The 144179-nt window shown below is 43.1% G+C and overlaps 3 protein-coding genes across 6 annotated transcripts; all 3 read left to right on the top strand.

The window, feature by feature from the left end:
- The first annotated feature begins 56066 nt into the window (after positions 1-56066).
- C1QTNF3 (C1q and TNF related 3) lies at positions 56067-74289 on the top strand. Of its 2 annotated transcripts, none has more exons than XM_069492647.1 (6): positions 56067-57458; positions 63584-63695; positions 65739-65893; positions 68995-69124; positions 71633-71732; positions 73665-74289. In XM_069492647.1, exons 1-6 carry the CDS (start codon positions 57180-57182, stop codon positions 73822-73824), a joined length of 936 nt encoding a protein of 311 aa, XP_069348748.1. In that variant the 5' UTR covers positions 56067-57179; the 3' UTR covers positions 73825-74289. The 2 variants fall into 2 exon arrangements, with proteins under 2 accessions (XP_069348748.1, XP_069348747.1); XM_069492646.1 differs by having other exon boundaries at positions 56067-57677.
- An 8600-nt stretch (positions 74290-82889) lies between these two features.
- Positions 82890-97971, top strand: AMACR (alpha-methylacyl-CoA racemase). Of its 3 annotated transcripts, none has more exons than XM_069492644.1 (5): positions 82891-83112; positions 85141-85284; positions 86279-86439; positions 91376-91556; positions 97324-97971. In XM_069492644.1, exons 1-5 carry the CDS (start codon positions 82968-82970, stop codon positions 97731-97733), a joined length of 1041 nt encoding a protein of 346 aa, XP_069348745.1. In that variant the 5' UTR covers positions 82891-82967; the 3' UTR covers positions 97734-97971. The 3 variants fall into 3 exon arrangements, with proteins under 3 accessions (XP_069348746.1, XP_069348745.1, XP_069348744.1); XM_069492643.1 differs by having other exon boundaries at positions 82891-83214; XM_069492645.1 differs by lacking the exons at positions 86279-86439; positions 97324-97971 and having other exon boundaries at positions 82890-83214; positions 91376-91550.
- A 4617-nt stretch (positions 97972-102588) lies between these two features.
- On the top strand, positions 102589-138018 carry SLC45A2 (solute carrier family 45 member 2). The gene is made up of 7 exons (XM_069492567.1): positions 102589-103083; positions 104886-105062; positions 120025-120347; positions 130309-130452; positions 131159-131282; positions 135141-135352; positions 137769-138018. The coding sequence occupies exons 1-7, from the start codon at positions 102699-102701 to the stop codon at positions 137991-137993; spliced, it is 1590 nt and encodes a 529-aa protein (XP_069348668.1). The 5' UTR covers positions 102589-102698; the 3' UTR covers positions 137994-138018.
- Positions 138019-144179: the final 6161 nt, after the last annotated feature.

Below are 144179 nucleotides of genomic sequence, written 5' to 3'. Positions count from 1 at the left end.
CTCATCCTTCATTTTCTTCCCATTGCTTTCAGGAATTTCTGCTGGTTGGTATATTAGTCAGCTAGGGCTGCCAGAACAAAGTACTATCGACTGTGTAGTTTAAACAACAGGAATTTATTTTCTCACCACTCTGGAAGCTAGAAATCCAAGATCATGTCAGTAGGGCTGGTCCCTTCTGAGGCCCCTCTGCTTGGCTTGTAGATGGCCATGATCCATCCCCTGTAATTTCCTTGTCTTATAAGGGGGCAGCTGTACTGAATTAGGGCCGATTTATTTGATCTCATTTTACCTTAATTCCTCTTTAAAGGTCCCATCTCCAAATATAGTCACATTGGGAGGTACTGGGGTTTAGGAGCTCAACATACGAATTTGGAGGGACACAGTTCAGCCATAGCAGTTGCCTAAACTTCACCTTTCCTTTAGTGGTTAATTCAAAGAGAGCATCTGGAAGCTATAATATATTCCCCAAATTCTTGTACATTCAAGAACATATTTCTGTAGCCTTATTTTTAGGTCACATTTTTTTCTCTTGAAACTTGGAAGGCATTGCCCTATTGAATTCTAGTCTTGGAAGTTGTTAGGGAGAAAGTCTGACTCCGGCTAAATTTCTTTTTCCGGCTCCAACTGCCGGCCATGTGAGGAAGGTCACATCCAGACAGTCAAACAACAGGAAGACAGCAGCTTCATGAGTGACCCCAAGCGAGACCACCCAAAGAACTGTCCAACTGAAACCAGCCCAATCCACTGACCCACAGAGTCATTTGCAGATAAAATGATTGTTGTTTTAAGCCACTATGTGTGGGGTGGTTTGTTACACAGCAATTGCTATCTGACACACAGAGCTTGCAGGAGTTTTCCCTGGATCACAGTGTGGTTTCCTAAGACTCAGCATTGTCTGGGTGGGTGAGCAGTTTGTTTTTCTCCAGCCAGCTGATATTAGTAGGTACAGTCTGCTCACAATGCAATGTGGAAATTCTTGCTTCCATTCTGTCTTACCAATAGATTGCTTCCCAAAAATATGGTGAATCGGAGTGAATTCTCTCTCAATACCACATTCTCAACTTCTCAGAGGGGTCAAACCTGGCTCTGCAAACCCTGGCACCCACGTCTCTCTGGGCACCTCCCTGCCTTCCTGTTTGCCTTGCAGAGGGTGTGGCAGCCTTTTGTCAGATACTGCAGTTCCGGTTGCAGATATTGCCTAGGTTTATCACAGAAAGAGTTGCATTTCTGTTCCTCAATTTTTGGGGGGTGAGGGGCAGGGTGGAAGGGTGTGAGAAAAAGGCAGTTCCATAATTTCTGTGCCATTAAAAATATTAGCACAATAGACATTTAAAAATTTATTTGGAGACTGTCTTAGTCTGTTTGGGATCCTACAGCAAAATACCATGAACTAGATGGCTTATGAAGAACAGAAACCTCTTTCTCACAGTTTTGGAGGCTGGGAAGTCCAAGATCAAGGTGCCAGCAGATTCAGTGTCAGTTGAGGGCTGCCCTCTAGTTCACAGATGCCACCTCTCTGTGTATCCTCAGACTGTGGGAGGGACAAACAAGCTCCCCTGGGCATCTTTTATAAGGGCACTAATTCCATTCATGAGGGCTTCTGACCTCATCACCTCCCAAAGGTCCCACCTCTTTAAAACACTGCATTGGGGATTAGAGCTCAACATATGCATTCAGACCATAGCAGGGACTAACATAAGATTGTCAACTTTTTGTTTTGTCACATAAGAATATTTAAAGAGTAGCTATTCTTTATTATCATCCTTTCAAAAAAGAAAGTCATTATAACACCTAAATAATTATAAGAGCATAATCTCAGAAAAAGGATAATCCTTCTTAAGAGAGAATTAAGATATAATGTATCTTAATATTTATGTTTATGAGAAATACTAAGATTTGTAGATACAGAAAAATTGCAACTTCAAATTAGATTTTACACAATTTTTTTTTTTTTTTTTTACTAGCCTGTCAAAAAAGTGAGCCTACAAACTGTAAAGGAACATTAAGCTTCATGTTTAGGAAGAAATTTGTCTCTTTCCTTTCCCACATAAAGTAATTTTTGCTATCTTAAAGTAACGATGATTATTTTGATGCTGAATTAGGTTTCACACTTGTTTATCTTACAATAGTTAACCGTGATAATCTCCTGTGGTTCAAACTATTTTTGACTTTAGACTGTGTACGCACTTTGACCAAGCTCCATTGTTTATTTACATGGGGAAGCTAACAGAGTTGGGGGGCATTTTGAAGGACTTTGCTGTAGAACTAAGGTCACCAGAACTCCACCACCCTTATTTTTTCCTTTTTACCCTGTCGCTGCCTGGCCCCATTGATGGACTGAGTTCGCTGTGACATGTGGGCTGAGCCTCGAGGCACAGGACCTCAAATTCTCAAAGCTTTACCTCTGAATTCAGTCACCAAAAAGCTGTGGGGATCACGTCACATGACTCTCAAGCATTTATTAGCTCCTGAGTAAATGTTTGTGGGATAACAAATGAACAGGTCGCTGCAGGACCTGCTAAAGTCTCCCTGGGGCTGCATCCTGAGCCGGACGGCTGCCTGCTCCGGGCTGGCCCCACACCCTTCCCCGGGGGCTGGCTCTACAGGCCTATGATGCAGGTCTGCAGCATGGATTCAGTTCCGCACAGGCAGGGCTCCCAGAGGGGAACACCCGTGTGAGTGCAACTGAGGATACTTTTTTCTTCTCTTCAGAGAAAAGGAATGAAGAGTCATTTAGAAACCTAAGGAGAAGGTCTAGGAGGGGCTGATAGAAGAATGGCCAGTGCTGCCGAGAACTGGCAAGATCGTGCAGTTTGGAGGGAGCCCTGGGGAACTCCATTCTATCCTGTGTGTGATTGGAACCCCCACACCCAACACACACACACACACACACACACACACACACTCCAGAGAAAGGCAAGCCCTGCCCTCACCAGGTGGGCCTCATGGCTGTCCCTCTGATCGATGGCCCACCAGGAAGGGACAAGGAGACTAAAAAACAAAGTTTGTGTGTAAGAACACAAAAGTGAGCTCTCCTGTGGGAAAAGAGGCCAGGATCTTTGGAGCTCCTCCAAAAAGCCTAGCGTCTGGCTCAGCGGGAACCAGAGCGTCCCAGCTGCTGCCTCCTGCTGCTGCCTTTGTCCTGGGCTCCATTCACTCACCCTGTCTGAAATCAGACCCAGGCTGATTGTCCTCAAACCCCATGGGCTTGGTGCTCATGACAGGGACATGGAGAAGTGGGCTTTGAAGGCTGCGCTTCAATTGAGCCCTGCCTCCTGCCCAGTGTGTAATGATGGGCAAGCCACTAAATCTTACTGGATATTAAGTTCCCTGCTCTGTAAAAGGTGACTAATCCTAGTACCTGGACTACCACCCCGCAGTCAACCTGATCAAGGAATCACAGTTAGTAATGGGATAACCAGGGTGTTAACTGTACCTACCTCTCCTCTCACCTGAACTTATCTTAATGATCAGTAGTCAAAAGGGAATGGGTAAGGAGGGAGAGAAGGAAAGGGAAAGAAAAGAGTAGAGTGATAAGATCATTCTAGGGTACTTTAAATAGTTTCCATGACTGTATGGTTTTAGCCACTGTAAAAATTACAAGCAACAAAAAAGACCGGAAGAAATCCTAAGAGGTTAAGTAGTAAGATTGTAAGAGAAATATAATTTTCATTCTCTACTTTTATAATAAAAAATACATTTTTCAGAAGATACTTGCCCCAATTCTTCCCCCCACTCCTACCCCCAGTTTCCCCAGTACTAAAAAGATTTTCCATTAGAGAAGAAATACATATTCATTATAAAGTGAAAAAAACATAGAAAAATATAAAGATCACACAAACACCACTGAAACTCCATCACCCAGAGATAAGCCACAGTTAACTTTTTGGCACATTTCTTTCAGTTTATTATCTACTAAAAATAAAAAGAGGCTGTATGTGTTGGCTCATGCCTATAATCCTAGCACTCTTGGGAGGCCAAGGCAGCAGGATCACTTGAGCTCAGGAGTTCAAGGCTAACCTGAGCAAGAATGAGACCCTGTTCTCTACAAAAAAGTAGAAAAATTAGCCCGGCATGGTGGCGTGCGCCTGTAGTCCCGGCCACTCGGGAGGCTGAGGCAGGAGGATCACTTGAGTCCAGCAATTTGAGGTTAGCTCACAGCTATGATGGTGCCACTGCTCTCTAGCCAGGGCTACAAAGAAAGACTGTCTCAAAAAAAAGTAATAATAAAATAAAGACTAAAAAGATAAAAAGCACATTATTGAGAGCATTTAAATTTTTTCTAAACGTAGACCAACTGCATATGTATTAATATTACATAACACATATTTCCTTATGTCTTGAGGACATCTTTGTAAACATTTTTATTGGTGGCAAACATATTTTATCAAATGAATATATCAAAATTTATGTACGCATTCCCTTACTGTTGGGCAGTAATGGGTTTCAATTTTTTTTCAATTATAATAGTAATGAGAAAAATATCTCAGCATTCAAATCTGTGTTTGTATCTCTGATAATTTCTGTATGATAAATTCCTAGAGTAAAACAACCAGGTCGCTTACACACTTTCTATAATTTTTCTGTGTAGCTCAGCCACTCTCTTATCTCACTTACCTGCCAGACTTGGTTTCTTAAACAAAACAAAAGAATACAAAATGAAACTTTGCTAAATTAATAGACAAAAACAGTATTGGCATATATTTATCCTACAATGGGTGACAGAATCAAAATCCAAAAGATTTTGGCAGGCTGGAACAGCATCCCAGGTGTTGCCAATGAAAATTCTCAGGGACGTGGTTTGGCATTTTTAGTCCACAGACTGAATGACTAAAGAATAAGATGGAAGACACGTAACCTAACAACAGCCAAGATGAGTAATATGAACTTTAAACAAGCTCACCGTCGTTGGCCATCATAACAGAAACATAGAGTCCAGAATAGGAGAGTGAGTGTCCTGCTCTGCTCTGTGTGGTCAGACCCGCCCTCAGCACTTGGCCTCACACTGTAAAGGGAACATTAACCAACGGTCCATGTTCAGAGGAGAGATCAGAATAACAAGAAACTAGAACGTGAGTGTTCTCTCTTCTCTGCATTGGGACTCAGCAGCCATGTCTAGGTTATGTGATGCAGGCCCTCTGCCCTGGGCTGGCCCATCCAGGGATGGGCCTTTGGTCCCAGGTAGGCCTTCAGTGTCTCAGTAGGAAGTTAAATTTGGAGTCGAGTGGCACAGAGATGACAGTCACCCATGAGTTACATGAGTGGCAGGACGGTAGTAGGAGGACCATGGATTCCTGCTCTGAATCTCCAGCCACTGCTTGTTCAAGTTGTAGATGTTCAGCTCTTCTCTTGATTCAATGAGACGTCTCAGGGGAAGCTTACCAGAGCCCATTTCTGTAACTTGCAACTGAAAAGAAAGAATTGTCATTAATGATACACTATGAGAAATGTCGAAACAATCATGCTGTTTATTTTAAAGACTCAGAGGGAACATGAGAGCTACAGGCAGATACTGAAAGGACTGGCCGTGGAGAAGCAGGCTCAGACTTGTTCCATGGGTCCTCGAATGGCAGAACTAGAAAGGTGCAGAGCCTATTGCATCTCCCAAAGTTAGGAATAGCTGGCTTGGGAAACAGCGAACTCTCATTTAGTGCAAATGTCCACATGCTTTTGTGCAACCTCATGACAGGACCACTGTAGTGGCGTTCCAGCAGTAAACGGTACGGCTTTCAGAGAACTCCTCTGATCCGGGCAACCCGCTTGCTCACCCCTTAACTGCAATCCACCCTTCGAAGGCAGTTCCTGGGATTTTGGTGCCCCCTACTGGATGGAGTTAAAGACATACACAAACGGTCCCCAATTCATCAAGGTTTGACTCATGATTTTTTTCAGTGTTACGATGGTGCAAAAGCGATATGGGTTCAGTAGAAAATCGTACTTTGAATTTTGAATTTTGATCTTTCCCTGGGCTATCGATATGCGGTAGATGCCCCCTCGTGATAGGCGCAGCTTTTCATCAGCCAAACGATCACGAGGACAGACAACCGATACTGTACTCTAGAGTTTACTGTAGTCACCAAATTACATGAGCTATTCAGCACTTTACCAGGGTATGGAAGCAGGCCAGGCCAAGCTCCGACGTTCAGGAGGCCAGGTGTAGTCAATGCATTTTCAACTTAATGATGTTTCCAGCTTAGGATGATGGGTTTATCGAGACGTGGCCTCATTAAGTCAAGAGCATCTGTACTCTTGAAAGTCACTCTTATTTGAGACTTCAGGAAGATAGCAAGCTGTTTATTAAATAGTTCTAAACATTCTGTCATTCTTGACTAAATTGAACTCAGTACAGGATGTTTTTAATACTTCAAAGAAATCAGCCAAATGGTTTTGTGAATTTTGGAGTGGTTTGCTTTGCCTGCCCAATGCTTTGATTCTCTTCTGTATTTTTAGGACAGTTGACAAAATTGTTTGCATTTCACACTCTCATGAGTGTGCCTATCTCCTCCTCCTGCATACCCTCTCCAAGCAGATGAATTTGTTCTGAATTGCATCTGATGAAGAGACAGTCCCACACCTGCTCCATCCCTGCTTGAGCTCACAGAAAAAAAGAACAGCACTACTTATCCATCCGGCAAGGACTCTCAAGCTGATTTATTTTACTTATTTACTCTTGTTGTTGCAGGAATAACCGTGTTAAGAAGTCACACCACAGAACCCAAATGACATAATCCGAATCCCCACTGACATTCTCTAAAAATATGGAAGAATTAAACATCCTACCATCAGCTGGATAGGGCTTCTGAGGGTTGTTTCTAAAGGGATAGAGGCTTTTAATAAAATAGGCTTCTTCGACAAAACATTATTCTCTAGGTTTACGAAGACTACTGATCAGTTGTTCAGTTGGGAACATTTTGAGATAATCCATGAGTTTTTCTGAATAGGGTATCGTATTTTCAACCCAGAAGCCTTCCCAAAACTCAAAAGAGAGTTTGGGTCTGGTAAGAACCTTGCTTGGCTAAAGAATTATTTAGCCAACAAATGAGAGGGAAAAACATACCAGCAGATCTCTTGTCTTCAGCAGTTGCCTGTTAGCAGGTTGATGGATTATCCTAGGGTCTTCTGCTAATGCGTGGGAATTGGTAACTGAGTGGGAAACTCAGTCACTTAGAAAAGAACTGTGCTGTATCTAATACAGTATAAACTGTAACTATTTTTGAAGTTACAAATGAAACAGCTGCAAGTGCAAGAGTAAAGTTCCTGTGCTCAGTTTGTGTACATATTTGGGGAGATTCACTGAAGTGTCTCAAGGGCCTAAACTATGCTGATTCACAGTAGGACTCAATAAATGTTTGTAGAATGAATGAAGGGGCTGCGGTGGGGGTCAGCGTTGTGGGGAGAGGCAGGATCACAGACTCTCAGACCACAAGACGCTTTAGAGAACATGTAGCTCTGCAGATTTCAAAGAGTGCTCTGGGAACCCTAGGGCTCCACAGGGGAGCTTAAAGCCCTGTTCAAATGCTTTATTTCAATTTCCTTTTAAAAACTTACTTTAGCCTATGATAAAAAGTGCTAATAAAATGCATACTCAAACTTATTGGTACAACCAAATGCATTAACTTATACTGCTTGGTTAGCTAGTTTTTTTGGATTTGTTTTGTTTTTGATGACTTCAGATTAAAACCTGCTATGCCCTGGCCTAGTTAGTGAGTACCTTAGCTGGCAAGGCAATTATTACAAAAGAGAAACGTCAGAAAGAATGAAAGCAACTGTTAATATTTGCAAACACTCCCTGTATCAATGAGAACTTTTTGTGATATAGGGCAACTAAAATAAGATACACAAACAGCCTTGTTTCATTATTTTGTAATAGTCAAATATGCATTTGAGGTTGTTTATATATTTGAACATATATTTTATATCTACGTCTGCTTTTTTTTACATCTCCTTTTCAATATCAAAGTTCGGGGGGTGGGTACTGGGGGTTGCTAACAAATAATTATAAAACCACCCTGTTCAAACTCCTTATTTTGAAGGAAAGGAAACTGAGTCACAGAGCCAGGATGAACTCCCTTGACCTCTCATGATGGATTAATAGCAAAGTCTAGAACTTGAACTTCATTTTTAGTTCTTTCTCCATGCAAATTGTCCTGATTTTTTTTTTCTGTTAAATACAGTCTCGTTTTGTATGTGTCCTCTTGTTGGCAAATAAATTCAATTCTCTAATGTGAATTTCCTTTTGTTTGGGGGCAGGAAAAACGTTAGTGAGCTGCTTTCATGTAATGTTAAATGGTCTTTCGAATTAACCCATAGAGGTTTAGAGGACAATGGCTATGAACACAGAACCACTGACGCATCACACAGCTGGGAGAGAGTTTCAGCAGCAACAAAATCACAGGTGTATTGTCGGGCTCCTGCCAGCCTGCAGCGGGCAGGGAGGCAAAGCAGGCTCCACCGGCTGCTGAGCCGAAAGCCCTTTAGTGCTTTCTGGGTTGAATCATGTTTTTGTGTTTTTGCTCTCTGGCAGCGTGATTTTGAAGGATGCTGCAAACACATGCACCTAACATTCCCCCACCAAGTACTGTACACCTGGACCCTGACAGCTACCAAGTGCCTGCTCTTTCCTTCTTTCTGAATCGCAGACATGGAAACTGAGGCCGTGAGAGGCCGGGTGATTTCCCAGCTCACAGAGGTGAGACAAGACAGGGCTGGGGTGTGGCAATCAGGTCTTCTATCATCAAATGGGCCCTTAAGCAGAGGGTCTAACGTGGCTTTTCAGAAATGGGAAGTTGATTGCAGCCCGTGGGAGTCCTATTAGACCCAGGTGGGCTGCAGCAGAGTTTTGTAGGAACAAAATACGTGTTTCTAATTGGAAAGTGGAATAGGTAGGGCTTCGCTTTGTGTTCTGCCCCGTTCATTTCATGGATTGTCACCAGGACTGGGTGTTATGACTGAATGTTTGTGTCCCCTCCAAGTTCAAGTGTGGAAATCCTACCCTCACCCAGGGATAAGATTAGGAGTGGGGCCTTTGGGGGATAATGAGGTCTTGTGGGCGGAGCCTTCATGATGGGATTAGTGCCCTGACAAAAGGGACCCAGAGAGCTGTCTTGTCAACGTGTGAGGACACAGAGAAGAACCATCTGTGACGTGGAAGAGGGCCGTCACTGGAACCCAACTGGCACCCTGATCTGGGACTTCCAGCCAGTCCCATCTGCATGTCACTATGACCCTATGTTGTCATTATGAGGGGCACCTGTGCACGGGTAGAATGAGCCCACTGGGTCCTTGTGAGGATGAGAAAAGAGCAAACACGCAAGCGAGTGACCCTGCTGCCCCCACACCGCTACCCATGACTCCTGGCTGGTGCTGTTGGGGTCCGCCATACCTTGGCCCCCATCCTTCCGGCAGCCTGCCTCACCAGACTCCTTACTTCCAGGTCCCTCACTGGACATTACTGGGACAAACCTGGCTCCTCCCACCTTCGTGTCTTTGCTTCCAGCTGTTCCTTCACTTAGAAGGCCTTTCTTCCTTGTCCCTGCTTGTCAAAGTCCTTCCTGTGCTTCCAGGCCCAGCAAAAGCTCCCCTTGCCAAGGAGCCTTCCTCCCTCGCTGGGGCGTAGCATGGAGCAGGGTGGCAGGGCTGTGGGGTCAGGCTGCCTGCGCCTGGTGCCTCAGAACACTTCGAACCTGGCAAAGTGCCAGGCCTTCCTGAACGTCCTTCATTCAGGTGAGAAACGAGGAGACCGGCACATATGGGGGCTAGAGAACCCACAGAGGGGGCTGAGGAAGGTGCCTGGCGGCTAGGAGTTGGCTGTCTGGAAAGTATCCAGCCATGCAATATGAAAAATAGAGACACTTATTGGAAGATACAAGAAACATTATACATAGGACAATGAGGCCTCAGTCCCCTTCAAAGCAGGCACCTCGTGACCTCACACAGTTCTCCCAGCATCTCTTAACCTAACCCATGCACATTCAACATTCTCAAGTGTTCTGCTAGTTGTAGGTCTTTCAGAACATGGATTACTTTCAACAGATTCTTTACAACCTTTGAAGCATTTGTGCCACACTTTTATTTGCACTGCACTTGTTGCATCATCCCCGAAAGCCTTCTGAATCATCCGAATAGTTTCCTCGGAGAATGTTCAAGCTTAACGCAAAATGTGATGCAGATTCGTTGCTCTGCTCGCTCAGTCCTTTAGAGCGTGATGGCCACACAGTACACGTGTCCACTCAGCGGCGCCTAGCGCCCCACTGAGTAGTGCAGTGAGGGCATCATTGTTCACGCACGCGCATCCCCGTCCACTCGCCTTGGCTGCCAGGTTACATGGATGTCAAGCTGACTGTTCTCATTATGTTAACGATGGCTGGATACTTTCCAGACAGCCCTTGTATTAGTTGAGTTGCTTCATTAACTGGGCTGGCCTGGTTAGGGCACAGGGACAGAGTGTGTGCACTCTTTCCCTGACTGTCCCCACAAGCCACTCCGCAGGCCCATGCTTCCCTGCCCCTCTGATGAGGTCCCAGACAGTTCCCCTCATAGTTCTGCCATAATTACCAAAACCCTAAATGCTCAGCAGCTGAAAGCTCCCCCTTGCCCGGCCTCGCTTGCTTTGGGCAACCGCAACGGGAGGGGCATGCCCGGTCATCCAGCCTCACTATGGCTCATCCCGCCAGAGCTGTGGCAGGGGCAGTGCGTTAGTCTGCCAGGGCTGCCGCAGCAAAGTGCACAGACGGGGGGGGGGGGGGGGGGCAGATTAAACAACAGAAATTCATTTTCTCACAGTTCTGGAGCCTGGAAGTCCAAGATCAAGGTGCTGGAAGGTTTCCAAGGCCATTCTCCTTCCTCTATGTGCAGGCTTCCCCGTGTCTCTTCCTCTTTTCATAAGGACACGGGTCAGTTCACATTGGGAACACCCTAAGGGCCTCAAGTTAACTTATCACCTTGTTAAAGGTGCTATCCCCAAATGCAACCACATTCTGAGGTTCTGGGTTTAGGGCTTCCCCATGTAAATTTTGGGGCGACAAAATTCAGTTCATAACAGGCAGGAAGGAGACGACAGTGAACTGAAAGGTCTTCCTTGAATGGACAGTTTTATCTGGCCTTGGTGCCTCTGGGCATGGCAGATGTCCAGATGTGCCTCTTGCCCTCACAGGCAGTTTACATGAGACCCTCGCAGATCCCCCACGGGACCCACCCCGGCAGGTCACGTGAAGCAGTCATGCCTCTCCCCTGGCCGGCTGCTTCTGCCTCCCGCCTCAGGCCCTGGCTGCAGTTGCGTGCCCCACTGGGGGGTCCCGAGCCCTCCCCCACTCAGTCCTCTCTGGGGTCTCGGTTTGCAACAGGGCGTTCAGTCCCTAGCACGTGTGCACACCTGCCTGTCACTGGGGGCTGCTCACTGCGCAGTGCAGCCCCTTCCCCTCTGCTGCCTGCCCCAACCAGACCCCAGGGAGGGACTTCTCAGGGGGTGTGGCTCTAATGCCTATGTCCTCTAAGCCTCCGGGGACGTATGTTGGGGACATATGTCAGGGACATATTCTCTTGCGACTTTCCCTCTCAGTCCCCCACATACATATTGGCCCCAGATCTCCTGTGCCTCGGTGCTTGTATGTCCTTAGGCGAGTGACAAGGAAGTGCTGTGTCATAGAGACTGCCACAGATGGGCAGCTTAATCAACAGAAATTTTTTTCTCACAGTTCTGAGAAGTCCAAGATCAAGGTAGCAGCCAATTCGGTTCAGGTGAGAACTATTTTCCAGGCTTAGCCTCACATAGCCTTTCTTCTGAGGGGTGGGGGCCGTGCGCCTGAGCTCTCTGGTCTCTGATGTCTCTTCTTGTAAAGACACTAATCCTACCAGACCAAGGCCCCACCCTTATGACCTCATTTAACCTTAATCACCGCCCAAAGATCCTATCTTCAAATACAGTCACATCCAGGGTTAGAGCTGCAACATCCGAATGGGGAGGTGGGGTACAATTCAGTCCTTAGCAGCTGGGGTTACCTCCTGGGCAAGTCCTGTGTAAATGTTCTCAGCCTTGATCTAGAAGGAGGTGGAAAAGTACCTGGCGTTTGCTGTTTTGTTTTCACCCCTGGAAGCCTTTGCTGAAATGCTAAGACAACAGGATCCATCACGTTTCCCTTCCTATAACATAAGATGTCATTCTGGAACTTTGGAACTGACACTGTGGTTCTTCTCACAGTAAGGGGTGTGTCTATCCCTGAGAGCGTAAGCTCCTTTAGGTCAGGGGGTAAACCTTGCAGCAGTGATCACAGTGGTCATTTGTTTGTTCTACCTGTGGAAAAGCTCAATGGATAATCACTGAGGTGGAGTGAAGCAAGGTTTGTGGAAAGTTTCACCTTCCCACCTTTCTGAACAAGTAGGGCCACCTTAGACAGCAGTCCAGAAATCAGTCACTTCCCAATGTGTCTGTCCTGCAGTGTTGACGCCTCATCCTTGCTGAGGTATATCACAGAGTTGCTATGCAGCGATAAGGTAGCTTTTCTTACTTCGACATTGCATGGGAGATTGTTTTATAGAGGCACACAGCACCAGCTGGTTACAGAGGCGTGCCTCGTTGGGGTGGCAGGATACTTACTTAAGAGTTTTGAATGTATGTTTTATTTCTTCTGTGGAAAATAGCAGGTGATATTTTCTTGCTTTAGGAAAGGTTTATAGCAGGTTGAAAGCAGGTATTACCTGCTAACTGTCTCCTTTTAGCACTTGTTTATAAATACTCAAATCTATTGAGGAGAATGGGGTTTGAGGTGAGAAAAGAAAAATAGTTCAGAGCTGCCTCACTCATTATCTTCATGTTCCTGGAATTTGTGATACAAAGAACAACGCACAGGGCCAGGCGTGGTGGCTCACGCCTGTAATCCTAGCACTCTGGGAGGCCGAGGCGGGAGGATCGCTTGAGCTTAGGAGTTCGAGACCAGTCTTAGCAAGAGCAAGACCTCATCTCTACTAAAAATAGAAAAAATTAGCCGGGCATGGTGGCAAGCCCCTGTAGTCCCAGCCACTCGGGAGGCTGAGGCAGGAGGATTGCTTGAGCCCAGGAGTTTGAGGTTGCTGTGAGCTAGGCTGACGCCACAGCACTCTAGCCAGAGCAAGAGAGGGAGACTCTGTCTCAAAAAACAAACAAAACCAAAGAACAATGTATAGCCAATCAATAGCTTATATTATTTTGCCCGGGCCCCAGTGGCTCACACCTGTAATGCCAGCACTCTGGGAGGCCGAGGCTGGAGGATGGCTCAAGGTCAGCAGTTTGAGACCAGCCTGAGCAAGAGCGAGACCCCCCGTCTCTACTAAAAAAAAAAAATAGAAAAAATTAGCTAGACAACTAAAAATACATAGAAAAAATTTGCCGGGCATGGTGGCGCATGCCTGTAGTCCCAGCTACTCGGGAGGCTGAGGCAGGAGGATTGCTTGAGCCCAAGAGTTTTAGGTTGCTGTGAGCTAGGTTGACACCACGGCACTCTAACCTGGGCAACAGAGTGAGACTCTGTCTCAAAAAAAAAAAAAAAAAAAAAGAGTTTAAAAAAATAGCTTATATTATTTTAATGTAAATTCTTGGTGAATGATGTAGGAACTGCCTCTTCTTTTTTCCTTTTAAAAACCTACTTACAGCTGCTGCTCATCAGAGCACCTATTCAGGGCAATTTGAATTTATGCTCCTGGATTGCAGTCCTGAAACATGGCCCAAATGAACTCTCTACTTACATTAATCTTGCCTCAGTTTCTTTCTTTGGGTCAACAGAGGTGAGTGAGGGCAGCCTGAAGAAGGAGGGATGGATTCAAGCCCAGTGTAAAGAGTGCTCCTGGGGTGCTACAAATAGAGGCCATCTGTGCCCTGGTTCCTGACAGCTCTGAGGACGTGAAAGGAACCCAGGGGGACAGGCCCTGTGGGGCTTCACAGAGACTCATCCTAGATTCCTGGGTCCCCAACCTTGCCAACAGTGCCCGGTCTCCCAACATGGCACTAAAGCAAGACAGCCATAGGCCAGACAGGGTCATGGGAGCTGGAACAAAGAACATTTCAGTGGTCCTCAGTGAGGACAGATAATCTGTGGCAGTGGGGGCCTCCCAGTTCGTTCGTAGAACCCTAAACCTTGGCAACTTTGCCCTGTCCCGGGGTTGAATAGAAGAGGGAACTGCCCCAAGAATGACTGAAGTTTCATTTTCTTTGCATCTTAAAGTACTGCATAAACTGATTTATAGCAAATAAAGACATTTAGTATTTCTTACATCCTAGAGGCTGGGATTCATTCTCATTGCATTATTTCAGAAAAGAGATTTGGTTGCGAGCTTTGCTCTAAGATACTGCTTGGTCCAGGGAGCAGGAGATCTAGCAACCTGGATGTGGTCGCCATCTGGTGGTCATATCATGTAACAGCACCTGCATACAGACAGGAGCGGTTCAATATTCGGTACTTTGCTCTTCTCTGCAAAATATCTTCTGAGAAATTCAGAAGAGCAGAAATATACTACAAAACATAATGCAGATGTGAAGTTTCTATATTCTACAAACAGCGTTCCTAAGAAGGGCTGGAATTGGGGAGGAGAAGCAATAGGGTAACATTGTAATTCTAGGGTCTCAGATCTAGAAATCAGAAACAATGTGTCAGTGGATTTTTAGAGTGAGAGATTTTTTAAAAAAACAAAATCATTATAATTATTAAGCAATTCCCTAACCTCATGCCTATGACTTCCAGGAAGAATTTCTATAACTTTTCAAAGGATTGGACAGTGAGAGGTTATGCCATAAACATTATATAATATTAGGATTTCAGGCTGGGCGCGGTGGCTCACGCCTGTAATCCTAGCACTCTGGGAGGCCGAGGCGGGTGGATCGCTCGAGGTCAGGAGTTCAAGACCAGCCTGAACAAGAGTGAGACCCCGTCTCTACTAAAAATAGAAAGAAATTATATGGACAACTAAAATATATATATACAAAAAATTAGCCGGGCATGGTGGTGCATGCCTGTAGTCCTACCTACTCGGGAGGCTGAGGCAGTAGGATCGCTTAAGCCCAGGAGTTTGAGGTTGCTGTGAGCTAGGCTGACGCCACGGCACTCACTCTAGCCTGGGCAACAGAGTGAGACTCTGTCTAAAAAAAAAAAAAAAAAAAAAAAATATTAGGATTTCATGCTTCTGTTCTGGTGTTTCCTCACCATCCATTCTCCACCTCTTTAGAAATATAACCCCTAATTTTTAGCTGTCACATGGAATCTTCCAATAAAGAATAAAGATCCCTTGCTGGTGAACTCCCATTGAAACCATCTATATTAAAATAAGGTAGAGCCATAAAGTATAAATAGTAATCTAAGTCCGATTTTTATAAAAGTATAGACATAGGCAGAAGTTAACCAGCCACTGTTCCCTAACTTCCTTACTGCTGTAACTGGTTACTGCTTAATGGCACTGTCCTCCCTGACGGGTGCAAGATCTGTGACTTCCCCCACTACCCCTATAGATAACATTGCTATTGTAGAGCCCAACACTGGTCTTCAGGATATTTTTCAGACTCTGCATTCCCAGGGAACTCCCTGATGCCAACCGGACCCATGGAGAGGTGTGGGAATGGATCCAACAGCCTTGAGACTCCTACCTAGGAAATCTCCCAACTGAGAAGATAATCTCTGCATCCCAGCCCTATCAGTTCAGCAGACCCAATTCCCTAGCCTTTTGTTCGCCGAACCACCCTTAAAAACCTTAGCCCCCAAATTCTAGGAGAGATGGATTTGAGAAATTACTCCCATCTCCTGGCCTGGTTCCCTGAGAAATAAAACCTGTTCTCCGCTGTAACCCTGCTGTCTCAGTGTACTGGCTTCCTCTCCAGCAGCGGGCAATGAACCTGGTTGGGCTGTAGCAATACCAGAATGTCACGATGATGTATCAGAGAGCACCGTGAACTCGCCAAGGGTAGCACCACGGATGCTTTAGAAGGAGAAGTCTCTGACTCTTAACAAGACGTTTTTCTGACATTGTTCACACCCCATCACTGCAGAGTCACAGCTACCTCCTGGTTTTCACTTGGGGAACCTTTTAGAAGTTTTCTTCCTTTGGTCTAAGATGTATGATACTTCCCCCCTTCTTTATGGCCCCAAGTCTCTTCCTGTTCAGAGCCTCTGGCCAGACAGCAAAGGCTGGGCGTCTTTGTCTTAAGGAGATTAATGTCTTTGGAAGGATAAGGGAGCTGGGAAAGGCTCTTTCATCTTGTTTGTATCCATCAGTTTCCACAGATGAATTTCTTCAATGATCTCACAGAAGCCCAAGGCCTTGGACCACAGTCTTGAGAAGACGAGGGCCAGGTGGGTTTCAGTAGGAAGGAAGGTCGTCACGTGGGTGGGGGAAGGAGAGGGACACTCCCTGGTGGGGGAGGGGCGGAGAGAACTCGCGGGGCTGAGAATCGCGGGCGTGGGAAGGCAGGATCGCAGTGCTGAGGCGGCTGTGACAGGGATGGGGTCTCTAAGAGGGCACCCTGTATACAAACTCCCTGACAAATGCCTGACAACAAACCATTGGCCTGTCCCCACCAGGACCTTGTTGAATGGTATAGCTCCCCTAACGTCGAGCTCTCAAGGAGAAAACTGTCTGCTTTCCTCAAAGGAAGCAAGAGAGGGCGCTGTCGCCCAACAAAAACCTCATCCAACGCCTGCTAAACCATTTTCCCACTGGGCAAATCTTTCTCTTCCCATCCCAGTCTGTAAAAATTCATCTTTTTGAGCAATCCCAGACTGATTTCTTCCCCCAGCATCCTGATTAGCCGTGGTGAGGTTTGTTTACAACAGGATCTCCGCTGAGCATGTGCTGAGCAGACAGGATAATCCAACGTCCTGCTCCAGCCCAAAGAAACGCATGAAGATGACAGTTTTGGTGGCATTATTTTGTTGCACACAGAATGCGTATGGTTCGTGTTTTTAGGCCGAATATGCAAACACGTTCAAGGATGTAAAGGGAATCTGGATAGTGAGGGAAATAGAAGGGCAAAGTCTGTGTATCCTAGAATAACAAACACACTTACACACACATGCACACTCACACACACATACACACACATACACACTCATACACACTCACACACCCATGCACACTCACACACCTACACACTCACACTCATGCACACATACACATTCATACACACACACCCCCCTCAGTTTTTAGATTGGTCAGAACAGGCAGGGACTTTGGCTCACTGCTGATGGCCTCGTCAACAGTGGCATTTGTGCCCACCACATAGGAGGTGCTTATGAGTATCTCTGAATCATAACTGATATGTTTGATACCAAGATTTATAGAAAAATGAGAAATGTAATCAACTGGCTGTTTAGTTTATGCAGCACTAAATGTTTAACTGTTTTAACTGACTTTTTAAAAAACTCAGCCAACTGAATTGGCTCTTTGTTTAAAGATTATATAAATATAGGGGAAAAGTCAGTAAATATACTGACTGAATGCTGCCTGTTTCACCTCAGCTTTCCTCCATACTCCCTATTCAACTGTCCTCCTCGTGGGCGCCCTCAGAGGCCAGTTACTGTGGGCCTTGCCCTGGCTGAGAGCACGGCCGGCCTCTCTGCCTGGGCTTCAGCGGGGAACGTGCACACAGCTGCCGGTGCTGGTGGTGCTCTCGGGGTGACTTAATCTCCTCCCCCCATTAAGTCCTTTTCCTTGCTGCTTCTCCCCACCAGGCCAGGCCCCAGGGAGGCGGCAGCATGAGCTGGGCATTTCAGAAGTGACGTCTGTGTTAAGTGAGACCTAAATCCAAGACACTTTCCCCTTCACCTCCAGGGGTCTCTGCCTCTAAGCCCCCCACTGCCAGCTGTGAGTCAGGAGGCATCAGGGCAAAGGGGCCAGAAGAGTGGTCCCCGACCTGCTGCACATCACCTGGGGGCCTGTTGGAAATGCAGGTTCTCCAGCTCTCCCTAGACCCAGGGAATCAGAAAGTGTTGGGAAGGCATCTCGGGAGCACAGCCCTGCCACCCCCGCTGGCCCACGTAAGAGCAGACATCTGCCTGGAGCACTTCCTTACCAAGAGACACAGAGCTGCGCCAGTGTGGGAATCGTCTTTCAGACTCAGTGCGTGTGGCCCTCAGGCACACCCCAGCTTTCAGTGTTTCAGACGCCAGAGAGGAACAGTCAGGTCCTTTCTCTGGGGCGAGAGAGGAGTGCGCGTAGGTAGATTGCCCGTCTACACTGATGCACACTATTGTGTCTTCTCTACCTAGTAAAGCGTTGTCCCATCCAGCGCTTGACTGTGTTGTGTTTTCCTTGTGATTCTGATACCAAGACCGACGGGCAGAAGTGTCTGGAGCCCTCCCCGGGCCTGGTAACCCGCCCACGGTCTTCTTCCAGACTGACACTGCCCCCCAGGGGATTGTGATGCAAGCAAAGTTGAACACTGGTTTAGCGCAGTTGTGCAGCGGGAAAGGGGTGTCCATAGACAGAGAACCACATGACCTCGGGCACCCCAGGCTAGAGGAGTGGGCTCAGGGAGTGGCCCCAGGGGGGGGGGAAGCTTAAAAGCCCCTGGGATGCCTAGGGCATGGGGAGAGACAGTTGCAGGTGGTGAAGGGCACGGGGTGGCAGGAGCGCAGGCTCTAGCTCTGACTGCTTAAATCTGACCGTGTGACCCTGGGCGAGAGGCATAAACTCTCTGGCCTCTGTTTCCTCATTTCTAAAAAATAAGACGGGTCTCATAGTAGCCCTGTAGCAGACGCAGTCCGCATCTACCCACGTGCCTCAGTCCCTTCCCCATTCTCCTGCCTGACGTCTTCGCTCCAGGCTCTTCCTGGATGTGGAAGCTGCTTTGCCCGCCCAGCTGCCCTCCCTGCCCCCTCCAGCACCACAGTGCTCCCCCAAACAACCTCCCACGGGACTGGGGTATAGAACCCCAGCTCTCTCGCCCCTTCGGTGAGTAACCCTGAGGTGTGTGTTCTATGCGGGTTCTAGAGTTCCCCTGACAGGAGTAAGCCCCACTCACCTCGGTGGAAACTGTCACCAATTGTCAGCTTCCCCCTTCCCTGTCTCACCTTCCCACCCCCAGGCCTCTTTCTATGACCACCTTCCAAATAAACAACTTGCACTTGAATCCTTGTCTAAGGTTTTCTCCTGGAGAACTCAAGATAACCCAAGAACTGACTTTCTAGGGTTGATATGAAGATTAACAGAATTAGTGCTGAGAGCTGTGCTTGGCATCTAACAAGTACAGTCACGTGTTGCATAATGAGGTTCTGGTTAATGACAGATTGCATATATGACAGTGGTCCCGTAAGATTACAATACCGTATTTCTGTTTAGATACACAAATACTTACCATTGAGTTACAATTGCCTACAGTATTCAGCACAGTAACATGCTGCACAGGTTTGTGGCCCAGGAGCCGACCCATACAGCCGAGGTGTGCAGCAGGCTATACCATCTAGGTTTGTGTAGTACACTCCAGGATGTTCCTGCAACAACCAATTGCCTGATGACAAATTTCTCAGAAGGCGTCCCCGATGTTAGGTGATGCATGACTGTGCTCAGTAAATGGTCGCCGTTGTTATTAGAACGGAGCCCTGAGCTTGGAGTCAGGAGACTTGATTCCAATCCGCTCTGCAGTTTACAGCTACGGGAGCTTGAGAAACCCAGTTAACTTCTCTGAGCATCAGTTTCAGCCCTTCCAGGGCTGTTTGGAGAATAAAACAGAACAGTTCCACAAGCACTTGCAAACTATCAAGGGTTACCCTGAAGGGAAATAAAAGAACCAAAGGCTGAGACACAATTACGTCCGGCTGTTCACAGAGGCTGGACCACCTTGGATCCAGACAGAACCTTCCTGAAACAAGCTCCCGACCAGAGGGCAGCTGCCACCACAGCTCCCAACTGACTGGGGGGGACGGAAGTGGAGACGCAGAAGAGGATTTCTCAGTCTTATGACTTTGACAAAGCAGTACTGAGTGCCATGAAAAATCAGGCTCTTGTATCCATCCACTTCTGAGCATTTGGGACACAGTATCTTAGAAGTCATGGCACTCTTATTTTGGGGTATTTAAAAATGGGCATATCAGAAATGGGGAGCGATGCATAAATGGGGTAATGAATACAATGCTGCAGTTTAAATATTTACCTTTTATGATTTAAATGCTGTAACAGGAAGAGTGCAAAGCAACATAATTGTGCTGTTCATATCATACTTAAACTATACATTGAAGTGTTATTAACTCAGTGTAAAATAGGCCCAGGTGTAGCGGTTCAGGGCAAGTTTAAGATGAAGTCTTCTCACTTGAATCCAGTGTGTTTTGTCAAGGAACACACAGCCTCATTTGGCCATGATGTCTGTTAAAAGGCAAACTTAGGCACATTAAACTTATAAAGAGTTTATTTGAGCAGACAGCCCTTCACGAATTAGCCAGCACCAGACCACATGTGGTTCAGCGGCCCCCTGGCAAGGGAGGGTGAGAGGACTACTTTTATAAGGTGTTGTCCGAAGCAAAACAAATATATTTGATTGGCTAAAGTGGAAAGTCCCTGGTTAGAGGTTAGTTGGTGGTTTCTGATTGGTTGAATTTAAGTTTCGTTTCACTGTTTACGTTGGGCTTTGGTCTGCTTAAGTAGGAACCCAAGTGGGAGCTGTCTCAGCCTAACGGTATCCTAATTAAATATCTTTTTAACATATCAGAGGTCTAATTGTGGGCCCTCTGTCCTCCACCTGAGTGGGGAAGGCCATTTTGAAAGTAGAGGTGCAAGAAGGGCCTTCTGGGGACCATGTGGAATGTGGATTGCAGTGTGGAGAGACAGAAGGTGGGGAATTTATTTGGAGACGGTGGTGGCCATCTGGACGGATGGAGTCCCCGGAGTTCTAAAATAAAGCCACAGCAATGGCTGTGAAGAGGTGAAAGGGACAGCGATACTTTGAAGGGGGAATCTTGTGGTTTTCATTTTTTCCCCTGTGTGAAATAAAAGAAGTGCAATTAGAATTAACAAGGGCCCATTTTGAAAAATGAGCAAAAGGAATTAATTTATGGTTTACACAGGCTTCCCTCAGGGTACTGCTTCTATCTGCTCAGGAAAGGAGAGATTTTCACTGGGGCCGACAGATTTTCAAAATGGCCTTCCCCACTCAGGTGGAGGACAGAGGGCCCACAATTAGACCTCTGATATGTTAAAAAGATATTTAATTAGGATACCGTTAGGCTGAGACAGCTCCCACTTGGGTTCCTACTTAAGCAGACCAAAGCCATTCACTCCTCCTCCAGTCATGCTCACTGTGTATTTTTCCCCTGATGAATGTTTTTGCTAAAACATCCAGGCAAGAGCCACTGGGAGACGACGTGTCCTAGGGCAGCTGATGTTGCTGACAAATGTCCTTTCCTTTCCTGTGTTCTTTCAGCCTAAGTCCTGGATGGTGGGAAGACTGCATGAGACGCAGCAGCTATAATGTTCCCCATCGCTCTTATCTGGTGCAGGAAGGGATGATTTGTCTGGAACAGGAAGGGGGAGTAGAAGTCTCCTCTCAAAGGTCGAAGGTCAGATGGCAGCAGGGGCGGAGCCCTGTTAGGATTCCAGAAAGGCTGGCCCAGGCCCCTCCCCTCAGACACAGAGCTTTCCTCACTCCAGGGGAAGGCTAGGCAGCTTAATTCTCATCTCCTAGCAGCTGTTTAACCTTAAGAACCTCAGTGTCACCAACTAAAAAAGAAATAATGTGGCAGGCAAATTGAGGTTTTGATTTTTGCATGTATGTTTTGCTTTGTTTTTGCACTTGCTTTGTAAGATATGAGAAAGGCTAAAAGGTGTTTCTCCCCATTTCTACCCTAAGAGAGTAGTCAAAACTTCCTCTTTTGAGTTGGGGACCCCCGAGGGTTTAACAGATTTTATGTCTTAGAACTGAAGACAGAGATTCCTGGGCATGGGGGACAGCTCCCAGCAAGGCTTCTGTTGGAGGAGGGTGACCCCCAAGGGGGAGTGGAGGAGAGGCGGGTGGCTGGGCCCAGGGGAGAGAAGACAGGCCTTCCAGTGACTTCAGAGGTCACTTGGCTTTTGGGGGGTGTCTAAATTGGTGGCGGCTTGTGCCCCACTACCACATAGCTTGCTAAGACAAGTGATGGGGTCTCTGCAGGGGTCAGGTGTGGAAGTAGAAGAAAGCTTGGAGTGGAGGCCTTGGAAACTGAAGCAGAACATCCCTACTTCTTTGCATGGCTCGGGGAACATGAAGGCAAGGCACTTGAATTTCTGACTTCAAATGGCAACATAAATCAGAGCACCTCAGTGGTGACCAGTGAGGAATTGTGTCTAGTAGTTTCTGTTTTCCAAATGTAAGCTCTTTGGATTCATAGATGACCCTAGGAAGGGGAAGGGATTCCCTAAATATGACTGGGGTTGCATTTCCCACCGCCTTTAAACAAATAAAGTAACATGATATTGAATTTCACCTTGGTGTTGTGGGACTAAACTCATACCTAAAATAGTAACAACATACATCTCCAGTTTTTATGGGGTCTGAAGCTTGTAAAACTTAGAGGGCCTTCTTTAGGAAAAAGAATACAAGGCTATGAATATACAATTAGGCATGGAAGTGATTATTCAGAATGAGAGCAAAAATCATAACAAATTATAACATTTTAAAAAGCTGACTGTATTAGTGTCTTGTGGCTACTGTAACAAATCACTACAAACTAGCTGGCTTAAAACAACAGGATAGAATCCAGCATTAGGTTAGAATCCTTCTTTGCCTCTCCCAGGTTGCAGTGGCTTCCCCAGCATGCCTTGGCATTCCTTGGCTTGGGGCTGCATCACTCCAATCTCTGCCTCTGTGGTCACACTGCCTCCTCCTCATCTGTCTGTCTCCCCTAGTGTGTCTCTTGGAAGGCCACGTATCATTGGATTTAGGACCCTCCTGGATAATCCAGGATGATCTCATCTCAAGATACTTAATTACATCTGCAAAGACCCTTTTGCTAAATAAAGTAATGTTCACTATTTCCAGGGATTAGGATTTGGGAATATCTTTTTGGAGGCCCCCATTCAACATACTACACTGACAAATACCACTGTTAAAAAAAACATTAATTGGGAGTCCATCAGGCTGAGTTGGCTCCAGGGCTTTCGGTTCCTACATAAGTAAACTGAAACCCAACTCCCTGTCAACGGGAAAACGAAACTTAAGTTTAACAAATCAGAAACTGCCAACTAACCTCTAACTAGAGACCTTACAAGTCAGAAACTACCAACTAACTTCTAACTAGAGATTTTACCAATCAAACACTGACAACTAATCTCTAACTAGGGACTTTAACCAATCAAATATATTTTCTCTGTCTTGCTTCTGGGAACACCTTTTAAAAGTTTTCCACTTGGGCCCCCTCAGTGGAGCTCTGAACCTCTCGTGGTCTCATGCTGTCTGATTCATGAATTGCTGTCTGCTCAAATAAACTCTTTACAATTTTAATGTGCCTAAGTTATCTTTTAATACCACTAACATCACAAATGTCAAGGAAACAACGTAACATTTTTATTAAATAACAGTCTCACACACCTCCGAATTCTTTTTCCTATACTCTTTGATTGCCTCTCCATACAATAATGATTTTATAATTTCATTTTATATAGTAACAATAGAAAAATTCAATATTTACTCTACCATGATGGATTCAAACGTGTGTATTACAATTGCTACTTAGGATGTGCAAAATGTGTATTTTCATGCATTTGCTGCTTATGCTACTTACCACTATAGATTTGTGCCCTAAAACACAGGGATTTGGGCAAATTTTATTTCTTATGATTCCTATCAAACAAGGGAAAAAAGTAAGGTGTTTTATTAGTTTCCTAGGGCTCCCATAACAAAGCAACACAAAATGAGTGACTTGAAACAACAAAACTTTATTTTCTCCCAGTTTTGGAGGTTAGAAGTCCAAAATCAAGGAGTTGAAAGGGCCATGCTTCCTCTGAAAGTCTGGGTGGAATCTTCCTCACCTCCTCTTAGTGTCTGGTGCAGCCATTAATCCTTGACATTCTTTGGCTTGCAACTGTACCGTTCCAATCTCAGCTTGTCATCGCGTGGCATTCTCCATGTGTGTCTGTGTCCAAATTTCTCTCTTTTTATAAGGCCACCGGTCATCTGATTGGGATGCACTCTACTTCAATATGACCTTCTCTTAATTTACATCTTAAATATATCTCCAAAGACCCCATTTCCAAATAAGGTCATATCCACAGGTACTGGGGTTAGTACTTCAACCTGTCTTTTTGGGAGACGTAATTCAGGAGCATTTATGTCTGTACGTGGTGCATTATTCAGTACGCACTGAGAGAGACATCTCTTTTGACTATGCACCAACAAGAACTGAATCCTCCCTCCACTTGGAGTTTTACCCATCTGATGACTAGGATAATTTTCCACAGATTAGTTTCTGGCTCTGGACATTTTAAACTTGGTTTATTGTGGTGTCATAATTTTTTGGAGGGATGGACATGTGTAATGAAATCCAGAAACCCTAAATGAAAACCCCAGAGAAGGACCAAAGAAAAAGGCTGTGATGTAAAAATGAATGTCTTAGGTGGACTAGTGTTGTCTCTCTGTTAGGTAGCTCATGAAGGACTCCCAGCCTCCTGGGGACAAAGGCAAGCAGGGAGCAATTGCTACTTCTGGGGGAGGAGGGACTACCCTACGAATCTGCCAATCAGAGCACCAACTGCAAAAGAATGCAAAAGCAAAATAGGGTCTGGAAGGTGACCTAGAAAAACCTAAGGCTAATTATAATGACATCAGCTTAAATCTACATCGCAGTTTCACCCCCCCAAATGGGCTGTCAGAGAGGCTCATGGGAGATCCGCATGTGCAGTAAGACTCAGGTCATTAACTCCCAACTGTCCATCAAAGTGGTTCATGGTGACGTCTGAACCGTGGGGAGGGCCCAATCCAGACACTATAAAACAAGACCCCAGACCATAACCAAGGCCCTTTTGTTATGATAGAGGGGTCCGTTCACCGTTCCATGGCAAATATATCTTGTTCTTACTTGTAAACCTATTAACATATCTTACTCTTGTTCTGTAAACCTATTTTGTCCTTCCTCAATAAACTTCATTTCACCCTTGCCTTGCTTTTTGTGTGTCTGGTCATTTGTCAGCCAAGAGCACACCAAAAACCAAGAACAGACAAGATTACCAGCCCCGAACCCTGACATCTCCATGGAAGACAAAGAATAGGCCCTTAATTCTTAGAGATTCAAAAGGACACAATCTTAATAATCTTAACTTGCCACCCAGTTTAGGGTTTTGCAATGTTTTCAGTCTAAAAGTTCTTTACAATCCCATGTGTCTCCCCCCTTTTTGTGTTTAAAAGTTTTGAACAGACAACTGCTCAGCATGCTCGTCCTTACATCCTCTTATCTGCCAAGATGACACAGGGCCCAGACAGCCTCCTCTCTGGCTTCTCGGCTGCAGGGGCTCCAGCTGCAGAATGACTTCATTTACATTGCTATTCAGAAGCAAATGGCTCAGCTCAATGGAAAGTCTTTCATTTCTAACAAGCAAGCCAGTATGTGGCATTTTTCTTTTCCTTACTCTGCTGGGCAAATGAATCTTGCAGATGTCTCTGTAATACCAGGAGAATAAGCTTCACCAGTGGGCTGCTGAGAGTGGCTTGGCTGCGCTGCCAGGCTCACCAGTTGCCATGTGGCCTGTGGTCAGGTCAGAGGGAGCAGCTGTGCATCACATTTGGGACCTGACTTCATGGCTGTGGTCAGAGCACCAGAAGGCCCATTTGTATAGAGCCTTCCTTGACAAACTGATGACTGCCTCCCTTAATTACAGGGCCTGAAACAACAGGGCTTAGATATGAGCATCTCCTTGACCTAACAAAGCTGTGGGGAGCTTTCTCTGATGGGCATGGGTGGTGGAGGAGAATGGGCCAATAATCTGTGATGGTCACTGGGCTAGTTTCTGAGAGATGAAGAAGGCAGGACCCTACCCATAAAAACTAGGGGAACCAGAAAAATAAAGACTATTATTCAAATATTGGTCCTTACCACGGGATGTGTTTAGGGGAAAGAAAAAATAAAAAACAAAACAGGCTGGGCATGGTGGCTCAAGCCTGTAATCCTAGCATTCTGGGAGACCTAGGCGGGCAGATCGTTTGAGCTCAGCAGTTCGAGACCAGCCTGAGCAAGAGCAAGACCCCTGTCTCTACTAAAAAAATAGAAAGAAATTAGCTAGACAACTAAAAAAGTATATAGAAAAAATTAGCCGGGCATGCTGGCACATTCCTGTAGTCCCAGCTACTCGGGAGGCTGAGGCAGGAGAATTCCTTGAGCCCAGGAGTTTGAGGTTGCTGTGAGCTAGGCTGACGCCACGGCACTCTAGCCCAGGCAACAGAGTGAGACTGTGTCTCAAGAAAAACAAAAAACAACAACAACAAAATATTGGTCCATAATGACTGCGGGCACGGCGATTATCTGGACAAGTAGGACAGGCAGATGCTGGGTTTGTACACCCATTTCACCAAAACACTGTCAGAGAAGCATTCAAGCCAACCAATCAGCTGCCTGCCACCTGTTTCCACAGTGGTGTGGTCAGACCAACCCCAGGTCTCAATCCCCCTATAAGCCGGAGTTCAACAGGCACCAAGACAGCATATTTCAAGAGAGTGGTTCTCACATTCAAATGTCAGAAAGGATCCCTCTGAGAAAGTTAATTTGCAAACAATCATTAGCTCTCTGACAGCAAAACTCCCTCTTCTCACAGGTGATACTGACACAGGTGGGTGACACTCCCCTTCAGAGATCCAGCCTACCCTTTGCCCTTCCTTATTCCATGATGATTTTCACCTTTATTTAGTCATCATGGGACTCGGCCATGTGCTAGCGCCTGACAGGTGGGCATCACAAGAAAGCCAGTACCTGGGCTGTGCATTAGACATTTTAAATAATTTCCACGACTACAGAGGGATTTGTTGTCATCATTGCCACACTCTTAATTACACAAAAATCCACTACAATTTAAACAATTCAATAAGAGCTAACATGGTAGCAGATTGAGTCCAGGAGTTTGAAACCAGCCGGAGCAACATAGCAAGACTTCAACTCTAAAAAAAAAAAAAAAGAATTCAAGTAGCGAATGTCTAGAAAGTGAGTAATACAAGGCCTCAATTATCTTAAAACTGTATATGCATGCACATATGCATATATAAGTATATCTGTAATTATACACTTGTTGGTAATGAATATCTGTCTTTCCACTAAAGTGTTAACTCCTTGAGTGCAGGGATAAACTCAGCGGGAGCCTGGAAAATGGGAATGACTTTCTGACCAAATGAACCAGTGAAGCATTTCCAGCAGCCAAATGTAGTCTAGCTCTATCTCCTTATCATGCCTTAGCTATAAATGGCTTCTCAAAAAATCCTGACCTCTTTTTCAATCTGGATGATGCAATCAATGCTTTGGAAATACTTTGGATCTTGTTATTTATCTCGTAAGTGACCAACATCCCCAGCTACTGTGCTCAGAAATCCATCATCAGGTTCCTACGGAGACTTAGTCTTCTGCTGGCTACTCCCAGCCCAGGGCTGAGTGTGGCAGGGACGCTAGGCAGACCTGTTCCTGGTGTGGGTGGCTGTGATCAGAGGACTCCCCATCAGCCCTGCCAAACTTCCCTCGAACTGTCCTGTAGTCTGACTCTCACCCCCAGGCTTCTTTCCCTTGCTCCTTCTCAAAGCAGAGAAAACCTCCACCTCACTGCTAGGGTGAGGCATGGGGAAGCAGGCAACTAAGGGAGCAGAACATGCGGAGAAATAGAAAGGGCTGCCAGGCACGTGTAAGCGGCTGAGGCCTGAGAGAGTCCTGCAAGTCTCCCCTGGCCCCAGAGGGGCCCAGAAGAACACGTGAGTTTTCTCTGCCCCAGGGGCATAGCTTAGCTATGACCTTCAGATATAAACTTTCTCCCAAGTACTTAGTTGTCACCCTGAGAAAAAAGGATAGGAAAAGGCAGCCTCCTGAAGTTGAAAATGTTCATGTTTGAAGTGATCGAATTATTACTAAATTAACCAGGGGGATCAAAGATGGCGGAGTGGTGGTGACGGCCTGAATCTGCGCTCCCAGGAAGGAAGGCATCGATCCGGACCTGCCACAACGCTGGAAGACCGCTCCCACACAGGAACAGCGGTGTGAATCCACGGAGAATCAGCGTGGGACAAACAGAGCGAGTGAGGTCTGAGGTGAACGAAAATTGGGAACGCGGGACAGACACTAGCCAGCGGAGCGTGGGTCGGATACACCCACCCCCAGCCGGGGCGGGTGCAGCCTCTCGGGAAAGCGGCTAGCCCTCCGCTCCCAATTGAACAGAGCCCTGACCCAGGCCAGCACAGAATCACTGAGGGATACGTGGCGCATTGGAGACAGGAGGCTTTTTTGCGAAATTACCTTAGAACCTGGGGGATCTCAGCTGAGACAGCGCTTGGCAAGGAGGGACGGATCTGCCCCAGGGCGGAAAAACACAAAAGACTCCCGGACAGCAAATAGCGTTGTACCCCGTGCTGCCTTTTTCGGCAGTTCTCCAGCCGGTCACCCCCGGTGCGTGTCCTTGCTGGCCAGCCCCTGGGCAGTGGCGGTCTCTGCCTGCCGGGGAGCCAGTCCCCTCCAGCCCCGGAGCTTGGCAGGCGCCATCTTGAAAGCGAGAGCGAAACGGCTCGGGAGCCAAAAAGTGCCCAGCGGCTCTTTCTGCCAGTGCTGCCTTTTTCGGCGGTTCTCCAGCCGGTCACCCCCGGTGCGTGTCCTTGCTGGCCAGCCCCTGGGCAGTGGCGGTCTCTGCCTGCCGGGGAGCCGGTCCCCTCCAGCCCCGGAGCTCGGCAGGCGCCATCTTGAAAGCGAGAGCGAACCGGCTCGGGAGCCAAAAAGTGCCCAGCGGCTCTTTCTGCCTGTGCTGCCTTTTTCGGCGGTTCTCCAGCCGGTGACCCCCCGGTGCGCGTCCTTGCTCGCCAGCCCCTGGGCAGTGGCGGTCTCCGCCTGCCGGGGAGCCGGCCCCCTCCGGCCCCGGAGCTCGGCAGGCGCCATCTTGAAAGCGAAGGCAAAACCGCTCGGGAGCCAAAAAGTGCCCAGCGGCTCTTTCTGCCCGTGCTGCCTTTTTCGGCGGTTCTCCAGCCGGTGACCCCCTGGTGCGCGTTCTTGCTCGCCAGCCCCCGGACAGTGGTGGTCTCTGCCTGCCGAGGAGCCGGTCTCCTCCAGCCCCGGAGCTCTGCAGGCGCCATCTTGAAAGCGAGGGCGAAACCGCTCGGGAGCCATAAAGTGCCGAGCGGCTCTCTCTGCCCGGCGCCCTCCGCTGGTCTCTGAACCAACGCCAGGAGTACGGGATATGCCGGGGCCACGCTCGGGGTGAGGGGGCAGAGCTGCGCTAAGGCATTAAAAAAAAAAAAAAAAAAAAACAACACGAACAAGAAGAATAGGCTCGCTGAACTGTATATTTTATTCTTGGTAAGTTTCTTCTGGGTTTTGTTTGTTTGTGTTTGTGTTTGTTTTTGTTTTTGGGGGTTTTTTTCTTTTTTTTCTTTCCTTTTCTTTTCTTTTTCTTTTTTTTTCCGGCGGCGGACAGCCTCGGCGGGCACCTTTGCCCTCTGGGCCTCTGGCTGCCGCGCCTTTTTGAGCGCGGAGGTTGGATCCCCACCACCCTCGGAGCTGTGCGGGCGCGCAGACGTCATCTTGAAATCCACTGCGAAACCGCCCGGGACCCAGCCTGGCGGGCGTGAAGGGGCGGAGCTGTGCTAAGGCGTAAAAACAAAAACATCTAATGGCCGCTCCGGACCCAGCCGAGCGGAAGTGAAGGGGCAGAGCTGTGCTAAGGCGTAAAACAAACAAACAAACAAAAAAACATTGAGTCGCTGAATTATATACTTCAGATTTGTGTATCTTTCTGCCTTGCGGTGTGGTGAAGTGCTATGTAGTTTGTTTTTGTTCATTTTTGTTGGCGTTTTTGGTGTTTTTTGGTTTGGCTTTTTGCGTTTCTTTTCTTTTTTTTTTTCTTTTTTTTTTTTCTTTTTCTTTCTTTCTTTTTCTTCTTTTTTTTCTTTTCTCTTTCGTTTTCTCCTCTTTCTTTTCTTTCTTTCCTTTTCTTTTTTCTTTTCTTTTTTTTTTTTTTTTCCTCTTCTCTTTCTCCTCTCTTTTCGCCTTCTAACTGGGGACCCACGGTGAGCTTCGGAACGGGCCAGGTCCCTGGCTCTGGTACATACCGGATCCTGAGTAGTCACCCCCAGGGCCGGAGATCTGCGGGCACGCAATTGCCACTCTAGGGCCCACAGCCAAGTCACTGCGGAGCAATAGGGTACCAAGAGGCTCCCCGGACGGCCCTCTCCCCTGGTCCACGGACCTTATATAGGATCCCTGCACAAGTGTAAACACTGAATACTTCTCCAGAAGCGAGAGTGTGGAACCTGATCCCTGGGGACATTGGGCCAAGACAGACTTTTGCCCGTGGGAGCTACAGCAACTGGGGTGCTGAGCAAGCAAAGTCACCGTCCTCTCCCCATAGCTAGTATCTTGCCGGCAGATAGAGTCAGAAACCTCCCCTATAGAGGAAGAACCAAAGGGAAACAAACAAACAAACAAACAAAGAGAATTTCGGTCTACTATTAGTGTGGACCCTGCCTGCCTTCTGAAAGACCACAACACAGTGTCCTAACTCACCAAAGCGGTCCTGGATCACTCCAATCCTCTAGGATTGGACCCATCGGAAGCAGTCCCCCAACGGAAACAGAAAAATCTCTGAACAATACACAACAGTCTCCCCCTCTTGCCAAAAGAAGCAACATACCTAGACTGTTTCACAGCCTAAGAATAGAGCACAAAGAGTCCTGTTAACCAGACTAAACCTATAAGTAAAGATCCAACGACAAATCTAGATGGGAAGGGCCCAGCGAAAAAACACGGAGAGCAAAAAGAATCAAATGGAAAGCTCATCCCCAAAGAGAAATACCAGCTCCCAACCATTTGACACAAACCAGACTCAAAACACCAACATGTCACAGGAAGAATTCCAATTATGGATTATAAACAAGCTGAATAATATACAAGAATCAATGGATAAACAACACAAGGAAAACACAAAAAAAATACAGGATTTGGAGGAAAAATTCACTAAAGAAATTGAAATATTGAAGAAAAACCAAACTGAACTCCTAGAAGTGAAGAATTCACTCAGAGAGCTACAAAACACTGTGGAAAGTCTCAAGAGCAGGGTAGATCAAACAGAGGAAAGAATCTCAGAAATTGAAGATAACTCCTTCCAACTAAATAAGTCAGTCACAGAGATAGATAGAAAAAGTAAGAGAAATGATCTGAGTCTTCAAGAAATGTGGGATTATGTGAAGAAACCTAACTTGAGAGTTATTGGCATTCCTGAGGGTGAAGAAGATAACAAGCAAGGGTTGGACAAGCTATTTGAAGACATAATCGAGGAAAATTTTCCAGGCCTTGCCAATACTCTAGACATACAGATTCAAGAAGCTCAAAGGACCCCTGGGAGATTCATAGCAAATAGGAAAACACCACGCCACGTAGTCATCAGGCTGACCAAAATATCCACTAAAGAGTCACTTCTCCGAGCTGTAAGGAGAAAGAAACAAGTAACTTACAAAGGAAAACCCATCAGAATTACGCCAGATTTCTCAGCTGAAACCTTACAAGCAAGAAGAGGTTGGGGCCCCATTTTCACGCTTCTGAAACAGAATAATGCCCAGCCTAGAATCTTGTACCCAGCTAAGCTAAGTTTTCTATACGAAGGAGAAATCAAGACATTCTCAGATAAACAAAGGTTGAGGGAATTCACCAAGACAAGACCAGCCCTACAAGAAGTACTCAAAAGAGAATTATACACGGATCAGCACAAGAAAGATCCACGAATGTAAAACTACTCAAGAGCTAAAGATGAAATTCCAGATACCACAATGGCCCAGGAGAGAAAACATCACAATGAAGTTCTACCCAACAAGCTGAACAAAAAACTGTCTCACCTATCAGTTTTCTCAATAAATGTGAATGGCTTGAACTCCCCGCTCAAGAGACATAGACTGGCCCAATGGATAAAAAAATACAATCCAAGTATCTGCTGTCTTCAAGAAACTCACCTAACCTGCAAAGATGCATTTAGACTGAAAATAAAAGGATGGAAATCGATATTTCAAGCAAATGGTAACCAAAAGAAAGCTGGTGTGGCAATCTTAATTTCCAATAACTTAGCTTTCAAACCAACAAAAATAATAAAAGACAAAGATGGCTACTACATACTGATTAAAGGCACAATTCATCAAGAAGCCATGACTATACTCAATATATATGCACCCAACCTAGGTGCACCTAGATTCATAAAGCAAACCCTACTAGATCTCAACCAAATGATAGATAACAATACTGTAATAGCTGGAGACTTTAACACCCCACTGACAGTACAGGACAGATCCTCTAAACAGAAAACAAACAAAGACATAATGGACCTCAATAGAATGCTAGAACAAATGGGCATGGCTGACATCTATAGGACATTCTACCCAAAGTCCACAGAATATACATTCTTCTCATCAGCTCACGGGACATTCTCTAAGATTGACCATGTCCTAGGACATAAATCATGTCTTCAAAAATTCAAAAAAATAGAAATTATACCATGCATCTTCTCAGATCACAGCGGAATAAAAGTAACAATGATCACAAACAGAAACCCTCACTCTTACTCAAAGTCATGGAAGCTAAATAACCTTCTCCTGAATAATTATTCTATAAAAGAAGAAATCAAGATGGAAATCAAAAATTTCTTTGAATTAAATGACAATGGAGATACAACTTATCAAAATCTATGGGATGCAGCTAAAGCAGTCCTGAGAGGAAAATTCATATCCATAAATGCCTATATCAAAAAGACAGAAAACATGCAAATAGACAACCTAACGAATAGACTCAAAGAACTGGAGAAAGAAGAACAGAACGATCCCAAACCCAGCAGAAGGCGAGAAATTACTAAGATCAAATCAGAACTAAATGAAAAGGACAACAAAGAAACTATAAGGGAAATTAATAAAACAAAAAGTTGGTTCTTTGAAAAGATAAACAAAATAGATACACCTCTGGCTAGACTAACCAAGAGCACAAAAGTAAAATCTCTAATAACCTCCATTAGGAACATGAAAGGAGAAATCACAACCGATGCTACAGAGATACAAGATATCATCTATGAATTCTACAAAAATCTTTATGCACACAAACTGGAGAACGTGGAGGAAATGGACAAATTTTTAGAAACACATAGTCTTCCCAGGCTCAACCAGGAAGAAATAGAGTTCCTGAACAGACCAATATCAAGAACTGAAATCGAAACAGCAATAAAAAACCTTCCCAAAAAGAAAAGCCCTGGTCCAGATGGGTTCACACCTGAATTTTACCATACATACAAAGAAGAACTGGTGCCCATCCTACATAAACTATTCTCCAATATTGAGAAGGATGGAGTTCTCCCTAACACGTTCTACCAAGCCAATATAACATTAATACCAAAACCTGGAAAGGACACAACAAAAATAGAGAACTACAGACCAATTTCCCTCATGAATATAGATGCAAAAATTTTCAATAAAATACTAGCAAATCGAATCCAAGTACTTATCAAAAAAGTAATCCACCACGACCAAGTGGGCTTCATCCCCGAGATGCAGGGGTGGTTCAACATACGTAAATCTATAAATGTAATTCACCACATAAATAGAAGCAAAAACAAAAACCATATGATACTCTCATTAGATGCAGAAAAAGCATTTGACAAAATTCAACACCCTTTTATGATAAAAACGCTTAACAAAATAGGCATTGATGGAACCTACCTAAAAATGATACAAGCCATATATGACAAACCCACAGCCAACATCATACTGAATGGGGAAAAACTGAAAGCACTCCCACTTAGAACTGGAACCAGACAGGGCTGCCCATTGTCTCCATTACTTTTCAACATAGTATTGGAAGTCCTTGCGAGAGCTATCAGGCAAGAGAGCAGAATCAAGGGAGTCCAAATAGGGAAGGAAGAGATCAAACTCTCACTTTTTGCTGATGATATGATGTTATATCTGGAAAACCCCCAGGATTCAACCAAGAGACTCCTGGAATTGATTAACGAATACAGCAAAGTCTCAGGCTACAAAATTAATATACACAAATCAGAGGCATTTATATATGCCAATAACAGTCAATTGGAAAACCAAATTAAAGACTCAATACCCTTCAAAATAGCAACAAAGAAAATAAAATATCTAGGTATATATCTAACTAAAGAGGTAAAGGACCTCTATAAGGAAAACTATGAAACACTGAGAAAAGAAATAGCAGAACTTGCAAATAGATGGAAAAATATACCATGCTCGTGGATCGGAAGAATCAACATTGTTAAAATGTCTATACTACCCAAAGTGATCTACAGATTCAATGCAATCCCTATTAAATTACCAACATCATTCTTTACAGACATAGAGAAAATAATTATACACTTTGTATGGAATCAAAGAAGACCCCGTATAGCAAAAGCAATTTTAAGCAACAAAAACAAAATGGGAGGTATCAATTTGCCAGACCTCAAACTATACTACAAGGCCGTGGTTCTTAAAACAGCCTGGTATTGGCACAAGTGCAGGGACACAGACCAGTGGAACACAACAGAAAATCCAAATATAGAACCATCCTCATATAGTCACCTAATTTTCGACAAAGCGGGAAAGAATATACTCTGGGGACAAGAATCCCTATTCAACAAATGGTGCTGGGAGAATTGGTTAGCCACTTGTAGAAGACTGAAACAGGACCCACAGCTTTCACCTCTCACAAAAATCAAATCACGGTGGATAACAGACTTAAACCTTAGGCGTGATACAATCAGAATTCTAGAAGAAAATGTAGGAAAGACTCTTACAGACATTGGCCTAGGCAAAGAATTTATGAAGAAGAGCCCCAAGGCAATCACAGCAGCAACAAAAATAAATGAATGGGACATGATTAAATTAAAAAGCTTCTGCACAGCCAAAGAAACAGTCCAGAGAATAAACAGACCACCTACAGAATGGGAAAAAATTTTTGCATACTACACATCAGATAAAGGACTGATAACAAGAATCTATTTAGAACTCAGGAAAATCAGCAAGAAAAAATCAAGCAACCCTATCAAAAAGTGGGCAAAGGACATGAATAGAAATTTTTCAAAAGAAGATATAAAAATGGCTAACAAACATATGAAAAAGTGTTCAACATCTCTAATCATCAGGGAAATGCAAATCAAAACCACAATGAGATATCACTTAACCCCAGTGAGAATGGCCTTTATCAAAAAAACCCAAAACAACACATGTTGGCGTGGGTGTGGAGAGACAGGAACACTAATACACTGCTGGTGGGACTGCAAACTAGTGCAACCTCTGTGGAAAGCATTATGGAGGTATCTTAAACAGATTCAAGTAGACCTGCCATTTGACCCAGCAATCCCATTACTGGGCATATACCCAAAGGAAAAAAGGTCATTCTGTAACAAAGGCACGTGTACCCAAATGTTTATAGCAGCACAATTCACAATAGCAAAGATGTGGAAACAACCCAAATGCCCATCAATACATGATTGGATTAGTAAACTGTGGTATATGTATACCATGGAATACTACTCAGCTATAAGGAATGATGAAGATACAACATCTCTATGGTTCTCCTGGAGAGAGTTGGAACCCATTATATTAAGTGAAGTATCCCAAGAATGGAAAAACAAGCATCACATGTACTCACCAGAAAATTGGTTTCCTTGATCATCACCTAAATACAAATCTGGAAACGACACCAATTGGACATCAGACTGAGGTGGGGGGTGGGGGAGGGGATGGGGGTATGCCTACACAATGAGTGCATTGCGCACCGTTTGGGGAGTGGTAACACTTGAAGGTGCTGACTCGGGAAAGGGGGGGTGGGGAAAAAATATGAAACTATTGTTTTTAACTTGCACTGTTCACTTAATAATTTATCATGAATATTTCCCATATTATTTCATATCATTGTACAAGAAATAATGTATACATTATGAGGACATACTGTATCTAACAAGATATACTGTTAGACTCTTTGATTCTGTAAAATTAAATAAAAAAAAAAAAAAGGAAAAAAAAAATAAATAAATAAATTAACCAAATATGTCTTATGTTGACACTATTGCTCCTAGTTCCAAGGGTAATGGCAGCTCAAAGTACAAATTTAGTTTAGGTTTGGAACAAATTAATAAAGTGGGGATTTGAAGGTTAGTTTGGTGACCTTGAAAAATTTAACACTGTAGACAACACACGCATGCTTACTGGGGCAGTGGAGGATGCAGACAGACTCATGGGATCTGCCTGGCCAGGGACACACAGAAGGGTGTGAGTGCAGTCATGCTGACAGATGCAAGCTCTCTGAGAGAAGGGGTGTGTGTCTTTGTTGACTTTGGTGTCCCCCGTGCCTAGAGAGTACCTGGTGTCTTAGGGGTGCCCTAGTAAGTATTTGTCCACGGAATTGGTGGAATAAATGGATGCTACAGAAAGGACAGTTGCCAGTGGGGCAGCCTTACTGGAGTGTAAGACGTGAAGTGGAAGCGCTGAACACTGAGGCCGAGATACCAGCAGATCATGAAACTTGTGTTTTGAAGGGGAAGCTTCTAGAGGCCTTTAAGCAGGTATGATGCCTAATTTTATGTGTCAACTTGGCTAGGCCAGGGTACCCAGATGCCTGTGTGTTTTATCAAACGGCAGTCTGACGTTGCTGTCAAGGTATGTTTTAGGTGAGATTAACATTTAAATCACTAGACTTTGTGTAAAGCAGATTACCTTCCATAATGTGGGTGAGCCTCATCCAATCAGTTGAAGGCCTTAAGAGAAAAAGACTGAGGTCCCCAGAGGAACAAGAACTGGCTTTGGGCTCGACCTACAGCAGCAGCTCTTCTGTGGGTCTGCAGCCTACCAATCTTCCCGGCAAATTTCAGACTTGCCAGCCCCCACAATCCCACCAGCCAACTCCTTAAAATGAGTCTCTTTCTCTCTATTGGTTTTGTCTCTGCAGAACCTTGACTAACAGAGCAGGGCAGGGATGTGATCAGGCTTAGGTTTTGGGATGGGCAGATCCTGCTGACACAGTGGAAAATTATGTTGATCAACAAGGTCAGAGTGCGGGTTAAGGAACGGATTTAAGAGGCCATGGTCCTAGTAACAGCAACAGAGCAGAAAAGAGCAACTTTCTTCATTGGGCAGGTATTTATTGAACGTTTACTATGTGCCAAGCATGAATAAATAAAATTCCATCATAAAGCATTTATTCTTTTGAGTTAAAATCACCATGTCATTTCCTCTGTAAAAACATAACCACTGTGGGAAGGTTAATGCCTCCTCAGTGTCTGGTTTATCGGCAAACACAATGATTCTTTCTTCTCAGAGGAGGAAGGCTGCAGGGAAACATCAGACTCTGTGGGGAAGAGGGAGGAAGGAAGCTCTGAAGTAATGGAGGGGTCCACAAAGGCCAAGGTACACGTGAAGAAGTACAGCCACGCGCTACATAACGACGTCTCACTCAATGACAGACCACATCTACGACAGTGGTCCCATAAGATTACAGTGGAACTGGAAAATTCCTATTGCCTAGTGGCATTGTAGGCATCATAATGTCATACCAGGACGCATTACTCATGTGTTTGTGGTGATGCTGGTGTAAATAAACCGACTGCACTGCCCATGATATACATATAATTATGTACAGTACATAATACTTGATAATGATAACGCTACTGGTTTATGTATTTACTATAATGTACTTTTTATCATTAGAGTGTACTCCTTCTACTTATTAAAAAAAAAGTTAACTGTAAAGCAGCCTCAGGCAGGTCCTTGGGCAGGTATTCCAGAAGAAGACATTGTTATCACAGGAGATCACAGCTCTGTGCATGTTATTGCCCCTGAAGACCTTCCAGGGAGACAAGACGTGGAGGTGGAAGACAGTGATATTGATGATCCTGACCCTGTGTAGGCTTAGGCTAATGTGTGTGTATGTTTGTGTCCTAGTTTTTTTTTTTTTTTTTTTTTGTGAGACAGAGTCTTACTCTGTTGCCCGGGCTAGAGTGAGTGCCATGGCGTCAGCCTAGCTCACAGCAACCTCAAACTCCTGGGCTCAAGCAATCCTTCTGCCTCAGCCTCCCAAGTAGCTGGGACTACAGGCATGTGCCACCATGCCCGGCTCATTTTTTCTATATATATTTTTAGTTGTCCATATAATTTCTTTCTATTTTTAGTAGAGATGGGGTCTCGCTCTTGCTCAGGCTGGTCTCGAACTCCTGACCTCCAGCGATCCACCCGCCTCGGCCTCCCAGAGTGCTAGGATTACAGGCGTGAGCCACCACGCCCGGCCTGTGTCCTAGTTTTTAATAAAAAAGTTTAAAAAGTCAAAAATAAATTTAAAAATTTTTAAATGGAAAAAAGCATATAGGATAAGGACATAAAGAAAGAAAATATTTCTGTACAGTTTGTTTGCATTTTAAGCTAAGTGTCATTGCAAAAGAGTCAAAAAGTTAAAAAAATTAAAACATTTATAAAATAAAAAAGTTTCCGTCATATTGTTGAAGAAGGAAAACTATTTTTTAAAAGATTTTAGTGTAGCCCAAGTGTACAGTGTTTATAAAGTCTACAGTAGTGTAGACTTGTCCCAGCCTTTGCATTCGCTCACTGACTCACACAGGGCAACTTTCAGTCCAGCAAGCTCCATTCATGGTAAGCGCTCTATGCAGGTGTACCGTTTCTCATCTTTTATACCATATTTTTACTGTACCTTTTCTATGTTTAGAACCACAAATACTTCCTATTGTGTTACAGTTGCCTACGGTATCCAGCATGGTAACATGCCACACAGGTGCGCAGCCTAGGAGCAATAGGCTATCCCACAGAGTCTGGGTGTGTGGCAGTCTGTACCATCCAGTTTTGCGTAAGCACACTCTAAGATGTTCGCACAAAGACAAAATCACCTGATGATGCATTTCTCAGGAGTATCCCGTTGCTAATGGAAGCATGACTGTCCTTTGTTTGCTCTATCAATTTGCTCAAGGCCAATCCTATAGAGCAGTGGTCCCCAACCTTTTTGGCACCAGGGATCATTTTCATGGAAGACAATTTCACGGACTGGCGGGTGGGAGGGGGAGGGTTTCACGATGATTCAAGCTCATTACATTTATTGTACACTTTATTTCTATTATTATAACATTGTAATATATAATGAAATAGTTATACAACTCACCGTAGGTTTGGGACCCCTGCTATAGAGTCAGACAGTGACGTCATTTAAATTAGGAAGTATTTGCTTAAGACGCTTCTTTGAGAAAGCTGGTATTAAACACTGTAGTCACATTCTACACTATGATCGTGTCTTTAGAAGAATATAATTTAATGACAAGTAACCCTCCAATCAGGCAGTAAAGAAGGTTGCCACTTCCTTCTTTAGTAGTACCCCTCAGGGGCCTGCCGTGTTCTGGGGAGACAGAGGGGCCTGAGCACAGAGGCTGAGGTGCTTGTGGTAGATTTGGCCGTACGTTGCAGCCAGAGATGCTGGGGCCTGAGGTATAGTCCAGGCTCTTCCTGGGCCATAGCTATTTTTACTGGCTAAACTGTGTCCCCTTCATAATTCACATGTTGAAGCCCTAAACCCCGTACCACAGAATGTGGCTGCATTTAAAGATAGGGTGTTTAAAGAGGTCTTATAGACTGAATGTTTATAGTCTCTTAAAATTCTTTTTTTTTTCTTAAAATTATATAATTTATCTGCAATTTTCTCTCTATCACTCTTACAACCTGACAACCAGTCTTACTGAAAATAAATGTTTTCAATTCATAAAGTGTAACTTCGGATTTCAGAGACAGATCATAATGAAAATAGGAAAATCAGACACAAGAGTTTATAAGTTTTTTTCCTTCATTTACCCTCAATTCTGGCAAATACTGGAGACATATACGCTAGTCTCTTAAAATTCTTAAATTGAGATCCTAATCCCCAAGGTGATGGTATTAGGAGGCAGTTCCCTTGGGAGGGCGCTGCCCTCATGAGTAGGATTAGTGCCCCCATAAAAGAGACCTCAGAGAGCTCCCTGGCCCCTTCTGCCATGTAAGAACACAGAGACAAGACAGCTGTCTATGAGCCAGGCATTGAGCTTCACTAGATACTGAATCCGATGGCGCCTTTTCCTTGGACTCCCCAGCTTCCAGAATGGTGAGAAATAAATGCTCGTTGCTTAAGCCACCCAGTATTTGGTAGTTTGTTATAGCAGCCAGAACTAACTATTATAAGATAGGAGTTAATTAAGTTAAAATGAGGCTGTTAGGGTGAGCCCTAATCCAATTTGACTGGTACCCTTATAAGAAAAAGACATTTAGGCACACAGAAAGACATCAGATAGATGCACACACAGACAACCTCTGCAAACCAAGGAGAGAGGCCTCAGGAGACCCCAACTCTGAGACACTTTGATTTTGGGCTTCCGGCTTCCAGCACTGTAAGTAAATAAAGTTCTGTCGTTGAAGGCACCTGGTCTATGACACTTGGTTATGGCAGCTATTAGGAGGGAGGAAACCTGCTTGGCATCTCCAGCTTCCCCACTGCACTCCTGCACCCAGTTCAAGCTTCCACCAAAACTTTTCACTTGGCAGAAATTCTTTGTTTCTCCTCTTGTCCGTGAGTCACTGGAGGAGAGGGACTATGTGTTGGTCAACCTCTCTTTTCAACACCTAACCCTTTGATTCCATTGTGCAGACTTGGGGGAGGTATCACTGTGCATCGTTGTGGCTGTCTTGCTGAAGATACGATCATTCATTCTCTTTTTTCAGTTATTCAAAATATATCCATTGAAAGCTGGCTTTGTGCTGGGCACAGTGCTAGATCCTAGGGAAGCAAAATACATAGCATGAGTTCCTCACTTGAAATAATTTATGGATTCAGAGTAGTAAATACAGTCGTCTCTCAGTATTCATGGGGGATTGGTTCCAGGAGCCCCTCATTCCAAAATCTGCACATTTTCAAATTCTGCTGTCCACCCTGCACTGCCTGTGTATACAAAAAGTCAGCCCAGCACATCTGCAGGTTTTGCATCCTGAGAATACTGTATTTTCGATCTGCCTTGGTTTTGGATGGAGAACTGGCAGATATGGAGGGACAACTGTATTTACTGAAAAAAAATCTGCCTATAAGTGGAGCTGTACAGTTCAAACCCATGTTGTTCAAGGGTCAACTCTCTCTCTCTCTCTCTCTCTGCTATACATGTACATATAGCAATGCAATATGGTAACGCTATTATGGATAGAACAAATATCTGTGGCCAGACAGGGAAAGAGAGTGAATGGTGCCCATTTTCCACCTCAAAGAGGGTGGGAGAGGACTCTGTGTATGCCTTAAAGGGTCTCCTCTCAGATGTACTGGTCGAAATAGACAGGGCAGTTGGCTGTCTCATGCAGAATGACAAACAGTGTGTTAGGGCATTTGTGATTTCAACAGTGGCCTTTGAAAGTCTAATTTCTGCAAGTTAACACATGGACAAAGCCTGTGAACTGGACCAGGTCCTAGCGAAAGGGGAAAACTCAGCTTGTCTGCCGGTGTTGTTTCCACCTCCTTGCTCTCCATCCAGCCCTCTCCTGCCAGCCCATCATTTGTCTTACTCGGGTTCTCGTCTGGGCTGAAGGGTATCATATTCTGATGAGAATGACATGTCTTTGGGACCACTGAGTAGCTGCCCAATGAGCCGTGGAAGCAAAATGTGTTAAACAGATTGATCTTGGCAGGAAAGAGGACAGGAAAGCGATTAAGCAGGTCTCCGTCTTACTCCTTGCTCCTCCCTCGCTGTCTCTCCCACTCCTTCGCTCTACTCCTCCACCTCCACCCTGAAATCAGCAACTTTCGGTTGTCAGAACTCAGAAAACAACACTGCAAAATGAAGTCCTCAAAAGCAGCTTCAGAAGCAAAGATTTTTCTAGGAACTTCTCCGGCCTCCTCTCAGTCCTATTCTCCCCGAAGTCTAGCCATAGAAACTCTAATTTCTCTCCCTCAAGGTGGGTCGTAGAAACCAGAACCCCTTTCCTCGAAAGTCAGCCATAAAACCTAAAAATATTCTGTGTAAAAACTGGCCATAAAGAAATTATCTGACCTACCTTGTTTGTAGTTCATAAGATTCACCATTTCAGAGAAGGTTCTGCACCATCCAAAGGGAAGGAACGCCTGCTCAGAGAGGCCAGGAAGAATCGAGGCAGACAGGCCTTGCTGGGTTTCCCAGTCTACTAGCATTAGATCATACCCTTTTGTGCGATCCTGTTTCTATACAGCTGTCCATACTTCATTGAACCTAAGCATAAACATGGATAGTTTCCCCCGTATCTTTGGATCTTCTTTCTGAAGGCTACCGTGTATACACATTAAACAAAATTGTATACTTTTTCTCCAATGAATCTGCATCTTGTCAGTAATTTTGCAGCGAACCTTCAGAGGGCCAAGGGGAACGTTGCCCCACACAGTTGACGGTGACAGAATCAGAATTCATCAAGAGCACATGTTCTTTAGAGCACTTCAAAGAAAATTAGCAAACGTAAAGGGGTGGGCTGGGGAATTGGGCATGAAACAAAAGGAAGACTCAAGTGATCCACAGTGGGAAAGAAAATACGATGGGAAAATAAACGCCGCTGAAACTTCCCAGAGGACTCCCTGATACGGTTCTCTGTGCTGAAGCAGAGTGTCTGCAGACTTGCAGGCACATACTTGGGCAGGCTGAGCCCTCTCAGAGAACCAGCCAGGGCAATCCCTTCCTTCCCATCAAAGATGATCCAGGACTAGAGCACAGGAAGCCGAGGAGCTGAGGCCCAGAAAAATAACCAAAGGCCCTTTTCCTGGAAGCATCCCCCAAGAGTGGCATGTTTACAGTGGGAAGACAAGTGTTTACCTGGCTGTGCTTGAGGAACTGTGGCCTCTAGGAACTTGAGGTACCTCCTGGCTCACTTCACAGACAGGGATGCCTCATTACTGAATAAAGTTGGCCAACTTAGACCATATGCTCCCGGCCTCCAGCCTTTCTCACTGCTGTAAAGCCAGATTTCCTGGACTCAGAGAAACTTACCCAGTCATCAGAAAGAGCTGTCTATTAATAGTAAAGGATTTTTGCTAGAATTAGAAAACACATTAAATATTCTAGAACTGTTGAAGGGCACGTCTTTCTGGAGAATGGGTTATAGGAACAAGAATTGTGGGGAACAGACTGGAAAAAAGTAAACTAGGAAGAAATGTCTTAGAAACAGTCAGATATTTTGGTCCTCACAGCATAATGAATGTCCCTATGTATCATCTGTCCCCAAGCCAACTATTTCTTTTGTTTGTTTGTTTTTGAGAAGGGTCTTACTCTATTGCCCCGGCTAGAGTATAGTGGCGTCACCATGGCTTATTGCAACTTCAAACTCCTGGGCTCAAGCAATCCTCCTGCCTCTGTCTTCTGAGTAGCCAAGACTGCAAGCACGTGCCACCATGCCCAGCTAATTTTTCTATTTTTTTTTTTTTTTTTTTGAGACAGAGTCTCACTCTGTTGCCCAGGCTAGAGTGAGTGCCGTGGCGTCAGCCTAGCTCACAGCAACCTCAAACTCCTGGGCTCAAGCGATCCTCCTGTCTCAGCCTCCCGAGTAGCTGGGTAATTTTTCTATTTTTTGTAGAGACGGGGGTCTTGCTATGTTGCTCAGACTGGTCTTGAACTCCTGGCCTCAAGCAATCTTCCCCCCTCAACCCCCCAAAGTGCTAGGATTACAGGTGTGAGCCACCGTGCCTGGCCCAAGCCAACCATTTCTCAAAGAGCAAGGCCAGCCACGTCTAAAACTCTAACTGTTACAAGTTCATAGTCATCCTTCTTCTCTGCTTGACTTGGTTTCACACATTCATCCTTGGTGACTCTGAGTCACGTAGCCTACAACCTTCAACAGTGTTCTAGATTATCCTTATAGTTCCTTTCCACCAAAAAGCCAGTGATTCTAGGGCTCAAACATTTCCACTTATATTTGACATTTGACGTGAAGCCTGAATACTTCTTAAAGTGTGGTCTTTGAACCACTCTTTGTCACATGTCAATCAAGTGGTTAGCAGGTGCTTTGATAGTTTCAGGGGAAAATACACTGGTGGGGTTAAAGTTTGAAAAATATGAAACATAAGATTAAGTGTTATCCCAGAAATTCCTGAATATTCTTAATAAGTATTCTACTTTTTAAGGGAATCCAAGGTCTGCGTTCAGTTGGCCTCTGCTCACATTCCATTAAGGGTGTGGTTTGAATCTGTTGATGACATTAGTAGATTATTATTTGAACTTGTTAAATTTGCATTTTTTCCTGTCATTTTCTGTCTGTATTGTATCTCCAATTCATAAAAATGCATCAACCACATGGATTGGTTCTTTAAAACATAAAAGTCATGCTAAAAATTAATAAGCAAAATTCTGTAGTCAAAAATAGTGCCAAAAATAAAAAGAGTGAACTGCACTCCAGTGCAAGCATTGGGTATAAATATGTATGTTCTGGGACAGGTAAAACCAGGAGTGATAAATATGCATAAGCATGTGTAAGAGACAGTACAAAGAGGATGGATCATGATGAACATCTAGAATTGTATGCTTTTGATTCTGTGTTCCCTCATTCCCCCATCTTTCCCCTCCCTGATGTGTTGTCTATTGTGAAACCATAAAATAATCACTTGGAACTCATCAAAACCTTGCATAATTTTCAATCAAAGCAGAGGACCTTTTCTGGGAAACTAATCAAATTTTTCTGAAACAAATGTAGAATTGTGCATTTCAGGGTGAAATTGATAGATGCTGCTCCTAAATTGGAGAAGGGATGTCCCTGAAATTCTAGTGACAATGACCAGGTTAGGTGATACATCCCAGAGTAGCCTATGATCCAGAACTGCAGCTATTTGAACAGAGGGACCAGATTTTGAGGGGTGTGTGTCAGGGATAATGAACCCTATTTCCCCAAGGCTGAGCAGCTGTCCTCCAGCTGCTGTGTGTTTGAGAGCTGAAGACAAATGTATGCAGATTTCCCCCTGCATATTGGAAAATGTGAGATTTGCATGGGCATAACTGCCAGAACATTGCTTCTGTCCTGGGGTTTCAATTTATTGGTAAAGTCCCCATGGACTTAGAAAACAGATGTGGGCCACCCACCCACCACCTATGGGGGATAAAGCCATGTCAGTGATTAATCTGTAGCCTTATACTTCCTGCTATGAACTGAAAATCCTTCTATAGCCAGGGACCAAAAGTCTGATTGTGCTGGCAATTTACACTTCCCTCCCACACCTGAGCCCAAAGGCAGAACACATGTAACAGTACTGTGGTCCGTTCAGAATCAGCCCCTCGTATGTCAGCCCTCAGATGTGAAGTGGGTTGTTCCACACAGGGGTCAACTTTGGCTTTGAATTCCTCATCTGTGTTGACTGACTTTTGTCACTGTGTTGGCCGTGCAAATCTATATCCTTTTCCTATGGTGAGAATTCCCCATTGTGTGAGGTAGTAGTGGGAGTCAATGTCCTACTGTCCAGTGTAGAGTTTGATTTTGGATATTTCCCCTTCTCCTACCCTGTGGAGCTATGCCATGGGCATGTGGTTTAGAATTAGTCAATCAGATAGTCAGATACTGCCACCCAGGCCTTGAATTTCAAATAAGTGACAAAGAACAAAGTGTCAGTTAAGAATTCATCATGGTGGGTTATAGGTGTCCAGGAGTATGCAGGGTCTGACTCCACCGACAGTGGCATTACAGCCCAACTGTTCCTACTGAAAAGTAAGAGATTAGCTTCCTGTATGGGACCTTCTATACTGCCTTTCCTACATTTTTCCAAGTCCAATCCTCTAGCTTCCAGTCAATGCTGTGAGCACCTCACAATTTTCCCATGCAAGTCTTTCCTGCCTAAATTATCCCGTGATGATTTCTGTTGCTTACGTTCAAATCCCTAATTGATACACATGTTTTATGGTCTACAGATGGCAGACAGCAGTCATGATGATAATCAAAAAGGAAAAGGAGGGAGAATGGAGGAGACAGAAGAGGTGATAAAAATAGACAGATGTAGAAGCTACAGACAAAAACAAAAAGAAGACAAATAGGAAAGATATGAAATAGATGGAAAGAGACAGATTCCCACAGCTGCTGAGAAGCATCAACTATTGCCCTTTTTAATGAATTCTATCTTGCCATGTGCTGATACGTTATCTTAAGAGTTACAGAGCAACAGTGACTTCCCTGACAATCTAGTCCATAATTCAGTCAAGAAGACCCTAGAAGGATCAGGCTTAGAATAGACCAGGAGTCTGAAAATTAGGGCCTGTGGGCTGCCACATGTTTTTATAAATAAAGTTTTATTGACACACAGCCTTGCTCATTCGTTTCTGCATCGCCAGTGGCAGATTTTGAGCTACAGTGGCAGAGTTGAGTAGTTGAGACAGAGATTGTATGGCCTGCAAAACCTAAAATATTTATTTTACAGCTCTATACAGAAAAGTTTTCTGACCCCTGGGTAGAACATCTGAGTTTCTGGGAACTGAGGGACCGAAATGGGTTTCCTCATTCTTCACTCCTGTCTTAAATACCTTCCCTTCCCAGCTAAAGTTTCCCATGTTGAGGATTAACACAAGAGGCCTGCACTATTTCAGAGCACTGAGATCCATTTTCCCAGAAGATAGGCACAAACGAGGAAGAGAAGATGAAAGCAGCTCAACTCTCTTTCCTCCTTTTGAACATCCTGTTCCCCAGGGCCTCCCTGGGGGCCCTGTTCTGGGGAGCCCTGAAGGGCCTGCTTCTGGAGACAGTGTGCGGAAGCAAAGTGCTCAAGGCCACATGGCTGTTAGTAAAGCAGAGCTGAGACCCAAAGCCACGTCTTCCCATACTCAGCCTGTTACTCGCTCTGCCTCGTCAGGGAAGTCTTAATGGGGGTGGTGGGATTTGAGTCCGGCTTAGGAACCTGAATGATATCCAGCCAGCAAAAACCATGAATTGATCTCCCTTCAGCACCTGAGCGCTGAAGAGCAGCATTTCATTGTACGTGACATATGTCACCCATTGTGAAGCAGGAAGATCTCTGGTCTAACAGTCATCAGACCTATGTTTTGGTTCTGGAACTTACACTAACTAACTGTATTACCTTGGGCATGTTACTTCTTTCTGGGCCATTATTTGCTAAACATAACAGGGTGGGAAAATGGATTAAATGGGCTGCAGCTGATTCCACTTTTCTTAAAATCCTTGGTGATTTTATTGCTCATAAAACAGGTGACCTCCCCACATTCCAGTTAGGTGCATAAAAACTGATTAATTTTGCATCAAAGTCCATCCTACATGGGGCCAGGCAAGGATTCAGTCATGGAGCATGAGCATTTGATGGGATCTGTGGGAAGGCATTCGGGCAGATGAAGCAAGTGGCTCTGAAAGATGACAGCCCCATGTCACACCAGCAGACAGGAACCAATGGGAAATGGCTGGGTGGACTCCTGGCTTAAAATCCAAGAAAGCCTTTTCTTTACTGCCTAGTTTAAGGCTCAGAATAAAGAAATGCGTTTGGGATGCCAGCCGCAGCTCTGCTCCCTTTGTGGTTCGGGTGGAGTGTCTGGGAGCAGCATTACTCATGTGGAAACATTCTCCTCCTTAATACTTTCAGAGTCCTGGAACGGGCTGTGGCAAACCATGAAAGCAGGAAAGACAGAGCTGCCCCATTATTTGCTGAATCAAATGATGAATTTTCAAGGCAGACTCAGGTTTTATATGGATTATTCATGAATTCATAGAGCTTTATTCCTCCGAGATGTTTATCTCTGTTTCTATATAGGATTCTATCCTTATATTTTCAAATGTGCCTTTGGGAAATAGAAGAAATTAAGGAAATATCTTTAAAATTACAAAATCTTCTCACACTATTTACTGGACACTAACACCCTGTAGTACCTGGAGCTGAATTTAATGGAGGTAAAATTTCTTCTAGCCAACTGAAAAAAAAAACAAAAAAAAAGGAAGAGATTGGTTTTATTGATCTGAAACCTCTTAATAAGTTTAATGATTCAAATCCTATTTTTTAATTCCTTAATCACTAGCAGGAATTATTAAAAAAATTATGTAAGCTTGATGTTTTCTTTCTACTAATTTTCTTTAGCTCTACTCCTTTTTCCTATCCCTCATCTGTAATAAGGGCCAACATTTGATAGTTAGTGAGTGCCAGGCATTGTGCTGGGAAGAGAGTGTTTTACTGCAACATGGTCTTTTTTAATCTTCACAACAACTATATAAGACAGATATGAACCTCATTTTACTAATGAGGAAACTGAGGCTTAGAAAGGTTAAGGTAACACAGCTAGAAGATGGAAGAGCTGGGACTCAAACTCAGGTGGGTGTGCAACTAAAGTCAGTATGCATGCATGCGACCATCCTTCCATCTGTCCATTCATCAGCAAATACTTATTGGCATTTTTCATATGCTTAGTTCTATGATAGGCATTAGACATACAGTAGTGAGGAAAGCAAAGATCTCATCATAGTACATATGGTCTAGTGAAGAGAACAACACTAATAAAAGAATACAAGAGATAAATATATATTTTAATTTGGAAAGTACTAAGTACACAGAAGACATTTTAGTACTCTGAGAACTTGTAAGAGAGGAAACATCTTTTTTAGGATGTATATTAGATGAGACATTATATAGAGTGCCTGAAGTAACCAATTAATTCTGAAAGCGCAGAGGCCTAACAGAGTGAAGTTCATTACTAACTTAGAGTACATGTATTATAACAGTCAACACAGGATTCTCCTCCACCTAGTCACTCAGGGATCCAGGCTGACAGAGGCTCTGCCATCATAGCTCCACCATCTGGAGCACATGACCTCCAAAGTCGCTGTGGGGGCAGAGGAAAAGGAGGGTGATCTCACTGCATGTTTTCAAAGGCTGAGCTCAGAAGTGGCTTGCCTCACCCACATGCACTGGCCAGAATCCAGCTGGCCTCGACTTAACTGCAAAGCAGGGAGGCTGAAAAGTGTCTAGGAAGAGAATGTGAAGTGAAACTACAGGGCATTGTTTCTGTTGTGAGAAGTCATGGAAGGCTTCCCTGAAGAAAAACTGGACATATAGAGGAGGTACACTGCTTCCTCAAGAGGTGTCTTGGGACACCCAATGGGGACAGGATTTCCAGTTCTCTAAATCCCTCGGCTCCTTTATACTTGCTTTATTTGAGCTCAGGCAGTCTTTAATAATCAGTCCATAATTAATCTGTTAATTAGGTTTATATTTTCTGTTTATTTATTCTACTAAGGACAGCCATTTGTGGAGTATTTACTATGTGCCACTTGCAGAACAAGATTCTATACAGTGGCCGGGCGCGGTGGCTCACGCCTGTAATCCTAGCACTCTGGGAGGCCGAGGTGGGTGGATCACTCAAGGTCAGGAGTTCGAGACCAGCCTGAGCAAGAGCGAGACCCCGTCTCTACTAAAAATAGAAAGAAATTATCTGGCCAACTAAAATATATATAGAAAAAATCAGCCGGGCATGGTGGCACATGCCTGTAGTCCCAGCTACCTGGGAGGCTGAGGCAGTAGGATCACTTAAGCCCTGGAGTTTGAGGTTGCTGTGAGCTAGGCTGACGCCACGGCACTCACTCTAGCCTGGGCAACAAAGCGACACTCTGTCTCAAAAAAAAAAAAAAAAAAAAAAAAAAGATTCTATACAGCAATAACCATGGTATTGTTATTTCTCTCAAGGATATTTAATCCAGTTGAAAAGATAAGACAGACATGTAGAGAATATTAAGTAATAGCACAATAAAGACAATGTTGAACCACCTCAAAGGTGCAAACAATAGGAAATGTACCATCTCACAGAGAAGACAGTTGAGTGGTTTGAAGATCGAGTTATTCAGTGGCTCACGACACCACTCAGGACTAGGTGCTTCCCATCCTTCTGCTCTGCCATCCTCAGGGTTTGCTGTAGTGTCCCACTTTGTATGTAAACATGACACCATTCAGTGGAAGAAGAGACAGAAAAGGTGCATTTCCTCTTTGTGTGTTCCTTTTTAGGAGTGAGGAGTCCTTCCCCCAAATTCCCCAGCAGGTCCCTTCACACTGTATAATGTCAGTCTCTATGCCTAAAATAATCACTGGCCAGAAAGATGAGACCAGTCATGATTTACTTCCTGTGATTAGGACTCAGTTCCTCAGAGAGATAGAAGAACAAAATTAAGGTTATGTTACAAGGGAAATAATAGTTGTTGGGCCCCAACAAACAGTATCTGCCATAGAGATGATACCAAGTGCTAAAGGAACAGCTTGGACATGTATTGCAAGAGAACCCACTGTGGAATTATCTGACTAAGCCGGGAAAAACATCATGAAGAGAGACTAGAATAGGGGGGCATTTTAGGCAAGGAGACAAGACCAGGAGAGAGGAACTCATCAGAAGGATTGACGGGCAATGGAGGTAGCTGTCCAGCCAGGGTGGGAAAGCCTACAAAACTCTAGGGAAGGCTGGGCTTAGGGAAACTGGGAAGAGGGACAATGAGGTGACCGCAATGGGCCCATTCAAAACTGCTTATCCCATCTTCTATAGAATATTGAGAAAGTTATCTTCTGGAGTCACAAGTATCATTGGATTATACTTGATGGTTATCAAATGTTCCCAGCTCTCCTGGAATATTTATTTGCATTTCATAATGTGAATTTTATGTGTCAACTTGGCTAGCTTATGGTGCCCACTTGTTTGGTCAAACCCCAGTCCAGATGTTGCTGTGAAGGTTTAGTTGTGATTAGCATCTATATCAGTAGACTTTGAATAAATTATATTACCCACCATAATGTAGGTGGGCCTCATCCAATCTGTTGAAGGCCCTAAGAGAAAAGAGTGAGGACCCTAGGAGAGGAAACAGTTCTGCCTTCAAGCTGCTTTTGTACTCAAGACTGCAACATGGACTCTTGCTGGAATGTCCAGACTGCTGGCCTGCCCTGTGGGTTTCAGACTTGCCAGCCCTCAGAGTCAAATTAGATAATTCCTTAAAATCAATCTCTTTCTGTTTATATATATGTATATGCATCCTATTGGTTCTGTTTCACTGGAGAGCCCTGACTAATACAAAACCTCTGATGACAACAATCTCCCATTTTGAGAAATTAGCTTGGATCTTGCAGGACCTTGCTGTAGCCCAGCAAGACCTTTGAGAAAACACTTGTCTCTCTTTCATTATGTGAACACAGTTTGCCTTGTCACATGACTAGGAGGCCGGTATAGCAGGGCCCCACTGGGAATCTGGGCTCCTGAGAGTCAGAGCTGCCTCTATTCCAGGCTTCTTCCAGACCTGGATCGAGCCTGGTCTTAACTCCATCTACAGACATCAACCTCAGTTTCTGAATGAGCAGAAGGAGGTTGGGCAGGCTGGCCCTGGAGAAGATGGAGAAGATCATTGTGCCCCAGGGCTGGAGGAACAGAGGGAAGAGGTTGACGTTATCTGAATTTAAAAGCTGGAAGAAGGGGCCCTACGGAGCTGGGACTCAGACTTCTGAGAGGGTGCACCACCCAACTAAAGCTGGCACCTTTGTCAGGGTACAATGAGGCTAGTCCTGGGAATAGAAAGACACCAACCTAGAACCAACTGCAGTTACTAGTGCCCAACACGTAGTTAGCAGGTCACCTTCATGAGGAAGACTCAAAAGATGATTGTTTGTGAATACTCTAAATCCAATTCAGGTATTTCCAGGAGAAATAAGAAAGCTTTTGTATAAGTAATTACATTGTCCTCTGTCTGAAGAAATAAATTGTTAGGACACATGGAGATGATCTGAATAAAATTTACAAAAGGAGAATTCAGACAGAACAACTTGGGTGATGTGTTCCAAGTGCTGCCACAGGAACATTCCTAGAGAGAAGACTGTTGCATCAGGTTACCAAAACCATGCTATTGTATCTCAGCTCCAACCCAGCCTTCAAAATTCTGCCGTGGGATGCTGGAACTTGGATTCCGCAAATTACTTTCCTTCTTTGTCAATGAATGGGGCGTGCTAGAAGAAGGTGCTAGGAGGTGGGGGAATGCAGAAGACACTTGCTCTTCGTTTTACTTGCTGTTTTGTGACTGTCGTCTGAGCAGAGGCCCTTTTCCTGGTAGCTGTAGTTACATCTTTCTATATTCCCAGAAGTAATCTCATTGTATCCTGATAAGGGTACCAGCTTTAGTTGGGCACTGCCCCCTCCTCAGAAGTCTGAGTCACAGCTCTCTTGGGCCCCTTCTTCCACCTTCTAAATTCTGATAACATCAAACTTTCCCCTTGGTTCCCCAGCCTTAGGAGTTGGTTGTTTCATGCTGTTACTACCTCTGTGTTGTGTGATTTCTTATATTAAATTTTCTCTGTTAAAATATCTGATGTGGTTTCTGTTTCGCCAGCCATTAACATTATCCAACAAATTCTCTTTCTCTCTCTCTCTCTCTCTCTCTCTCTTTCACACACACACACACACACACACACAATATCATGCTTATCACACAAGTCTCTGATTAGAATTTGGCTTCCCGCATGGATTTGACTACTGAGAGAACTTGTTGTTCTGTAAACATGTAATCACCTTAAGAGTTATACTTTTCATTAAAAATGAATACATTTGGATGCTGGTTTTTGTCCATTAGTCTCTGAAAGCTTTATTTTGGCCATTGGAGATAGATCCATTCCTGGGACACTGACAGTGGGTTTGCTGCTCTTGCTTATTGAGGATCTGCCCCTAAACACGTAATTCCACCAAAGTGACAACACTCTCACTAGCTGACCAACTTTCCCTTCATATTCCTCCCCTGATACTGTTCCATATTGGTGACAAGCACAAACCTATTTTTCTTTGAATGGCAATGGCTAATATCTAGAGGCAATGTTCTCTTTCTGAACACACTCTGATTCTTTCTTTTAATTTTTCTTCAAATAAAACTTCTCTGGAAATGATCTGAAAAAACCTTCAACATTAAGACATAAACAACCAACACAGCTCAACTACCTCAACTTAGGGAGTATTTTAATTTTATTTGTATTTTAATAAATCTCTAATTACTTTAAACCAAAGGGATTAAGCCTTGATTTTAGAATCTGGGAATTCTGTGCACTGAATACAGGGAGTATCTTACAGTGGGAAGAGGTAGGAGAGAGGAGGGTCACACTCCTACTGCTCCCGAAAGTCATGCAAACAGATGCCTTCTTTAGCTACTCTTTATGTTGGCACTGATATAAAGACACGTTCAATCTAACACAGTTCTTGACTGTCCCTTGGCCAGACCATAACTGATCTCCTTCTTGCCCAGGCCACAGTGAAGCACCGTGGGGTAGGCCACAGGGCACCTACACATCTCATAACAGCCTCCTTTGTAAAGCTAAACAAATATTTGCCTCTGCCTTGCAAAGCTGAGTCATGGGACTGGGTTCTTACACGTATATCCATATGCATCTGCACCTCTGATGCTCATATTAGTGGCTGTGCCAACATCCTGGCCTGACCGTTGGGTCCGCGGCAAGCCAGATACAGTAGCAGTCTCAGCCCCAGTGTGTCTTAGGCGACCGATGTCCACAGGCATCCTCTGTGAGCGTTCATAGCCAGAGATATCTACGTGGAACTGGGACTCCATGCCCTCCTGGGAATTTACCTGGCATAGATTCTAGATGTTTTTAATATTCAATCCATAGGCAAGAAATTACATCCAATTCTTATTCACATCTTTGAAAACCAGATACAAGGGACATCCTGGATCATAACCCTAAGTTACGATAATCGCACATAAGGTTTAATAATAAACTAAGCTTTAAAATGCACTTAATGGGAAAGTACTGGAGGGAAGTAAAAGAGACCTATATTCCTCGGCCTAGGTTTGTCACTTGTCATCTGTGAACTTGAGCAATTGGCTATTTTCAGATTACCATCTCCTCATGCGCAAGATGGTAGAGTCTGGAGTTGTTTTGTTTTAAGTTTTCATACACACTCTCTGTATTGTCTGCTAAGACTGCCGTGGTAAAGTGTCACAAATGAGGTGACTTAAAGAGACGTATTACTGTGTTACAGTTTTGGGGTCTTGAAGTGTGAGATCAAGGTGTCAGCAGGTTGGTTCCTCCTGAGGGCTGTGAGGAGGTGATCTGTTACATGCCTCTCACCTACCTCCTCGTGGTTTGCTGGCGGTCTTTGGTGTTCCTTGGATTGTAAATGCATCCACCTTAATCCCTGCCTTCATTTCCACAAGGTGTTCTTGCTGTGTGCATGTCTGTTTCTGTGTCCAGATTTCCTCTTTTTATAAGGACATAGTCATATTGGGTTAGGGTCCACCCTAATGACCTCATCTTAAGTTGATCATCTATAATGACCTGTTGAAAAGTAAACTGAGGCACAATAAAGTTTTAAAGAGTTTATTTGAACAAACAGCAATTCATGAATCAGGCAGCTCGCAACCAGAAGTTCAGGAGTGCCACTAAGGAACCACAAGACACAGCAGTGGGTCTTTTATAAACTGAACAAGAAGTAAAGCAAAGAAAATATTTGATTGGTTACATTATACGGTCGTCTTATTTAGTCTACCCTGTTAGAAAGCGTCTGATTGGTTGAGCTTGAGTTCTGTTTTTCTTTAATATAGGCATTTACAAAAAATATCTCAAGTTACATTTTGCTTATGTTTGCAAATCAAGCAAGGTTAAGGTCACTTATGGGGCCTAACTGGCTTTGTCTTCTCAGTGATCTTTCAGGCCCAGTCTTCATTTTAATTTATTTCAACAGACACTATATTCAAAAAGGTCACACTCACAGACACTAGGTGTTAGGGCTTTAATATCTTTTGGGGAGACACCATCCAACCCGGAACACTCTCTGACCTCAGATTCTTGAGAAAAGTCCCCTGGCAGCTCTCAGACTGGCCTCCTGGTCTCTGCTGCCAGCCTCTCACTGCTCTCCCCACTTCTCTGTAGGAAGGAGAAGGGCACCGGAGGGGAGATGGAGTCCAACACTGGGCAGGTCACCTTACCTCTCTAAGCTTCTGTTTGCTCATCTGTAAGATGGGGTGATAGATAGGTTCGCCGAGAGAAGTCAGTGAGATTAAGCAAAGGAGGACTTGGCTGGTGCATGGTAAACGCTCAACAAGTTATAGGCATTGTTATCACTTATGCCTTCGAGTCAAGAAGAGGACCGGTCAGTGAGTCCTAACCCTGGTGCGTGGTAGAATAGTCTGTGGGAACTTTTTAAAAACGAATGCCCAGGCTGCACTAGCGATTCTGACTCAATTGGTCTGGGATGGGATCCAGGCACTGATATTTTTAGAAGCTCCCTGGTTTTTTCCCCTATGCAGCCAGGGTCGAGAGCCACTAGAATAGATGACGGGATTGAAAAACACTCATGGAAAGTCTCAATGCGGTGGAAAGTCAGAGAGGCTGATTTGTAGTTACTTAGCCAGATGGTCCATGTTGTGGGAGAGGCCCGATGGCGAGATCCAGAGACAGTGAATTAGGTGACCTAGTTTTCGGAGCCATTGCTTGCATTGTGGCATTTTCTCCAGGCCTCTCTGATGAGGGAGCATGCCCACTGAGACGCTGCCCCGGGCCTTCCTTCCCACAGCAAAGCCCCGTCTACTTGCCTGCCCTCCAAACACAGGTGCCATCCTTCCCCCATCTCTTGATCCAGGTCTGTGAAAAACACCCTCAGTAAGAGCTAATGCCAGAAACAGCCTGATGCACTGCCCTTGCCCAGGTATCTGCCTTGCAGCAGTGCACATCACGGAACTCAAGGAATCCTCCAGGCAGGAGATTTTAGTTGCCCCAAGGTAGACTCCTGGAGTGCGGATGGCCTAGCTTTTTCTGCCCCCTCCAGGTGGGAACTGCCTGCTTGGACTAAGCACGACTCCCAAGTCCCCTACATTGTGGCCTGGAGGGCTTTTATTTCACAGAGTAACTCTGTCACCCTGTCTCCAGCACCGGACCCTTTCTACGTATAAACGTGGGCTCTGGAGACAGCTGTTCTGGCAGTTGCGGGAGTGGCCAGACTGGCTTTGGCCAGGTCTGGCCACTTGTGGAGGTGTCTCTTGGTTCTCAGGCCCTCAGCTGAGTGAGGAGGGCAGCTGTCCACAGCTCTGTGTCCCCTGCCCTTTCTCCAGCTGCTGTGTCTCTTCACCAGCAGGCGGGCTTCTCCAAGCTTCCTCACAGTGCCACCCTCGTCCTCACCAGGCACTTGCCACCCATCCTTCTCAAAGTCCCTGGGTCTCTCTAATCCTCTGCGAGAGGGCCAATAACTTTTTCTCAAGTGAGTGAATGAGTAATAGAAATATTAGAAAATCATATGTAAATAGAAGCATTTTTTAATGACAAAACTGTATAAATTCTCTTAATTTATTATTGTGAAGAAGTTAGGAATGTCCATTTGGTTTTTGACCAAATTAATAAAAGTATGGCAACTAAATCAGAGGAAAGGATCATTCTCTCGATCCGGTCTTGCTGTGTTGGGGACAGCGTGTTTGGTTGGGCGCTCTCCATTGCTTTGAGTTTGCTCAAGAATATCTCACAAGGAAGCGTAGCCTGAGACAACCTTCTCTTAACACAGAACAGGGCTTTGGATCTTCATCTGACAACAAGTGACTTGGTTAACTTCTATTTCACTTTGGCTTTCGAAAACTCAGAGGAAAAGGAAATAAAGCCTAGGACGGGGAAATACTTTTGCTAAATCCAGACACTCTGCATCTGAATTCAGCTCAGTGTTTCGTAGGCAACCAACTGCCTTCTGCTGCCGGCATCCGGAAGGGGAAATGAGTTACTTTCAGCGTGCCAAAGCGGGGAAACGCTAACCCAACAACCTGAGAGCGAGAGCTCTCTTGATTGCCCTGAATGGGTTCCCACTGCCATTCCAGACGGAACTGATGCAGTTAAGCCCGAATTTCCTGGCAAGCGTGAGGGTAGGTTTTTCCAAAAGGCGTTTTAGACCACGCATGCACAGCCTTTCCATGTCTAATCATGAAAGCAAACCACTGGACACATGCTCTCTGTTTCCAGCTGGTTGTGTATGTTTTCTTCACACTTTAACAAAAAACGTGCCAAGGTGTGACATTTACGAACCCCGCCAACTGGGAGCTGTGCACACAAATCCGTCCTGCCTGTGGTGTGGGAAAGTGATGAATGGGGGCTGTTCTGCCCCGGGGGGGAGGGCTGCTGTCACTCTGGCGAGGCTGCAGCCTTATTTATTACACACCAAAGTATAAAACCACCCAGCTGCTGCAGCTCTCGGCTCCAGCCCTGGCATTTGCCCGAGGAGACCACGTTCCTGGAGCCCCGCTGTCTTCTCCAGGACGCTCTGTGGCTCTGTTGAGAACCATGCTCCGGAGGCAGCTCGTCTGTTGGCACATGCTGGCTTTGCTTTTCCTCCCATTTTGCCTGTGTCAAGATGAATACATGGAGGTGAGCAGAAGAGCTAATAACGTGGTGGCAAGAATAGTGCAAAGCCACCAGCAGACTGGCCGTAGCGGCTCCAGGAGGGAGAAAGTGAGAGAGCGGAGCCATCCTAAAACTGGGATTGTGGATAATAACACTTCTGCAGACCTAAAATCCCTGAGACCAGATGAGCTACCGCACCCCGAGGTAGATGACCTAGCCCAGATCACCACATTCTGGGGCCAGGTACTCGGAATTCTCTTCTAAGGGTTTCTGTGAAAGCTTGATGAGTTTTGTGGCTGCTGCTGTTGCTATTCTTTCTTTGGCTAAGGTCCTTAGGATCGGTGCTTTGGAGAAGTTTGTTAAGCTGCTTGTGGGTTTCCTTCTGGATTGCTCTGGGGTACAAGAGGGACTGCCGGCTTCTGTTAGAAAGTCAGCGGAGGTAGCACTGACGTGATGGGATAAAAGGTGGCCGTAGCATCCCCCATCAGAAAGGGGAACCCCGGCAGCCAGCTTCCTGCCATGCCGGGGCTTGATTTCTTTCTTGCTCTGCTGGTGAGGAAAGGAGTGCTGACCTAAACAGACAGACAGACAGATAACCATTTGCTGTTCTTGAGAGAACTGGGCTTTCTTAATCCTTTCCAGCAGAGAGAAGCCGCTCTTTGAGTTTGTTAAAAGCAATCAAAGTTTGTGTTTCACTTTGATGTGTGAGTTCACTGTGACATTTCAGGCCAGTCTTGTTTATTTGATTTATAGCATTCTAGGATGTTAATCCTCTATGTTTAGCCTGTTTAAAAAGATAAATCTAAAATAGACTATGTATTTAAATAAAAACCTTATCATATGATTTTTTTCTGCTATGCTTTATTTTAATTGTTGTAGTTTGATTTGATGCCTGATAGTCACAGAGGACTTCTCCGGTTATAAGCTCAGCAGATAAGAAAATATCTTTAACTCTTTTAGGGTAGCTTGGGAATGAGTTAAGTTTTCAGTATGGTGAGTTGCAAATTAGTGAAACTCAATTTAATTTAAAACATTAAGAACAGGAAGAAACAGATTTGACCTACCTTCTAGGCATTTAGTATCCTAAAAAACAAACACACGGAGGGGGGCAAGAAAAGTTACTTTGAATTATATGATCTTTGAATAAATAGGTTCGACTACAAGAATTGATAACTTTTAGGCATTAAATAGATCCTAAAAATTTCACATGGTTGAAATCTAAACCTCTCCTGCCATGAATTGGGAAGTTTGGGTTGATTATTTGGTTATACATAGAATCAGACACAGATCTGGACTAACCCGGGACTTCTAACTTGACCATACAATGCAGTTGCTCAAACCATTCTGTGGGGCTATGTCAAGAGAAAATTGCTTTTTTAAGGAGCCACGGAAGAAATTATAAACTTGAAATATCCTATTTTTTGAAAGTCACTTTTAGAGATTCGTCTATTCATCTGACAATCTTTTGGCTAAAGGATGATTAATGCTAATTTGTATTTTCCTTAGTGGTGAAGATATCTTCACTTTTATCCAGGGCTTGATCTGAACTTCCCATTTCAATAGATGGTGTCCTTCCTGGCCGAGACAGTGTGAGCCCCCAGAGAGAACAGAAGGCAGGTAGTTAGAGGTTGCCATTGGTCGTTATTTCCTGGCAACCAACACGTAGCAGGCAACTGAAATCCAAATCACAATTTTCCTTCACCCTTCTAACCCTGGGTTCCTCAAGTATTTTCAAACAAATCCCAATGGGAGATATTGAGGAGATTTAGAGTCACTGATATTCTAGAAGTTTTCAATACAACTCTTCTACCCATGGATGTGGAGACAGATTCAGTTTAAAATTGTTCGTCATAAATTCTTCCTTCTTTGCCTACTTCCCCCAACCCTCTTCTTTTATCTTATTTCTCCTTTTTCTTCATTCATTTCTTCCCCAAGCATTCCCTGGGCTTCCACTTTGTGCCACCCTGTAGGATGGGGACCATGACGTAAAGATAAACATGCCTGCACTCCTATCTGCAAGCCATCGTGTGGGGCTCTAGTGGGGATAAATTTTTGCTAATTACATTAAGTTTAATTAAACACCATGTGATGAACAAGGTCAATACGCAAAAGGCAGTTAGGAAAAAGTCTCAGAGTGGTGGTGGTCCCTGAGTTGGATCCTAAAAGATGAGACAAAAAGAATGGTTATCCACAGCAGAGATTTAAAAGAAAAAGTTAATGTGTCACAGCAGAGACTCGAGAGAGCCGTGAGGAGTTGGCTGTGTGTGTAATGGGGGGCACATCACACAATGTCAGTGCCATTCTGGGAAGGATTCTGCCAGCTGGTTAAGGAGCTTAGACTTTGCTTTGCTAGCAAAAGCTTTGTTTGTTTGTTCATTCGTAGCAGGGCAGCGAGGCAATCAGATGTGTGTGCTAGAAAGATAGCTCTGGCTGTAGGGTTCGTGGTGGAGTAGAGTGGGCAGAGATCTGGGGTGGGCAGACCTGGACTCCTTTTTCCTGGCATTTTCTTCTCTGCAGCGTCTTTGTCATTCACTCACATCAATCTCCCCTACTCTTCCTGGACACCCATTCCTCTCTCCTACTTTTCTCCCTTTTTGTCCATCTTCTTTGGGTTAAAGAAGGAACCATGGATTCACTTTCCCACCTGTCACTTACCAGTAGCAGACCTCAATTCTAGGTCACTGGCCCTAGGCCTCCACCTAATAATACAAAATGGATGGAGCTTGTCCTAGACATACCCCTCTCTTCCCATGCTGCAAATGTGCATGCCTTCCGTGTACAAATTCGACCTGATTTGGGGAAAGGGGCTGATAAACTTAAGAAGATCATAGATGGTAACTGCGTGTATATATAATCTCTCCCTTAACTAAGAAAAATGTCTGAATTAGCACATCTTGTCCGACTTGTTCTGAGAGTCCAGCAAAAGACTCATAAGCATTATTGCATTTGACTGAACTTTGAAAGATGAGGTCAAAGGGGGAAACGTGTGAGGAAAGGGCATAGGAGGGTCTCAGGAGGTGTCCGAATAGTAGTAACCAGAAGTCTCCCACTGTCTTGGTGGCAGCTGTATGCTCTTGAAGTGCCCTCAAGTAGCCTGAGCACGCACCCCCAGTCCTAGTTAGCTCTAGTACGAAGCAACCCCATTGGCTGGAGCTAGCTTCTTGTGAGCAGATACAAGAAAACAAAAACTTTGAAAACAAAATCTTTCTAAATTATTATTTGAGGCTTTGGGAAAGACTTTAGTATTTTTGTTTGTATCGTAGAACTGGAAAGAAAATGCATGACCATTGTAAGAGGGAAGAGGGGAAGCTTCCTCCTTCGTACCCTGAAGTTTCCCTGAAAATGGACTGAGAAAAGGCAGATCAATAGGAGAAAAAGGCATGCAGATTTATTTAACATTCATAGCACAGGGGAGTCACATGACAATGATTACCCAGATGCTTATATACCCTAGTATATAGGAGAGGAGGGATACGGGAATGTAGAAGTTCTTCTAAGCCCTGGGGAAGGTGAGGGTGGAACCTCTTGGTGAACAAAGGCTGTCTTATTATGCATATAAAACCTCCCTGGTCATCTCTCTGAACTGCCTCAGGAAAACAGATGAAAAGTCTGGGCTTGGTGACAACTCCCAATCTCTGGGTGGTTGATCTTTCCTGGCTATTTGATGAGATTCCTAAGGAGGGGGTCTTAAAACAATTGCATCTCTTTTGGAAAGAAGCTTTCTCAGTAAGATTAAGGAAATTCCAGAGAGTTTCTCTTGGTGCTTCCAGACAGAGAATCAGAGAGACCGAAAGGCAGGAGAAGATCAGAGAGAGACCTTGTATCTGAGACTTCTTTCTCTCTTTCCTTCTTTTTAAATAAAAGGTTGGCCATAAGCCAGTTATCCCTGGGGTAACTTTTCTGACACCTCCTGCTTAAAACCCAAAAGTTCAGAAGGATTGTGGGGCCCCGCTTTCACGGTTTGGATTCATACTGAAAGTCAAAATCAAGCCAGCCTTTGCTCTTCTGCTCTGTGGGATGTTTCTGTCCTCCCTTCACCTTAGATCTGAGACTTAATTCTGGGGCCTTTCCATTTTCAAAGCACTCAGCGTGCCAAAGCATCGTATTTTGGGGAGTCATTTTCTGTGCCTCAACACCATCTCATCCAATCCTCTAATTTAGTAGACAAGAAAAATGATGTCTGGGGAGCAGTGACTTCTCTGAGGTCATGCAGAACCGAGATGAGAATGCTGGTTCCAGTCTGGTGATTTTTCCAACATTCTTAAGCATCTCAGTATTTCCATTCTGTTTTACACAAATGGTTTCGCTTCAGGACTTTCCCTCTGTCTCCTCCCTTCTTCATCTCAAAAATTCATCATTGGCAGAGCCCTGAATTTCCGGGGTTTCAAAAACTGTATTTCACATTAGCAAAACCATAACAGGAAATATGGATGCTTACTTCTCAGATTGCATTTTTGGATTAGGATGTGGGGTGGTGCCGTGGTGTCTTTGGCTTTCCAAGTAGCCTGAGTTCCCTCATCTCAGAGTGATTGCTGTAGTTGATTTTCTTTCCTCTACCAGTTTCACAAAAGGTTTTCACATACTCTTACCTGTCCAGGGTTGGCCTGGTAAACTGAAGAGAGGACTAGGAGTTAGCTCTAGATTATAGCTCCTGATCACTCAAGACTTGAATTCCGAGCTGTTGCAGGAGAATGCCTGGACTACAGAAGCTGTTTGGTGTTTTCCTGGAATAGTTTGGTGGAAAACTTTAGGAAAAGGGATGAGAGAATGAGGACAAAGTCCAAGCCCATTTTTCATTTTAAAAAAAGTAAAAGTAAGGCCTAACTGTTCAACAACGTGAAGCCTTGAGCCAGTTTTGTGCTTGAATTTCTAGTGATAGAGAAAACTTGAATTTTAATTTTTTTCTTCCTCTCTTTCCCTTGTGCTTTCCCTCCCACCCTCCCTCCTTTCCTTCCCTGATGGAAACCCTTAGCAACGACATGCTACTTTAAAAAGACCATTGAATTATGACTGATGTCTAGGAAAGTTTTCACAAGCATTTTATATGACATAATTAAAAGGCAAGTTGCCAATTTAGATGACAGTTCAAATTTCATGAGCAATTCGAACTCTTCTGCCAGTCAACTTTCCACTAGATCTCTGGCTCCTTCACAGGAAGTACAAATTCTAGAGATTTATCTTCGTATCAATATGCATTTAGCTCACTGTCATATTTAAGCATATTTCATACCCACTAAGTGCTCGTTCAATATTGGTTCAAACAGTGGGATTACCATCTTACATTTTGAAGTGGAATGTGTGAAACAGAACTCTTGTTAAATACTTATGAAGAAGAAGTAAAAGTTGTTTCGAGATGTAGATAATCAATAAAAATATATTGAACTTCTAATTAATAACAATATATCGCATTCTTGAAAATTGCTAAGAGAATAGATTTTAAGAGCTCTCACTGGAAAAAAAAAATTTGTGGGGTAATGCATATGTTGATTAGCTTGATTTAGCCATTTTACAATGTGTTCATATTTCAAAACAACATGTCATACACGATAAATATATGCAGTTTGAGTTGTCAATTTAAATAAATAAATAACTCAATTAGACTAAAGAATATTTTATTTCCCCAATTTCCTGAGGCAACGTAAGTGTGTTGTGGCTGTTTGAAAAACTAGCGTTTACAATTCAGGGTTTCTAAAACTCTTAATCCAGCTCTTAACCCAGTATCAAGCACGCAGTGAGTGCTTAGTAGCTATGTTTGAGGGAGATAATTCTTGTAATTTGAGGGCCATCTACTCAATCTAGCTCCATCTGAGGCTATTTGCAGTTGGGGAAGGGAGGAAAGGCTTCCAAGTCCACCTCTGAAGAAGTTGCTTCCTCTGCTGTCACAGCAGCAGCAGGAAGGAACTGTCCAGAAATACCACCCTGCTTCCACCCCATGCTACTGACTTTCTTGTCGCCTCTTCCTGTGATCACTGACTCACCTGAGCTACTCCCTGACCCTGTGCCATGGATGCATCTCCCCCATCCCACCTTTTCTGATGTTGTTGTGGGTTGATTGGAGTTAAACTTACCTAAGGACCAAGAGGAAATATAAAAATCCTCATTGCTCACAAGTACCTTTCCCTGAAGCTTCTCTTTCTATCTTTTTAAAGTCTCCACAAACCGGCGCACTGCCCCCAGACTGCAGCAAGTGTTGTCATGGAGACTATGGCTTCCGAGGCTACCAAGGCCCCCCTGGGCCACCAGGCCCTCCCGGCATTCCAGGTAAGGACGAGTGAGAGGTGCTGCCAGTCTAACTGCAGACTGGGCCAAAACGGGAGGCAAGGGCAGACCTGGACAATCCGGACCCCCTGTGTGTGATGCGAAGGGTATGCACGGCAAACCCAACAGAAAGAGAGTTGGGTGGGGAGCTGGGTTTTTAAAGCCAGTGTAGGTAGAACAGTATCAACCCTGCAATATTTATTCTCTGTACCACTCACAGAATCCACTAGGCTCCAGGCCCCCTGGGGTACCAGGTTCCTAGGCTGGGCTGCTTTTCGCCAGCACTGAGTCTGAAACTACTAGATCTTCACTGGGACATTGTCTTAGTTCCAGCATTTCTGCCATAATGGGCTGTATACAGTACATGGTATCTGTTAATAGCTTTCAGAGGATTTATGAAGCCTGGCAGGAGAGGGGGAAGAGCTTACTGGACTGGGCTGCAGTCACCTTCATGGTGCCGTTCACTGGGCTGTGCATCTTTCTCTGTGACTCCAGGTTCAGTTAAGCTTTTCTTCCACCAGTTTCAGGGGCTCCAAGTACTCAGCTGTCTCTCAGTTGACTCTCGTGCCTCTCCTGGGCTTACGAAAACACTTTTCCACTCCAAGAACTTGTGGTGGCACAGGGAATGATCTGGAGCTACACTGGGCCCCTCTAGGCCAACATTTTGGCCATCTCTAACGCACCGGTGTCCCCAGCTCAGAGGAATCCTGGGAGCTTGCTGCTACTCTGGGTCAGCTGGGGAAAGGGAAGCCCAGGTCCTCTCTATCCTAGAATTCTGAAACCTATCTGGGTTGGGGTTTTTTTGTTGTTGTTGTTGTTGTTTTTTGTCCTCTTCTTTCTCAGGTCAATTCCTGGGGGTAGGACCTGGCCTTAGGGTTTGGCCAAAGTCCACCTGCTCTTCTCTGACTTACCCCCATTGGTGTTAATATTTATCAAATGTGGTTTAATTTTTTTGTAATTTTGAGTAGCTTCTCACACAAAACCAAATTTATGATCAGAAAATCCTGTGTCAGACTTTAAACTGTGATTACTGGCTATGTCATTGCCCCCCATGGAGGGCAGCAGCCAGCAGGTGCAGTGATGTAGTGTGGGGGATATTTAGACCCTTCTAAAATCTTCTCAGGTCTCATCTCTTCTGAGGTTACAGGCTGGCCCTGGTTAAATGTTTCCCATCAGGAATGGCTTTGTTACTGAATACATTAACTTGTCAAACAAAGTTCACCCATTTAGAAGGATTGTAAGCCTGGTATGATGCCTGATCAAAGGTAGCATGCAAAACAAACAGCAAAAGGAACAGGCAAATATAAAAATAAGGAACAGGCAAAGAAATTATCTCTTACTGGCAAATTGAAGAGTTGAAATTATACTGAACTCTTTCAAAATTATTGTTATGACTTTTTTAATCAATGAGTTTACTTTTTCCTCAGTTATAAAAATGATATGTATCCTTTGTAGAAAACTTCAAAGAAATAGAAAATATACATAGAATTGCATGAAACTCACTCACATTTCATCGTTTAGAAAGGAATCACTGTAAATATTTTATGTAATTTAGTCTTTTTGCCCTATGGATGTAATATATAATACATAATTTTTCCAAATAAAAATAGTATTATGCTATCTCTATTTATTCATAACTTTTTAATCTAAAAATATCATGAATATCACTATGTATCATTAAATATTTTTGCTCAGCATTATTTTTTAATGACTAAATAGCATCATTTACTTGAATATGCCATTTAAAAAAATTTAGCCCTTCCAGTATTGGTGGATAGTTAGGCTTCTAATCTTTAATGTGATAATCAGTCTTCTGCACAGTATTTCATCCAAGCTTTGCTTTATAGGCTGAACAGGCTTTGGAGCCTTAGGATCTCTAAGGCTATTTTCAGAGCCTAGTGCCTTGTTTAAAAAAGGTCCCCTAGGCTGCATCTGGGATTGTTTCAAATGGTCCCTTTTACAATTCAGTTTGGAGAGTTTGTCTAAAAATAAATGGAGAGCATGAGCAACTGGGTTTTCTCACATGATGCTGTCTGGTTGTTTAAGGAAACCACGGAAACAATGGCAATAATGGAGCCACTGGCCATGAAGGGGCCAAAGGTGAGAAAGGTGACAAAGGTGACCTGGGGCCTCGAGGGGAGCGGGGGCATCACGGCCCCAAAGGAGAGAAGGGCTACCCTGGCGTTCCACCAGAACTGCAGGTAAACCATCTCCTGACTTCTAAACCTTCCTGACCACAGGTGGCCGGGAACCAGGTCTGAGCACTTCCTGGCACCACCATCAATCCTGAGTAAATCTGAGCGTGCATTCCCCATGCTGTCCAAAGAGACGGTTTGAGATCGTTCTTAGGGAGGAGAGAAATTTAAGGAGAGTGAAATCCAACCTCCTCATAGGACCAAAATCCAAGGCATCCCTGAATATGAACTCATCTATTCTCCAATGAGAAGATATGTTAGATAAAAAGGATTTGGGCCAACTTGAATATATAAATATTTAGATACATAAATGAAATGGCAAAATGTCTACTTAAAATGTTTTATTAATTTTATTACATTTACATATTTAAATCAATACATGAATATTAATACATATCAGTTTCTGTCAACTCAGATTTTGTGATTCAATTTTTCTTTAAACTTTTCTTGCCAGTATCTTCTTTATCAACTGGATACATTTTATTTTTGAGTTATCCACTCAGAGTGTTCTGGACAAGGTCATACTCACTTCAGGATTGCTTTAAAAATCCATTTATAAGGTTATAGCTGTATATTTTGCCCCAAACTCAAGTACCTATTTATTCACTGTCCATTTCTCTGTTAAATGACCTTTAAAATTCTTGTTGCCAACAACATCTTAAACTTGTAAATGTGAGGTTAGGTCACCAAGAAAAATTACTAAGTTTGGGTTAATTTTTTTTTCTTTTGGCTAATATTTTAAAACTGATTCTTTGAGGGGACTTCTATCAATATTGAAGACTAGCATTTTTAAAATTAAGTTCGTTTTTAGCTAATGTCTTCCCAAAATAATGACTTGTAGCTAAAATAAAGTAATTGAGAGAAAATCCTGTAACATGAGAGACTTCAGAAAAACTAGAAAATGAAGTGATTCTTGTTTGAAAGATCAAACAGAGGAAACTTTGCCTTTTATTTGGGCACACATGGTTGTTGTTTGACCCTGGATAAGTTTCGTCACTTTTCTGGGCCTTGGTTTTTCAAGTTTAAAATAACTTGAATAGTTAATGTGTTACTCTAATGCTTTTTTTGGTTTTTAGTAACTTTTTAATGAATGCCATTTAGTAATTTCAGCAACCTGGGATATATATGCCAGTATAAATTTACAAAGAAAAGGGAGAGAGATGGCAGGTTAAGATATTTACTAAGGTGGACAATAAACATCTGCCGGCTAGAAACTCTAACCCAGAATCTATGAATGATGAAACCATGGCTAATGGGCCCTGGAGTAGCCAGTTTGGTAGAGAACACTCTGGGCAGTTATTAAATTTGCTCCGTCAACTATTTTATCCTAAAACCACAATACAATCATTTGGGTCTGAGGCAGAATGTGAAGGAGGGGACTTCACATTCTTTGAAGACAAATAAACTTAGCAAGTTAAAGAATTTATTAATCTAATTCACACTCAGTCCCAGTGACTCCTTTGGACAAAGGATTGGCATTGACTTTCAAAGCTCATTCTCCAGTGGAGGTTTCCAGCAAAAACATTTCTTGACAGGTGGAATTATCCTAAGGCTCTTCTGTTATTGTCAATTTTTAACATTTGAAACTTCAACACTGTCTTTGGACATCTGTAGTACAGAAGTAGTAACAATAGTTGTAGCAGTAGCAGTAGGAGGAGGGGGAAGAAAAGTAATAGTAGTGCCCCATTTTCCACTTAGGGGATATAAAAATTTGGTGCTCAAATACTAAATGACTTGCTAAGTGACACAGAATTAATAGAGCTGGGACTCAATCTCATATCTTTGAACCCAGGAGATAGTTTTATTCCCAAACTCATAGAGCCTCTTGGTTGCCACCATGAGCAGGTTTCTTAAATTAATTTTCTTCACTGATTTTTCACTGATTGGACAGAGGCTTTCAATGTCTCATAAAAGGTTACACATGAAGTATTCGTAATCAGTCCCAAGAATGGGTGCTGGCATTAAATGGCTTCTCTTGTTCCCCTAAGTCTAAATTTACTGTTCTAATATGACATTTTTTAATGTAAAATCATCCCGAGAAATCTTAGTTGTTCTAATATTCAAATAAATAATTTGTTTATTAAGCCATTTTTTCTAAATTTTAGACAACTGAAACATTTCTTTGTGCCTTGTAAAGATTATTCACATAACTTTTCATTGTTAAAAAAATTAGAAAGCAGCTGTGTAAAAAATAACAAAATGTGTCCAGAGATGATTACTATTAACATAGAATTACATAACTTTTAGATTTATGCATACTTATAATGGTACATATTATTTCTTTATTTCACAAATGACAATATGTCCTGAACATCTCTTCATGTAAATAAATATAATGCTATAGCTTTAAAATTAATATATCTTTTTTCTGAGTATAAAATTAATACATGCTCATTTGAAAATTATAGGTGTAATGAAAAAAGGAAAAATTTCCCATGAAACTTCTACTGAGTCCTGATATTAATAATTTTGTGGATATTGTTGCAGTTTTTTTTCTCAATTTGCCCAAACAATAACACCACCCACACAGACACCCTTAACAATGTCCATTCTCAGGCCATAATGACCTTGTGTGGCCTGCTTTATAAGTAAACAATGTATTAAAGATATTTTCCCATTATTTACATATACATGTTTAGATCAAAATCAAGAATTCTCAAAGTGTATTCGAAGAATTTATTCCATAAGAATTAATAGACTTCTTTTGGGGAAAAAGTAATGCAGGGTTAACAAAACTAAAATGATGTTTGATTGGTGGGTTTCTCAGATCCTTTAATATGCCAATGTGCATTTAATAGCTATCAGTGGAGAATTTATCTAAATTTATCCAGTATTATTTGATAATAGAATTTCAAAATTTCCAAAAGCATTTCAAATACTAATGATCTTGGAAATATATGTTCAGAACTGTTGCTATACATTATCATTGGACTGGCTGCATGGCATAAACATGTTAGAAATTACCATCATTTATTTACTTTTCTCCATAGATTGACATTATTGCCAGTCTTGCTGTTATGAATAATGTTGCAATAAATTAACCTGTATAAAAACTTTGTTTCTTTAAGATAAATCGCTAATTAATTGGCCACCAATTCTTTCTGTAGATTGCGTTCATGGCTTCTCTAGCAACTCACTTTAGCAATCAGAACAGCGGAATTATCTTCAGCAGTGTTGAGACCAACATCGGAAACTTCTTTGACGTCATGACTGGTAGATTCGGGGCCCCAGTATCAGGTGAGATGTAAAAATAAATGAATGACTGAATTAATCAATCTAGTAATCAAGAAAAAGAAGGAAGAAAAGAAGGACAGAAAGGAGGGGGAGGGAGGAAAGGAGGGAAGTATGAAGGGGAAGGAATAAATAAAGGAAGACAGGATAGTTAAACATTCTTTCTGTTGCAGGTTAAAACAAGCAGCTCATATAGGTTTCTGTTGGATTTCAAAGTAAACGAATTAGAATCTGAAAAGACAAAAACTCCTTTAAAAACTATGGCCATGGTTATTAAGATTATTAGCTCTGATTTGAACTGAATCAAATAATCCCTAAGAGGGCATAGTTTTCTCAGCTTTTGAAAGTCCTTAGAACATAATTCTCATAGTATAAATGTCGTAACTGTGTCCTCCCCTTGCCACCACCCCAAGGAGTGCCTGACCCTATTTTTTTTTAATCAGTCATGTTAGGTTTGTCACAAGTACTTTTAATGTGTGCCTGGATCTATTTTCCCCCCAGCTTAAGTCAGAAATGAACGGATATATGAAGTGGTTGAAGCAATCTTTCATCACATTTCAATCAGCTTTGAACATTCTCATATGCTCTGCTCTGAAGGTTTATGTTATTATAATTTTCCTAGATCTATTTTGTTAGACACCATCAGTGCCACAGATTATATTAGTGCCTAGCTATACCTGGTCAATGGTTTCACAGAGTTCAATGGCTTCACAATCAAAGCCTAAGGATTTAGTTTAGTGTTTTAGAACTTTCTTGGGCTGGACATCATTCTGACAATAACAACCATCATTTGACTCCCATAGTTTTCTGTTTCAACCTCATCCAATAGATGGCAAAAAGGCCATTTTATTTTATTTTATTTGACTTTGGGAGTGATGAAACAGAGAAGGCTGATTTTTGCAGTGACAGCACTACAAAGACCTGGAACTATAGTGCAGGTGTGTTGCCTCTGGTTTCAGTACCTTCCCTTGCAGAAGAAAGCCATGTGTGGATGTAATATACATTCACTTCTGTATTTCCGACTCTAGATGTTTCATTTATTCACCATCTGGTTTCTTAATCTGCTCTTTCTAAAATGTTTCTGCAATCTATTTTTCATAGTACTCATCTTTTTTTAGGAAAACCAATATATTTTCCTGTCATTTTGATTCCAGCTGTATCTTCCTGAGGCACTGAAAATTGTCATGTGTGTGTCTAATATGAAATTGTAAAATGTGAAAAACTAAACACCTATCAGCTACTTTCTTTGAGTTCTTTAATTTTTATCCGCCTTTACTTTTCATCTGTGAGCCAATCTCTAGGCATATGAATGAGCAAGATGAATTTTTATACTGTTTCCTTTGATCCCAGCGCATTGAGTATGCATGTCTGGTACTAGACAAAGCATAATCATACTTCCTCATTTGGTTTGACTTGACTCAGAACTAGATGGATCAATGTGGCACATTATAGCTTCTATCTTACTTGATCGCACTTTTGGAAAATAAATAAAACTGTTCAGTGCTATTTTTTTTTTTTTAGATGTTTCTGGGTTTTTCCCTTGAAAGGCCATTAGTGTGAAAATGTAACATGGAAATCAATAAGAGCTTGATGACTTATGTCCATTCACCTTTCTAAAATGCACACCCAAATCCAAAATTATTTAGAGTTGGAAAGATTTTTCTGGTGGGGTTGGGTGCAAAGAAAAAAAAGAGATTTTTCTTTTAGCATGTCTGTTTACTATTGGATTCTTCTTAATCATTCAGTGAAAGTATCTTCTGCATTGGTATTTAGAGTATATCAGGTCATATTGACTGCTTTCAATCAGGAACGCTAGGCTCTTATAAGAAAACTCGAATCTCTTAAAATATGTTGGTCTTTTTCAAATGAGGGGGATACAGACTTTTCATGACAAGGTCCTGTTGCTGAATCCAAGTTGGACCTTTCTATTTATTGTACATAATTTCACTGACTTACAATGAATAACATGAGAAATTACTGGAGCTATTTCTTTAGAACTAGTAAACATTTATTCTGTGCTTCAGTATTTCCTTATCTTTGGCTGGCTCCTTTGGCGAGTATACTCATCTGTTATGTTACACTTTGCTCATTTTGTCAGGCCATGGAACATCATGTGCTCATCCACAAGGCTCTGCATCTGCCAGTCTGAGTCCTGGGGTAGATGCTGACGACAGTTAACCTATACCTAGGAATAGCATGTACTTTGCTCTAAGCACTTTGTCAGGGGACAAGGCACTTACAGCTAAAGTAAGGTAGACTCCTTCCTTTAAAGACTTTCTAATCTTATTAGGGATACACAATGTACACATTGAGAAAGTCTCAAAAAATTTTAAAGCACTTAGAAAGTGAGCAGAAAAAGGACACTCATGCACACAAAGGCTAAGAAGAAACTACACGCTATGTAGAATATCAACAAAAGAAGTATGAAGTCATTTGGCCTATCTCTGTGCTATCTTCAGGTACTCAAGGTAAAATATGTTAATAGAAACATGGATAAATACTTGCCTTTTTCAGGTGTGTATTTCTTCACGTTCAGCATGATGAAGCACGAGGATGTTGAGGAAGTGTATGTGTACCTTATGCACAATGGCAATACGGTCTTCAGCATGTACAGGTAGGTGGTCTCTTCTGTGACAGGTCTCATTGATCTCCCCATTGTTTGCTCAAAGAATGCCCAATGACAGGAAAGTGTATAGGAATCACAGAGCCTGGGATAGCCCCTGTCCTCAGTGAGAGCCCTCATATACCAGTATATGGCCACGTGCCAATGATTACTATTTGGTAAGAAATAAATCTGATGAACTTGAGTATCAGCAGGGTGATGAGAGGCCTTGAATTGATTACTGGCAGCATTCCCTATGGCCAGTCATTTGGATTACTTTCTCAAGTCATTATTTTTTCCCTCTCTCTACCATTTCTTCTTTCCTACTGTCCTGTGCCCTTTGCCTGAGGCTTAGGCTTGGCTCTGTTGATGGCATCTGTTCTGGGCAGGCAGGTTGAGAGAGCTGGGAGTAGATTCCCTGTTTCACGCTGTGCTGCTGCTCTGGTCCTATCAACCTAGCCCCAGAGCTCCTTAGGGAACACATATTTTATTTTATTTTATTATTTTTTTTTTATATATATATATTTTTTTGAGACAGAGTCTCACTCTGTTGCCCAGGCTAGAGTGAGTGCCGTGGCGTCAGCCTAGCTCACAGCAACCTCAAACTCCTGAGCTCAAGGGATCCTCCTGTCTCAGCATCCCGAGTAGCTGGGACTACAGGCATGCACCACCATGCCCGGCTAATTTTTTCTATATATATTTTTAGCTGTCCATATAATTTCTTTCTATTTTTAGTAGAGATGGGGTCTCGCTCTTGCTCAGGCTGGTCTCGAACTCCTGAGCTCAAACGATCCACCCACCTCGGCCTCCCAGAGTGCTAGGATTACAGGCGTGAGCCACCGTGCCCGGCCGGAACACATATTTTAAAAAGAAATATTGCACTTTACTCTGATGTTAGCTCAGGATGTGGCACAGAGGCAGAAAGCCAACAACTTGCCCACAATTAAATGGGCTATGACTTATAATTGAAAAATGCTGTGGCTGTTACCTTTTCTCTGTTATTTTTGACAACTTGTGACAATTGATATGTTTTCTTCTGGAGCCTGGCCTGAGTGGGAAGGTGTATTTGAAATAGCAAAAAAGAAAAGGCAACATTTTTAGTCCATCAGAATGTGCTATAGCTGTGTCTATTTGATTGACTGAGAAGTCTTTATCATCTTTACCTCTGCTCTTCCAGGTATAAAAACCCTTGGCTTTTCCAACTTTATTGTGCCCCAACTGTCTAGACTCTAATTCCTCTGCTTCAAACATGTCAGTTCTGGTCTAAGCTCATATTTTTCAGAAACATCTTTTCAAAAGCAGCAGAGAGTATTTTGGCTTTTCCAATCATTCCTTTACTAAGTGTACAGGCAATAGGCCTATCTTCCAAGTTATAGCGTTTTCCCAAATGTTTTGCCACAGCATAACATGGGTCTTCTGCTTTCCAACACACAATATTTGTTTCCTCGCTGCTCCCTGCCTGACCATCAGCCAATGAAACATATTTTCATTTGGGTCACGGCAGCACTCTCCTTTAGTACCAGAATCTAGATTAGTTGGGGGAAGCCAAGCTATTGTAACAAATACCTAATGTAATGGCTCAAACATAATAGAACTTTCTTCTCTTCAAACAGCCCAGAGTGGACGTTTCAGGTTGGGGCAGCGGAGAGAGAGTTCTCTTCTATACAGTCTTCAAGAACCTAGACATCAACATATGGCTTCCAAGGTCATTCTAGTCATTGTCATTAACATTCCAGACAGTTATAATGAAAAAGAAGCAAGGACAGGTATTTGCAAGAGTGTTATTGGCCAGCCCTAGAAGTGGCACATGTCATTTCTGCTCACACGCCATTTAGAGAACTTAATCACAGGACTAAAGCACATGAGAGGAGGAAGTCAGATTTTGGTGACGAGCTGGCTGTCCACTGTAATGACTAAGTAGTTTTTCCCTCTTTTCCTTTCCAGCTATGAAACAAAGGGGAAATCAGATACATCCAGCAACCATGCTGTGCTGAAGCTAGCCAAAGGGGATGAAGTTTGGCTGAGAATGGGCAATGGTGCTCTCCATGGGGACCACCAACGCTTCTCCACCTTTGCTGGCTTCCTGCTCTTTGAAACTAAGTAAATATATGAGTAGAATAGCTCCAGTTTGGGGGAGCCTCATAGCTGAGCTAGTGAAGTTATGATCTGAGAAACATTAAAGGTGAGGGTGTTACATGCCGTATTTAAAAAAAAATGTATTAGTTACATTGATAATCATGCTACAGGTATATCAATAACGTTGGATGAGTCAGGGGCTTGGAAGAATAAACCACAAAACAATCTTCCCAGATGACCTTGACTAATACACTCAGCATTTTTATCACTCTTCCCTAGGCACCTAGAAGAGAATTCTCCTCTGACACAGGTTGGAAATAATTGTTCCCATCAGAGAAGTCATTTGCAAAGAGTTTTGGCTGCTTTGTTTTTAATTTAATACCAGCTTTCAGGAACCCCTGAAGTTTTGGTTCATCATTCATTGTAACACTTCAGAGATTGGGGTGCAGTGATCATGTTGGGACTGGGGCAAGAATAAGTACACTTGCCAGGACTTAGGTACCAGAAACATTCGTCAGGCCTAAACTGGAAAATAACGCTTTGATCCAGTGGGTCAATATTCATGAATAAAATATAGATTCTTTTAGTAATTCCAGATAGTTTTTAGATAGTGAAAGTATTTACAATGCCCACAAATAATTGGCTCCTCCTTTTTTAAAATAAAGATACTTCTGTAATTAAATCTTGACTTTTAATGGTTTGCATTTTTAGAAATAGTATTTTCTCATGATCCAGAATTGGATTTATCAGATCTGGCTTATCAGATTGACTCTTTGCTATTGTGTTTGTTGAATTACAATAGGTCTTTGTTGACTCTGGCCTATGGAACCAGCTGAGGCAAGCTGAGGTCCATATAGGACATTCTTTTCTCTTAATTTCGAAATTACCCCAATATATTTATATTTTAGACACACTATTTTATGTTGAAGGGGCTGTAAACTAAATTGTATACATTCAAACTAACGAATGCAAAATATTAGAGTATTTCATTGAAGAAACATACAAGAAAATGTCTTAACCTTTTATTCAATAAAAAATATGATTTCCTTGATTATTGTATTTAACCAGTATTCACAGAGCAGCTTGTTTGTAACAGGCATTATAGGAGGTGCCACTTGGCTTTGGCTTATGCCTCCCTACCCCAAAATCGAAGGATTAAATTTGCTACCAGAAGGATATTCATAAGAATGTACCATAAGTTCTGAAGATAGTGCCCCAAGCTAATATCCCATACTGGTTTATTTTAGGCAAAGAAAGCATCACTGGAATATGTGTTTACCCTGATGTTGAATCATATTTAAAATGCACTAGATAACTTCAGCTACACACTTTTAAAAATAATTAAAAAAAGCACTAGAGAGATGCCTATCTGAAAAATATTATATAATGAATTTCCTTTGAAGTAATGAGCCCTTAATTTATTTTCTATTACAATCTGAATTTCCACATAGACTTTTAAACTACAGATTTACTTGTGTTGATTACCCCTAAAGCCAGAGGCAGAGAGAACTAATTAGGGCTGCTCTATTGGCTAACTCAGTGCCCTCCCATACCTTTGACCCCCAATTATTTTTAAACTCTTCTCGAATCCACAGATAATGCTGTTTTAAAGTGAATGGATATTACATTAGTGTTTGACCAGTAATGATTTTGTATATGCCCCCCGCCTCCCCTGGGCTGTGGGATCATGGGGTTAAGGTTTACTATTGCCAAGTGTTGTAAATATTTTGTAGAAGTATATTGCCAAGAGATATTTGAATGTTGCATGTTGACCAAAGGGATTCTATATCTGAAGAGCATACGCTACTAATACGTGCCTTAGAAGAAGATTCTGAACTGGGTTTAGATAAAACTATGGCAAGAAAAATGTAATAAGCAACATATGGAAATAAACACACCTTTGTTAAATGCATTGTTTTTTTAATGTTTTTAATAGTCATACATTTGCAAGTCACTATGGTTAACACAAAGTTAAAATATTTTCATGCAGATTATTTGAACAGCCATGCAAATCTGTGACATGGGTATAGAGCAAGGTCATCTGTCTCCAAAAAACTTCACTTTTCAATTATTGTTATAATTTCAACCTTTTAAGACATTGATGTTTAGAGGATCCCCTGATACAATCTGAATATCTCTGAGGGAAAGGGGTTTTCATCACACACCTGAAGTCTTTGCATGTTTTCACCTTAGAAATGCCCAAGGTTTGGTTGTGGGCAGCTGGAAAGCTTCTTAGGCTTGCAAATAAGTCCCAGGTATGAGAAAAAGTGATTTACAAGGGTGATGGGAGATGGTCAAGATGATTTTCAATGCTTTCACAACTTTACCTATGACCAGAATTACACCTGGAAGGCTGATTTCACAGGTGAAGGGCTAAAAAGGAGACAGTAGGTAAGTGGCTAGGAAATGTCAATGTCTCATCTAATAAACCAACTTTTAAATTCCAAACCTTAGGTAAAAGCAACCCTGCAAGTGAAGCACGTGCGTTGCTGCAGAAATGCAGTAACAGTGTAGAACTGCTTCATATAATGACCAGTGTGGGTGATTTTCCAGTGTAGAAATGCAGATATTTCCGGTCAAACATCTACATTTGACTCGTGGACAACGAATAGATAATATAGAAGGAATTTTATTGAGCATATCATGAATAAAAGCTGAAGTAAAAAATAATAATTCTGAGGATGGAATATGCAAATGTAAACTCCAAAGGACGGGGCTAGAATTGATAAATGTTATGGTCTGAGATGCGAGAAAATGACCACTTGAAAGCCGAATTGAGCCAAATTAGTGAGTCTTTATTAGCTGGCCAGCGACCACCCCTGTTCCGGGAAAGTCCAGACACAGAGAATGGCCCCGATCTTAAAGTGGGCAGGGGTTATGTACCTTCACCACTAACAATACTAACAATACACATACAGCTCAGAACATGTTGATCACAATAATTCATAAGCAAGCGACCTTACAGAAGCAGATAGCATCAGTTAAATCAAGGAACATTTCCTTAAGGAACATCCAAGGAACATTTCTCCAAGGAACAGCCAAGCATAGTACAGTGTAACTATACACACCTAATGATTTTAAACAATCACTTACAAGTTAATCACTGTATACATTTTTTTCTGTTATTTATGTATTTTTCTCTCAGCTCATAGGTCATGGGCCTATGAATCACACAGCAGCAGTGAGCCTGTACACAAGATGGCTTCACTGTGGCTCACAGAGCTATAGTGATTACTGCGCCTCATCACAATAAACATCTATCTTATGCAAGATACTGTGCTACTTCAGGTGCTACTATGGCACTTAAGGTGCAATTCTTACCTTCCCTGAGTTTTCATCCTCATAGGGGACAGTAGGTTAAAGGTACATGGATGTAGACGAGGTATATGGATGATATAATGTAAAGTAGATTGTTTTATCAGCTGTAGAAGGCAAAGGGCTGGGGAGTCACAGGGGAGAGAAATAATATCGAGGTGAGAGCATTAAAAAAGCTTGTGGAAAAGGTAATATTTGGTGGCCAGAGACAATATCTTGCTTTGTTATGCTTGGACTGTTATATTTTTAAAAATATCTTGTTCTTTTCTGATTATATAAAAATATCCAATATGGAAAACTTATATAATACATAAAAGTATTTAGGATAAAAATTATACTAAATTAATCATCCCACAAATGTTAAATAATACTAGCATTGTGAAGTATTTATTTCACTCGTTCTCTGCATATATTTATCACTTTTATCCTTAAGCATAGTAATGAAACAAATCATTTGACATTAGCTTTTTACATATTTTTTGTATCTTGCTCTCTGGTTTGGCCTACCATATTAAAAGAACCCTCAAATGCTATTAAGGACCATTTGTAAACATAATTTTAATGGCTGCATAATTTAACCTTTTTGTTTTGGGAAGTATTTTTGCTGTTTCTAGAGTTTTTTTTTTTTAATTAAAAATAATGTGTCATGACCATTCTTTTAAAAAAAATAAATTGTATGCATGTAATTATTTTCCTTGATTAAATTTCTAGAAGTGGAATTATTTGGTCAAAAAGTCTAGACATTTTTAAAGCTGTTAATAGTGTCAACTAAAAAACTGACTTGGGCAGGGTGCAGTGGCTCACGCCTGTAATCCTAGCACTCTGGGAGGCCAAGGTGGGTGGATCATTTGAGCTTAGGAGTTCGAGACCAGCCTGAGCAAAAGCGAGACCCCATCTCTACTAAAAATAGAAAGCAATTATATGGACAACTAAAAAATATATATAGAAAAAATTAGCCAGGCATGGTGGCACATGCCTGTAGTCCCAGCTACTTGGGAGGCTGAGGCAGGAGGATCGCTTGAGCCCAGGAGTTTGAGGTTGCTGTGAGCTAGGCTGACACCATGGCACTCTAGCCCGGGCAACAGAGTGAAACTCTGTCTCAAAAAATAATAACAATAATAATAATAATTAAAACAAACAAACAAACCAAAAAACCCCAAAACCCAAAAAACTGACTTGGCCTTAGGTAAGAAGAGACTTTATTCAAAAGGATTACTGTGATTAGGGAAGGAGACTATTGCAATGGGAAGAAGGCTCTGAGATCTATGGGATCCTTGAGACCATGACATCTGCAGCTCAGAGGTCTGGCAGAAACTGGCTTTCTTTTATAGGGAGATGTAAACAAGGCTAGAAAGAACCAAGCGTGGGGGAGGAGATGAGTGGCAGCCATGAAGGGACAGAGGACCAGGGAATGCTTTTCCCTTAGGTCAACCAGTTCTCCAGAGGGGCCATTAAGGAGAGGTTGTTCCATGTCCCAATGCCCAAGGTGGGCCAAAGTTGAGGGCCCTGAGCAAAGGAGAGAAACCTTAGTAAAGTTTGGCCAAGTCAAGTTAGCTGTCATTTCATTCACATTAAACTTTTCAACAAACATGTCAGCTAATGTTTATGAGACAAAAAAAGTAAGAATTTAGAAGGTCCGTATCTGGCCCTGTCTTAGGCTAACAAGAAAGTTTTAAGTCATAAAAAGAAGAGTGATTTTTTGCAGCAAGCCAAGCATTTCCCAGAACAAAAGGATGGCAGGATTTCTTAAGTGTTTTTCCAGGAACACAGGGCTCAGATAACATTCAACATTGCCAATAAATATTGCTGAATTGCCCTCCAAAAAATCTGCACTCCTACTAGCAATATTTGAGAATGCCTGAAAAACTGCAGATGGGTAGGATTTTGATTCATCACTATGAGACACAAAGTGTTCCACACAGGGAAAAATAATATGGAAAAAGACATGGAGAAACAGGGAAACTACAGTCTATGTATAGACAGCAGCACACTGTGCAGTCTGTCTGGAATGAATTGCTCATGGAGGGCTAAGGCACATAAGGCTAGAAGTAGGGGACAGAAAAAACGTCATAGGCTTTTAATGCCAAGGTGAGGCCTGCACTTAAATTAGCAGCTAAGGAGTCACTGTTAATCTGTGATCAATGGATTGATATAATCAGGGCAATGTTTTAGGAAAATCAATCTGTTGAAAACTGGGGGTTTTTGAGGGGATCAGATTTTCCTTCTTTTGGAAATAAGGATTGATTATGTCAACCTTATAAAAAATACTAGAGAAAATTATCTCTAAATATGTTGGGTTTACTTCAGAATAGAAGAAAGGATTATAAGTGGAATGCACAGAATGACAAACCACCAATCCATTAAGTAAGGGAAGGGTAAGGAGAGCTTTTATTAGCAAAAAGATTTACATAAGTTGGTTAGAAACAGAGGTCATTCCTTCCAGAGGTTCAAAGCCAGAGCTGTTGTCAGTTCATTGATGGAGACTCCTTTACTGGCTAGTGTTCTTCAGAGATTTCTTATCTGAATTACAGGGTCCTAAAGAATGTCTAGAGATAAAATATTATCAAAGCAGAAGATGTGTGAATGACATGAGAGGGTTTTTAGAAAGTCCTTACAAACAGTTCTTATCTCAGACATGGGATCATAAGCCTTCTCATTTTGGGGGCTTCCTAGCCCTATTTTGTCTGGATCTAACAAAAGTGATTTCATCTTGGTATCTGCAACTTTCACAGTTAGCTAATGCTGATTATGCATCGCCCATTTCGTCTCCAAATGTTTGTAGGACCCATGCAAGGTAAAGAAGCATGACTTCTGTTTGGATGGTAAGTGTTAACCCAGTGAAATGGACATAGTAACATCTTGCATTTGTATACTGCCTTACAACTACTCCCTACCCTCACTTCCCCTGCATCAACACAACAAAAACACACCCATACCATCACCCACCTTGACTCTTTGGTGTCACAGCAATATTGTGGAGTAGGAAAAAAAGACCGTCTCCTGCTGGTGTAGGTGAGTTACTTTGGGCAAGTTATTTAATGTCTGTGCCTGAGTTTCCTCATTTGTAAAACTGGGCTGTTTATTAGCATGACGCTCAAAGCATTGTTATAAGGAATAAACTAGTTACTACATGTTTTAATTATCTACTGGTACATAACGATCACAAACTAGCAGCTTAAAATAACACACATTCATTATTTCACAATTTCTGTGGGTCAGGAGTCCAGAAGAGGTGTGGCTTAGCTGGAACTTTGCTTCAGAGTATCTTCCAGGGCTGCCATCAAAGTGCAGACCAGGGTTGGGTCATCTGAAAGCTCGACTGGGTAAGGATCTGCTTCCACACTGCCTAAGGCTGCTGGCGGAGTTCAGTTCCTTGAGGATTGTTGGACTGAGGGACTCAGTTCCTTGCTGGCTGTTGTCTAAGAGCTTCCCTCAGCTCTTCAGTCATGTAAGCTTCTCCAAAAGACTGCTTACTTCATCAAAGCATACAAGCTGAGAAGGCAATAGAGAAAGTCTGCTAGCAAGACAGAGGATACAATCACTGAACTTAATCATGGAAGTGGCATCCTATCACCCTGTGGCATTTTACTGGTTAGCAGCAAGTCACTAGGCCAGCCCACATTCAAGTTTCACAATGGCATGAATTACAGGAGGAAGGGTCATTTAAGGCCCTCTGAGGGTCAGCCTGCCACAGAACATAATGGGAAGCCAGGAAGAATACCCTCATCAAGAACCGAATCTGCCGGCACCTTGATTTTGGACTTTCCAGCCTCCAGACCGTGAGAAATAAATATCTGTTTAAGCCGCCCCAGTCTATTGTGGTTTGTTATAGCAGCTGAATTGACTGAGACATTCCCCCATTTGCTTTTTGCCTAATGTTTTTAGCAGCCATTTATGATTATAGCTTAAATCTACTATTTCATTGGGAGTTGCAAAATAGTGAAAATGTTAAAGAAAGGCATTCTTTCATTAACTGGTTATCCTAAAATACTATTCATATGGGAGACAAGATAAATGTTTGATTTTTAGAATAACAAGTTGGTGCCTCTTGAACAGTGGGGTGAGGGGGCACAAGAAAGAGACACAGTTCAGCCTGTAAGAAAGAGTATGTGTCCCGTGCAGGAAGAAAGGATCTGAAGAGTCATGTGAGATTTCCCAGCCCTCTCTCTGCCTTGTCTGAGCCTTTTGATGACCCATATCTTTATTAGTAAAGCTTGATGCTAGGTGAGATCTCTGATTCATATGCATCTGATCCTGGGTGTTAGCTCAAGCTATATCTGTACTATTTGGATGAAAATTTTTTTTTTTTTTTGAGACAGAGTCTCACTCTGTTGCCCAGGCTACAGTGCCCTGGTGTCAGCCTAGCTCACAGCAAACTGAAACTCCTGGGCTCAAGCGATCCTTCTGTCTCAGCTTCCCGAGTAGCTGGGACTACAGGCACACACCATCACACGTGGCTAATTTTTATATTTTTAATAGAGAGGGCTCTCGCTCTTGCTCAGGCTGGTCTCAAACTCTTGACCTCAAGCGATCTTCCCGCCTCGGCCTCCCAGAATGCTAGGATTACAGGCGTGAGCCACCACGCGCACTTGGATGAAATATAAATGTATCAATCTGGGTATCTGCTATATCATTCTTTGTAATTTTCTCTTTCTAAGTTTCTCAGAATAAAAACAAAAGGGGTGGGAGTAAGGAAACTTATGCATGAACAAAGGTAGGAACAAGAGATAGAGACAGGCAAGGAGGACATCAGAGATGGAGGAAAAGAGAAGGTCCCTGCCTCTAGTGGGAGGCAACTCCTCATAGGGAAAGCCAGAAGAGACCTGAAGTAATTCTAAAACTCATCAAGTCTTGGCTAAAAGATCTTGATTACAATTGTGCCAAGTTTTGCTTTTGATTTTATCACCTGGCTCAAAATACATAAGCCCACCAATACTAAGGATTAGTGCAGAGATTTCTCTGGCACCCACTTCTGGCTCGGTTCAAATTCCTAGAGACATCAAAAATTATGCTAGGCCACCTATACACACACTGTACCTACAAGAGAGAAAGTGATGTGTAAAAGCAGTGGGACTATTGATTTGCGATTATTTATTTTATTGTATTTTTAAAAAAGATTGTACATTAAAGTTGAAAACTGGAAATCGTTAATTATTTGTTGACGTGGCAGATGACAAATCAAAAAAGATTTCTAACATTCTCATTTAGCTCTCATGAGCATTAGCTATATCCTTTCAAGTTCTTCTAAGTTTCCCTACTGTAGCTTGAACTTTTTTTTTAAATACATATAACCCACAAAGTTTGTAACTCAATATGAACGCATCTAGGAGAGATCCCAAATTGCTTCTGGATGAAATTATAGGGTAGCTAGCTAAGAAGTAGGGACAGTGAAGGAGACAACCTGCAATATGGAAGGAATGCCTTTGCATTGTTTTTACGTATTTATGTATTAATACTTTCATTTCTCTAGGGTAGAGCAGGAGTAGGAGCTCAAATGGCACAAGGGCTGGGAATCGCCACGGTGAGAATCAAAGCGTCTTGAGAAGACGGTGACTGGGCAGAAGTCCTCAGGTCAACCCCTGCAATTTAAGACTTGAAGGCCAGAAGAAAAGGAAAGTAGCCAAGGGACTTAGCAACCAGCGACCAGCCTTGCAGTCAAAGACTCCGACAGGGGGTGCAAGGAAGCGCGCCAGCGCGCAGACTCCGAGGGCGCGCGCAGGCGCACGAGGAAGGGAGTGCGCTGGGGGCGGTGCGCGGGGTGGGTGCTCCGGGGCCTGGGCGGGGCTTCGGCAGGCAGGCGGTTGCTGGGGTAGTGGGCGCCTGGGTCTTGTCTTTCAGGTGCGGCTGGAAGCCGTTATGGCGCTGATGGGAATCAGCGTCCTGGAGCTGGCCGGCCTGGCCCCGGCCCCGTTCTGCGGTATGCTCCTGGCTGACTTTGGGGCGCAGGTGGTGCGCGTGGACCGGCCCGGCGCGAACGGTGACGTGAGCCGCTTGTCCCGGGGCAAGCGCTCGCTAGTGCTGGACCTGAAGCGGCCGCGAGGAGCCGCAGTGCTGCGGCGCATGTGCGCCCGGATGGACGTGCTGCTGGAGCCTTTCCGCCCCGGTGAGCCCGCGGCCCGACGCGGGCTGGTTGAGGGGAAGCTTCCCGCAGAAGAGAGGGAACCTGGCCATTTCACTGAGGCTGCGCCCGCCACACCTTTGTCCTGTTGCCACGTGAACCCTTGTCCGTCGTAGCCTTTCTGCATCTTTCTGTCTCATTTGATATTGTTGGTGATCATTCGTCCCTTGAGACGATTCTCCAAAACAGGTTCTGAGATAATGTTGCTGTTATTTTCTCCTTTTGCTGCTCTAACTTCTTCCCAGGTCCCTCCATTTTTCTCATAACCCTTCTGTATTTGCCTTTCTTAATTATTTGAGGGTCTTGAGCCCTTTGAGAATCTATTGAAAGCCATAGATTCTCTCCCCAGAAGGCTGCACATAGGCACATAGTCATTTAGCAATTGTTTGGGAGTGATGTACCTTCTCAAACCACCCGGGGAGCCAGGCTAATATTCCCTGCCTTAAATGCTGGTGTTCCCAAGTTTCAGCATCAGCTCATTTCTCTACTTTGCGCTCTGCGCCCTGGAGCCACCTTATCCATTCCCTTTGTTGTCACCTTTTATAGACAGGTGATGCTCAAATCTGTAACTGTGTCCCACTCTTTCAGATTTGCAGACTGCTGGCATACACAGGACCTGGACGGTGCCATCTGGCCCTCCCCCAGATGACTTCCACACATCCCAACCAGGCCTTTCCTCTTTCCCCCTAAAGTGGCATTTCCTCCTGTAGTGTAATTTATTTCAGTGAATGGAACAATATCCACCTAGTTGCCTGAAGCAGAAACCTGTACTTCATCTTTGACTCCAATCTTCCTTTCACTCCACCTGATTTTAGTGATCATTAATCCAGTCATTCTTTCTTACCAGACTTGGGATTCCTTCTTGCCATACCTGCTAAATCTGCCTTGGTAGTAGTATAACAACATTTTAAAAACTGGTATTTGGGTTTAGTATCACTCCAGTTCTTTCTCAGACAGCTGCCAGAGTAATTTTGCTCCAGTACAAATCTAAAGCATTGCCTGGTCTATAGCAGGAAGTCAGTAAATGTCCAGTGAATGAATTGAATGTCTGCTATGAAACGCCAAGCTTATTGAACTGTATTAACTCATCTAACCTTCACAACCGTATTTGAAGATTGTAACAATAATCATTTAATAATTAGGATTATATCATGATTTAATAATGCCCTGTTTGAAGAAGAAGGAGGCTCAGCATGGTTAAACAATTTGTACAAGATTTTGTAATTATGAGGAAGGTAGAGCTGTGAGTAAGGATGTAGCCTCTAGGTAAAGGGTTGTAGCTGGTGTTTATGTAGGTGGCGTTCTTGTGATTTATTATAGCCTTAGAAAGATGAAGACAGTTTATTAGGTGATTTTGATTACCTTTAATGCCAGGAGACTTTAGATGTGAGTTTCCTGGGTGTTTCACAAATCAATGTCTAAATGCTTAATAGCTTGAAAACTCTTAGGTGCTATTGTAGCGAACCTTTCCAAGGGTAAGTAATGAGCCTTTTTCTGGAAGGTACTGATGCTAGGGGCCTGTGTGCTGGAGAAGCTCCTGAGCTGATAGGGAAGATGGGTATGTGCATATGTAAGCACAGTGTGAGGTAGGAGGTGGTAGATGCTGATGGGGACTTAGGGGGGAAAGTTACTGACGAACGGGGTGAGATGGCTGCTCAGGGGATTGAGTGGGTTTGGCCTACCTAGAGGGAAATAGGGAAGTGCCAGAAGAAATAACATCCTGAAGCTACACTTTCCAGAAATGGTGATTTTTCTCCTTTGCTCCTTAACTGCTGGAAACAGGCTATCAGCCCATAACCAATGTTGTTGTTATAATAGTATTACTTGCAAGAGCACTATTTTATGTTCTCCTCAGAAAGAAATTATTCCTATCCTCAATTTATCTCTTAAAATTGTTACTTTTCTCTTAAGGTGTCATGGAGCAACTCCAGCTCGGCCCAGAGATACTGCAGCGGGAGAATCCAAAGCTTATCTATGCCAGGCTGAGTGGATTTGGCCAGTCAGGAAGATTCTCCAGGTTAGCTGGCCATGATATCAACTATTTGGCTTTGTCAGGTATGTTGAAAGAAAAAATAATTTTTCTACACTTTATTTGTTCCCAGTCAGGATCTACAGGTACGTTGATTAACAAAAATTTTTAAAGGTGAAGATTTAAATATTTATCAGAATCAATAAGGAGAACATGGTTGTTTGAAATGGGTTGGTTTGGGTCTTGTAACAATCATTCTCAACCTTCCCCCTCCCCTATCTTAACATATTTAGAAGATAATAAATTCTCACTAGTAGCATCTGTGGAGTCAATTCTCAGACAAGCTCTGGGGGAATTAAGAGACTTAGTGGTAGTAGGGATGGTTCCTCTGGAGTTTGAAAACATCGATATAGTTTCACTCTGACAGCCCCCTACCACCACCTCTGTTGAGAATCATTGCCTGAGTCATCATTTCACACTTCTCTGAACACTGGAAGAAGCCTGTGGTTTTGAGGTCCTAATATCATTTTGTTAGGATTTTTGCCTGTGAGAATGGCCTGATTCTAGAATTCTAAGAACTGTGTGTTGTTGACTAAAGGAAATGTCAGATTTTCTGTGAGTACACATTTAAAGGTTGAGAAAAGCATCAGGTCTAGAATTGGCTTTTCACATCTATTTTAAAATTTAATCCCTTTTCTTTTTCTTATGTATGATTATTTTTTTACATCTTTTTCCAATGAGAATGAAAGTGCATTATACTGTTTTCAAGCCACAATATAAATTGACAATATAATCATTTTTTCCCCAAAACTCAGTAAGTAAAAACTTAGCAATAAGATTTTGAAAATGTCAGTTGGAATAAAGTTTTAGAGAGGAATGAACCAATGAAATAAGGAGCCTGTCTTGTGCGAAAGCCTATTTATAAGTTTGCTGAATAGATTTAGATTTGCAAAAGTGTTATGTACTAGTTTTCACTTAGGTCAGTGACTAGAGAGACTGGTTATTCCTCTAAAATGTTCAAGTATTTATTTAAAAGAGGCATTAAATTTGAAAGAGACAGATTTATTTTTAATGATGTAGGTGTTCTATCCAAAATTGGCAGAAGTGGTGAGAATCCGTATGCGCCGCTGAATCTCCTGGCTGACTTTGGTGGCGGTGGCCTCATGTGCGCGTTGGGCATTATGATGGCTCTTTTTGAACGCACACGCTCTGGCAGAGGTCAGGTCATTGATGCGAATATGGTAAGTATTAACTGGGGGAAATGATAGGCCTGCCTCTCATTCCTAAATACAATGTATGGTTGCCTCAAATCTGTTTTTGAACAAGAGACAAATGAAATTTGAAGTTTGAATCCAAGTTACCAAGGATGTCTTTTCTTTAAAATAGCCTCATATCCTTTAATATATGTCAGAATGTCATATTTTGATAATCTGTTTGTGGAGTCATTTCTCAAAAATTTTTGTGACTTACCTGATTCCTATATCGTATTGTATTATATTGTATTTTCCCCAAGTTATTTCTTGTGCTTAGAACATAGTTTTCAAGCAGTCCTCATTTAAAACTGAGTTCAAGAAGTCTCCCTTAGTAGGTAGAGAACATTCTTGAGGATGCCAAAGTAAAATGGCCCTTCCTGTCTAGACCTTCCTGCTGCGTTTTGTAGGGGATGGTCTGATATCATAATGCTTCTGTTTGTTAACTGTCATACATCAGGTGCTTGCCTCATGCTCTGCTGAGCTCTTTCGTTGTGCGATTTCTTCTAATCCTTGAAACAACAGCTTCATTTGGAATATATTACTTTAAAGACGAGGAAACTGAAGCACAGTCATTTGCCCAAGGTCTCACAGCTAGTTGGTAAGAGAGTCCAATCCAGTACCACTACTTGTTTGCATTTTCACAGACATTTGGGGGTGGGATGGAGAATGGATTTGAGGGAGATGAGGCTGGGGGCAGAGCAACCAGTTATTGGGTTATTGTTGAAGAGATCAGAGCAATGCTAAAGCAGTTAATGGTAGGGTTGGTTTGGATTTAAGGGATATTTGAGCTGTAAAATTGCTGGGAATTGGTGATGGAATGGCAGGGAAGGAAGAGGGAGGAATTAGGGCTGGCGCCCATATTTCTGGCTTGGATGACCTGGTGGGTGGGTGTCGCTGGCACCCGGCAGGAAGACTACTGCAGGACGAGGGAGCGTGGAGCAGTGGTCACAAGCGCAGACTCTGGCAGCCGGCTGCCTCCATCCCAGCCCTGTCAGTTACCAGCCCTGTGATCTTAGGTAAGTTACTAAACCTCTCTGTGTTTCAGTTTCTATTGTAAAATGGAGATAATGACATCTACCTCATAGCCTTGTTAGAGAATTGAGTTCATCCGTTGTCTAGTGTGTAAACAGTGCCTGGCATAGAGCAGGCACTCTGTACGAGTTTGTCATTGTGATTATTTTCACTAGAAGAAAGGGAATTCGGTTTTGGTCATTTTGAGTTTGGCGTGTCTTTCATATATCTGGGTGGAATCCTTGAGGTCAGGGACTGGAAATAGATTTTGGAGTTATTTGGGAGTAATTTGGGAGCCATGTGAGACTGTGTGGCCAGCTAGGGAAGGGGACAGAACACTTGTGTTTAAGGTGCACTGGGCAGAGAAGAGAAGCAAAAGCTGAGGAGAGTGAAGTAGACAACCAGAAGGGAGTGTTGTCCTGGAAACCAAGGAAAAGGAATGGGTATAGCTTCAAATGTTGGGGGAGACCTCAAGAGTTTAAAGACTGAGGTATCAATTGGATCGGGTCATTGGTGACCTTTGCAAAATCCATTCACCAGAGTGTCCTCATCTCTGAAGCCTTGACTCTCTGCTCCCTTCTTCTCCTTGTGGGTGAATCATGCCTAACCCTGTACTGAGCCTGTGCCTCGTGATACTGTCGTCAGGGCACAGCTCTCATTGCCCTTTGTGCCCCTTCTGAAGTGTATTTCAGTAGTAGTAGAGTGTGGTTTATCCCATATGTGCAGCTCCCGGTGCGGTCCTGGCACAGTCTCAGTGCGAGAGAGCAGAGAGCAGCACTGGCTTGACATCGTCCCTGCCAGGCTCAAGGCTGGTGCCTTCCCTGTGGCGTCCCTCCTCTGATCCACACAACTTCTGGAGGGAGATGTGCTCACTGTCATACGGCATTGAAGACTTTACAGCTCAGAAAAGTCAACTGCCTTCTTCTAAAGCAGGTGGAGGGCTGGGCACGGTGGCTCACACCTGTAATCCCAGCACTTCGGGAGGCTGAGATGGGAGGATCACTTGAGGCCAGGAGTTCGAGGTTACAGAGAGCTATGATTGTGCCACTGCTCTCTAGCCTGGGTGACAGAGCCAGACCCTGTCTCTAAAAAAAATAAATAAACAGGTGGTGGAAAGGGTCAGAAGCACTGCCCCCAGGCAGTTTGACCCTAAAGCTCCAGCTTTGAATCACTTCCCTCTATTGCCTGTGGTGGGCATAGTCCCTGGAGTCCAGAAGGAATGAACTGAGAGAAAACCTTGTGTTCAGGAGAATTTAAGGCTAAATACTTATCTAGTAATAATTGGAATAATTTACTCAATACATGCAATTGATTATTTATAGTCAAATGTAAATAGAAGGTGATTGCTGCTTTCATCAGAACATATCTAATCAGAATTAGATAGGTGATAGTAAGGTGTTAGCCTATTTGAAACTTTCTTCAGGTTCATGTTGGCTAATTAAGGCCAGACTGATCAGTAAATTGTATTAATTACTTCTTCATCACTGGGAACCCTTGTGACACAGTTGTAAAAACTGATTAGGGGAAGGTGGATACTTTCTTATAGGCTAGTAGTTTTCAGAAATCCTTGGCAGCAGAATCCTTGACCCAGGCCTGCTTGTGAAGACTTTTCATAGTGCTGTTTCCTTGGACACCGTAGTTAAGATAATGGTGGGATGTGGTGTCCATTAGCTGTACTTACCCCTGATCTAGGGGAGCACGCGTGACCTGGGGGTTGCTGAGGGTTGGACTGCTGGGTGCTGGCCTACATGCTGGAACAGTTTCCAGGGTTGGTGGGAATTGACGCTGCAGTTTCCCTGCGTCAAGGGACTCTCTCATCTGTGGTGTGTGGGGGAGGGGGCAAGAGAAGCCAGGTGCGCGGGTAGCTACCGCCAGGCCTCACGATGAGATGGGGATTGTTTCTGCTGTCTCTTGTCCTGTACCTTTCTGTGACGCTAAGTAAAGATAGGATCCGATCATAGCCTGTTTTTGTCCTGAGTGGGCCAAACTAGACCTGTAACTGTTAATGTACCTGCATCTCATCAGGACATCCAGGGTGCAAAAGAGGTTAAAAGGGTATTTTATTAGCATAAATCTATTTTATGTTCTGTTTACATATTCAATGTTTATATATTTTGCTGTCAGACCAATGAAGCTGTTTTGATGAATGCAAACACTTGAAGTTAGGGCTTATGAGTGATGTTCTCATCACTTTCTAAGTATTCAGTTTGTTACTACATTTTGTTTTGGACCCAATGTTAGGAAAATCCTGAGTCACAGGGATTAGTTAGAAATATCTATAGTTTTTAAGTAGCTTGCTTCAAATTTCAGATTATATTTCATTTATGATGAAGCAGAAGAGAAATGTCTTGTTTCACTACAATATCTAAAAACTTGTCACATTCTTTGGCCTGAATACAAAATACTGAATACTAAAAGTCCAATAAGCAGTATTCAGAACTGTCTGTCAAAACTCTCTCTAATATGACAATCTGACTTGCTTCAAGTTTGTTATTTCCCCATTGACTATGAGGCTTTGACGGGGGTAAGGCCTGAACAGAAAGCAGGTACTCGCATATCATAGGTACTAAATTATCAAGTTTTGTGTGAGCAGGCCCAAATTAATAGGGGAAAAGATGTATGCAGAACAAAAGTTTTCCTTAATAGTGTTTCAAAGGCAAGGTCAAATTTATGCAAAATTGGAAGGAGAAGCTAGTAATAAATGTTAATAAGTTGAGGCTCTGATGTGTCGGAATTTGGTATAGGACACATCTAAATATATACTTAGTGTTAGACATAAGCATCAGAAAGCATCAAATATATTTAAAATAGTGTACATATGTATGCATATGTATATGTGTGTGTATAAATGTGGAATGCTCTAAGATCTGTGTAACCCAGTCTTAAAAAGAAAGCACTGCCATAGGCCACTTTTGTGAACTCAACTTTGGTGATGACAGGTATCACAGCCATAAACTCAGGTGTGCATGAGATTTCAAGTTTCAGGGAAAACTGGAATGTATCCAAAGATATATTTTGTGGTTGTTTTATAGCAAGTAACTGAGAGATTTCAAGCTAGCAGTTGGAACGGTGCCCCTTCTGTTGGTAACCTCTGAGACAAGGATGCTTTGATGGCCTTCTCCCTGGGGTACTGGAATCGTTAGGATCATAAAAGCCATAAAGATCAGGAAGTCTTCTTTAGGTAGCTCAGTGCGTCCAGCCTTGGAGTTTGAGCCTTATGGTAATCGTACCTGAGTGTGCGGACTTACATCCTGTTGGTTCAGGACTCCCTGGGAAGGTGACATGCCCAGGCTGGTTTGTCAGGACTCAGAAAACCTGTTCACCTGCCACCCATAATGCTAAATTTATTTTGTAACTTTCTAGCGATTGTTAAAAATGAGGTATGTTAAATACTCAGATATGGTTTTCTTGGGATTGGAGTCAAGCTTGAATAAGCTAAATTTAACTGTAATGTGATTTCGTTTAAAATGTGATATGCTTCATATATCTGTGCGTATGTGTTTATAGATACTAAGATCAGAAGATGAATTTTTCAAAACCCTTTTGCTTTATTTTTAACTTTTTATCCTGGCAGTTTTTAACATATATGAAAGTAGAGAAAAATGAACTTCGAAGTACTATCACCTAGCTTCAAAAATTACCAACATTTTGCCAATCTTATTTGAAAGGGAGAACAAAATAAATTCCTTCTAAGTCTTACAGAAGGCTGAATAGAGCAGCCAGTTGTTACTCTGCCATAAACTCGCTCTAACTTGCTTTCTAGAAATATCAAAGAAGTTGTATAATTAGAAATAATCTTCATATACTCCAAAATAAGCATTTTTACACAAATATTTTTAAAAACCCAAATAGGAATTAATCATGCTTTTCACTTTAATGATCTTGATTCATATTATATTTTGCTTCTTCAAAGGTGGAAGGAACAGCATATCTAGGTTCTTTTCTGTGGAAAACTCAAGAATTGTGGGCACAACCTCGAGGACAGAACATGTTGGATGGGGGAGCACCTTTCTACACAACTTATAAGACAGCGGACGGGGAGTTCATGGCTGTGGGGGCGATAGAACCCAAGTTCTACAAGCTGCTGCTCAAAGGTGGGTAACGTTGCTGTGGTTCTTTAGCCTCTATTTGGGGGCCTTTTAAAATCCATGATGTGTTTCATTGTCTATCCACTTTCTAATTAACCTAATTCTATCCATCAATATATTATGGGACATTTCCCCCATCTTTTAAATTGACAGGTAGTTTTACTAATCTATAAAACAGCTGAGGGTTTTGAAAAATAATAATGCCTTTTGTGTGGGATATTTAGTACTTTTATTACATTTCATCTTGTAGTATTGAATACTTTGTTCTTTTCTTGCCTTTTTTTTTTTTTTTTTGAGACAGATTCTCACTCTGTCGCCGTGGGTAGAGTGCAGTGGCATTATTGTAGCTCACTTCAAGCTCCAGCTCCTGGGCTCAAGTGATCCTCCTGCCTCAGCCTCCCGAGTAGCTGGAACCATAGGCGTGTGCCACCACGCCTGGCTACTTTGTCTATTTTTAGTAGAGATGGGGTCTCACTCTTGCTGAGGCTGGTCTTGTACTCCTCAGCTCAAGCAGTTCTCCCACCTCCGCCTCCCAGAGTGCTAGGATTACAGGGGTGAGCCACCGCGCCTGGCCTGCTTTGTTCGTTTTTATGATTGTCTTGGCTATTCAGGGGCCCCTGCATCCGTATGAATTTTAGGATCAGCTTGCCAGTGTCTGCACAAAAGGCTGCTGGCATTTTGATAGGGGCTGTGTTCAATCTGCACATCAATCTGAGGAGTATTACTGTCTTAAGAATATTAAGCCTTCCCAAGAGGATTGTTTAAGCTCAGAAATTGGAGACGAGCCTGGGCAACATAGCAAGGTTCCTCTATAAAAAAAAAAAAAGAAAAGAAAAGAAAAAATATATATATAAAGTATGTAGAAAGCCTTCCAGTCTAGGAACTTGGGTTGCTTTACATTAATTAATTAATTAAGTTTTAGAGACAAACTTTCACTCTGTTGCCCAGGCTGCAATCTCAAACTCCTGGGCACAAGTGATCTTCCCGCCTCAGTCTCCCGAGTAGCTGGGACTACAGGCGTATGTATACAGAGACGGGGTCTCATTGTGTTGCTCAGGCTAGTCTCAAACTCTTGGCCTCTAGTTATTCCTTCCATGTCAGCCTCCCAAAGTACTGGGATTATAGGCATGAGCCACCGCACCTGGTCAAATTTAGGTCTTCCTTAGTTTCTTTCAGTAATGCTTTGTAGTTTTTGGTGTACAAGTACTACACATTTTTGGTTAAATTCTGAAAATTAGTATTCTTTTTGGTGTGACTGTCAATGGAAACATTTTCAGATGTTCATTGCTGGTGTATGGAAATGCAATTGGTTTTTGTATATTGATCTTGTGTCCTGCACCCTTACTTAGCTTGTTTATTAGTTCTAGGTATGGATCTTTGAGTTTACTTTACTTGAGTTTCTTGAGCTTTTTGGATGTGTAGATTAATGTTTTTCATCGAATTTGGGAATTTTCAGCTATTAGGATTATTCAGCTATTAAGGATTTTTTTCTGTCCTTTTTTCCCTCTCCTTTTGAAACTCCATTAATACATATTTTGGTGTATTTGATGGCATCTCACAAGTCTCTGAGGCTCTGTTCATTTTTCTTTATTCTTTTATTCCTCAGATTAGATAATCTCAGTTGCTCTCTCTCTGATTCTTTCTCCTGCCAGTTCACATCTTCTGTTGAGTTTATTCCCGTCTAGTGAGTTTTTTGTTATTGTTCTTTTCAATTCCAAAATTTCTGTTTGGTTCTTTTTAAAAATAATTTCTATCTCTTTATTGATATTCCCTATTTGATGAGACATTGTTCTCATCCTTTAATTCTTTAGATATGATTTCCTTCAGTGTTTGACCATATTTAAAATAGCTGATTTAAAGTCTTTGTCTACTAAGTCGACATCTGGCTTCCTTAGGGACAATTTCTGTTGATTCCCTTTTTTTCTGTGTGTGAATCATACTTTCCTACTTCTTTGCATGCCTCGATTTTTTTGTTGAAACTGGACATTTTAAATAATTTAATGTGCCAACTCTAAAAATCAAGTCTCTCCTTTCCTCCCTTGGACTCTGTGGTCTTAGATTTTTGTTGCTGTTTGTTTGTTTGATGACTTCCTTATACTAAATCTGTATTCTTTGGCATGTGCAGCCACCAGAGTCAGCTCAGTTAGCTAAGTAGTTGGCTAATGATGGGACAGAAATGTCCTGAGATGCCTTGAACCAGTAAATCTCCCATTGTTTTCTGAGGCATTCTGTGTCTTAACTTCTAGCTTGTGAAGAGCCTCAAGGTCAGGCAGAGGTAAGACACAAGAGCTTCTCAGCTCCCTCCTGATGTTCACCCAGCCCAGCACGTGTATGTGTGCGTGTGTGCGTGTGTGTGTGTGTGCACAGCCCTCTCAGGAATTCATAATACATTCTCAGGAATATGTTGGCACTTTTCAAAGCCCCCTGTAGATATCCTATTCCCCAGTTTTTTCTGCTTCTCATTAACCCCAACAAGTAACACCACCTCCGACAGCGGCTAGATTTAAAAAATTGCCACTCGTGTTTTATTTTAAACAAATGTTTTAGGGGTAGAGCAGAGTGAGCTTTGAGTTAGATCAAATAAAGACAGGCCCTGAAAACAGAGCCTTTCAGTGCACTGCCAGACAAGCCAAATAATGATGCTTCTCTGGGGATGGGGCTTTTGGGGAGCTCCAAACTCATTCTGCCCCCTCCAGGGGCTGTTATCCAGATGGTTTTCACATCTCCTGTAGTTGAGAGGTGTTGGTTTTCATGACTGCCATAGAGCTGGGGAGAGAGGGATGAAATTAACATAAGTTCCTAACACCACAAAGCTCACCGTCTTACCAAGATTCTGCTGTTTTTCTTGAATAAATGCACCTTGGATTGTTACAAGCTTTTAGTTAATTTCTAAAATTATGAAAAAGTTCATTCTGACAATTTTTGCTAGTGTGCTCATTGCTTTTATGCAGGTTTTTGGAGTTCTTTATTCTGCCATTCTAGAAGTTAACTCCCCTCCTTGGTGTAATTTGTTATTTTAAAACATAGACAGTGGTCCCACCTTATCTGTGGGGATATATTCCAGCCACCCAGCAGATACCTGAAACCATGGCTAATACTAGGCCTGATTGCTGTCACTCAAGACACATTTCTGTTCACGTCCTCTACCCGCAAATTTAATGCCTTTTCTATCTTCCGCTAAGCACCTATCACACGCTGTGGCTTTTGCAGTTCGAGATGTGACAGCAGAATTAGCATGAATTTCTTTTTCCTTTTTCACAATTTTATGGATAGAAGATTCATTCTTATCATAGATCTTAGCAACCTCAGTGTATAGTTTTCTTCCTTTCCTTATGTCAAGAACTTTTACCTTTTCACTTAAAAGAAGCACTTTACAGCTTCTCCTCGGCGTATCTGAATTGCCAGCATCACTACTCTTGCACTTTGGGGCCACTGCGAAGTGAAATAGGGTGACCTGAACACAAGCACTGCGATACCTCGACAGTCGATCTAATGACCAGGACAGCTCCTGAGTGACGAAGGGTCCACAGTGTCTACGGCGTGGATATGCTGGACAGGGACAGGGCAGGATGGTGGGAAATTTCAGCACGTACTCAGAACAGCACACAGTTTAAACTTATGAATTGTTTATTTCTGGAGTTTTCCTTCAGTGTTTTCGGACCTCCATTGCCGGAGGGTAGCTGAAACCTCAGAAAGCGAAGCCGCAGATAATGAGGGACTCGCCCGTGTGTGTGGAGTGCTCATTTCCAGCATCCACGCTGCACCTCACTGAATGAGCCTTTCTGGAAATACTGAAGAATGAAACAAGACGTTTTTCAACAGACTGATTGCCCCAGCCCCTCACCTCCTGATCACCTTCTCCTGGGTTTTCTCCTGCTGAGTCTAAGCTCTGTAATCCCCCTGATTGTTTGTACAGCCACCTGTCTTTGCATCCACAGCCTTTCGTGGGTAGGATGGGAGATTGTGGGCTGAGAAGGGATGATCGACAGTGGAAGAGCTGGAGTGTCAGAGCTGGGGTGGAACCTGGGGTCTTTTGATTTCTAGTATTTTTCCAGCATACAAACTATGACCTGTGTAATCTCAAGTATAATATTTGTTAGACAACATACTGGCTCCAGCTTTATTTAGTGTTATGATTCTGATTAAAAAATCTGTTTAAAAACCGTGCAAAGATGTTTCCAACAGTAGCTATGATCTATGTCACTGCTTTTCACTAACTGCTCGTTTTATATGCTTTTCAGTCACAGAGTTTGGGGCAGTCAGGAAAGAGAAAGCCAAGTGAAAGACATTCTTAAAAACATTTCTTTGTAAATTATAATGATAACCTGAAACTATGGCTTCATATCTGTCCTGGTATTTGAATGGGGTAAGTGGCTACAAAGGAAAATTTACTTATATCCCATAGGTGGCTGTTCACAAACATCCAGAACTAGGTGAGTTCTCCTTATTTTCTCACATCCCTCAAAACCCTGAGAAGAAGCTGCAGTATTCATGTCTTCTTACCTCTGGAGGGACTTTGGCATCTTCAGAGCACCTTACAATTAGCCATTGATCTTTAGCATGATAGAGAAGGACAGGATGATAAAAGTGAGAATTATTTGATTAACTTGGCTAAACTTACATAAAATATTACGTGTAAGGAAAACGTCTTTTCATTATCACTTGACACTTAACCATCAACATTTAAAAACTCTTTTATATGAGGGAATAAAAGTGACAGTTACACCAAACTCTTGGACAGTGACGGTGGCCCTTTGGGCATAATTTAATGAGTACTGGTGTTCGGGTGTCTCTTCGGGGCTAGGCTCACATGGTCAGCAAGGGAAGCACAGGTGGAGTCCTGAGCTGGAGGGACTTCCTGCTAATTCCCCAGGTGGCTGCTTCCTTCTGCCCTGCACTGTGGTGTTGGTGGCCTTTCAAAGCCTTTTCATGCCAGAGAGGAAAGTCTGCATGCCCTGCTGCTGAGTGGCTGCTAATAATGTTCTGTTATATCTGCTGTGGGAACAGTTTACATGAGCCTTTGGCTATCTCACAAGTCCTTTGTTCTCAATATACAACCTCTTTCAAGCTCTTCTTTATTTTTTTAATTTTCATTTATTACTTATTTATTTTATTGTTTTAGAGATGGGAGTCTTGCTGTATCACCCAGGCTGGTCACAAACCCCTGGGCTCAAGTGATCCTCCCGCCTCAACCTCCCAAGTAACTGGGACTGTAGACACAGGCCACTGTATCTGGCCATGCCAGCTCTTTTATTTTACCAAGATAAAAAGAAATGTATATTATTTATAGAATTCCAATCCTGAATTTATTCATTTGTCTTCAGGCTTCTTCCTTGAAAACTGAGATAGTCAAGTGTAAAATTGTTTGAATTTTTTAGGGTTTGGTTGCATTATATAAAATATGAGGTTGCTTTAATTCAATAGGACAGATAATAACGTCCTGAGGAAATTTCTTTTTCAAAACCTACTCAGAGAGAAGAAATCAATTTCTGTAAAGTAGACCATTAAAAATAGACTACTTTTGATGAAATGTAAATAATAAAATCTTGGCAATGACTTGTCTGATTCGAGTCCTGCTGCACCTGCTACCTCTGTCCTCTCCAGCCTTGGATCCAACTTCAAACTGACTTTGAACTGCTTTTCTTGACTCATTTGAGAAGCCCTCATTGAATATCTTATTTGGGACAGCATGGTGGGTTCAGCATTCATTTTTGTGGACTGTAATCACTCTACCCAAAGCATAGCAATTTAAGAAATTGTATTTTTCCCTCAGGACTTGAACTGAAGTCTGATGAACTTCCCAATCAGATGAGCATTATGGATTGGCCAGAAATGAAGAAGAAGTTTGCAGATGCATTTGCAAAGAAGACAAAGGCAGAGTGGTGCCAAATCTTTGATGGCACAGATGCGTGTGTGACTCCGGTTCTGACTTTTGAAGAGGTTGTCCATCATGATCATAACAAGGAACGGGGCTCCTTTATCACTGACGAGGAGCAGGGCGTGAGCCCCCGCCCTGCACCTCTGCTGTCCAGCACCCCTGCCATCCCTTCTTCCAAAAGAAATCCTTTTGTAGGAGAACACAGCAAGGAGATACTTAAAGAATTTGGATTCAACCAGGAAGAGATTGATCAGCTTAACTCAGATAAAATCATTGAAGATAATAACCTGAAAGCTAATCTCTAACTTCCAGGCCTGCAGCTCAAATGAATCTGAACACTGCATTTACGGTATAGAATAGCACATAAAATTGTGTGCATGGAAACATGGAAGGACAGAATCACAGTGCTCCACCAACTATTCTAATCAAGAAACAACTAAAGACACTGATTACACAGTAATGACTGAATGTTGAAAATGCTTATCATCAGGGCTTTTGATTTTGAAATGTTTTGTGTATTTATACTCAATTGTGGCAGTTTTTCTGCCTTCCAATTTACTTGATAGAATATATTTGTTATTATTAAGATACTTATATACTTATTTTAAATGAATTAATATATGTTTTTATTAAATAAAACTCTTTTTCCCTGAAGTATACCCATGCTTTTAAGTCTGTAAACTTTCAAGAAAGTCCTTTAAATACCACTTAAATATCATTTTGTCAGTCATTGAAATAGCTCGGGCTCTATTGTTTACCAAAATGAATGTCCTTAGATAGAGATGCCTGCCTGTTTTAATTTGACAAGGAAATCATTCAATTTGTGTCTTTGAACTGGAATATTAGAATATATTTGTTGTTATTAAGATACTTATATACTTATTTTAAATGAATTAATGTTTTTATTAAATAAAACTCTTTTTCCCTGAAGTATACCCATGCTTTTAAGTCTGTAAACTTTCAAGAAGTCCTTTAAATACCACTTAAATATCATTTTGTTAGTCATTAGAAATAGTTTGGGCTCTATTGTTTACCAAAATGAATGTCCTTAGATAGAAAAGTCTGACCGTTTTAATTTGACAAGGAAATCATTCAGTTTGTGTCTTTGAACTGGAATATTAGAAAATGTTCTCGGGGTTTCCTTCAGGTAACTCCCAGCCCTCCATCTAGCTGGCTCTGCTGGGTGCCTGACTCCTGGGTGGAGCTGCCCGTCAGCACCACCGACCCCAGCACCGCTAACCATGCCTCTTTTTCTTGGCAGGTTGTGTCGTCATCCATTTGAAAGTCCTGCCAGGCTCTTCCTCCTCCCACCAGTCTCCTGCTTCCATTCCCCTGTGGGCCCTCAGCACACCCCTCGCTCCACTTAGGCGGCTGCCCACATGTCACCCTGCGGGGAGTCCTTTCCTGACCCTGTCTAAGTAGCAGCCCCCTCGGCACTCACCATCCCCTCACCTGTCTTACCTTTCTTCGTGCCACATATCACTCCCAACATCATGTTTGCTTATTAACTCAGCCTTCTTCCCCCAGCCCACCACCACACACTAGAATGGAAGCTTTGGGAAGGATTTTGAATGTTTTATTTATTACTAAGTCCCTAGTTCCTAGAATAGTGCCAGGGTCCATAGTGGAAACTTAGTGATGAAACGAGTAGATCTCAATAGTGAGGTCCACCTAAGCAGCTCTCGACTCCATCCCCCTGCCCTGCCCCATTGCTGATTCCACTCAGGCCCCTCATCTCTTCCTTGGGCTCCTGCTCGGTTGCCCTAACCTGTCTTGACCTGTAGTATCACTGTCTTGGCTTTTTTCCCACCATGTTACTCTACCGGTAATCTTTGTGACACCATACTGGTTTTTTCCTGCAAAATTCTTCAGTGGTGGTCTTCTCCCCTACAGAATAAGATATAAACTCATTTACATAGCATGCCAACCCTTTATTTACAGTAAGACTTCTCCCTAGCTGTGTAGTCCCATCCCTACCCGCTGTTCCCCGCATTATATTGGGCTACCTGCACTTTCTAAATGTGCTGTGGTCTCTCGTTTCCATTCCTTTCCATACATTGCATCATTTTCTAGGACTAACAATAACCCTTTTCTGGCAAATTCAGATTTGACTTAAAACACAGCCTTCTTTGTGAAACTTCCTGTGCTTCTCAATCCTAGGGTAGTTTTGTACAGTGATTGTGAATGGTGGAGTCACAAGGGTCTTGGACTGAAATCTCACTCACCATTGTGATGTCTAAGACAATGCTTGTGAGATGCCTGAACATCCTAGGTGCTCACTAATTGTTAGCTCCTTCCCATTGCACTTTGTACGTATTTTCAAGGATAGTAATTGCTTTTACTATAGTTTACAAAACTTCACTAGGTCATAAGTTCCCAGAGTAGTCGCTCTAGCACACAAAAGAATCATCTGAAGATACTGTTAAAACACAGATTCCTGGGCCCCATCCACAGAGATTCTAATGCAGTGGGTCTAGGGCAGGACCCCTGAATGTGCATGTCTACCAAGCTTCCAGATGATTATAACGCTTCCAGTTCAATGTCTGCACTTTGAGTAGCACTGTCCTAATGGATATGAACCAAGTCTTTTTTACCTGGGCTACTGTTAGAATAGGTCCTCAGAAAGATACCTGTTGAATGGATTGGTGAGGGAAAGGATATAAGCAAGGTGGCAAAAATCTGAATAAAAATATGGGCTAGCTTAAAATACTGATTAATTGAGTTTACACAAAATGTTTGAATGAAAAATTGGATTATGTAGGTTGTGAACTTTGAAAGGAATGACTGTATATAAACAAGGTTAGTAGTTTTTGTAAGTAACCCATACTTCTTCTGAAGAGTCTAAGGCCTTCTGCAGAAAATACTACACATTCCTCTTTTTGTCACCTGTCTTTTTACTGTAGATTTAGAAATAGGCAAGGGAGCAGGTAAGGAGGAAATAGGAAGCTTGCAGGAGGGTCGAAGAGAAGCAGGCAAGTGAAGATGGCAAATTCTAGTGGCAGAGGAATTATATTCTTGAAGATGTAGTTTGATATAGATTTATTTACACTCTTGACACTACGATCTAGCAAGTGATGAGACGCCACAAACTGTATGGTGATAAATAAAACGATTTGCATGAAACGGGTGATTCATTGCATCTGGGCCTCTTGTCTCTGTGTCCATGTTTTCCCTCTAAGCACATTCCAGGCTTCAGCAGCAATTACATTGCACTTCGTAATTTGCAGAATACTTTCACCTATATCAAATCAGGATGGCTTCAATTGCAAGTAACAATGTCCAAACCAAGACAGACATGTTTTGGCTGGCAACCTAAAGTACAGGGAAATGGTGAGTTGTAAAAGGGCTGCCTGTATCCAGTCACTCAGGCCCTGTTTCCCTGCAATTCTCTGTGCTGCCAGCTTTCCATTCTCCATGTGTTTGCTTTATCCTCAGGCTGGTAGCAAGTTCTGGATCTCACACCCAAACATAGCAACATTCAGAAGAAGAGAAGATGTCAGGAGCCCTCAGCAAACATCGTCTTGTGTCTCCTTGGACTGAGTTAGTTACAAGTCACTCGTATACCAGTCTTGGGTGGAGAGCATCCTTAGATAGAGCCAGCCTGCTCCTGAAGCTGCCCCAGACTCAGTTTCCCAGAGCACATGGGCATGTGAGGTAGGGCTGGATTCCAGAATCTAATCCGGTTTCCATCAGGTTGGACAGAGTGGAGAATGGATGTTGGGTAGGCACCCAATAAGGTCCAAACACCTACAGCATCTCAGTTGTTCTTCAACAGTCAATCACAAGGGGATTTTTAAATTTCTAAATATCCTGAGAGACCTCTGTGACTTCACTGTAATGTCTGGGGTGCCTTGACACATGGTTTGAGAAACACCAGTTGAAGTGATTTGCCCAGGGATACACAGCTAAGAAGAGGCAACATCAGAATTTAAGCTTTAATATTCGGACCACAGGTCTTGCTCTTAAACCATTTTTAGCGCCCTTCCTATAAGATCATGTTTCCTCTACAACTCAGACTTTTCATTTGAAATCAGGGTCCAGCAAGAAAAATACGACCCATTGGAAGTCTTTAAAACAGAGAAAATTTAATATGGAGAATTACACTAGTGGTGAAAGAGCAGAGAAGCCTGGGGGATAGTGAGGCAACCCAGATGGGAGCAAAAACAGGAACCAGGACCACCCCTAGGGCTGCAGGGATGATGGGAAAGGTGGTGTTACCTGGACCCGGAAGCCCAGGTTACCTGGGGGAAGCTCTGGCTCTGTATGTCAGCGTCAGCGGGGACGCTGTTACATCAGGTACGTGGACTGCACAAGGGGGGCAGGCAGGGGTACGTGTCCTGCTGTGCAACTCCGTAGCCAGGAGAACGTGAATTTCTTTGACACCTCATAGAAATTGGTTAGAACAGATGATTTTGCCTAGGTTACGATGAACTTCCACCCTTGAATGAACCATGTTCTGTGGTGAGGGAGCCCTTACCTCAACAAGCACTTGATTGGCACCACAAAATGTATATATATTTTATTCATTCAATAATCCCTTTAGCAAATATTTATCAAAAACTTACTAGGTGCCAGGTATCATACCTATCCTTCTAGGTGCTGGAGATACCAAAATGAGCTAAACAGACCTGATCTCTGCTCTCAAGGAGATCAAAGACTAACACAGGATATGGAATAAGCACAGAACTAGCTAATTATAAAATGCATTAAGTGCAATGAGGGAAAAAAACGAGGGTGCTACAGGAGAGCGAGGGATTTGAGGAAGGGTGCGGCCTCCCACCATTTTAAGTCTAGTTATTGGACTCCTGAGCTGTGTGTGTAGAAAACTTTGGAGTCAGGAAAAGACAGAATATCTACATCCATAAAAAGAAGTTTATAAAAAGATATCAACTCATTTATATTTTGGCTTGACCCCTGTGTAATAAAGCTTTATTATCTCAAAGCCATGTGTGGGATCATGTGTCACAGTGAGAGAGCGAGAGAGAGGGGAGAAAGAACGGTGCCAAGGAAGATCCCTTTAGAAAAACATTCAAACTTTCGAAGGAGCTGGAGGGCTCATAGCAGCTAATCCCTGTCATGCTTTCCAGCACCCCCCTCCTCTCATCATAACTTGTGATCTTAGAGGCACGAAAGAATTTGAGCCCCGCCTCCAGCCCGCCCATCTCTGTTGGTGGCCCAGCCGGGCTCCACGTCAAATCCAGTTTAGTGCACAAACCCCAGAACCACGCAGGAGGCGGTGGGCTCTCAGGAACGCTCCACACCCAGTGGCCATGGGTGGCAACAGTAGGCAGGCTGACCTCCACACCTATAAAACCCTAGCTGAGGTCGGCCCCCTGGGCTCTGTGGAGCCACCTGAAAGACCCAGGAGCAGACTGATCATGCACAGCATGGCCATGTTCGGCCGGGAGTTCTGCTACGCGGTGGAGGCAGCTTACGTGACCCCAGTCCTGCTCAGTGTGGGTCTGCCCAAGAGTCTGTACAGCATGGTGTGGCTCCTCAGCCCTATCCTGGGGTTCCTGCTGCAGCCCGTGGTTGGATCAGCCAGTGACCACTGCCGGTCCAGGTGGGGCCGCCGCAGACCCTTTATCCTCACCTTGGGGCTCATGATGCTCTTGGGCTTGGCTCTCTACCTCAACGGGGACGCTGTTGTATCAGGTAAGTGGAATGCATGAGGCGGGCAGGCAGGGGTACGTGTCCTGCTGTGCAACTCCGTAGCAGGAGAACGTGAATTTCCTTGGCACTTCGTAGAAATTGGTTAGAACTGATGATCTCGCCTAGGTTACGATGAACTTCCACCTTTGAATGACCCATATCCTGTGCTTAGGGAGCCTTTAGTTCTAGAAACATCAGCATACATCGTCTTTTCTTGTGAGGATTTTAAGATGGAATTAAATTTTTATCTATTTTACCAAATTAAACATTTTTACATATTTATCAATTGAGTTTCTTTTTGAGCACACTCTGCTCTATTTAATACTTTATCAAATTGACCAGCTGCCAAATAGCTCCATAAATACTTACCACAAATCACCTGTGTGTCCAAATGAGCGTTAATTCTGTTCGTAGTTTTATGTAGAGTCTTTAGTGGGTACAGGGCATCAACCTGTCAGCTCAAGGGAACATTTTTGCATTGCAGATTCTGGACAAAACCAAACTTAATAGTAGGCACTTTTCCCAGCCATTAATCAGTTTCCAATTAACCAGTAATTGGTGGTAGAACATAAAAGCTGCACTGAAAAAAAGAATCGTTCAACTTAAAAGTAGCACACATTTTTAGATCATTAACTCTCAGACTAGCAGAACAGGTGATTATGAGACAGGATAATCAGTTATCATTTGTATAGATTTAAAAGAAGGCATAAATGTGTAATTTAGGATATTTTTGGAAGAATGAAGAAAAAGCTGATGAGAATCATTGCCTCTAAGGAGGGGTACTAAAGACTGGAGGTGAGAAGTGGAGAGCAGGCTTCTTTTTCACTTATTTTGATATTGTAATTTTTAAAACGTGAATATTTTCCATGCTATTCTTAAATTTAAAAAATAAACTGACAGCAAGGCTTCAATAGGAGATTGTAGCTTCAATAGGAGATTGGGTGAATGAATTGTAGCATGTCTGTAGGATGATTATGATTTAGCTGTTAAAAATTGCAAGGAAGCGCTTCATTAACTGAAGTGAACAGATATAAAGGGAGTCGGCTATCGATGAGCCTATACTGCATCTCTCCTGCATCAGTGCTATTGAAAAGTGTGGCCTCTGAGCTGCAGCAGCAGCGTCAGCAGGGATTATTGGACCCACAGTTTCTCAGGGCCCACCTCAGACCTGCAGAATCAGAGTCTTGGGAACTGGGTCCAGCAATCGCCCACGTGACAGTTAAGCAAAAAGTCTGAGAGGGGCTGCATTCAGGTACTGCCGCACCCTCACATCTGTGCGTGCACAAGTGCATAAAGGGATGTCTCAATAGATGACCTTTCCTGGAGCTGTGATGGGAAGCATTTCCCTTAGCTTTTTCTATATTGTTGGAATTATTTACATAATTTTTTATTTATAGAAATATCTTACATATCAAAAATGGTACCATTTAAAAGTGTACAATTCAGTGCTTTTTAGTATATTCACAAGGTTGTGCAACCATCACCACTCTCTAATCCCCCAAACATTTTCACCATCCCAGAAAGAAACCCAGTAACCATTAGCAGTCACTCTCCATTGCCTCCTGTGCACCAGCCCTAGGCAACCACTAATTTACTTTCTGTCTCTATGCATTTGTCTTTTCTAGACATTCACTTGCGTAATTTTTGAAACCTGAAAAAAATACTGAAGCTGTTTTTCCTTGGAAAAACAAAGCAACATGAAAGCAAAGGAGATGATTTGATGACAGGCAGTTTAGGTGGAAATAGAAAAAATGCAGATCATTCTAAAGCAGGATTTAGGAGACTGATGTTTATTTCTCTTTTAGCTTTGATTGCTAACCCAAGGAGGAAGCTGGTTTGGGCCATAAGCGTCACCATGATAGGTGTGGTTCTCTTTGATTTTGCTGCTGACTTCATTGATGGGCCCATCAAAGCCTACTTATTTGATGTCTGCTCCCATCAAGACAAAGAGAGGGGCCTCCACTACCATGCCCTCTTTACAGGTAGGGAATATTCCAGCAAGTTTCTCCTGCAGCTCCCCAGACAGGGAGGCGCTTCCGCTGAGGCCATCTGGCGTCTCTGAACTTTTTGAATGAATGGATCAGTTGATGGGCTGCTCCCATCACACGGGCTCTGTCTCCCCGTGCATCTCTCTAAACAAAGTCAGCTTGTGACAAGGGCTGCAGTCTTTGCAAAGGAAGTTTACATAAGAGCAATCTTAAGAAGGCTTTGTGGAGACAATTACAACTGCAATGAAAAGAAGCCTTGTGCACTTTGCTTTTGCTTTAGAGCAGATCGCATAGAATCAGCAAGGTAGCACCAGCGTCCCCTAGGAGATGGTTGAAAATGCGCTTTCCTGGGCACCTGCGCCAGCTGTTATGATTCAGTGGCTCTGGGGTGGGGTCCAGAAATTTGCATTTTATTTAATAAGGACTTGAGATGATTTTGTGGCAAGTGTCCTAAGAATAACATTTAAAAAACAAAAACAGAAACAAACCGAGCAAACAGAACCCCCCACATCTTAGAGATTTCTTGGTTGTATAAAGAGTTGGCATTTCCTCAACTTTCTGATTTGAAAAAGTCCGTGCCAGGAGAATAATGGGGGCCTCTCTTGATTTCTTGGGGCTGTTGCTGGCCTCCTTTGGTTGCTGCTGACCTTTCGTTGGGAGCAACATTATTCTGAGCACCAGTTAGCGCTGTGCTAGAACTGGGGGGTGATGTATAGGTGACAGCGGCATCCTGGCCTAGAAGGATTTTTCATATCTAAAGGGGACTCAATCAGCCCACTGATTTGATTGTCTTCATAGCTCAGCCAATGTATTTGTTTTGTGTTTTGATGAATTCTATATCCTTCCATGGCCAAGTAGGTCTACGAGAAGCAAGATCTCGAGTTTTGCTCCCAGTTTCTATCTCTTAGAGCCAAGAATGGGGCCTGCACACGGAAGCCATTGGGTTAGTATTTGTCATTTGCGCAAACATTTAAATAGTTGCAAAGAACAAAGGTCGCACCAGCGAAGCAAGTAGTTCCTCCTCCATGGAGGGAAGGCAGAGGGGCAGGAGGAGTCCAGCCTCATCTGTCACTGGCCCTGGACCACCACGGCTCCGGAGGTATTAAGGCTCATAATACACGGCCAGGGCTTGAGACGTTTCCCCACCTCACCTCTGCCGTTGGCTTCCATTCCCACGCACTTTCCACCTGTGTTGCCTCCCTCAGGTGCTCCCACCCCGCTGGCCTCCTGTTGCCACTGGGGTGTGCCCAGCCCACACCTGTCCCAGGGCTTGGCACAAGCTCTCAGCTTGCCTGGGACACTCTTCCCCAGATAAGCCCATGGTCATGCCTTCATTCCACTCAGGTTTCTCATTAAACGCGTCCTCATCAATGAGGTCTTTCTTGGCTACCACATCTAAAATAGTATGACCGCTCCTCTTTCCCCTTATCCTTAACTGGTGTGATTTTTCTTCCTACTACTCATCACTACCAGGTTACTGACTGGCTATCTACCTAATCTATTAATGTCTATCTATCTATCTATCTATCTCTACCTATCTACCTACCTACCAGTCATTTATCTACCTGTCATCTATCTTTTTTCATTATCATTTATCTCTCCCATTTAGAACGTGAACTCCAGGTGAACAGACCCCTTGTTTTGTTCTCTGTTGAATCTTTAGTTCCTGGAACAGTGTCTGCTACATAGTAGGTGGTCAGTAAATCTTGAACGAATATTTATCAAATACCTCATATCTGCTAATAACCTTGTATTAAGTAGTTTCTCTTATATTATCTCAGTTTTGACAACGGCTATGTGGAGGTGTGGGATTCCCATTTTTCAGATGTGAGAGCTAAGCGTTGGAAGCAGTGGTGTATGCCAATGCTGGCTGATGCTGGCTTGTGAGAATCAATTGTTAGATTTTTAGGGAGATAGTGAGATGGTTGCCATCACATTGGTGGCTTGAAATCGGCCACGATAGGAGTATTGAAATTACAGAAATTGGCAAAACTACAAATCATGGCCTTTTATCCTGTAGAGCCAGTGGGTTAAATATTTAGCTGAAGCTTGCAGATTGGGATAGAAGAGGGAGGTTAACTGATTAAGTAGCTTGTCCATGGCATATGGTTAGAAGGTCCCTAAATAGAGATTCAAACTTCATTCTCCTGACTTGAACCTCACAGTTCCTTCTGTTTTATATAATTTGCTGAAATTAATTAGAAGGTGATAGGAGCCTTTTTGGCTTTTGAACCTGACACAGTGAGAGTTTATTGATCAAAGGACACTGGGTGATGTGATCACCACTTCCAGCTTACAACAGTATTAGGCCGGGGCAAATGACCTCTGCTTTGCTGCCTCTGATATTAGAAGATAGAACTCTGTATTTTGGAAACTTTTCCAAAGCCAACACGATAGTATTTCTATGAGTTTAAGACAATATATCCATTTTGAGATTTTCTACTGATATTAGTATATGGTTTGGTGGCAGCAAACACATTTAATTTTGATGTTACCTTGGTTCAGGCTCTCACTACATCTTGTCTGAGCCTTAGTATTTATCCTTCAAATGTTTTTCCAGTCTCTAATTTCTTCCCACTCCAATTGAAACAACTGACAGCTTCCAGATGCATATTTCTAAAAGCCAACTATGACCAGGGCACTCTCCTGCTCAATGACCTGCAGTGGCTCCCTATTTGCTTTCTGGATAAAGAACAAATTCCTAGGCAGGGTTTAAAGCTGCCACAGTCTGTTCCCATTCTACTCTTCCCATACTCCCTCCACATTCTCTGTGCTCTGAATAATTTCCCAACATGTTCCCAGAAGCAGAGGCCAGGTCTGTTTTATTCACTGCACCTCTCTCTCCACCATTGCCTGGCACATCATAGATGCTCAAAACAAGTACTCATGGAACAAATGAAGGAGCTTGCCCTTTCTCCTCTAGGTTCTGGGTCTTTGCTCACACTGAAAGTCCCTTTCTCCTTTTCTGCCCATGGAGACATATACCACATTTTAATTTCTAACTTGGTCAGGGGCTCCATCGACAAAATTATCAAAGCACAAAAGTTTATCAACTGGATGAACATAAAGGTGTCAGTAAGGCAGATGGCTCCAGCAGGAAGAGACGGTCGAGGCTGTAGTTTACCATCTGAAGTTTCACCTCCCCTTAGGGCCTGTATACTCTGCCTGGGCTGCCATGCCAGAATACCACTGCCTGGGTGGTTTAAACAACAGACATTTATTTTCCTGCAGTTCTGGAGGACGGAAGTCCAAGATCTAAGTGCCAGCAGGGTTGGTTTCTGGCAAGGCCTCTTTTTCTGGCTTGCAGACAGCCGCCTTCTCACTGTATCCTCATATGGCCTTTCCTCTGTGCACGTGTTCATCTTCCTATAAGAACACCAGTCCTATCTGAATTAGGACTCCATGCTTATGGACTCATTTAACCTTAATAACCTCCTTAATGGCCTTATCTACAAATACAGTCATGTTAGGGGCTAGGGCATTGACATATGAATCTTGGGTGGGGACACAGTTCAGTCTATAACAGAGCTCTTTCACTCTTACCCTCATTGTCACTGAGCCCAGCTCCTGAAGCTAGGGAAATATGGGATGTGGATGGAGCACACCTGCTTTTCTCTCTTTTCCCTCCTCTCTCAATACCTTTCCTTTTCCTTCTTTGCATACTAGAGATGTTCTAGAATTTTTAAACAAACAGAAAAAGCATAAAAGTTCTTTTTGTGTTCATAAGAATTGCTAAAGACCCTGAATATTGGGTCTCAATCTAGCAGGTCTCCACTTCTCATGCATAGTGTTCCTCTTAAGGTCTTCTAAAATACCCCCTGCCCCTGTCCTGGGCTGGGGGCAGTTGTTGGCAAGGGGAGATTTCGTCCACTCCCTGAGGAAACCATTCTACTATTTCCCAGCTTAAATTTACAGCCCAGTCCCAAAGGGCTATTTTCTTATGTCTTTCTTGGTCTTTGCCATTTTCTACCTTCCATTGTAGTTATTTGTATACATTTCTTTTTTTTAAATTTTAAATCAATTTATTTTGCCTGGAGTTTCCTTTTTTTTTTTTTTAAATTTCAGAATATTACAGGGGTACAAACACTTTGGTTACATGTATTGCCTTTGCAACACCCAAGTCAGAGCTATAAGCATGCCTAGACATCGCACACCGTACCCATTAGGTGTGAATTTACCCAACTCCTCCTCCCCCTCCCACCTTCCCGATGCCCTATAGATGTTACTTCCATAAAGGGTTGATCAATTAGTACCAATTGATGGTGAGTATATGTGGTGCCTATTTTTCCATTCTTGTGATACTTCACTTAGAAGAATGGGCTACAGCTCCATCCAGGATAGTACAAGGGTATTAATTCATCATTTTTTATGACTGAATAGTACTCCATGGTATACATATACCACATTTTATTAATCCACTCATGTATGGATAAGCACTTGGGTTGTTTCCACTTCTTTGCAATTGTGAATTGTGCTGTTATGAACATTCGAGTTATTTGCATACATTTCTAATCACCCTCATTACATCATAAACTTTTTGAGGGAAGGGCACGCTCCAGAGATAACACAGGTGTGAGGAGTGAGAGGATAAGAAATACGCGAGTGAGCGACCATCAGTGCTCTGTGCATATGATGACCTCTTTGGGGGACCAGCACTGCTGCACGAGAAGCCAGGCTGACTTCCTGGAGACCTCGCCAGGGCCCCTGCCCCTGGCGTATGCTCCAGGAATGGACTGGTTAGGAAGGGGTTTGGATGCAAGTAGCAAAAGCCCACATAACAGCAGGTGAAAGACGTAGGTCTATTTTCCTCACTGAAGAAGTCTGGGAGTAGGCGTCTGCTGGCTTTCGGTCTGCAACTGGATGTCAGAGCTGGCAATTTTATATTTCTTTGGCTGCTTCATCGATATGTTGCCTCCTGGATCCAAGGTGGTTGCCGCAAGTCCATTAATCATGTTGGTTTCCAGACAAGAGGAAAGGAGAGGCCATTGGGGAAGAAGGAAGGAAGATGGGGAAAGCCTACAGTGTAGGTCCTACACTTTCTCCAAGTGACAAAGCAAAGGCTTTCTGAGAAACCCCGCAGACTTCTGCTCGCTTCTCACTGGGCAGAATCAGGTCATCTGAGCATCTGGTGGCCTGGGAGGCTGGAAAAGTGAGGTTTAGATGGGATGGGGTGGGGGTGGGCGTGGGTGTGCCTCCTCAAACCAAACTAGGATTCTGTTAGCAAGGAGAAGGGGTAATTATTTTTGAATAGGCAAAAGCTGGTAGCTATCACATAAAATGCAAACACAACTGAGTATTAGCCTAATCAGAACAAAGACCAAGACTGTTATCAGAAAATGACAACCAGAGCTTTCAGAGTCCTGTATATTAGTAAGTAATTAAAAGATAATTATATTTGAAAGTTATATGCCTGTTGAAAATTTTAGATGATACACATTTATTCACCTTCTCCCCTGTATTGTAATTTACAATGGATTTACCTATCCCTCCAACAAGACTTGTAAACTCCCCCGTGAGGGTTCACCTGAAAATTCCCCATGGCTTCTAATTCCTTGCCTTGCTGATAGCAGGCACTTAGAAATGTTAGTTGTGTAAATGGAGACCTTAGGGTTTCATAACTGTGCTTGTATTTTGTGCATTTTTGCATCAGATTAGATAAACTGCATGACAAATTGCATCAATGAGACCAATATGCTCATTTGACTACTTTACTTTGTCTCATGACCAGCTCTGAACTGAGCCTCAGCCAACTGTCTCCAGTGTGCGCCTGTGGTCACATGTGAACCACTGGGGTGTGTGGATGGCTCAAGGCAAGTTCCTTCCCCTACTGTTAATAGAAAAACAACTGGGAACAACATCTTCCTCTTGTAGGACAGTGCAGTGTGGCCTCACCTTGCTTAAGGCTTAAATTCTAAAGTCCTTAAGTGATAATGCCAGATAATATACATCTTCATAAACACCTCTCAGATAACTCATAGCATACAATGTACCTAGTTTTGTGTGTATGAACATGCATACACATGTATTCATCTCTGCTTTAATGTTTACTCCCAGGCATGGGCTCAATTAATGGAGTAGAGGATAGGATCACGCTTGCTACTGAAGATGTTATTCTTGTCTTTCTTGCTCTCTCTGCCTCTCTCTCTCGGTCTCCCTCTTTGCAAAGTGTGGTAGTTGAATTCTGGTGAGTTAAGTGTGGATATGAGACCCCAGTGTAGCATCCTCGCTCTGAATAGAAGACCACACTAAAAGATAGAGTGAAAAATAACAAGCAGGAAAGCAGGGCCTCATTGCTCTGCCCTGTCTTTGCACACACGCCAAACCTCCTGAATGTGCATGAACTTGGCAAAGAGATGCCTTCCACATTCCACGTGACACAAGCATTTTCGGACAAAGGCATGTTCAGTGTCGGGGCCCATTTTGGTTTTTATCCACAGCAAGATACCATTCACCCAAGGAATCTAATCATCACAGTAAATTGAAATTGTTTATTTGTTTCAGAGCTGTAGTTCTGGCCCAACAATTCCAAATGCTTTACAAATAAGGGTCAAAATGTTCATTACCAAAATATTTCCCAGCATATTTCTGACATTTTGGGTTTTCTTCCTTTTTTTTTTTTTTTTTTGTAGAAAAGGCTCTTTTTAAAGAAAAGACTTTACTGGCTCTAGGGAGACATTTTATTCCTCCAATTTCTGTCTCTTTTACTTAAAGGTAACTCTACCCTTCTCCATCCCTGGCATGTGTGGTAGCCATGGTGGGGTTGGTGGATCCACCTGCATCTTCTCACCCCCAGATCCTTTGCTGCTGGGTGCATCTGAGGCTGTGCAACCCGGTGAGCTAACAGACCCACACTCACTAAGGAAGGCAGGAAATTCCTTCTTCATGCCCAAAGATTCTAACCCAGCACCTTTTTGCTACATTGAACCTAAGACCCTGCTATTGGCAATGGGCTATATCCCTTGGCGGGAGGCTGGGATGAGGTGCAATGGGAAAGGCCATTCCTGTTCAGACCCTGACTCTTCCTCTTAACTCTCCAGCGGCTTAGCATTTCTGAACTTTCGCTCCCTCACAGGCATGTGAATCTCTCCACCGTGGAAGTTACTAACTACCTGGCAGATGGTCATGGGCACAGAGCAAGACACCATCCAAAAGGATTAAACATAAAATGTTTATATTGACTTGATTTTCTCTATCCCCACCAGGCCTGCAAAAGTTTTATGCATAAATGACTCAGTGAGGAACTTGCCCCACTTACATCTTTGGAAGAATGGGTAACTTGTTAGGTTCAGCCTCTTTTAACTTCTGTTTTTGTAATACTTCAAAGTATGCACCAAAATGCTAACATGTAACAAATGCACCCATTAGCAAATCATGTAGGACTAAGAAAAGAGTCTTAAAAGTAGAATTGAGACATGAGGCCCTTTGACTAAATTCTTTGCACAGCAGAGAGGAGCCATATTTCATGTGTGAGGCTACTTTAACCTTTCCTCATTCATGAATAATTGCTGGGTGAGTGGTTCAGTTTCACCGGCTGCGTTCCCTTTGAAGTTTCTGCCAGTGGCAGAATTTCACATCTCCTCATTCTGCAGCTTGGAAAGGATGTGGTCAGGGCAGAAAGCAAGGATAAAGGAATTTTAGCTTGTGGGTGACAAGGGTGACTTAGGGCAAAATGGTTAATGTCACCAAACTACCATCTCCTGTCCATTCAAATGTGATCAACAGGACTCTCAAAGGACTCAAAGGCAGGTTAAAGAAGAGGAAATCCAGAGGGCTTTTCCTTACCCTTCCCTCTGCTTGAAAGCTCTTTCCCACATGCCAATTATCTTGGTTCACCTCCTTGCCTTGTGACCAGGTTACAGTGTCTGGTCTCATAGCCACTCCTCAAAGGTGTACTCATCATCACCTGGCATTGTATCATTTACTCAATTGCGTATTGTTTACCGTCTGCCTCTCCAACAATATATCTTCTCTTCTGTTTGTCGCTCTATTACCACTACTTTGAATAGTGCTTGGAATATGGAAGGTGCCCCCAAAATACTGGTGGGATGAGTATTCTAACATTCCCCATTTTACCAATGATTAAGCTGCATTGCTGGGAGGTAAAGTGGCTAAACCCAAGGTCACACAGCTGGTTAGTGGTAGACTAGAGGCAAAAACCAACAAACTAATCAGCCAACCAGCCAGCCAACTAAAGATGTGGTTCATGTCTTAGGCTGGATTCCACTAAAAGTTGAGCCCATGAGAAGGTTTGTAAGCAGATAGGTTATTTGGGGGCAGATTCTAGAGAGCAAGGGTAAGGAAATGGTGGAGTGGAACAGGCTGTTACAGCGCAAACAGGTTCATTGCCCACTGCTCAAGAGGAAGCCAATACACTGAGGCAGCAGGGGTTACAGCAGAGAAAGAGTTTAATATTGCAGGTGTCATGCAAGGAGATGGAAGAAATTTCTCAAATCCATCTCCCGGAGAATTTGGGAGAAAGAGTTTTTAAAGATAGTTTGGTAGGCAAAGGGCTAGGGAACTGGGTCTGCTGGTTGGCGGGGGATGAACTCATAGGGCTGGGATGCAGAGATTATCTTCTCAGTTGGGAGATTTCCTGGGAAGAGGTCTCAAGGCTGTTGGATCCATTCCCACACCTATCCACGGGTCTGATTAGCGTCAGTGGGTCTCCACGGAATGCAGAGTCTGAAAAATATTAATACCTCAAAGACCAGTCTTAGGCTTTATAATGGTAACGTTATCTGTAGAAGCACAAGTCCTTGGGCTTTACAATAGCAATGTTATCGATAGGAGCAGTGGGGGAAGTCACAAATCTTACACCTGTCAGGGAGGACAGTGCCATTAAGCAGTAACAAGTTACAGCAGTAAGGAAGTTAGGGAACAATGGTTGGTTAACTTCTGGCTATATCTATACTTCTACAAAAATCAGACTTGGATTACTATTTATACCTTGTGGCTCTCCAATATTTTAGTATAGATGGTTTCAAGGCCAATCAAGAAGCATCTGTCAAGCAGGGAGCAGGACCATTGCCTTGGGGACTCACCAATATGTGTGCACCTGTCACGAATGCTCTGCCTTGTCTGGAAGCCTTGTTCTTAAAGCACATTTGCTGTTGAATTAACTCTCTACGCCTTTGCAGCCCAAGGACGTTGGAAACTTAGAAGCAATTCTTGTCTCTCTGTTCTCTACTGTCACATCTTGTCTCCAAAGCAGTGAGGCACCCTGGCCTGGCTTGAATGTGAAGGAAGGGCTCGATGGGAGAAGGAAATACTGGGGTAAGAGGGACGTGGATGGAAACAGTGGGCAATATTTTAAACATACCTCACCATCTTTGAAAAGTTGCTTTGTAAATCTAAAGAAATATCAGATCAGCTCATGTCTTTCCTATTTGACCAGAGCACATGCATCATTTTGGTTGATTTCCCTCTACTCAGTCTCCAAGAGGACAGGGGTCATATCTGTCTTGCTCACTGCCGCATCCCAAGTATCCAGCACAGTTCCTGGTGGGAGTAGGTGCTTATTGCTTTCTGTTGATAAGAAAGTGAGGCCAAGGGCACACTCACTCTCACACACACTCTCACACACACACACACACATACTCTCTCTCACATACACACACATACAGTCACACACACACTCACACACACACATACTCTCTCACACACACTCACACACACACATACTCTCACACACACAGAGTCACACACACACACAGTCACACACACACTCTCACACACACTCTCTCTCACACACACACACACATACACTCACACACACACACATACACTCACATACACTCATATACACTCACATACACACTCACACACATACATAGCAGCTGGTACCTATGTTAACTCTCCAGGATTCGATGTGTTTATGGTGGGCATAGGTAGGCACCATACACCTAATCAGACACTCTCAATGCTATTTCCTCAACATGGAGGAAAGAATCAGAATTGCCATCTCACGAACTCCATGGATGTGCGGGACCTTTATTTAGTCTGGCCGCCTTCAGAGTGCAGTAGCCAGCAGCAGGGTAGCTCTCTCCACTCGAGCTGCGTCGCCATTGTTGCTGAGCTCACTAAGCCACATGCTTGGGCAGGGAGACAATTGCAGGCACATGGTCGGTGCAGAGTCGGACTGAGATAGACTCTTTAGTTTCCTTGGTCCTGGTAGTTCCCCAGTTTCCCGTTTTACCTATTATAGTTGAGGACTAAAGAAAAAGTTATACGTATTTCCATATCCTTGGACATTCCAGGATGAGCCATTGTTCAAGTTGTATCATTAGTTGCAAAATGTGACATCTGTCTACTGAAGCCATCTATTCTCATGAGGTTAGCTCTGGTCTGAATTTGACAGCACAGTCTGGCTCTGCGCAGAAGGAGCCTGCTGGATCACTTCTGGGTCCTTCTTTGTAAAGGCTTGTTATCTAAGGTGGCAGCAGATGTCCTTTGAATGCTACGGCTTCCGGCTTATTCAATAGCCTGGTGATTGATTCCAGGGACCCCAGTGAGGCTGATCTTGGCAGTAGAGATAAGCAGGCTGGATGCAGATGTGGGAGTTGGTAAAATGGTAAAACTATGAGCCTTTGTTGTGGCTAAGATGACTACGCTTTGTTTGGGAGACAATCTGTGAAGATAAAATCCTTGGCTTAGGCAGAGGAAGCAAAAGGAAAGCCCTCAGTGAATTCATACAGCCCTCTACTGGCTGTCATCGTATCTGAAGGCATAAATAGATAAAGTTTAAATGTTTCTTTCCAGTGCTTTAATATTCTATTAGAATAATTTCCCCAGTGGCCCTCTATACCTTCCTGGAACGTCCTGTTGTACTGTTGTAACTTGCAGCTACATTCCACAGTAGCTTTGGGACAAACAAAGCAGTTTTGCTTTGTTTGCTTTTTTCCCTTCCCTAAGAGAAGAGCATGTTGGTAATGCTCTGAGTAACTTACAGCACATGTCAAGGTTTTTACTTAACTAATTAATGGGGAAGCCATAAGAACCATTTCCTCAAGTTCTTACTGGAAATGTGTGTGTGTGTGTATGTGTATGAATGGGCAAAAGAAAAAATACTAGGTTAAATACAAACCTGGTTAACCTACAAGACAATAAAGCTATAACTTCTCTGTTATACTTTAGGAGTAATATCTCTATGAGACAACACAAACTTAGTGCAAATCATAGAATCTTATTAATATTAATGTCTGAAAACTACCTTAATTTTATAGGACTTCAAATTAGCATGCTTTATTGGTTGTATTAATAGATTGTTGGTCAAATATCCTATGGCAACAAAATCCCATTTCTCAAGAATGTCAAGTGAGGGTGGAGCAGGTTTGTTGAGAATGGCTTTGTCACCTGGATGCTCAAAGAGTGCTATTTGGGCCAGCAGTATTGGTGTCACAGAGGGCATGAAAGGGATGTAGAATCTCAGGCCCCACCTTACAGCTTCAGAATCAGAACTTGCATTTTAACAAGATGTCCACGTGATTTGGATGCCCATTGAAGTTTAAGAAGCATGCTCTAGAATGCTATTTTAAAGATTGGGCCATTGCAATTTTTACCCTTTCCAAGTTTGAGATACATTTTTCTTTCACGATACTTGCTACATGCCATAATAGGGTCGGGGTAAGCCTGGGTCTCCACCCTCAGAATGAGCCACCAACGCTAATCACTGGTCCTGGAATGGCTACGTCCTTTCAGCCTCTCCAGGCAGGCTGTCTTCAGCCAGTTTGGTGCAGTAGCGGTCCTCCCCTGCTTCTGTGGGGGGCTTCGGAATTACGGTTTCAGTAGGAAGTTGACAGGGCGATTGGTCTGGGGCTTGGTTCTGCCACTATATTTGCTGGTGCTTGACGTGGATTATTGTATTAACCCTCACTGAACTCAGATAAGGAGGCATCACCACCTGCATTTGTCAGAGGAGAAGTGCCCAGTGCCTAGACAGCACGAAGGTGAGATTAGAAATCAGTCACAGGCCGGGCGCGGTGGCTCGCGCCTGTAATCCTAGCACTCTGGGAGGCCGAGGTGGGCGGATTGTTTGAGCTCAGGAGTTCGAGACCAGCCTGAGCAAGAGCAAGACCCCATCTCTACTAAAAATAGAAAGAAATTATATGGACAGCTAAAAATATATATAGAAAAAATTAGCCGGGCATGGTGGTGCATGCCTGTAGTCCCAGCTACTCGGGAGGCTGAGACAGGAGGATCGCTTGAGCTCAGGAGTTTGAGGTTGCTGTGAGCTAGGCTGACGCCACGGCACTCACTCTAGCCTGGGCAACAGAGTGAGACTCTGTCTCAAAAAAAAAAAAAAAAAGAAAAAAAGAAATCAGTCACGATTCCCAATTCCTTCTTCCTTCCATGCTGTCTTCCATCACTGAACCACTGCGGCCTGTAGCTTTCTTATCTAATTTTTCAAAACTCTTTCTACCTCTGAAATCTTGGGATTCAGTGATATATTGAACTCTTATAACTTTCATTGTTAATTAAGAAGAATCCTATAATAATTGTCAATAATCAACATCATCTTGATACCACTAACTGAGCACCAACAATTGACTCTTTGGAACTCCCTGATACCCTTCGAGTGCCCAGCTCACAGTTCTGGCTTATTGTTTATTACAGGTTTTTGAAAGTGGCTTCTCCCACTTGAAACCATCTTCTGAGGAAGAGGATGGGGAACCGTGTTTTATTTATGTTTATATCCCCAGAAACTAGTGGAGTCCTTCACATATATTAATGCTCAGTAAATATTTATTGAACTAAACCAGTAGACATACAACTGGACAAGGAAAGCCTCCAACTGTAGAGCTCAATTGTTCAAATCAATCTCTAATACAAATCCAGCATCATATTTATATTATATATTTTTATCTATAAAATAAAATTAACATCCCATTGCACAGTAAAGGATTTATTTCACATATTGTTTCTTTCAGATGGGCAGGGGGTTTTCTGTTCTACATTCCTCCAACCAAAGGTGCTCAGTGGAACAATAAATTGAAAGATTGAGGCACAAGTGACAGGAGAATTGGATGGCAATATGACAACCATTGATCTGGTTACAAACTATAAATAGTTTCAAAAAAGAAATGTGCAAGTTTGTCATAGGGTTGACTTAGCTCAGGAGTTCTCAACTAGAGGCCATTTTACACCAGCACCCTCCTACCCCCCAACTGGGACAATGGAGACATTTTTGGGGGTCATAACACGGGAGAGGGAAAATGTTTAATACATTCTTATTGGTTAATTGCTTGGCTTGACACATGACTTCTGACACCTTCTGCATATCCACAGTTGAATAAAGAGAGTCATTGTCTAATAATAACCAGAGGCACCAGAAGTCCCAGAACTTCCTTCCGAATCAGCCACAGGGCTATGGCTGCCTTGGGGACCTCCCCTTCCTCTCAGATCCTGGCATTTCACCATCATCTGTCATGTATCTTCTTATGTATATGCCCATCCCCCATAACTGGACTGTCAGCCATATTGCTTCCAGAGAATATATCCCTTACTTTATTGCCCCCCCTTGGTAACAATTTCTTATAATTCTGCCTAAAAACACTTTTACATTCAAGCATGCTAATGGTGCTTTATTTTTGTAACCCAGTGATTAGATATTTGTCATCTGTAAATAGTTTGTATGTTAAATTGCAACTAACCAGAATGTAAAATGACCCAAATCATCCATTCTCCTAGTATTCTGAATAATTAGGATTCATGGTACTTGGCATTCAGTTTGTGTTCTTGGGGTCAGAGTTTATATAAGTTAAGGTGTTTGGAGTTTGAGATAGGAACTCCTTAAATTCTGTTCTCTTCCTAAATTCCCTGGTTTGTGAGGACATTGTCTTTACCTGAGAAATAAAATGGAGACTTCACTTACACAAGAGAAACAAAAATGAAAGCTGATCTGTTCAGGTAGATAATTTGTGTTGGGTAAGGCATGATGGGGGTTTGACTTTTAGCGTTTCGACAGGAGGATCAGCCCTACATAAGCTTTTGTTTGGCATTCAGTTCCTTGATTCCCTAGACACCCTTTGGTATGTCTCCCATGAGACATGCCTGTCTTCACCAAGAGTCATTGATGTCTGTACCAGAAGTAACATCTGAGGAACAATTACTACTTTAGTGCTGAGTAGTGTAATGTCTTACCCATACTAAGAACATACGTATTTTAAAACAGAATCTCAAAAGAATGAATAACTAATAATGGGATTTCAAATATTAGATCATTAATGTGGTATTGATTTTGAGAACCTCTCCTCAATGTCCCTCCGGCAACACTGTATTTAAGCATGAACAGATAAAACAAGTGCTAAAAAGACTTCAGGTTGGAGTCCTGTGGGATGATAATAGAATTTTTAAAAATTCATGTTTAAATTTTTGTCCTTGTTATTTCTGTAGCTATCAACCGGGAACAAGCACCTTGAGCTTCTAATAGCAGAAAAGCTTTTGGGGCTGTTTGATCTTTGCATACTTGCACCACCCTAGGAAGATTAACAATAGATGCATTGTGATACAAATAATTTAATTTTATTGCTGTCAGAAATTTGTTTTGGAATTTAAGTTCAAAAGCAGTATAGAGAGTACATTTTGGAAAGGCAACAGTATCTCTGATGGTGGCAATATTTACTAAGAACTTGCCATGTGTCTGGCGCTTAGCAAGTGCTTAGTAAACATTGATTCTGAACACTTCCTGTTTTCAAATCATGAACCTACTAGTAGGTTACACTTTTATTATTACCCCCATGTTATAGATGAGGAAGCCCAAGGTCACAGCAAGTAAATGCTAGAGCCAGGACTTGAGCTTACACTACCTGGCTGCAGGTGTCTCACCCTCTGCATAGGCATATCCAGGTTGCCTATGCAGTCCTCAGGGAGTTTTCCCACTGAAGGGAAGGGTCTGTGCATGATGGGAAACAAAGATAGTTTGCTAAATGTGCTAATACAGCTCTTTCTTGCTTTCCAGGTTTTGGAGGTGCCCTGGGTTACACTTTGGGTGCCATAGACTGGGCCCATCTGGAACTGGGAAGAGTGCTGGGCACAGAATTCCAGGTCATGTTCTTCTTCTCTTCCTTGATGCTCACTTTGTGTTTTACTATTCATCTGTGCAGCATCCCTGAAGCTCCACTTAGAGATGTTTCAAAGGACATTCCCCCACAGCAAGCCCCCCAGGACCTTCTATTGTCAGATGGAATGTATGAGTATGGTTCTATCAAGAAAGTTAAAAATGGTTTTGTAAATCCAGAGCTGGCAATGCAGGGAGAAAAACCCAAAAATCCTGCTGAACAGGTAAAGATACAAATTCTTTTTGTTTTTTAACTTGGGAAAACTAATCTTGCTCTTGCTCTTTCTTCTTCTTCTTCTTCCTCTCCTCCTCCTCCTCTTCCTCCTCCTTCTCCTTTTCTTAAAATTCTTTGTTTTGTTTGCTTGTTTGATGTGAAAAGTTTTGTGGAGTCTAATTGAATCCTCACACCTTTAATAGCTATTATCCTTTGGAATTAAAATTTTGCACCTCAAAGAAACAATGTCTGTATTTTCCCCTGGTCCTGCTGTCTCTTACTCCTTTCAGAGCATCAGACCAGGGAAACTAAAGTCAACTGTAAAAGGTTAGATCATAAGAGAAGCCTGGAACCATCCTTAGGCCAGAAGAAATATCCTCTTAGATTAGGATTATAAATTTGTTCCTCCAAATGGCAGTATCGCTGGGCTGGTGACTGTGTTGAATATGTTGAATTTGTGTATTGTGAGTTGATTGAATATTTCTTTCAGCCCATTTTCAGTGAAATGTACAATGAATTCATTAGCTTAAAATTTTAAACAAAACTCAACTAAATGCCAGAGAAATGGGACCAGGTTCAGAAGAAATGGCCAGGGAAGAGACTAGAAATTTGCTGACCAATATAATAGCTACTAACCTTGTGGGGCTATTTAAATTCAAATCAATTCACATGAAATAAAATGAAAACTTCAGTTTCTTAGTTGCATTGGCCACATTTCAAATGCCCAATGGCCCCATTGGTCTAGCAGCTACTGTATAAGACAGTGTGGATATGGAACATGCCCATGATTGTAGAAAGTTCCACTGGAAAACCTGATGAAACAATTGTATCCTCCCTCAAACTGAGTTTGAATGCCAGCACCTCAGAGATATAGTATAATACAAAGGATTCCTTTATTGGCAAAGAGGTTGTAGAAAACCTGGGTTCAAATCTTGGTTCCTCTAGCTGTTGACCTGTGTTACTCCTTCAACAAATCACTAGCAGTTACTTGCTGTAGGATAGACTAAAGATTAAGATCATGGGTGTTCAAATCCTGGCTCTAGCACCTCTGGAATGTAAGACCTTGGGCATTTACATTTCTATTAAAGGAGAAAATAATTCCATCTGCCTATACGAGTTTTGTGTGGGTTACATGGGATAATCCATGTGAAGTTGCTTACAGGGGTTCCCACCGCATAGTAAGGGTTAAGTGTTGTTACCACGTAGCCTGACAAAATGCTGGCTGCCCTAAGCACAAACAGGGAACACAATCTGACCTCTTAACAACTTTCAAACAAGCTCAGTGAATCTCATCTCCCCTTGAAGCTGACTTCTCTTGTTGGCTTGGCCAGTCTATTTTTTAGGATTATTGGAATGTTCAGATAAAGCATGTAAAGGTGTTTTTTAAAACTTTACATAAGTATATAAGCATATTATAATTATTATTCATTAAACACCTTTGGCTGCTGAGTTTTTGCAAAGCACTGAACTAGGTATTTGGGAACCATAAAACTGATTAACCATCCAGTCCCTGTGCCCATGGATCAGTAGCCATTACTTATAATCCGAGGAGGAACATGGTAAATGCCGTAAAAGCGATATGTCAGTTTAACATCTTCTAAACAGCAGGCACCAAGACAACATTTGACATGCAAGAGATTTATTGGGACAAACAACAAGAAGGATAACAAGGGATGACACAGAAATAGGCAGGGGACATCTTCACATTGTGATGCAGGTCAAACGTCTGTGAAAGAAAGGAAAGGAAGGAGCATGCGGCGGGAAGCCTCCCAGATGCAGTGCAGTTCTAGGAAAGTTTCAGCCTGGACAAGAGGGAGTCCTCCAGCCAAAGTTGCCCCTTAAGGAAGTGCCAAGTCCTATAGGAACGGGCTAGCACTAGTGCCCCTGTCTTGCCTAGTCACTGCCTGGGAACAGCAGGGAAAGGTAGCCTTGGCAGGAAGGCATGGTGGATCCAGAGAGGCGGCAGCTGGGGCCGTCAGCCAACTGTGCTTTCTCCAGCAGGGGATCCAAATGGCACGGGTTTCCAGGTGGCCACACACGGCATGATAACAATCGCTATTAGTTTTACAAGAGGGAAAGGTCGTACATAAGCAAAGCAGAGGAAGACTTCATGGAAGAGATCACTTTTGAGTGGTACCCTGAGTGATGCTTAGGATTTGAGTAAATAGAGATTTGGGGGAAGAATATTCCCGATAGAGAGAAGGGCATCAGCAAGCCATAGATATAAAAAAAATTAAAAAAAGAAAATATGAAGCATGTTTGGAGGAAGCGTAAGTGGTACAGTCGATCCTAGAGTTTGTAAAGTTAGAAATATAGTTAGGAAAAGTTTATGCCAGCATAGGAACTGAAACTTTATTAGGTAGATGACTGCAGTTCATCAAAACTAGTGGAGCAGAGGACTCTTTGGTGTTTTTTTTTTAAATACTAATCTGGCTGCTGACTATAGGAGGTATAGAGATACCGGGAGGGTAGCATAATGCCCCAGATAAGAAGCATAATAATAATGGGCCTGGGTCAGGGAAGTGGCAATGAGAATAAAAGAGAGGTGAAGCAGGAGTGGCATTTGGGAGGTAACGCAGGGGACAGGGTGACTGGTCATAGGCAAAGAGGCTGTGAAATGGAGGCATCAATGAGTTTATTTCCGCTGCGAGTGGAATACCAGGTGGACGTGCCTCAGAGTAGGAAGAAAGGTAAGTTTTGAGCTCAAGGGAGTCAGTGCCATGAGAGATTCAAAGATGACACCTAAACCAGGGGAAGTGATTGAAATTTCCAAGGAGAAGTAGAGAGAGAGAGTATGGGAGGAAAGAGAAGTGCCAGCGACTGAGTCAAGGGAGGTCAAAGGAGGATGGAGTGTGTGGCTGGATGGTCAGGTGGAGAGGGTGGTCAGTAAAGAGCAGGACAGTAAAAAGACTGCGAGAATCCCGTGGATTTAGTGATTAGGAGGTTGCTCCCAAATGCAGGAAGTTGTTTAGGAGATTTGTAGTTTGGAAGACAAGTTAGTTGTAAAGGTGTTGGGGGGAAACTGGCAAAAATCTGGGGGAGCCAGTGAGTGAGTATAGGAGAGATAAAAGTTGCCAGGAACTACGAAAAGTGTCTGCTAGTGAATGGGCAAGAGCTTTGGAATAATCAGGTCATAGTCCCCAGCATGACTCCTGAATGAGTTAGGATACAGGAGATCCAAAACAGCAATGCCTTATACAAGCTAGAAGTTCATTTCTCTTCTCCTGTAAAGGTCCAAATGGCTGGTTCTGGGCTGCGGAACTAATGATTCCACAAGGACTCAGACCCTTTCTCTTTCATCACTCTGCATTTTGAACACGGAGCTTTCATTTTGAGGTCCAAGATGGCTTCTCCAGTAATCACTGTTATGTCTACGTCTCTGCCAGCAAGAAAGAGGAAAGGCAAGAACATGCTCCTACCCTTTAGGGACACAACTCAAAAGTTACAAACATCACTTCTGTTTACTTAGGCAATGGACTAAAAAAATTTAGCCACATGGCCACACCAAACTGCAGGTAGCAAAGGGAATAGAGCCTTGAGTTGAAAGCCATACACCCAACTAAAACTTCCATGACTCATAAAAAAAGGGATAACAGCTATTGGAGATCAATTGTTAGTCTTTGATGGCTCACTGGCACCTCATCCTGGTGGCTGTATAACCTTCGGTAAATTAACCCACCTGAGCTCAGTTTTTTCATCTGTAGATTGAAGATAATTACTATCTCCCTTATAGAAGATTTTTAAGTGTTAAATATAATATTGCAGGTGAAAACACTTGGCTCAGTGATTTCCAGATAGGAGGTATTGCATAAGTCTACTTTCTTTTACAAAGAATCACAAATTCAGAATTAAAATCTAGGCAAATTTGGTGTGCTGGGGAAGACAGGATTTGGAGAGTGCATTTTTAATAATTAAAAATGTTGGAAAAGATGGATTACCAAACATTTTCAAATGAATGCGGTTCTATTATCTTCATACCCTCCCTGTATTGCCCTCCTAGGAAATCCCTAATCATATCTGAGGACTCTGTATTGCCTACCCTGGCCCCCTAATACCAGGCTCCCTGTCCTGTGTTGGAGCCATTACACACCTATGCGAGTTTGCTAACTTGTCTGTGTCTTCCCCACTAGATGGTGGCGGAACTCCCTGGGGCAGACGTCCTTTCCCATCCCTGACATTTACCTCAATGCCTGTTATGCAGGAAGCTGGCAACAAATATTCCATCCCTTGTTTATTGAATGAATGGAGCAAAAATGGTCATGGCTCTTGCTGGAATTTATTGGGGTGCATAATAAGAACGATCAGAATAAGTCACACTGTATGCGTGGTTCATTCTTTTATTCCTTCAGGGACTATTAATTACCCCTGCTGGGCCCAGTGCTGAGCACCAGGAGACTGCAGCGAACACCACAGACCCTGCCCCTGCCCTGCTCCGCAGAGTTATTGTTTAGCGAAGTGTGACTATGCATGGTTTTACTTTCTTAATAAATGTTTCCATTTTAGATCTACAAAACAGTTACAATGATAGGAAAGTTCCTATGTACCCTTCACCAGCTTCCCCCTAATGTTAACGTCTTACATAACCACGCACATTTGTCAAAACTAAGAAATTAAGACTGGTAAAATACTATTAAATAAACAGCAGACTTATTTGGATTTCATCAGTTTTTCCACTAATGTCCTTTTTCAGTTCCAGAATTCAATATAGGATATCACATTGCATTTAGCTAAGTGGTTTATAAAAGTTGAAAACTGTACTTTCTTTCAATGGTATTTTAAGGAAATATGTTTGCTACTTATAGTCAGTAGGAAACCTCATTTCCTTTTATTCAATTATATATATGAATAAAAGCAATAAGTCTTAGCTGCTAGTTATTAAAGTCTGTGAACAGTTTTCTCAAGGTTAAGGGCTCCCTTAAATATTGTTTGCTCTATTCATTTGCTTAGCATTTTTTCAAAATTAATCCAAAAGTAAACTTCAACATTGCTTGTGTTTGAATTGGCAAAATTCTTACTTAAGTAGGGTCTACTGAAAGGAGGCCTCACTCTATTTTGAATCGAAATAAAATCTTAAGCCCACTAGCTGAATAAATAGATTCCCTCCTGACCAAGGGCACCCCAGAAAAACCTTAAAGCTGAGTTGCCCACCTTGAGGAGTAGGGATGCCCCCTCCCTTTTGGAGTTACTCTTTATAACAATAAGATTAATAGGACCTAAAGCCATGCAAGGCAAAGTGTAAACCATACCTGCAGGCCATCCATTCACTGAATAAATCGTTTGAGTTTTGGTAGATGCTGGGAAGGCTTCCTGTCTTTAACCAATTACAAATCAAAGAATCTTTAAACCTACCTATAACTGCCCCCCCCCCCCACCTTTTGGGCCAAACCAATGTACACCTTCCATCCACGTATTGACTTACGATCTTACGTGTAATTCTTATCTCCATGAATATACAAAACCAAACTGTAACACAGCTACCAAAAGCACATTTTCTCACAACCTCTTGAAAACATGTGCTCATTTCAGAATAAACTTCTTTAAATTATTTTACAGAGTTGTGCTTTTTTCCGTTAGCACTATGAACACAACCGCCTGGGAGTGGAGTTGCGGCACGTACCAGCCTGCCCTCCCCCGTGCCACAATGGAAGACAATACAATGGGAGAGTATAATCTTTTTTTTTTTTTTTTTTTTTGAGACAGAGTCTCACTCTGTTGCCCAGGCTAGCGTGAGTGCCGTGGCGTCTGCCTAGCTCACAGCAACCTCAAACTCCTGAGCTCAAGCTATCCTCCTGTCTCAGCCTCCCGAGTAGCTGGGACTACAGGCCTGCGCCACCATGCCCGGCTAATTTTTTTTCTATATATATTTTTAGCTGTCTATATAATTTCTTTCTATTTTTAGTAGAGGTGGGGTCTCGCTCTTGCTCAGGCTGGTCTCGAACTCCTGAGCTCAAACGATCCGCCCACCTCGGCCTCCCAGAGTGCTAGGATTACAGGCGTGAGCCACCGCGCCCGGCCGAGTATAATCTTTTATTCATCTGATTCCACCGGTAGCTCCTATTTAAGGATGAGTGCAGTGTTTTTTTTATAACTGTAAGAGTGCAAGGAAGAACTAAGAGGCTATTGGGAGGAAATCTTCATTTTATCTTTATCACACCGCAAATAGAGAAAATAGGAGAGTTTAGATCTTCTGAGACCTGGGCTCAACCACCTTTCCCCAGGCTGCCTGGGGGAGATACCCGCACTCCCTTCCCCTCCTTCACAAACAAATCACAACTCTGAGATTCAGGTTGGCCTGGCGCCCCCTTGCGGTGCAATTCTTCAGGGCAGCAGAAGAATCATGGAATGTCCGTATGTTAAAAACCCACGCGATCATTAAAAAAATGTGTTTTTGAAGATTTTTTTAAACTTTTCAGGTAAAACACACATATATACATAAAACAATCTCCATTTTGGGAAAAAAGCTGCACATATAGAGAAAAAATAGAAAGGAAATCTACCAAAAATGAAAAGTCTGGGTGATCGACTAATAGAAGCTTTTAGTTTTCTATTTTTAAACCCTGCAGTACTATATGCAACATTTCCATAATAGAAAAAAACTTTAAAAAAATGAAATAATGAAAAATTAATGAGAATAAAGAAAAAATAATGTGACAGCTTAAGGAACAAAACAAGGAGGGGTTTTACTACAGATACGTACATATTACCCTGACAGATGACCTGTCTCTATGACTGCCCCTTTGATAGACTGTGACTTCCCTCCAGGTGTCACCCAGCATGGGTTGTCTCATCCACTCAGAGGCTGTTGTGAGGATCAAATGAAATCAAGTGAGTGGAAACCTTTTAAAAGGCATGAAACCCTCCACAACAGTAAGAAAATAAATACATCAACTGCAACTAACTTTCTAGCATGTGCTACATACACAACACTGTAGGCTCTGAATGGTTTTGTTATTTGGTTTTAAAAACAAAATAAAATAAGAATAAAGAACAGAATAACATATCTTGGGCTGAAAGCCAAGCACCCAGCACTTCTCTTTCAAATGTGCATCTTTGGGCGGTCTCCAGCTAAGCAAGGAAAGTTTACACTTTGTCAGGGACAGGTCCAAGGCTGCAAGGCCTGTCATTGTTTGTCAAAGTCATTGCTTTCCAAAATAAGGGTGGCTGTGCAATTTGAGAACTGAAATTTTTCTTTTTAATGGCAAGAGGCCTGAATTATTTCAGGATTCAAACTGGATCCCATAAAATCTACCTCCAATTCCTCCATGCCTTCCGTTGCTCCCTCCAGCATTGAAATAGTCTCCTTCTGAGTATATTTTTGTGACGTTCTCTTCCCCCATCCCCATGAGTCTGCCTTTTTCTCTTATAAATCCATAACCAGCCGATCTCCAGCTGACAGTGATGCTAAGTAAATGCAGTGAAACAACTCCCAGGGGCTTGGAACCATTGAAAGGGATTGACCAAGGGAATTGATGAGTCAGGAACAAGATACAAGCTGAATTTTCATTCTGAAATTTAAAATATCCAAAGGGGCTTTGAATATTTACATTCTTGGCTTTCATAGAAATCTTAGACACATTTTAAAAGCTTGTATCTATTTTTGGGAGAAAGAAGAAATTAGGTTAACAATGAAAGCACTCTGAAAATTATGTATGAGTCAGAAGCATAAATTAATATTTTGAATGAAGCTGAATCCTTACTGGCCAGATTCACTTCCTCAACTGTGCATTTTTTGGAAAGAGGAGAAGGAAAGTGAATATGAATCACTTAGTTTGTGGCATGAAAACCAGACTTTGTTCGCTGGGCTGTACCTTTAGCTACTTCCTCCTCTGGTGGAAGAAAAAGTAGTAATTCTGTGCTACATTTCTGTTATAATCATCACTTATTTTGACAGGTCCCATATTCTATGCAGAACAACTGTTTTTCCTACCTCCAAGGGAATGTCTATAGTTTTTTAATATTGATTAAGTATAAGAAAATCAGTACAGTCTATAGTCAGTGGGTTACATAGTAAAAGACTGATGAAGTTTTAAGAATTGACTTATTCAACAAAACTAAAATGAGTAAATATAATTTTCTACAGCAAAGAAGTAAAAAGCATTACCATATAAGGTTTAAGAGTTATAAAACAATATGCTGTTCTAGTTATTAAAAATCTCAGTAGACTGTCTTATAAATAAACCAGCCAGGACTCAATTTCATGATGTCAAGATTCAGAATAAATAAAAATCTGACAAGAAAGACCCATTGCCCCACCAGGTTAATATTTATAGTCTGAGGATCTTTAGGGCAGCTGACTGATTAATATTCCTAAGGTTTTATTCTTCTCTCATATGACAAGATGCTAAAGGTTGTTTCATTCTTTGTATTTCAAAACAGTCTGTTAATAGCTTAAAGTTTCTCATTTTCTCCAGGTTTCTGAAACCCAAAAATTGTAGCCTCTGGTTTTAACATAATTTAAATCTAATTTAAAGAATATGGGGCTTATGTATTCATATTTATGTGTGAGTAGGTGTGTCTGTAGGTGTATATGTAAATGTATATATTTAAGTTCTACATTGTTCTCACTTCTGACTTAACATAGGGCTCATTAACATGTGTCAGCTATTGGCAGGATCCAGAGAGATAACCTAGGAGAAGGCAGCTGGCCGAGAACAGGGAGCTGATGGCTTTCTGTATTAATTTTCTATTTCTGCGTAAAAGATTATCACAAAACTAGCAGCTTTAAACAACATCCATTTGTTTTTGTTTTTTTTTTTTTTTGAGACAGAGTCTCACTCTGTTGCCCAGGCTAGAGTGAGTGCCGTGGCATCAGCCTAGCTCACAGCAACCTCAAACTCCTGAGCTCGAGCGATCCTCCTGTCTCAGCCTCCCGAGTAGCTGGGACTACAAGCATGCACCACCATGCCCGGCTAATTTTTTCTATATTTATTTTTAGCTGTCCATATAATTTCCTTCTATTTTTAGTAGAGATGGGGTCTCGCTCTTGCTCAGGCTGGTCTCGAACTCCTGAGCTCAAACGATCCGCCCACCTCGGCCTCCCAGAGTGCTAGGATTACAGGCGTGAGCCACCGCGCCCGGCCAACAACATCCATTTGTTATCTCAAGTTCTGAGATCAGAAGTCTGGGTGGGCTCCACTGGGCTTTCTGCTCAGGGTCTCACAATGTTGAAATCGAGGTGTTGGCAGAGCTGCGTTCTCACGGAAGTCTGCCTCCAAGTTCATTCAGGCAGAATCCAGCTCCTTGTGGTGGTAAGGCTGAAGTCCCTGCTTTCCTGCTGACTGTTGGCCAGGAGTTGCTCTCAGCCCCTAAAGGCCCTCTCAGGTCCTTTCCAGGTGGCTTCCTCCACATTCAAACCCAGCAATCCCTGTGCTTTGAATCACTCTGGTTTCCCTATCCACTACCAGCTGGGGAAAACTCTGTGCTTTTCAAGGGCTTAGATATTTCGTTAGGGTCATCCATGTAATATCTCTTTGGATTAACTCAAAGTCGACTGATTAGTAAACTTAATTATAGCTGCAGAATCCCTTTGCTATGTAGGATATAATTGCGGAAGTGACATCAGGGGACAGACATCATGATAGCCATCTTGGATTCAGCCTACCATGCTCTCAGATCTAAGAATTATGATCACTAAGGCCTGGCTTAGGTCTGTGAACTTTGTCCTCTTGCAGCAGTTCTGTCATTCAAAGATAGGATGCTAGATATCGGTTGTATCTTGTCCCCACGCTAGCATCATTCCCAGTGCCTTTGCCTTTAGGGTACCAAAGCCCCATTCTGGGCTTGAAACTGTGAAGCAGCCACACATGTCTTAACAGAATACCTCCCATGAGTCTACTCCATGGAAACCTAGAGCTATGCGTGGGAAAAGACAGATGACTGACAGATATGTAGCATGGGTGTGTGCTCTGGCTGCCAGAGCTGGCAGAGTGTCTGCATTGAAGGTCATACCACTGTTTCATGTTTTGCTCCAGACTCGTAGGGGGATGACCATGAAGTCACTGCTGAGGGCGCTGGTGAGCATGCCTTCCCACTACCGCTACCTTTGCATCAGCCACCTCATTGGATGGACGGCCTTCCTGTCCAACATGCTCTTCTTCACAGATTTTATGGGCCAGGTGATGAACTGCCTGTGTACACACTCACTGACTCACCCATCAACCCCTCCATCAGCACCTGTTGAGCTTCTTTTAGGCTAACCTCTAGGATGGGCACAGTTAGAGTATAATAAAGAGTACTGTCAAGAAACTGGCTTACAGGTTCTAGAAACACACTACTACACTCTGGACAACTAGAGGACACTATGGGGCCTCCTGCTCTTGACCTAACAAATGGGGAAAAATCAGCATGAACTGTAGTGATCAGGAAAGGCTTCAAAGAAAGGAGGCACAGTATAGTCTGGGCTTTGAAGGAAGAGTAGGAGTTGGAGAGATACAGAAGAGGGAGAAAGCATTCCAAGCAGGTATAGGAATGGTATGTGTGGAGATGAGTCAGAAGCCAGTTGGCTGTACCAGAAGATGGGTGGCAGGGTTGCCTAAGTCGAGTGGGGCCAGATGTTAGGAGGAAGGAGGGATGTTAAGGATCCAGGGGAGAGTTGTGTTGTTTGGACTTGAAGCAGTAGGCATTAGACTTCCTGCTCGTCCCCGAATGGAGGTGTGATAGGATGGAAGGGGTGGCTTGGTCATAACAGAATGAGTTCTGTGCCCTAGAAAGGGCCCTTCAGGCAGGGACATTTGCTCCCCAAGGGTGGAGAATCAGAGTGCATGAGCAGGAGTTCCTACCACACTGCATTTGTACCCTAACAGCCCCAAACCTCTCTTTCAGATTGTGTACCACGGGGATCCTTACAGCGCACACAACTCCACAGAGTTCCTCATGTATGAAAGAGGGGTCGAGGTTGGGTGCTGGGGCTTGTGCATCAACTCCATGTTCTCCTCACTTTACTCTTGTAAGTCTCCCTCTCCTAATGAACGGTGTCTTCTAAAGGCCTCTGGACTAGCAGAACTTGGATTGGATATTGCTAGATTTATTAATATTTTCTGCTTTTCAAAATACCAGATTCTTGATAAATATATGGAGGTCAGGAAAAACTATTCCTTTAGAAAGAGCCCCATGAAGTATCCTTTTTCATAGTGAATTTTAAGTGCCATTTTCCTCAGTGATTTTTTTTTTTTTAATACTTGGAATCAGTGGGTTCCTCATCAAGGTTTCTGGAAAATAAAATGGAATCTTGTAAACAAGATGAAGTGTTGGGTAAATGAGGAACAGAATCCCAGCAGGTCCATGTTCTATTGGAGCAATTTCACTGGTGGCGTTTCACAGATATGCTTATCAGACTTGCAGATGACATAAAATAAGAATGGTTAATTATATGATAGGTGACAAAATGACCATGTAAAATGACCCTAGCTCAGATATGCAGGGTGGTATGTTACAGGAACACTGTCCCAGGATTGAGAAGAATTAGTTTTTCTTCTCAGGTGCCAGCTTTCCATGGGGTCTTAAGCTGCTTAACCCCCAGAGTACCTAAGTCTCAGCTGTGGGCACACTGAACAAAGCGATTTGTGCTTCTGATTTTAAATAAGCCCAAGCTTATTAAAGAGCGTCGCACAGGCTCTTGTTGTGCTTCCTTTGCTAATGTGTATGGAAATCTCCGAGCTCCGTGGACACTGAATTAAGTGAAAAATCTGGCCTGAAAAATGTATGCAGTTCCCCTGCTTGCAGTGGAAATTTGGCTCCTAATTATAAGCAGCTCTGCTCATCCAGGGTTGTGAGGAAAAGCTGACCCCCAACTCAGGCCTCTCGGCCTTAGACGGGCGCAGGGACAGCAGGGGCACGGCCCAGGTGGGGGAGATGCCCTGTTACTACTCTCGGGGGCAGGCACTCTGTTCCCGTGGGGGAAAGGGTGAATTTATACCAGGGCCCCATCCTACCCTTCACCTCCCCATAGCACAGCAGAGAACCTGCTTCAAGATCTCTTGAAAATTTAGCACAGTTGGGAAAAGAGGACCTAATATAAACATTTAAGAAGTTCATGATCCCCCAAATCATGTAACCATAAAATTCATTATTCTAAAATTTACGATAATCAAGTGGTAGCTCAAAGCTTACATTTCTTTAGCAAACTCCTTTCTTACCCTCAAGAGTGTGAGCTAAGAAAATTCCAGGAGGATGATTTCCAGCACTTAAAATAGAATCGAAGAGTGTTAGACTAAAAGGGTCTAATGAATTATCCATTCCATTCCTTTGTGATTGTAAGGGGTGAGGGGACAGTTTACTACTATCCTCATTCTTGTGACAGGAATACATTTTTCCACGCATAATTAGTATTTTAATTTTGTGTCAATTTTAATTTTTTTTCATCAAAAAACCCCTACTAGGTAATGTTCTATTAGTCTAGTTAGAGTTCCTGCATGAATTTCATGGCATTTCAAAATTAAGAAGCATGTTATTTTTAGGCTCTTTCTAGTTAAAAGCTCTGTGTACAAAATAAATTATAATTTAAATAGTTTTCCAAAGTTATATTAATATGTAAAGCTACAGGATCCCTACCATTGTGAATTTGAACCACAATTTTATTTATAAAATACCACTGGTCCTGTTCCAAGACCTTCAGGCACTATGTCTCCATGTCCCCAGGATAAAGTCAAAGTCCTGAGCTTGGCGTTCAAGGCTTTTCGTAGCTTGGCCTAGTTCACACTTTGGCCTCTCTCGCTCCCACACCAATTAACTACCCCCGATGGATGACCACTACAGACTTTCTCATCTTTGTGTATTTGCTACTGCTTTTAGTTTCCTCTTCTACCTCTTTCTACCTTCCCACCTAGACAGCTCCTAGTCATGCTCTTAGACCCAGCATATTCTTACTTCCGCAGTGAAATCGTTCCAGTTTTCCCTCTGCACCCTAACCCACCCTAGGCAGAATCAGTCATTTCCTTCACTTCCAGAGCTCACTCTATTATCGTCTATTTTGGGCTCATCACACAACAGCAGGTGCAGATCCCGAGTTTCTATCCACTTGGAGCTTGGCAGGACGATCTGGCTGCTGGGGTGGAGGATGGTCATGGGGACTCGTGCCCAAGCTCCTTTTGCATGGCGGGCACACACACGCCCATGTGAATAGGGATGCTGAGTACGGGGATACAGACAATTGTTCATGTCATAGCCCGTGCTTACACCTGTCATCTCCCTCCAGTCCTGAAGAGAAACACTTGTGAGGATGTGACCACCACTGGGCATCAGACCCGTCAGAGGGCAAGGCAAGCTTGGCCCTGAAATTTATCGATTGCTCTTCATGAATAAAGCACTCTTGGTCAGACATTCAGTCTTTGTACTAAAGTTTCTTAGGTTTCAAATATCTCTTTATCCTTCTTTGCCTTCTTCTCAGTGGCCTACACATTTGGATAAGAGCATTTCCCTAAGGAGTATTGATGGTGTCGGTTAAGTACTGAGACACCTTAGATTACATTTTCTGAAAACAAAAACTGACCTAGCTTTATGCTGCTTTCATTCTCCACCTCAACAGCGGCCCTCCAGTAATGGGATGAATTTAATAGAGGAAGCAATGTTGCCTGCTTGTCACTTCCAGAGCTTTGTCTTCCATCAGATGACATGAGACAGTGTTAATTTCATAATTGATTCAAAGGTACTACATAGTAGGTTGCTTGTCTACAAGGTGTAAGACCAATAATTATTTGAATAGAGATATGGCAAGTTTCATTCTTGGATAGGCATCTTTCAAGTATCTATCATTTATTCCCCCAGTTCATGTGTTCCAGTAGAATGGGGCAGGGGAGAGATAAGGAATGTATAGATTAAAAACAACTGATTTAAAAGGAAAATGAAAGGTTTTAGGGTATTTTCCTTACCATTGTGGAAAACATCGTAAAATGTTTTAAAACAGAATTTTTCATTTTTTAAAAATCAGCTCTACCACTATCCTTGTATAATCAAGCCAAGTTTACCGGCTGGGAGGGGAAGAGCCAGCCGTCTTCAGCCCAGCCTGTGTTGAAACAGCAATTGCCACATTATTTGGATGTCTTCTGTGTGCTGGCATTGGGCTGGGTGCTTTCACAGGCGTTTCATCTCATTTGGTCCTGACAACAACCCCGAAGGAGGATTTTATCAGTCCCAGTTTTCAGATGAGGAAGCTGAGATGTGGAGCAGTTAAGGAGCTTGTTCACCGAGAGTGAGGGAACCAGCTGGCGAGGGGCCACGTGCTGTGGGGGCCCCTTACCAGCCTGGGAAAGTGTCTTTAGTAATCGCATATCCTTTATCTCCTTCTTAGAAGTGTGCACTACATTCTGATGGGGGCTGAGAAACGGTGAATGACTTGGATCATTCTGCAAAATCTGGTTGTTTTCATTTTCTGCAACCTGACTTTGGGTGGTAGGGCCATGATAGGCCTGTGTAATTATTTTGGTCCTGTTGGGCCAGAACCCCTCTGCATTAGAATAACCCCCACTTATCTCCCATGTCTTGCAGCCCCAGGGTCCCATAGCCAAGGTGGGCTTTTCTATTGCCTCTTTTGTGTCTTTTTGCTACCTGGCTGTCTGCTAAACAGTGCCAGGTCCTTCTTGTTAGAAAAGAGAATCAGCCTAGCAAGGCAATTTTAAGCTGTCCTTTATGCAAAGGATTCCAAAAGCCAGCTGTTTTCAATCCACAGATAAGGAGGTTCTTTTGTTCCTGACTCAGTATCAAAGGAGATCTCTTAAAAAAGTGAATCTTATACAGAAAGGATTGTCTGAAATTATTAAATGTTGTGAGGCGCTGCCGGCTCTAATATCTCCCTCTCTTCTCCCCACAGACTTGCAGAAAGCATTGGGATCATACATTGGATTAAAGGGTCTTTACTTCTTGGGATATTTGCTGTTTGGCCTGGGGACAGGATTTATTGGGCTCTTCCCGAATGTCTACTCTACCCTGGTCCTGTGCTCCCTGTTTGGTGTAATGTCCAGCACCCTGTACACCGTGCCCTTTAACCTCATTGCTGAGTACCACCGCGAGGAGGAGCAGGAGGTGTGTTGTCATTTGAATCTCTGCCCTGGGCAACATCCAGACTAACCCGAAGGCCAGGGTGGATTTGGTGGGAACATGTAGAGCAGAGCTGGAAGATAAGTGTTCTCAAAACAGCAGCACTGAAATGCCCCACCAGTCATAACTGCAGTCTGGAGCAAGCGTGCCCACAGCCCAGCCCAGCCCTCCCCTCCGCCTCACTCTCAACCCCTGTGCACCTGGGGAGCTGGAGGGGAAGGAGTGTTATTTCCATTTGTCTGGTTAGGAAAAAGGGGCTTGGTGGTGCTGAGAAACCAGCCAACAATCACACAGAGCTAAAGAAATGGGGACCCGGGTTTTCTACAAACACCCCAGGTCTCCCAAACACCCCAGGCATCCAGCAGTTCTGGATGCCACAGTGAAGGTCCCCTGCCCCCAGCCACTGCAGAGGTGCACGGTGGAATTTCTGGGAGTTGTTGGTTGAGGGTAGAAATTCCCAGGCAATGTTGTCCGTGGGAGTCCAGGTGTTAGCGCGTCAGACCCTGTGTGCAAGGAGGGAAGCTGGAGCCACGGGCGTCCTCCCCACCGTGCTGCTCTGAGAGGGTCCTACTCCATCTACATTCTGAAACTCGACTAGAGAGGAAAGCATGAGCAGTCCTCATAAGAACAACAAATCTCGGTATTTCTGCTAAAAAAAATTACCACCTCTTCTTATCAACATGTACAGCTTTCTCCCCCGTGAAAATAGGCTTGCAGTTCCTTAACTGGAGCAGCAGTGTATTAATACAAGGCACAGAGATAACATCGCGATTAATCCATCCCAGTGTGAAACTGTAAAACCATTGAGCATGTGTCCAGGTGGCTGCAATTCTGACCTTCTTTTCCACCATCTGATCTGGCAGCAGGGCAGAGCCGCACCAGAAGTTAAAATCTTTCAAACAGGAGTTGTGGCTGTCCACATCCCCTGGCAAATATTGTCACCAATGTTCCAGTGCATGACAGGGGTGTTGCTATTAAAGAACTGTCCCTCTGAGGACGGTAAGGCAGAAACACCCCTGCTTTGGACTCGGAGAAGGCTGGATTCAGATCCGGCCTCTCCTACTCAGAAGCTGGGTGACACTGAGGATGTAACTTATTTGTTTGTTAAGCAGCACTAAGAATGAGTTGTTCTTAGATGAAGTGATATGTTCACATGGTTCAACAACCCCCATGATAGGCAAAGTGCACACCGTGACGTGTCCCCTCCACTCTCTCCTGTCTCTCCCGAGCCCCGACATGCTGTCACTCATTAGCTTTTTGTTCACCTTGCCAGGATTAGTTAATGATAATCAAACAAATATGATTTTCCTTTTTCTCCCTTCTTACTTCAAAGGACAAATGCATTTTTCTGAACAAAGCTTTTTTTTTTTATAACTTAATAGTTTAGAAAACATCAAACTCTCAGAGCCTCAGTTTCTTTATGAGGCAAATGGAAATATGAATACCCACTTTATAGAGTTGTCAGAAAATTAAACAAGATAGTGTGTGTAATGTGCTTCCCGTAGTGCCTACCTAGCACCTAACACAGACTCAAAATATGGCAGCTAGTATTATTATTGTTGCCATGGGGATAATGATAATAATACACACATCTAGGGAGGTGGTGAGAACGAAACAAAGTAACAAAACAACCTTGTACAGGCCTAGCACCTACCTAAGAGCTACCAATAAATGGAAAAGTATCAACCAGTTCAGACCAAATACCAAATATTAACCAAATATTAATACATTTAACCAAATACCAACCATATTTTGAAAGGTTGAAATGCTTTTTGATGTTGCTTCTCTTAAATATCAGTCATTCAATATCCTTCTGCAAATACTTGAATTTTTAATACTAAGGAAGAAAAAGAATGGGATATTTATTGAGTTTCCAGTACATGTATTTATTGGTTTCTTAGGAGGAGATAATATTGCATTTATTAACCATTCAACCCTTATATGTGTAAGTGGTGGAATTTAAGACTTTGTCATAAGTAGAGAAAACAGCATCAGGCAGGAGAGTGGAGCTTCCCCACAGCCCTAAGTCAGGGGTTGGCAAACTATGGCCCACTGACCAAATGTGGCCTGCCACCTGTTTTTGTACAGTCTATGAGCTAAGAATTCCTTTCAAATTTTTAAATGATTGAGAAAAATTCAAAAGAAGGATAACATTTTGTGGCAAGTGAAAATAACATGAAATCAAATACCAATGTCCATAAAGTTATATTGGAATATCAGTTCATTTACAAATTGTAGCTGCTTTTGCACAGTGCAGAGTTGAACAGTTACAACCAAGACTGGGTGATCCACAAAGCCAAAGGTATTTACTACCTGGCTCTTCATAGAAATACTTTGCAGACCTCTTCCCTAAATGAAAATTCATTGTAGATCAAATACTGTTCCTGTGCTTCCCTTGCAGAGGCAGCAGCTTCCCGGAGGGGGCGCAGACGACAGTGGGAGAGGGAAGGGCGTGGACTGTGCTGCCCTCACCTGCATGGTGCAGCTGGCTCAGATCCTGGTCGGAGGTGGCCTGGGCTTTCTGGTCAACATGGCTGGCAGCGTCGTCGTCGTGGTGATCACAGCCTCCACAGTGGCACTGATTGGCTGTTGCTTTGTGGCTCTCTTTGTTAGATACGTGGATTAGGTCAATAAAGAGACATTGACCCTAACTTCAGACACAGTGGGGCACATGGCAGGAAGCCAATCTTTTCTGGAGCTCTGTGTCTTTAAGGTCTGCCCACTGGATGCCCAGTGTTGTGACTTCAGCCACGCTATCTACCCACCTTTCACTTTCAGCCAGTCCTCTGCACAACAGTCCCCATGTTTCAGGCATCATTTGTCTGGTCTGTGCCTCCACGCACTGGTGGTAGCACCTACCCATGCCTTCCTCACTGTATCTCAGTGCAGGGATAGGAGAGGACGGGTCTGTTTCCCACAGGACATTTCAGGCTTTCACGAGACCTGAGAAGCAGACTCATCTGACATATGATGCATGGATGTGTTCTATGACATTTTTTTACTTTTTTTTTTTTTTTTTTTGAGACAGAGTCTCACTCTGTTGCCCAGGCTAGAGTGAGTGCCGTGGCGTCAGCCTAGCTCACAGCAACCTCAAACTCCTGAGCTCAAGCGATCCTCCTGTCTCAGCCTCCCGAGTAGCTGGGACTACAGGCATGCGCCACCATGCCCGGCTAATTTTTTCTATATATATTTTTAGCTGTCCATATAATTTCTTTCTATTTTTAGTAGAGGTGGGGTCTCGCTCTTGCTCAGGCTGGTCTCGAACTCCTGAGCTCAAACGATCCGCCCACCTCGGCCTCCCAGAGTGCTAGGATTACAGGCGTGAGCCACCGCGCCCGGCCTATTTTTTTTTTTTTTTTTTTTACTTTTTTTAACCAAGGATCCATATATATAATAGTTGGAAAGGCATATATGTCACTAAGTTCACAAATATTCAAAATATTGCTAATGATTTATATTAATTTATTCATATTTAATTTGCTTCTAGTTAATTCCTATTCATTTATGGTACCCCTGACAAGTCTGCTTAAACACCTCATGCTGGCAGATTCACCACTTTAAAACAGTTCATTTCATTGACACAGTAAAAATACTTCTCTGTATTTCCCTTGTTTCATCCTCTGGAGTCGACGTGAAAGTCCTCCTAAAAGCAGCCTCTCATTTCTCCTATGATCTCTCCTCCAAGCTAAGCAGTTTTTCACTAACCACACCCTTCAACTGCTTCTCTTGTGGTGAGGGTTTCAGCAGCCTCGGGAGACAGCATGGTTTAATAAAAGTCATGAGCTTTGGAACCAGCAGGGTTTGAATCCTGGCTTTGCTGCTCAGCTGCACACTAATAAGCCTCCCTAAGCTATGCTTGCTAATCTACACATTTGGGATAAAACATCCTATCTCAGAGAGTTGTTGACGATTGCAACATAACACTCATGGAGTGCTTACCACTATTCTAAGTGTTTACCTGTGTTAACACAGCAATCTTGGGGGTGGGTGCTGCTATTCATCTGCATTTTGTAGGTGAGGAAACTGAGGCAGAGGGGCATTGTATAATTCATCTGAAGCCACACAGCTTTTAAGAGCTAGAGCCAGGCTTTGACCCCAGGCTCTTTGGTTCTGCTGCTTCATGTATGGATAGCATTTGGCCTGATGGCTAGCACCTAGTGGGAGCCAGCTATTGTCACTACTGTTAAGGCTCGTCATCCTGTTCTCATCCCTAAATCTGCCCCAGGCTTACCTGTTTGCCTACGCAACTCCAGATCTGCCTGATCAGTACAGAATAGAGACTGGCCCATCTGTGTTTAGAAGTTAAAGAAATTGTGTAGTTCCTTCTCCTACTTCATCCAGAGTCCTGTAGTATATAGTCACTGCCTTGGGTGAACTTCTAACTGACCACAACCTTTGGTACTGGAAAGGAATTGGGAGAAAGGACATGAGCTACTTTTGAGAGCTGGGACATTTGGGATTTAAGGTATTGCTTTTGTTTGCCTAGTGCACAGTAGAATGGTGGGTTCGGTAGCATGGCCAGGCCCCTGCCATGTCAGCTCATTTGGGGTAGTGCTCCTGAGACGAGAAAGTAGGCTCTGTTCCTCAGCAGGCTTTGGGTCCTCTTTCACACAACTGTTGGGTGTACAAGGGGTGCAGGCCCACTCCTAGCATTGGCAGGGGCAGAGGCAGCAGTATGATTGGAGGCCATGCCCACAGCCCATCCCTCTTCCCTGCTCCTCCCACCCTTCTTTGTCCAGAGATGGGAGAGTCCTGTGTGTCCTTTGGTGTCTGCACATCCACAGGCTTCCACCCCCCCCCACCACCCCAACAAACGAACCCCCTTAGGCACCCCTCATACCTAAGGGGGCACAGATGCAGTGGTTGGTCTGCCCTCTGGAGGGTGGACTCAGGAAGGAACACATGAATTTCTTGTAAATAGATTCAGGGCCATTTGGGTGGGGAATTTTTGGATGGAGAATTCTGAGGTCTCAGGTACTGGAGCATAATCTAGAAGGTGGGAGAAGGTGCAAGGGCAGAGCAAGGTCCTCTAATGGTGAAACCCAGGCAGGGGCCTGGCTGCCCAGGTCTAAGGGCAGCTCTACCAAAGACTGCCAGCCTAAGAGCTCTGCCAGGGAGTGGATCCACTGTCAATCTGGGCTGCAGCCTCCCTCCCCCTCCTCATCTCTCCCCGATCTCAAAAGGCTGATCCCTGATGTCTCACACTTACTGGTCGTCTTGTTCCTGCTCAGGCTTCCACTTGCTGCTGCAATTCTCCCGATTGCCTCCTGTTTGCTTGAAGAGCCTGCTCTCTGCTGCTCCCTGGTTATCACACCTGTGACTGGGGCAGTGCTCAGGGGGGCCGGGTATCTGGGGCTTCCCCATGGATCTGGCCACTTCTGCTGTGTGTGTGCTGGGGACGGGAGGGTGGAGGGCAGGGGACTTAGAATGAAGCGGCCACTTCTTCCTGCCCACCACTCACCCTCATCACCAGCAGGACACGCAGCATCCTCATCCCACACTAGGTGCCCCAGGCTCCTGCAGCTTACCCGCTTCTCTCCAGATCCCTGGTGCTGTCCAGAGCAGGCTAGGCTGTCTTCTCAGGCCTGAGGGTGGTGTCCTTTCACTTATCAACCTCCAAGCCTTGCTCCCCTCTCTGCACAGGGACTTGTCATTTTCTGCCCCCAGTCAAGTCCCCCTATTCTATTAGCACAGTCACTCCCAAATGAAATCATCTCACTCTTCTCATGAAGCATATGAAAAACTATCGTGCCTCCCCCAGTTTTTTCCCCCTCCTTCATCCATCCTGGAAAAACAGTTCATAGCTGACTTAGAGGGGTGATCAGGAAAAACACCTGCTCCCAACCTGATAGGCAAATGCTCAGAGGATACCATGTCACACAGCCCTCAGCATGACAAAGGAAGCAACACCAAACCACCTCTGTTGCTTCTCCTACCTGTACCTGGCCTTGGCAAGGTTTAGCAATGGAATCATCTGTGAGGTTCAGTGTTTATTCACTGAACATTTCCCCAGGGACTGTTCTGGTGTGTGAAGATTTGGAAATGAATGGACCAGCAAGCTGGGAAGGTGACCCACAGCTGAAGGCCTTCCTACCTGGACCCCCAAGAAGTGAAACATAGCCATCCTTGACCAACTGCAGGGCATGAGCTTTATTATAAGTGAAGTTATTTTTAGATGGAACATTGGATAGGCTACAGGGCTGAGGAAGGGGGCTAAAGGAGGCATCTCTCTCTCACACACACATACATGAACACACACATGCACACTCAAATATGCAAACACTTTATTTATTGAACTCAACTCCAAAGAGGTTTGAATGACTGGATGGAATCCAATTTAAAAAGCCTTTAACCACCTTTGGGAACCCAAGTATTTGTTCTCAGTATGCCAATGACATGTTCTTTCTGGCAAAAATAAGTCCTGTTCCCAGACAAACAAAACAAATGCAGGGGCACATATATTCTCGATAGAAATCTCAGGAAATCCTAAGAGAAAAGGAAGCCACACAGCTTTGCTTCTTGCTTCCCCAACCAAGCATTTGACATTCTAACCTCAAAGCCCTTTGTCACCACATTTCCTCATCTTCAAATGCTCTCTCTACCTCCTCAGCCCCAGCCTATGCCCAGCCTCCATTCTGCCTAAATTGTGTCCATGTTTCCAGGCCCATCTCAAATAGTATTTTGACCAGGAAGTCTCTGACTCCCCAGCAGAACCCATCTTTCCTTTCTCTGTGTTCCCATAGTACTTTCTTTTAGCCTTACTATGTCACTCTACTCATTGTTCCCTGTCTTACAGTACTGTGACCATGGCTGTCTGTCCTACACGTAGAAGTCAGAAATGTGTCTGGTTCATGCATGTGACTGAGCACCCAGCACAGGCTTTGGCATACAACAGGCACTCAGGAAGTAACTGCTGATTCCAACTGATTTGACCACTTCCTTGTTGATACTTTTGTCCTTGTGGTAGACAGAAGTCATGGTCTTTGATCCCTCCTGTCATGTTCTCAGAAGCTCTCAGCTTTGGATTGAACAAGGTGACCCTTTTCATAGAGTTTTTTTGTTTTTTTTTTTCATGAAGACCCTGCCTCCAGCTCCTCCTTTTTTCTAGTGTCTGTGGTAGCAGAAGCAACACCTCAACACACTTCCCTAAGAATTTGGAGCTACCCACACATTACTGTAGTGTCAGAATCGAAATGGCAAGTTGCTTTAATAAGAATCTCTCAGTAAGAGTCCAGTATCAGTGTTATATATGGATATGCTGCCATGCTACTGTTAGCTCTTTCCAGTGTTTACTTTTTAATTTATTTTGTATTTTGGGGACTTGTGGGGCTTACATTACAATCTTTCCTGGCCCAGTTGCTATTCGATATCAGTATCAATAAGTTTTCTTCCCAAAGGGCAAAGAAAGATGAATTTCACTATTTCAAGGCACAAGCACTATTCTGTTTTCTAAAACAGCTAAGCTTCTCAAGACTGCTCAGGATTGAGATCAGGCAGTTTTGTGTTTGTGGGAAGCATGAATTTCAGTAACTGCTCTGTGTCGTGTTACAGAAAGCAGGACAAGAGATGTGGGAGTACATTTTTAGATACTACAGTACATTTTTAACCAAATTACTAAACAGTTGTACTGTCCAAGAGGTGACTTAAACAGTTATGTTTTTCTAATGATTATTTATTGTATTAAAATAACCATGCCAGTAGGTGCCTGCATTTCCAGTTTCTTGACCCCAAAGTTGCCAAAGAGAACAGTAGCACCTCTATCAAAGCCGGCAGATGGCCAGATGTTTGATCCTAGTTCCCAGAACAGCCTCAAGAAAGAACTTTGAGGGTCATAACATCTTAAACTGTTGCAACCAGACCAGAGTAGTCATGAGAAATATGAGTCACTCTTCAGAGATAGCCCCATAGACTGGAGGTTAGGGAAGAATTCATCATGTTTGCTCAATGTGCAAAGCACTCTTTAGAATAAATGAACTTTACGAAGGTAGTGTCCAATGAAAATTCTTATTTCCTACCTTCTCTTGTCAATAATATGAGCAATTAAGAACCCCACACCTGAAATTCTAGTGACACCCTCAGAACAGCTTCTCCAGTACTCTCTTCCCTCTAGGACAGATTTTACTTGAATCTTCTATTTCCCACTCCACCCCTCCTTTTGAAAAATCAGACTCCAGCTTCTAGGAATTTGGTTTCCAGGAACCCCTTGTAGCATTCTTTCTCTTCTATCTAAGCCTACTCCCCCAATCCCCCACCCTCTCCCCCCCAAAAAATCATGGAGACATTCCTCTACTTGCTGGTCCAGAGCCTCAAAAAAGGGGGATTTCGATTCCCAAAGGGGGAAGGGGGAGGAGCTGCAAAAGTGCCCCTACTCCCACTGGCGCTTTAAGGATGCTCCTGGGCCCAGCTCACCTGCAGCGCGCTGACTAGAGCACACGGTGCCTCCAGGACCCCAGACTGCTCTCAGGAGAACTGGAGCTCCCAGGCTTCCGGCGCGCACAGAGCGCTCCACTTCCAGCTCAGTTACCCAGTGCGCACGTGAGCCCCCTTTTCCTTTGGGGGAAGTAGCCTGAAGTGGTTTCTCTATTCAGCCCCTCTAAGCACACCGCACCCACTCCCTCCCTCAGCAACGCCACTGTCCAGAGAATCGCTCTCCCACGCTGGTGACAGATGTTTTGGCCCTGGTGACATGAGCTCAGAGGCCGTGAAGAGTCTTGGTCGGGCTCAGCCTGTTCCCGCTAGCCCAGGCCGAAGTGATAAAAGACACAATGGCTCCATGGGAGGTGCCTCTCCTTCGCCATTTCTCCCAGAGGCC

This window comes from Eulemur rufifrons, chromosome 17 (genome assembly GCF_041146395.1).
Source record: "Eulemur rufifrons isolate Redbay chromosome 17, OSU_ERuf_1, whole genome shotgun sequence".
NCBI lineage: Eukaryota > Metazoa > Chordata > Mammalia > Primates > Lemuridae > Eulemur > Eulemur rufifrons.
This window is presented reverse-complemented; position numbering and strand designations above follow the sequence as displayed.

Excerpts from the sequence above, each read along its gene's own strand:
- C1QTNF3 (XM_069492646.1), top strand. The coding sequence starts at position 57,180 with ATGGGGGCTGTTCTGCCCCGGGGGGGAGGGCTGCTGTCACTCTGGCGA. Across the intron at positions 63,696-65,738 it reads AGGCCCTCCCGGCATTCCAG|GAAACCACGGAAACAATGGC; the intron begins GTAAGGACGAGT and ends TGGTTGTTTAAG. Across the intron at positions 71,733-73,664 it reads ACGGTCTTCAGCATGTACAG|CTATGAAACAAAGGGGAAAT; the intron begins GTAGGTGGTCTC and ends TTTCCTTTCCAG.
- AMACR (XM_069492643.1), top strand. The coding sequence starts at position 82,968 with ATGGCGCTGATGGGAATCAGCGTCCTGGAGCTGGCCGGCCTGGCCCCG. Across the intron at positions 83,215-85,140 it reads GCTGGAGCCTTTCCGCCCCG|GTGTCATGGAGCAACTCCAG; the intron begins GTGAGCCCGCGG and ends TTTTCTCTTAAG. Across the intron at positions 91,557-97,323 it reads CTACAAGCTGCTGCTCAAAG|GACTTGAACTGAAGTCTGAT; the intron begins GTGGGTAACGTT and ends TTTTTCCCTCAG.
- SLC45A2 (XM_069492567.1), top strand. The coding sequence starts at position 102,699 with ATGGGTGGCAACAGTAGGCAGGCTGACCTCCACACCTATAAAACCCTA. Across the intron at positions 105,063-120,024 it reads CTACCATGCCCTCTTTACAG|GTTTTGGAGGTGCCCTGGGT; the intron begins GTAGGGAATATT and ends CTTGCTTTCCAG. Across the intron at positions 135,353-137,768 it reads ACCGCGAGGAGGAGCAGGAG|AGGCAGCAGCTTCCCGGAGG; the intron begins GTGTGTTGTCAT and ends CTTCCCTTGCAG.